This window comes from Pocillopora verrucosa, chromosome 4 (assembly GCF_036669915.1).
Source record: "Pocillopora verrucosa isolate sample1 chromosome 4, ASM3666991v2, whole genome shotgun sequence".
Classification (NCBI taxonomy): Eukaryota; Metazoa; Cnidaria; class Anthozoa; order Scleractinia; family Pocilloporidae; genus Pocillopora; species Pocillopora verrucosa.
In genome coordinates this window covers 18,348,089-18,473,723 of record NC_089315.1, presented here as the reverse complement: position 1 = coordinate 18,473,723, position 125,635 = coordinate 18,348,089, and the positions used below count along the sequence as shown (strand labels likewise).

Sequence of the window (125,635 nt, the reverse complement as noted above, 5' to 3'; positions counted from 1 at the left end):
GTTCTCTCCAAACTTCCCGCGTGCTTCATATCTCGATGAACACACGCTGGCGTATGAACCAATTGTTAATTATAAAGAACGGGTAATCAATCAAATGACTCAGTAGAGAACTTACAACGAGATGGCTAGAATTCAGATATAAATAAGGAGAAAATCTTTCAAACCTGACCATTAGATTTTCTCACGCTCCAATTGACATTCTTATGGCCTGCAAGTATCCAATCTCTTTCCCAGAGGTCAGGCCTCCCCCAATCCCTTGCGAGCCGGAAACGCCAAAGATTGCATGTATCAAAAGAAAGAGGTTTACAAGCAATTAGACGTACAGTGAGCATCCCAAGTAAAATCATATGCCGTAGGGTTTTATAATGTTAAGGGTTGTTAAGCCTCGTGAAGCTGTCAGCAAATAGATGTCAGGGCTGTAATATAAGGAAGATAAGAAGGACACGACACTCCTTTTCAAAATTCTTATAAAGTTGTTGGGGCGTTCTGGGATGGGAAGGAAAATTTCTCTGTTTGGGTAACTATCACGTTCTTTTTTAGGGCGGTCGGCCCATCTTTTATACCCACTCTATAAAATTTACAGACCAGAGGCCCGTTTCTTGAATAACCGGTGACTTTACGTTCCCGGAAAGCTCACTTTTGATAGTAGTGTTTCATTCAAGATCGAGCCATTTTTTAAAAGTGGAACATAAAAAAGATAAAAAAAAAAAAGCGTACAAAATAAACCGCTTTTTTTATTAGCTAAGACCAGCACGTTTCAACTCAGGAATTAGATTTCAGAATATTATTTCGGGCGCATAAAGTTACAGGGCGCGTAAGGTATTTTCAAGAAACGAGCCCTTAGTCTGCAAACGAGAATAGAAAATGTCATACTATGCTCTGAAATGGCACCAGGCTATTGAAGACCGAGCGGCACACTGGCTTTAAAAAGAGTTCAAAGGCCGGAATATGGAGGACTTGAACGAATTTGATGTTGTTTTGCAGAGAACGACAATGAAATGCAGAAATTATTACACAGCTGTCATGTTGATCAAATGTTGGCTGGCCTCGCTGTAGGAGCATACGAAGGGAAGGCAGTGACTTGATGGAGCCATCGGATCCCTTTGGGTACGGTGTTCTCAATTAGCAAGAAAGTACACGACAATGAATTATGCGGTAAATTAACAACAACAGCAAAAAGAATAATGACAGATGGTATTCAATGTTTTATATGTATACATATATAAATATTCGCATATATATATATAGTTCGCTTTATTACTTGAGGTCTCATATATTATATCATTCAGTGCAAGCATGTTGGTGCTTTTTTTTTAAGTCGTATATTTTGTCTAACTTCCTAGTAGCCGCTTAGGATCAAACTAAGGTTGTGGGAGATGTGATAGCCTATTGGTTGCTAGGCTGGGCTCCGGTTCAAGAAGTCTGGGCTCGAAAGGTGCCTTGGTCATTGTGTTGTGTTCTTAGACATAACACTTAAACTCTCACTGAACCTCTTTCCACCAAGGAGTGCAAACTAGTACCAGCGAACAGCTAAGAAAACCTCATGGGAAGCGGAAGCGGAGCGGGGGGGGGGGGGGGGAATCTGCAATTAATTAGTATCCTTTCCTGGGTTGAGTAGGACTGCTTCTAGTCTTCTAGTTTATATGAGAAATGTATTTCTCATATGGGGTAATCTGAAGTTGGAAATAGCTGAAACAGCCGTAGTGTGTAATGAAAACGAGTTAATCCATAACCAATAATAACAAGAGGCCGGTGATGTGTGCTTTATTCGCGTATTTTCCTTACACTTCAAGGCAAATCAGTTTTGATCGTTTTTACGCATCAAATGGCACGGCACTGCGGTTTGTTGTTTGAGGTGTGTCTGGGGTGGGTGAAAAAGTTTTTGGATCAGCGGATCTGATCTTTTGAAACGTCACTGATTGTAGATTTCTGCAGAAACTTTGGCATGTTTTAAAACTTGCATGAAACAAAAAATGAACGGGCTGAAAATTTGGCTCAGATTCTGGATTTTGTTCGTCAAGAAGTTTGGACTGTGACCGTGCATCATTGACGATCGGCTTTTAGTTTGAGGTCTCTTTTGTCATGTTTGTTAAACACAATAGAAATTGTTCTACAAATGTTGAAAATTTCTCCCTGCTTCGCATATCAGTTGTTTGCTTTAGCTATTGGCTCAGGCGAGTAACTGAATTTTTTTCACTGTTGACAAATCACCAAAACTGTTTTACCTTAAGCCACTAATCATTAAATAGAGAGCTTTTTGATTGGTTGTCGCAAAACCAAAACCAAAGTAATTACAATAACCAATCACGAGAAAGGAAAATACCTTTAATTTTCAATGAGAACTCAAAGTACAAATCACCAAAACTGTTTTAACTTAAGCCACAAATCATTAAATAGAGAGCTTTTTGATTGACTGTCGCAAAACCAAAACCAAAGTAATTATAACAACCAATCACGAGAAGGAAAATACCTTTAATTTTCAATGAGAACTCAAAGTAAAGACAAGCAGACTGCGCAAAGCGCGGGAAAACGCGGGCAACTAATTCTTGACTGGTTTCAGTTTTGTATCTGATTGGTTGAGAAAGTGGCGCGAGTTTTCGGGACCAATCACAGAACGAAGTAAAGCAAAACCACAGCAATCTAGGGTTACTTTCATCACTCATTTGACAATTGCTCCAACTGTTGAGTTTACTTGCATTATAACCCACCGTAATATAGACTTTTCACTTGATTTTAATAATTTTTAAGAAAGTGCTGACAAAATTGCAACATCAAGCAAGCACCCTCTCTTAGATTAAAGCTGACAAATTTGCGTCGTTTTGTATTCTGGGTGCAGTTCTCACTTCATTCCTATTTCCGATCAAGGTCAAACAGAAATGTCCGCAAGCTTTAAAACCAGTTAAGTATTTAAGCTTGACGGTTGGTGACTATGCATCAGCTAATACAAAAACCCATCTGTAAATCATGAAGAGAAAAAAGAATTGAAGTTAAATGCTTTTTAAACCGCGCAGTGCGCGTGCACTCATTTCTTTGAAAAGTAACCGAACAATTATGACGCGAGCATTCAACCTCTCTATCGTCGACAGTTAAAAAACATAAAAATGGACGCCCTACCAAACGAGCTACTGGCTTACATTCTGGCGTTCCTTCATCCTGTTTACGGTGAACTGTCTCGTCTCTCCATTGTGTGTAAGCGATGGAGGGAAGTAATAGAGAATACAGCGTCTCTTTGGAAGTGCATCCATTTCACACCCTCCTATCCGGAGTATTTGTCGTCCACCACAAGGGATAGAAGCAAGCTGCGGCACTGCCTCTTTAAGTTCGGACATTTTGTCACATGTTTAAGGGATGACGCAAAAACTTTCACTGACCCAGCTCTCCAAGGACTTCTTTGTCGTTTGAAAAACTTAACACGCTTAGATGTACCCTTGTTGGAATGTGACCTACAATTGTTACAGACATTGCAGTGCGCAAACGTATTGGAGGAGTTGAATCTTACGAAAGCTACGCGTGATGATCTGAACTGGCTGTTCCAACCGACATATTCCTTGGAAAAAGGTTTCGTCACGCCGCAACATCTACAGATGCTTCTTTTAAGATTTCCCCATCTCAAAGTTTTAAAGCTTGCACTTGATTCTATCGCGTCCCCACCACCTACTTTCATCGCGTTTCTCCAAAAAGCAAACTTAAGGGAACTAGAACTCACTGGGTTTAGTCTCCGCCCAGCGTTGCCGCCGCATATCATCCATAACAGAGACATGTGTTTGAAGACCATTGCTTCTTCTCAGCGACTCGCTGCTATAGTCACTCGCTTGGAGCTAGAAACATGCCCACTCTTTTTTACAAGCGACCACTTGCGAATAATGCTAAAGCTCATGGTTTCACTTCGGCATCTGATTATTGGTGCTGGTATGGTTCATCGCGATCGGAAAAGTCTGTTATCCATTGAATCGCCTTCGCTTTGTACCCTGATGTTAGATGGGTTATCGACCTTACGAATGCAGTGTTTGCGTTGTAACACACCGCTTTTGAAGGAATTCCAGTTGGCAAACTGTCTCGATCTGACTGCTGCTTTTGTCTTTTCCGAATCCTTGGAATCGATGTGTTTGCGTAATCTCGCAAACATTCACAACCTTAAATCCACTTCGACACGTTTGAATCATTTGGAGTTTGTAGGGTGCCACTCTATGCCCATTACAACCTTGCGAAATTTCCTAAAAGGACACAAAACAATCAGTAAGCTCTCTATCGTCGGAGAGCTCACTGGTCTGACGCTGTTTGGCACTATGTGCCCAAATCTTAAAGTGTTGAACATTTTACTCTATCAAGTGCCTAAACTCAGGAGTATAAAGATCGACTGTCCTACACTAGAACATTTTCACTGTGATGTGTATAATCGAGGACTATCTACGCCAGACGAACCCGAGGCATTTTCGAACGAGCGATCCACATGTTCGATTTTCATCCGAGGCCAAAAACTCAATCACGTGTCAATAAATTTGCCTAATGCAACTGCTATTGCCGTGAAATGCGAGGAGCTTGGTTATTTAAGTGTAAAGATGAGCGAGACAGAAAGCGATAATAAAGCCGCACTTGACTTTGAAGTTATCTCTGGCACAATTGCGTTGGTAACAACCACTAACTGTAAGTTTTCGCGTTATTACCTCCAATCTAGATTCATTGATCAATTAACTCTGGAATTGTGTGAAATAGAGAGTGGTGGGGAAACCATACCTCGCCTAGAGGTCCACACAAAGGCCATCGACAGGTTACGACTGGTCAGCTGTCTCCATTTGCAATGCGCTGAGCTTCGCATTAGACAAGAGAGAATTGAACACGTGTCGTTTACAGAATGCAACAATTTGCGCAATATAGTGATGTCGCGCGCAGTGAAACATACTCCTGAGATGACCGTGGTAAAATGTAGGAGCCTGGAAAGTATTTTACTTTCGTCTGGTAGGTGTATTGACGTGTCGGCTCTAAACGTAGCCTGTTATAACACCTGTCTTAACGTCCCCAGACTACCACAAAGGTGTGACGATAAAACCTGTCTCATCTGTCCAGAAAAAGCTGAAGAGGATGACTATATTAATTAAAAGAGTCTTGTTTTAACTTGACAATAAGAAAATATTATGTGTATTTATTTTTTGTTCGCGCATTATTCATGTATGTATCCTGAATAAGTTATTGAACTGGAAGTTCACTGTACTTTTTCTATTTTAGCCCACAGTTGAACCTGCATGAAGCGGTCACCCACGGGGAATGGTGACTGCTTAACACAGGTTCCATAGATTACGGTTATTATAAAAAACAATAGACAACGCAACTTTGTGCCATAACTGACCACTTAATGTACAGAATCTCGCTCAATAAAAAAAAACTATTTACTTTGATTTTGAGAGAGAAAAATGGATTCAAAATTACTTGAAATATTATTCCTAGTTGTATTTGGGTGGTTCCGCCTTCAGTGACCGTTCGATACAGGTGCAAAACAATAAAAACAGGCATTTAGAAATTGGTAAAGGGTGTCAGCGACCACTAAATAGAGGTGACCGCTCGATAGAGGTGAAAATTACAGTGATTAAGGGGAAACGAATTCGGGACTTTGACAACTGACCGCTTGATACGGTGCCGCTAAATACAGGTTCGACTGTATTGAGGTATTCTCTAAATTTATCTTCGTCAAAATATTTCTCATTTCATTATTTTTCCTCAGTTATTTATTGCCTCCTCTGAGGTGTTTTTCGCTTTTTTCATGGCCCAGCAGTGATCTAAAGTGGTAAGACGTACAAGCCTAATTACTGTCAGTTTTATTTTTGTGATCCACGAAAGATTAAGAGGCTGGCCATACCCGCATTTAAACTTATGCGCTTATTCCAACGCTAGTCTGCATCTACGTGTATACACATCGTCGCGTATTGCAACCAACACAGCAGTCAAACGTACGGCATGCGCGAGGGGATCTGCGCAAATTTCCCAAGGAAAACACAAGAAACACCCATTGTCTTGCAAAATGAGTAAAAGAAAGTTAAGACGTTCAAAGGAATCTGTGATTGGAGACAAAGGTAGTGAAAAGGAAAATTTGAGACTTCTTGAACACAAAGGTTATCTAAGTACGTGAATCCCGTTGATTTAAGATTCTGTTTTGAGCTTTACCGTAAAAAATTATCCGTTTTAAAACACCTTGACCTACTGGCATGTGTGGTTGTAACTTTATGAGACAAATTGGTTCTGACAGCCTGAAAGCACGCCACCTAGTCATGACAACGTTCGGACATGTGCAGACGTTTGGCCGTTGTGTTTTCGCAACTTACGTTTTCACGAAAGGGAAGGTTTTGTGTGAGACAGAAAATGCTACAAAAAAGAACAATTAAAAAGGTTCGAAAAACTCAACAAAACTATTTGGTTGATGTTAACCACAAAATAGTTTGAACTAAAGTTAAAAGCGTGAACAGAAAAGCAAACTAGAGAGCGAAAGTATTGGCGATCGTCACCAATCAAAATCCAAACTAGTAGCTGATCAAATAGTACGTTTAAATTCAACCGACGCGTTTCGCCTGTCGGCAATCTTCTCTGCCTAAAACAATTTCAGTAAGTAAGCGATTCAGCAGCAAGCACAACACAGAAAAGTCCAAAGAACAAAGCAAATTATGAAAAAATCATGTCGAAATTGGTTCTGTAACAGGTTGCCGCTCTATCTGAATCATGAAAGAAACATAGTCAAAAGTTTGTCAAAGTTAGCTCTGCTTGCACATTTTGCGATTCCTCGCTAATACTTGTACGCGCTGCGGACCTATTTCTCTCGAAATTTTTTTTTTCTCGAAATCAAGCGTGGTTACAAAGACAGTATTCGCCATCTTGGTCTTCATCATGGACGTCGCCGAAGAAAACGCTGAGGAAAAAATTCAACAGGAGACTCGAGGAACTGATGAAAACGAAACAAAAGAGGAAGACCCAAAAAGAGAGATTACACAAACGGATCATCTCAATCGAAGGCTGTTGGGTGCATTTTTGGCGAGACTAAACAGCTCCGAATCAACTGGAGTTTTACCCTCTAACAACCTTCCACAAATGGACATTTATGAGGACGAGGATTTTGAAACAGATGAAAACTGTACAGACAATCGGCTTTTTAAAGAGAAGAACATAAATGAAGCACCTAAAAGTAGTTAATCCGACAGTAATGGAGTCAAGAGGTGAAAGAGAAACTTGCAGTTGATCCCATCTTGAGAACTCAAGGCGTAGACAAGAGGGATTTTTGGAGCAAAGGCAAAGTTTTAATTGGTTTGATTTTACGTAGATTTATCGTCAGAATTCATTCTTGTAAGTCTTAATTTATGTGAATATTCGTAAAGGTTTATCAGTGGCTATTGACATGGGAATTATTTAAATAAGATTCCCGTTTCTTGGGATTCCATGCTCATTTGCCCTTTTGCCATTGATTTAAAAAAGTTCCATGTAATTGATACGAAACGTCCCCACTGGCTATTTTAAACCCGAGTGAGTGGGTTGTGCTGCAGAGACTTAAGACAAATAGATTCTTTCTGTTACTCAGAGCAACTTAAAATTGTTGAGTACTTATAATGGTACTTGTACTGAGTGGAGTCCATTTAATAATGGTAATTGAACTGTGTGGAGTCCAATTTGATTTGTAATCAGATGATTGATTAACAAAATTGGACAACAGTGAAGCTGGAGTTGGATTTGTTAGTTGCTAGTATGATTAAAGACAGAATTGGACAACAAAACGTCCTGTAAACAATTAATCAAAACTATGACAAAATGTGGGAAAGAAACAAGATGTTGGTTATAAGTGTTCAAAAAATAAAAAAAAAAAACAGTTTGTGAAATGCAGGACAACAATGCACATTCATGATGCATGCTGTCCACTTACAAGGGTATAACATATCACGTGTCCCAGTACACTATCCAATCACAAGCATGAAGTGTACACTGTCCTACTGGGGTTCAAATTAGGCTGGTGATGACCAATGATGTTTTAGAATTTTGTTATTGTTTTGACTACTGGTAGGTCTGTAATCATATAAGTGAAAAAAAATTGGATAACCATGAAGTAGGAGTCCAATTTGTTAGTCACAAGTATGATTTCAGACAGAATTGGACAACACAAAATGCTGTTCCTTTTGATCAAAACTATTTGACCAAAAAAAAAAAAAAAAACTAGGCATTAGTGATACGTTTTCATAAAACAACAACAGTGAACTTGGAGACAACAGTGCACACACAACATATACTGTCCACTTACTTAGGTATTGTGTCAATTGTCCCATTACACTGTCCAATTAGTGCTCAAATTGGGCTGGTGATAACCCATCATGTTTTTAGAATTTTGTTACAGTTTTGACTAACCCTTTAACTCCTTGAGGTGATTAACATGTAATTCCTCCCTATAATATCCATACATAACACAGTAAATAGGCAATGAGAATACTCAAAATTATCAGGTAGAGGTTCTCTTAGTCTAACACCAAATTCTTGTTACTAATCTAAAAGGAAACAGGTAGCAGCTAGAGGAGAGAATTAACAATCAGACTCTGGGAACTAATGGGTTAGACAAGAATTCAAGGGATTGAAGGTGAAAAATGGTGAGCTGAGCTGTTGCGTGGCCAATTTTTTCACCTGCATGGAGGTGAATAATTGTTTTGTGTATATCACAGACAAACCAAAAGTTTACTTTAATCTAGCCAATATACTAAAATTGACCAGGAATCAAACTCTTGAGATGTAATTTCTCTCTTTGTCTTCTTTGAGGTGAATAGTACTTGCTAATCACTTCCAAAACTAGCAAGTCAACACATGCAAAAAGCACTCTTCACCAGTGGGGTATATACTGATTTGGAATAGTGACTTTATATAGCTATATCAAGCATAATCAAACCACAACTGCTCAAATTTGTATGGTACTGAACATCTAAACCTCACATTGCCAAGGATTGCAGTTGATAGGTCTGGTGGACAAACTGAGGGACCTTGTCACATGCATCTTGTGCTGCTGACTTTGTCACAGACAGGCTTTAGCACTCTAGGCAGAACTAAAAAACTATCACTTGGATCACAGCAGATACGTTCAAAAGGTTTTTATTCCCTCCCTCAACTTTAACCATTTTCACAGTGAAACTCCCTGAAACCAGCCTTAAATTAACCATAATTTTTACATGAATTTACAGTATGATTACAGCATTTCAGAAGCCATTTTTTTGTCAATCAATATGAAAATAAATGAAAATAATGAGAGTAATGCATAGAGGTTGCCAACAGCGAAGATGACATTTCAATTCTCCACATCTTGCATAATAATTACCTTAAAATAATATCTTGAAGAAGAAGTCTTATCACACTCATGTGGTACATGATTGTATGAAAATACATTAATGAAAAAAAAAAAAAAAAAAGAGAGGAAACTAAAACAAAATCAAACAAACGTTAAGGTGGGAGTGGAACAAGGCACAAAAGTTGATGATGAATAACTATCTTAGTTTTTTCCTCCTTATTTCTATAATAAAAATAAAGTCTATTTAAAACGTAAATAACCAAGTAAAACTTGGTCGTAAGTCCCTAATCAGCTACTATCAGAACACAGTAATCTGGGGCACTCAAGTTTGCTGATATTGTACAGCACATATACAGTACAAGCTAGTGACTAAGGTCACATCCATGACCACCCCATGAAGGCTCTCTCAGTGGTCTCCATTAACAACAAGTTCTTTATTTGCTGCTCGGCTAATAACAGCATCCATTTCTTCTTGAGTGGTAGACTCCTTGTGCTGTACTAAGTCTTTATCTCCAGCAGTAACACCCCAGTTGTCTGGCTTGGACATACTAGAAGAGAATGGCCGACCACCTGATGGATTAAGATTCTCCCAATAGGATCTCCGTGCCCTATAAGTAAACCAAAGTAGAATTAAATTACTACTAAATGGTATTGATTGTACCTACTGCTGAAATTTTCTCAACTCAATGAAGAATATTTTTTTTTCCCTAACTTTTCCCAACAATTAGCCAAGTCTTGCAGTGTGTATAAGTTACATACAAGTAATTTATGTAAATAGTTAAGTAAATTTGGTAGGCTAAAGTGTCCATCAATCTATAGCCATACAATCTCAACCTAACCTGTACCTCTTTGTAACTTGAGGTAAACTTGAGGTAGGTCTTTTCTTTCCCTGGTTCTGGCTTTTAACACACTTCATTGGAAAGTGCATTGTATGCAAAGCTTCAAAAAGATGGGTATGTTGTTTTTGTGTGTAAGATTCAGTTTTAATGAATTTCCTTTATTCTTACCTGGCTCGAACCCATGGTTTGGTGTGCAATCTCAGTCCCTCTCCCCAGGGCCCATGTTTTTCACTGGCTTTTGGAAGTTTTCCCCTTTCCTTGGCCAACTAAATAACAAAAGAAATAAATTAATTAATTACTGTTGACATTTAACTGGTGTTTTCAGTCTCTGGAATTTATATAACAAATCACAACCCTGATAGCCAATCCCATTGATCTAAACATCTTCCAGTAAGGAGAACAAAAATTTAGAGATCAAACCTCTTCTGCCACTGCCCTAGTGTGATAGGGCTCAATTCCACAACAACCACCAATGTAACGGATTCCAGCATTGTATGCATCTCGAGCAAACTTGTGAGCATCCCATCTTGTCATGAGTCTGGGCTCTAGAGCTGTTCAAACATTAAGTGTTGTTGGTGGTCAATGCCTTACTTAACTGTTCCTGTAGTTGTTCAGTAATGTAGAACAGAGCTCAATATTGTATGCCGTCTAGCAGCCAACCCTTGCCTCTGATAATAAAAAGCCTTGACCTTACACCAGCTCACACCTACCAGCCAGTTTGGTGTGTATTGACAAAACAGCCCCTGTCATAGCATTGACTGACACATCTTTATAAGAGCAGAAAAGGAAAATGGTTTAAACCATTCCAAAAGGAGCAATGTCTTTGTTACTTATCATACTTCCTCTCTAACTGAGAATTTAAGAAAGAGTGAACCTGAGAAAAGACTGCAACAACTCTTTGGGAATTCCCAATAAGTCCTGACATGTGTCTTTGAATATAGGTGGGTCCTCCACAAGAAAAATATCATGCCTTAGATCATCATTCTGGTGTACAAGAGAGTTAACAGTCTTAACAACTAAGTAATTACCAAAAGGAAATTCTGGAAGATCAATGAATCCCTGTTTGCCAGCATCTGGGGTTAAGTATCCGAGAGGCTGCACCATCAAATGTTTCTTAATCCCAGCTGCATCAAGTGCTTCTTTCATCAAGCGACATGCTTCAATACATTCATCAGGTCCAAAATGACAATTGATCCCAATAATATCAGCACCTGGTATTTCAAAGCAGGAAATTATTTATCATGAGCAAACAGATTGTTGTCAGTGTTAACTAAGGAAAAAGTAGGTCCAGAAAAAGATCAAGTCAGCTTGACTTGCAATTTACAATCAAATTAGCTCTGGCATTGTTTCTATGGTGGATATTTTTTTTTCAGCATTTTAAAACAATCTAATGAAGATGACTGAATTCTTCACAACATTTGAACAGATCTTGTTCATTTGGTGCAATTATAATTGCATGTAAAACTGGGAATGTGGAACTTTTTTGCATAGGGAACAAATATCTGCATTGTTATTCTGTACTTTTTTTAGACATTTGACTATAGCATGCCTACAAAAATGCAAAAATTGCTGCTTGGACATGTTTGGAAATTCAAGTTTTTGAGTATCAACAAGGTCATGTTTACACTGTCAGTAAGAATTACAAAGAGATCTATAAAAATTACTAATCAAGTCTTAAATCTAAGAGTGAATGAACTGTTTGAAGTTAACTAACTGTAACAAAGTAGAGGAACAGCAACTTTTGGTTCTTCCTGAACAGTACCACAACTTGCAGTTATGTTGACAATTACTTTTAGTGCAAAATATCCTTGAATCACTACACTCTATACCTGCATGAGCCAAGCGCACTGCACATTCCCCAGTAGGAATGCCGTGCAAATCTCCTTGGGGCCCAATGCACAATGAAACGGCAGTAGGTTTGCCTGTGGCTTTACACGACTCCACTGCCCATTCTGCTTCTTCCACATGTTCATAATACTAAGAACAATTTTACAATAACATTTCATGCCTTAGGAAATCATCATGTTTGAATCATGTTTGCATAGCACAAAACCAAGGTTTTACAATAGGAGCCAGCAATGGGCAAAATTCGCTATCTATGTCGAGCGAAATTGCCTCCTACTTCCTCTGAAATTTGCATCACTGAAGTCAAAATTGAACTTACTTTAGCCATCTGTATTGCAATTTGTGCTATCTACTTAGAAACTCAATGAAACCCTCAACAAAACCACAGGAGCAATAAAGATATTAATTTTTTTTTAAATTTGAGATTTGAGTTTACAGTTATAGCATTGTATTCAATAAAAATCATGAAAGTAATCCTTTTTGGGTTCAATTTAAATTAAAGACATAGGTATAAACAAAATTAAAACCCATCAGTTTCATTTTTGCATCCATTTTAATTCACTAATTGTGAACTTAATGGATTAATTGTTCTACTTGTGATCCGTTTCTTATTGAAGAATCCACAGTCATATTTCTTTCAAAAATACCCTTGAATGTTAAGTTTACCTCTGCAAGTAGAAAGTCCACATCATTTTTCAGGAAAATTTCTATTTGTTTCTCAAATTCTCTCTGACAAGCTTCTTTTCCTTTGCCACTTAAGTATGTTGGTGTTTGACAAACACCTCCGCACACCAAAGCATCTCCTTCGTTAGCTACTTCAAAGGCAATGTCACATGCTGCTTGATTGATGGCTTGGCACTAGCAAGTGGAGAGAAATTTCAGCCATAGTTATTAACCACAGGGGGTATATTTATTTTCCCCTCACATGGTTATCAGGTTGTCACATGGTTGGAGGTTGGTGATGAGTTTTACCACTAGAATTAGAGGAACATCAAAGTGGGGAAACCAGCCAATTCATGTTGACAAGGTTCAAATGTATCTATTGCTTGCTATTACCTTGTGCTGTTTCAGTTTAATCAGTAAAATAACATCAGCAAATGTGCAAGGTCTTCCTACCTCAATCTCCATTTTGGGCTTTGTACTTTGTTAGAGGTTTTTAACTATCTCCGAGAGGGATGGCCCTCCATCATAAACAACTTCAACTATATCACTTCCATCACCTTACAGATCTTAGTAATAAGCCTGAAGATAATAGTTGAGCAGAAATGCTTGAGGTGATGGACCCTCTTCAACAGCCACTATTTTACTATGAATTGCATGCTCACTCTACTGGAGCTGATAATAATTACATTGATGAAGCAAAAAGTGTGAAAAGTTAATTTTTTTGGAGAATCATTTGCCACAGTTGTGACTAACCAACCTAAATGTACAAAATGTTATGCTTAGTGCACAACCCAACCATTTAAGAGGTCAGTATCTCTTACAACCACTGGATAAGGATTAAAGTGGTTACAGAAAGGTGCCCTTCCTCAGGCAGGTGCAGTTATCTTAGGGAGCCCTCAAAACACCACAATCCCCCAAGCATGATAATTACCCACAATATAACTTACTCCTATTTGTGCAGCAGTGTTTCCGCGATTCCCAAGTTTGTCATCGCTAGCATAGAATGTGAATGTTTGCATAACATCAGCTCCAGCACGTAGAAATTCCCTGTGAAGTTCTTTAACTGTGAAACAGAATACAAAGCAATAAAAATAGTTTGAAATTTTTCAAACTAGCTGCTCTTCTACTTTTCACTTATACCTAATCAAGGCCTAAAAGCCATTTATGACAATCAGAAAAATATTTCTGAACTAACCGGTAGTTAGAGCAATCTCTTATGTGGAATTGTTCAAGCAGAAAAGAGAGGGGCTAGCAATGCAAACAATTTCATTTGAACATTGAGCATTACTTTATTTTTAAATTTTGGTCTCAATCATTGGATGGGCGGGAACTAGGCTGATGGGATACCAGGGAGTGGCAGGTTTGTTTCAAAGACTTCCTTAGAGCAATGATTAGCATTGAGTCCACATTATTATGCAAAAATGATTGTTAAAAAAAAATAAATAGAAATAAAAACGGGCGGAATAGTTAAAACGTCCTCAGGGAACTAACCGAAACCGGACTGGAATAACCGGTTTTTTGAATGAATAGTGTTTCACGCCACGTCTACAACCGGTGGGCTATCTATGTCGCTCTCAACCAATTTGCCTTTGTTAAAACATCGAATTTAACGAATTGCGCTTAACGTTCTATAATGTCGTTTGAGCCAAAAAATTTATTAAAATCGGTACGCGAAGCTTCCTTTGTTCACGTGTGCGTGACTTTGTTTAATACTAGTATTGTTTTGATTTTCTCGTAAACTAGCTATCCTGTCCAAGAAAATGACATACTTGAACGCATTTGTTGTGAATTCGAATAACTATGACAACCTTTACGATTACCACAACTCCATTAGAGTTTTACTTGCTTGATCTTGTTTTGTTGTTCATCTGAACTTGTGTAACCTTAAAACACGTTATGGATATGAGGTGCCTTCCGCATAATCACGCTACACGAGGTATTTTCATTGCGTAATCGTAAAAATAGCGAGGAATCTAGAGGAACATAATTTCACATGTAAAGTCATCTTATCTAGCATGTAAATGCGAACGTACGATGCGTTTCTTAACCTGTAATTTTCTCACTACCCTTTGTTTCCTAAGATCATTCACAAACCAAAACAAAAGACGATGCGAAACCGCCTAATTCGGGATGAACAAGAGATTAGAAAGTCCCTAACTTAAATCTTTTACCTGCCGAAGGATATTCTACATTCACTTCTGGCGTCCAAGGACCAGCTCGGACATAGCCTCGTTTTTCCAGTGCAAATACAAAACCACCATCACCAATCACAACTTCACCTGCGTCAAGTCTTTCAAGAATGCCACGTTTCTAGTTGGTCATGATATTGGATTAGTTTAAAACATCAGTTACTAAACTCAAAAGATAACAGAGAGAAGGTGTCTTACCGGTGCCATTTTTCTGTCGTGAACGCAATAAGAAGAGGGCGGATAGATTATGGGTCTTCTTCCAATTTGTTGTATTCAAACTTACTACGTGCGTGAAAAAAAATTGTGTTTATAAACAGGAACACCCGGCAGCTCGTTTTACTCGTATTTGTCCCGTTTGAAACCGGTCGATGTAAAAGTCGCACTCCAATTGGCTCAAACTACCCGCCAAAACCTGCGTCATCGAGTTTGGCTTGCGTAGCTGGATGGACAAGGATTTAAGGATTTATCAATGAATGGAGAAACTCGTGATCTCTTGCGTGTTTATTTCTTGTGTGTTTATTTCTTGTAGTCACTTTACAAATTAATTGGATTTAACTCTTTGACTAACCTCTGAAACGTTTTGGTTATTACATGAAATGTTCATCCAGCTTCTTCAGCCACTATAGTGCACTATTACACAACCTGACCTTCAAATTCGCTCCTTCTACATTGTCTTTCTCGTGATGGATTTTGACACAGAAGTCCATTGAGAACCTGACACGGCTTAGTTTCCTTTATTGTCTCAACATGTGAAAAGTACTACATCTTAACGATTCAATCCGACTAATTACTGTGGTTTTCGTTGTGTTTTGCTTTTCAAGTTTTTCATTAAAGTTTACCCGTGCAGCTCAATGATCATCCTGCACAAAGAGACCTCTTTCGGGATCTATTGCAAAAAATGACGAGCGAGGACGCAATCTAATTCATCGTCGAACTTTACCCGTGCAGAATCTTCGAGAACTTTTTTTTTACATCATTATTTAAATAAGTATTTTGACCTGTGCCTTGCACAGATGTTATAATTTCGTCGTGCATAGCTTGAGTGCAACTGAACATACCAGTCACAGCTGGTTTACACGATGCTTTCAAATTATTATTCCTGTTAACTTGAAGAACAGACGGACTTATTAAAACTCGTCACGTCGTTGAGTTGGTGGAAGCGTCGGGCTCGAGTTCATCATGTGCGTGACTGGTTAACGCAAGTGACTCGCTCTCCGCGCAGGCATGAAGACGAATTTCAAAAATGAACATCAGCTTTGTTTTAGAGGCTAGACTTTACCTGCTTTCCACTCAGGTAAAATTCATCCAGAGGTATCAGCGTTTGAAAATTCCACAAATAAATTCATAAATTTAGGAAACGGTTCAACAATGATAATAACAATGATATTTACAATTTTATTCATCATTCAGCATTTAGAGTTTTTGACAAATACTATTTAGAAATTAATTTCAACATTTTAACTAAGAAAAGATTCACACATGACATTATTAAATACAGGGAACTTGCCAAATTTAAATGATAATACTATACAGAAGCAAAGAGAAATGGGAAACTTACTTAAAGAAAGTCTCAGATAGTATTGTTAAAAAATAACGCGTTAGACAGATTTGACATATCCTTCCAAAAGAACAAAATTAATAACAAACAATGTTATTAAATTTTATGTACAGCTAGAGAAAAAATGTTGAATTTCTACAATAATCCAAGCCCTAGAGAATCAATTTCCACCGGCGGCAGTTCAATATCCGAAAGGCTGAAGGAATCAAATTGAGGAGTTAAGGAATCCAGGTCTCTTTCGAACGGGAGTGAGTCACGAGTGTTATCTAAAAAATACAGAACGTGTCATCAGTTAAGATATGTGCAAGTTTGTTACAACGCAACTCAAACTCTTGTACCCATCTCATGAAGTACTATCAAGAGTCATAAGGTTGGTTAACTTTTAGGCAAGAAGCCATGCCCAGGCTGTGTAGAAGCTCCTCCCTTTGAGTTTCAAGCCATGTTTTCTTTCTGTTTTTTTCTGTAGTGTGACTTCTATAACCCATCACACCTGTGGTTTGCTAGTCTTGCACCAAAATTCTTGTAATGACAAGATTCCATGTTATTATTGGTAACCTGGCTTATTTTTCTTTAAGGTAACTACAAGTGAGGGAGAGGGGGAGGCAGGAGTAGGTTGGTGGAGAAGTAATTTTGGACCTCCCAATTAAAAATTCTGAATCCACCTTTGTTCTGCAATGTAAGATCATGTCAGCTAGCATGGTCACTGGCTCCCTGCCAGACAATGTCTATAGCTAAGCAAGCAAGCTCTAAGGGTAACATCAAGGACATCCTCAAATCAAATTTTATAATTTTTTTTAACTAAGTTTGAACTCAGATGCTGTCATCAAGGTGCTTTTTAAAGTTTTCAGATGATACCACTTAATCTGAGGAGTCTATTAGTGCTGATGATTTTTTTAAAGCTCTCAATTATCAGACTTGAAACCTTGAAAAGCCAAAATCATTATAGTAACAGATGGAGTGACACAAGCTCTCACAGAGTAAGGTTATCTGAGTGTTCTAGCAAATAACAAAAATACAATACAAAAAAAGTCTTTGGTACCTGTTGTTGGTCTTTTGTAATCATCAAAGTGGAAAGAATCTGCTGCGTTGTCTTCAGCATCACAATCAGTGGAATAAGTGGGTTGAAACTGACAGCCATAATAAAGAGCTCCAACATTCTTCAAAATTGTTGAAATATAGTTTGACCTTAGAAGGACACCATCTAATGGGAATGAGAAATGATAATGTATGTTTTATGCGCCATTTTTTTTATTGTTAGTATTTAAGGGTTTTCTATTTCTAAAAACTTGACGCAAATTAAATTAAGGTTCTAAAATTTATAATAATAAAGAGAAAAAATATACAGAATTCATGGCACAAAACAATTCCACATAGCTACACTAAGACGACTACAATGGTACAAGTAGTATATTAAATTGCAAAAAAAACAAAATAAAATAATTGAAAAAATAACACTATGGGTACTATGGGTTTAAGAAACAATGTCACATGTAAAAAGTAATTGCAAATACAATATAAAAGTTTTTTCTATCTTTTTTCGTGTTTAGTTATCTTATTTTGTTTTGCTGTTATTTGGTTTTGTTGAATAAGGTTCACCAAGGAAAAATATTGAATTAAACAATTACAAAAACCGAAGTTCAAAACTGGATCTGGTTGTTACAATAGGGCCAGTATTTTACATTTTTAGTTTCATGGAAGGTTAAATTGAAGTTCAGTACAAGGCACATTCACAATTTAGTGTAATGTATAATTTAGCAAACACAAACTTTGTCAACAGATTTCCAGACGATTTTTTTACATGGTACTGATCATATGATAACACTCAAGCATTCATCTTCTTGGTAGGCTGTTTTTGAAAGTGTATGTGAAATGTGAGAAAAGTGTACTTCCTTGGATGACCCATATTGCTAATTTGTTTCTAACTTTTTAAACTTCAAATATAGACGGTCATTTCTATCTCCACATTGACTTTAAATCTATGTGGATGTTGTACATTTAGTTTTTGTTTCTTTTAAATTTAGCAAAAATAAAGTTGCAGTACCTTGCAAGGAAAAGATACTAAGTGGTAAGCACCCCTCCTTTTTAAGGAGGTATGGTAATAGAACATACTCCTGTACCTGTGTCAGTAAATGGATACATCACTTCTCCTTCAGTCAAGTCTTGATCCTCTTTTGTTCTTGGTTTCATTGCTGTCTTTGTTTGAGTTGCAGTTTTCTGTTTGCTACTTTGTTTTATACCAGCAGAGCTAATTTGTTGCAAGAGTGGTTTTCCTTTGGCCGATGGTGTTCGGGTATGATCTAGAAAAATCTTTGTTGTTGTTGGCGTCTTTCCAATCAGCTTGTTTGGTTTCAAAGCAAGTCCTTTTCTTGAATTTGAAGCAGCTGGTTTTAGAGTGTTCCCTACATCTCCCAGAGCACGTCTTGGAGTGGTTAAGGGAACATTGCTGGACTTAAAGGATTTTGCAGCTCCAAATTTTCTCCCTGTGTAATAAAGTAATTGCAAAATTATTGTATGTTATTCCATTGTCTCGATCTAAATGCATGACAGTAACAGACTGGTCCTTCCCATAAATCTATCAATAGTTAACTGGGGGTACTGTTACTTATATGAAAAACAACCTCTAAGAGTGACTAGCATTTCATTTGTCCTCACAATACCACTCCTGAATCACTCACTAAGTTCAAAAGAATAAAATAAATTATCACTAACAAAGGAACTGCTTTTGATTGTTAAAGAAATTCTCCTTATCAGCCCCTAAGAAGATTTAGAGAGAATAGTATGGAGGATATGCATACTGATGGTAGGTCGTAAAGGATTAAAGTAGCTACAATGAGTAAACTATATAATCTGAGTAAAGGCGAGAAAGTCTATAAACATTTCCACTCGAGCTTGGTTTTCGTTTTATTATCGGTAACTTGTACTTTTAAACAAAAAATTTTTCTATTAAATGTTCTTCCCAATGATTTTTCACATACCACTGGAGATCAAACTTAAGACATAAAAATTTTAGACAAAGGAGTTGCTGAAGTTATACCTGACGCATTTCCCCCTTTGAAGTTCAGGGGGTTCGGATTTTCTTGATCGACATGCGGCCTCAAAACTGCTTCTGTTGCCATTGATAGCTTCACCGTTAAATAATGCAGCAGCTTTATACAAGGTAGTATCAGAGATTATTTCAAATTCGCTTGAAGTATAATTCACTTCCTACCGTAGGTCACTCAAACACTGTAGTATTTTCAAAGATGGCGGTTTTTTTGTAGCAGCATCTCACGTGACGTACTATAGCCAATTAAGATTTAGTTACCATGCTCCTAGCGGAGAAATCATATTAAACATGGCTGCCGGGGTCACAGATGGCAATATTTTGTACGATTACTTCATTCACGCAGAGTGGTCCCTTGGAGGAGAAATTTTGGTTAGTTTTAATTTTTTTAGTGCTTGGGAATGTCTAGAATTTTTTTGTATCTGTTTTGAAAGACTTGCTTTCGTGCTTGCGTAGTGGCGAGGTCAACTTATTACGTGGCATCGTAGCCAGCTTTCTTACGCTCTCGAGGTTATAGACTTTTAATTTGATGTACTCAAGACTTTCAAGATAGATATTATACATCCAAATTCTCTCTTATTTGTAGGCTTCTTTCCATGAGTTCGATGGAAAACTGTATGGCCAAGTTTCTGTTTCGATTCATTTCTGATGATGAATTGAATTAAATGAAGTCAAAATAAATAATTATCTTGGTTGCTGTCTTGGAATGTGGTCACATTTTCAGCTGTGTTATAGTTCTCCACATTAATATTTATTAATTAGCATAACTGGTGTCAGATCCGAATTTAGTGGCTTTTTGCCATATTGATTTTCTTGTTAAAGCTCAAAATGCGATCTAGACTCGCAGCATGGCACATAACAGCTGTAAAACTGAAAGAAAGAACTGCAACCCTGGACAGATGAGTTCCTGTCTTCTGATAATATTTACTTGCTTTCCATGTAGCTTGGAAAAGCGTTGCATGCACAATATATTGTTAACTTCTGTAATGATATCATAAATTATCAGAACCAAGGTCTGGAGTTATCCGCTGAAGGCCAGAAAGGCTGAGGCAGATAACTCAGACATGAGGTTTGATAATTCATGAAACCATGCCAAAATGGAATTCAGTAATTATTTGTTAATTATTTTATTATACATTTTTTAAACAATCTGCAAAAGAAGACTCTTATCTCTGAGTTTGCCAGAGAATGAGAACACTAGATGGATAAGAGGCTTGGAAACTAGGCAGACCATGAAGTCAACATGATATATACATTATCTGCTGCAGATATTCAAATTGGGTCTTCATGTGAACTTCACACAGTATTTTATAATGATTGAATACTCTCAACCAATCAGATTTTTCATAGAAAGTCAACTGTGTAATAACCCAGCTTATCAGATCATGTGTTACAGTTTGATAACAAAACATTTGGAAAATACCCATAAACCACTCTGGAATCTTTTTGTCTTTAAACCTGGATACCATTTACTTGTAGTAAACTTGAATAGTAGGTCTACCTTAGAAATCTTGAACTCATTATGTCTTGAGAAAAATTAATGGTTAAAACTTAGATGATCCAGTCAATAAAGTATAAGAGGGTTATAACTTTTCAATTTTTCTTTCAGAACAAGACTGGGTTTGATATTGGTCAGTTGAGAGGATCACTGCCGAAGAAGTTTTTGACAGTTGCACAAAGTATGAATGTTTTACCAATTATTTTGTATGAGTTAGGCAATATATAACTGTCACAGTATTTTTTGTCAGAGAATCATACATGAGCAGCATAGTGAATAGTGTGCTTATTATTGTTAAAATAGAGAAAATTGATGTTTCACCTCGTATGACTATTACCCGAAGATACTCATAATTAAGACAGTTACCCAGATACTATAATGAAGATTCTGTAGCCTGATGGCTGGCTTGTTAAGAGAAACCCCTGCCAGGGTCATTGCGATGTTGTTCAGAGTTTTTTTAGTAACCATTCATAAAGAACAGTAGCTAACAGGAAACGCATGACAGGAAATACTTAGCAGTTAGTTGGCAGATAAGGAGTTTTTCTTTTCTTTTTCTTCAGTTTTTCAATTTCATTTGGAAGTTTAGAAGAATGATTTAGGTACACCTTCATGATATTAACCTAATTTGTTGCATGAATTACTTGCACCTTTGGAGTATAGGACAAGTTGAAATGGTGATTATCTTTTCTACTTTACTCTAGATTCCTTTTGGTGGTTGGTGAGAGGCATTCAGTACACTGTTAGGTAATGAATACATATATCTTATTAGATGTTTCGATGTGTAGTACTGCTGAGTTTGTTTACAAGTTGTGCCGTATTTCGATGAGCCCATAGGGTTACATCAAAATACTTAACAAACTGATTAAACAGGACAGTTTTCTACAGTACTAAATAACCAACTGTCCAAATAACCATACAATATTACAAGATATTTGTACTCTTTTCACACATTATTTGTACTCTACTTTGTGCATTTGGATAACAATGTGTTTTATTTGATACAGAATAATGCATTGATTTAAAAGATAGCTCTTACTAAAAAATTACAAGTACATGCTTAAAAAATCTTTCCAAAAAATTTTGCAAAACTTAAACTCATAATCAACTAGGAACTAATAATTTAGTAAAAAACCATTATAGACTACAACAGTTGAGCAGGTATGTCAACACTGTATTCAATTTCAGTGGGAGTAATCAGATATTTGGCCTTCCAACACAGCTGTACAAAATTGTAAACAATTCACTTGGCTGGCAGTTTGCCCTCTCCAGGTAAACTATATATTTTTCATTAAGTGAACATGCTCTTAATAATTTTCTTCTATATTGCAAATAAATTTATTTGGTCAATTCTTTTCTGGAAACTGTTAATTTTAGCTATAGATGTTGTTTTGCAAACAAGTGATAAAAATAATAAAACTTATCAGGAAGAAGTTATTATCTTAATCTAATACCAAATTTTGTAACTAAGTTACAAGAAATGACTATCAGCTAGATGGGAGAATTAACAACCAGATCTTGGGAGTTGAAGAGTTAAGACTCGAATTCAAAGAGAACTTTTAGCTCTTAGTCAAAATTAAGTACAACCCTAAATAATTTTGCATGTATAATTTTCTTAATTGTATTTTATTTAGTGATGGAAAGCTCCTTGCAGTACTTCAAGAAAGTTGCATTGAGATTAGGTAACTTTTGTCTATTTTCCAAGGTTACCTAGTTTTTAGGTTTACAGTTTGAGTGACAAAAGATTGCTAGTACAAACACTAAGTAACTGAGATGAATCAGGTCAATTAATATTTATACAATTGGCTCCATGTAAATGAGACTTCAAAGTATCTTTAATTTTTGACTTCAATTAATGGCTTTTAACCCTTTAATTCATCATGAGTGACCAAGAGAGAAGTTCTCCTTACAATATCAATATAACATCAAGCAATCAAGAATAGAGAATAGAGAAAAATATCAGTTAGGGGCTCATTAGTTGATCCAATACCAAATTCTCTGCTATAATATCACAAGAATTGTATGGCAAACAGTGGGGAGAATCACTAATGAGATCTTTGGAGTGAAAGGTTAATGGAGGGCAACTATTTAATCACTTACTATGAATATTTTCATACACAGGTCATTTGTAGACAACTTTGAATCAGTTATTGCAAAATGTACAGGTAGGTATACCATTTGCCAACCTTTCATTCAGAAGCTGTGGATGTAAGTTGCTGCAAGTAACTTGCTACAACTCCTTACCAGTTTTTTCTCTTTCTCATTCATTTACCATCCCTAATATGAATATTTTTGCTGAAGTTTCAGTACAATTACATGGAAAGTTTTATGGGACCTATGTTGAGTTGCTTTCTCTAATCATCAATATAGTTTGTTAAATTTGTTGTAATAATTATACAGCTGTAGGTGAGAACTGAAAAATAAAACTCCAATAGCCAGCAATTCAAATATGGGGGATATTTTTTTGCTGATTTATGAGACACCTTAAGTGCTGCAGGGAGCCATCTGGGGATTTTTGCTGATTGCTGCAACTAGGGTATAAAACTGCTTTGCCTCATCTTGGCTGTGGCCAACTGTGCACTAAATGTTTTAATTTCATTTTTTCAGTTGAAGAAGACAACTGTCCACAATGGAGAAAGCTGGCTTGGAGTCAAGATTGTTCTATGTTAGCTTTATCATACAGGTGGATAAAAATTTTTCTCCTGAGAACTTTTTCCTATGACAATAATCATCCACATACTAGTCTATGATGCACCCTTTCCCACCTCCTGGGAAACAATAATAAATAAATGTGCTCACACCTCTCTTTACTTTCTTAAAATTTTTAGATACAAACAAAGAAACTATGACTAATTTCTGTTACCAGTTTTATGGTCTTTATGTTTCCAACACAGTAATTCCATGTGTGTGTGAGAGAGAACAGTTTCTTTTCTGTTAAGGAACTTATAATTGTTGTTTCTATATCCCTGTGTTTACAGAGTTCTCCTTTCTAGCCTAACTTGTTCTTTCAGTCCTACTATTAGACACTTTGTTTAAGTGGAAAATTAAAATTCTCAGTATAAACCAGACCATTCTAAAACCAATTTACTAAAACCAAGTTGTCTCATAATTATCCTCCTACTGACCCAGCACCACAGTTTCCATTGAAACTTTCCACATTTAGACCATTCTACAGTCTGGAAAACCCATACCTATATATGCATTCTTCTTGCAACAAGCATATCACCCTCCCTTCTGTAAGCCTCTTGGTGCATTTGTTACAGATCAAACATTTTCCTCAGTGTAACATTTTTAGCACCTTCTTTGTAAGATTATGATGATAGGGCAGTAAAAAGAAGCCAGAGAAGGAAAAATAAATTAAGCAAAAAAACAAACAAGGAACAATCAAAATCATACTAGTTTGAGAATTTTAAACCTAGACATACATTTTGTTCTATTCAATTGACTTAAGCTAGCAATTAAAAATTGATTTTTTTTGTACAGCTCTAGGGACATAGCAGTTTTTGATCTTTCTGGAGAACTTCTCTTCACAATTCCGAAGGTAACCAACAAAAATTTTGTTTTATATTTTGTAAGTTTGTTTGCCGGTTTGTCAAAGTCATCTATCATTAATTTGGTTTTGTTTATGAGACAAAATCCAATTACTGGCATCATATTTGTCTTCTGTTTTAGACCCTTGGGACCATTCCCTCAGATCTCAGTGATAGCATCACTGGACTTGTTTTTATTGAACATAGACACAGCTCTCAGTGGTAAGCTGTTGATTATGAATTTTGTGATTTGTTATAACATACCATAAATAACATATTGCAAACTTCTGCTCATAGCACCCCCCTCCCCCACTACCACTGGTTATAGGTCCACATACCTGTAACCAAAAAAGTACATCAGATTATAAGCCCCCCCCCCCCCCCCAGACACAACCCCCCTTCCTTTTTAATTAGCTTTTCTTGTTTTGAGAGGTAGGAACTCTGTACTACTCCAACCAGAAAATTTGAACAAATATCATGTAAATTCTTTTTAACTGTCAAGATAAACTCTTAAGGGGAAAGTCTGAACATCCATTTTGTTATGTTCCAGTTCCATATAAGTTGAATTGAACTCAAGTTATTATGATGTTTTGAAGCTTATAAAAAAAAAGCAAATTTAAAACCCATTTTGATCAGCAAATCTATAGATGGTTTTGAAACACTTTTCCCATTCTGGTTTTAAATTGTTTTAGCGTGGGGCTTATGTATGGCAGTTTACAGTACTCTAGAGGTACAAGTGTATAGGAAAGCTTAGGTTGTGGTTCCATTTAATATTTTTTTCTGTGATTCAGATTTCTTTTTAAGATTCAGCCAAATCTAGCTTAGTAAGCAGTTTAAAGTATCACAATTAGGGCTTGATGTCAAGTCAATCCATAGCTTCTACTTTTATTGAAATTTTGGAGGATGTAATGACAGGAAGGAAATTTATTTCCCAGGGCATGCACTTTTGATTGACTAATTTGCTTCAAGTAAAAACATCATTCATAGGTCTGCAGAGCTTTTGGTGATAAATTTCAGTGGTGCCTTGAAGAACTACCTTGTCAGGTATTTCTGTGGTGTCATGTTCTTGTAACCTCTCCTTTGGGGTATGCAGGTACCTGATAAAAGTTATCAGAGAGTCTCTTTCACTGAGATATGACATATTAACCATATCAACAAGTAGATAATTGTATATAAACCTTCAAAGCTGCTTTTGTGTAGGGTTTGCTCTAAAGAAAGCACAATGTGCCAAACAGTTTCTCTTTCTTACCTGAAATCTGTACTTTATGGTGACCGTCTCTGTTTGGGACCCTCTTGGCCAACTTACTCAATTTTTCTTGTAGTTATGTGTATAGAGGGTAGAACTGTTTACAAGATTCAGAAAAAAATATAAATAGGCAATAAGGGTCTTAAGAGTCAAAGAAGCTGGGACAACTCTAACACACTTAATATTACCTGTTTTTCAATATTTCTGGAAAAATAGTCTTAGTCAAAGGAACACCAAATCAATTGATTGGTTAATATGAATTGTTGAGGGACAAATACCAGGTTTTTAGTTGAAAATCAAATTTTTTATTACTTCTAAGTATTCTTTTTCACTATTTTTCAGTTCAACAAATGGCTTTCAAGAGAACTATGACTTCTCCTTTGCTAACATTTTACCTCATGGAGTATGCAGTGCTGTTTACCATCCTCAACACAGCTTGTTGATACTTGGTAGTCTGACAGGTCAAGGGCAGAGAACTTCAGCAGGTTTGTTGATGTGGAAAGAAAATCAAGTCAAGAAAAGTGGATTTGTCTTAATTTTCTTTGTTTCAATAGTAGTTGTTTTAATTTTTGTTTTTTTTACTGCAGATGAGCCTTGCCCAGCTTCCCTTTATGGTTTGACTGCTTGGAGGATTCTCTCAGGATATCCTCATTACAATCTCATTGAAGACGACGGCACACAGTTGATCAAAGTAACTTTTATTTTCTCTATGAGTTTCTCTTGGTGAATTTTGATTTGGAGTCAGTATTTTTTTTTTTATTTGTAACTTAAGTTAATGTTCTTTGGTGGATTTTCAGTTTGGTTCTGGGATATTGAATAAGCTTAAAAGTCTACCACTGCTAAATTCTGCAAATGAAGGGCAGGTGAGAAGCTCTTTGTGTAACGTGTGGTTTTTTTTGTTTTTGTTTTGTTTTTTTGTTTTTGTTTTGTTTTTGCATGTGTGTGTTTAATGCTGTTTAATGCTACTAAACTCCTTGAAAAAATGAAAACAGCCAAACCGCCACTTAAACAACAATTCAATGCTGTAAGTTCAATTAAAAAATCTCCACAAATGTGAGTTTCATGCACACAACATCTACTAAACAGCTTACATAGTTACTTAAAAATCATCCACACAAACAGCAATTGCATGTATCATGCCAATTCAGTTGTCTTTTTAATTGTATGTGTACTAAAGAATAAATTAAAGTTCTTCCTGGGACACTTGTATGTCATCTTGCTTAGATCCCTTTTTTGTTAAAGTCTGTTTTCTTAAGAGGACACTAAATCTGATAGACCTTATTCTTAAACTACACTGTTTAAGCTCCCCATCTTTCCCCCTGTTTAGGATGGTGTGGTTTACATGTCATTGTCTCCAGATGGCACTAAGCTGGCAGCATTACACTTGTCAGGAACTCTGTCTTTGTGGCAAGTGCCATCACTCAGATGTCAGAGAATGTGGACCAATGATGAACAGGTACTTTCTTTAGATTACTTAACAATGTTGCACGAGATCTGATGGAATAGTAGATAGTGCACTGAACTCTGGATCAAAAAGTGTAATTCAGAGCCTTGACTGAGTCACTGTATTGTATTCTTGAGCAAGATACTCAAGTATGCACTGGACTGTAGATCAAACAGTGTAGTTCAGAGCCCTGACTGAGTCTCTGTATTGTATTCCTGGGCAAGACACTCAAGTGTGCAGTGGACTCTGGTTGTCTCCTCCCTGGAGAGGAAAAGGGTACCAACAAGCTCAAAGGGAATCCTTATGAGATAAGGAAGTATAACTATATGATGGACTAGTATAAAGTAATGCAATTTTTTTTCTGGCAGCCCTCAGTCAAGAATCATGAAGAACATCCTGCCTTTTCAGTATCAAAACCATTGGATTCTAACAAGGGTTAGTTATCTTTAAGGCTGTGTGATAGGGGAAGAGGTTTCAGGTTAACCTTAAGCAAGTATTTTAAAATATATTTTAACAAATTACATGCTTGTTATGCAATTCTTTTGACTGGTATACCTCAGAATACCCACAAGGGAATGGATAAACATGAATTACAGGTAAAGAACTTTGGGAATTAAGGTCTTATTATTCAGGAACAGAAGCTTGAATCATTAGTCTTGCTATTAAATGATCTTCCTCAAGTCTGTATCATTGTTAGGCAAGCTGTTATTACATGTAATTATTATTATTATTATTATTATTATTATTATTATTATTAACTACAATTAGTTGTCAAATGGAGAGTTACCTGGCTTTTACTCTCATATTATATTTACTTTTTATTATCAGATTCATCTTTTTGTGGATTAATTGATGTCAATTGGTGGACAGAGGAGGTGGGATTAATAAGTAATTCAGTACATTTTCAGTAGTGTCAAAAACAATTTTCTATATTAAATGGCTGTCCTTGGTGGAATGGGTAACTGTGACCTGAAAAGAGAAGAAAGATATCTTGTTAGCACCAAGCAACATGAAACTTTTGGGGTATGGAAGATGTTTGGGAGATTGTCTACTGTCCAAATGAGCTCTAGCAGAAAAAATTTAGCTAAAAACACTTGACACTTACTGTGTCTATGAAAAAAAAAACTCAATGCATTTGATATCAATTTACATGAGTTATCTATCTACAAATCATGCTCTATTTCCCCCCACTCCTCCTCCCTTTGGTTTAACTTACTCAATTAATGAAAGATTTTTTTAAAAATGTATTTTTTCTTTCTTGTTAATTCTCAGCTGCTTAAAAATAAAATCACAGAGATTAGCTAGTTCCCAGTAGAAATTCAAGCAATCACAAGACACACACAAAAAAAATTATTCAAAGAACAAAAATATTCTTAATCCAAGAACTCCTTCTCACAGTAAAACCATGACAAACCATGGTGAGAAGCCTTGTAAGTAGTGTTATAGACACATAGGTGACTGAAAACAGCTTTTATGAAAATCTCCTGGATATGAGTAGTGGAATATTAAACTATTTTGTTCAAATTTATCTATAAAGCTTCCCTTTCTTTTCTTACTTGAATATTTTCTCCTTTGCTTCAAACTCTTATTTTGTTGTTGTTGTTGTTGTTTTTTTAATAGGCCTTAATTTTGTCTCACAGCATTGGGGCTCTAACTGTTTCTTCTGTAGAAGAGAGGTATGTGTGAAGACTACTGAAACTTCAAAATGAAAAGAAGAGTACAATAAAAATTGTCAAAATTGCCTGTGAGATACAAAGCTGAAGGGAAAAATTTTGCATGGGAATTTGCCAGGAGCCAGAAGATGTGTTCCATCAACCTCTTCCTCTCCTCCTCCTACACATGGTGAATAGGTGTGAGAAATGGTGAACATTTCCTCGTAGTTTTGCCAAAAATTAAGCTGATATACAGATCTTAAGAGAAAGTGAAGCAGCTGCAAAAGTTTGCCATAATTTCTGATTCTTTCTGTCAAGAAGTGAGGATGATGGATTACATTTGATTAGTGTTTGGAAGGCCCAGGTTGTAATGTTTGTTTTGTTTTGTTTTGTTTTTTTTTTGCTTAAAGTCAACCTTCAACCAATGATGGTGACATTGGGAGGGCTAGTGATATATGTTAAACTCCACTGTAGTTGGAATTATTTGACAGTTTTTGTCCTCTATTTGCAGTCTTAATAACTTACTTGGTAGCCATCCAGAAAGGTGTGAGCCATGGTCTCGCATTACTGCTGCTCATGATAAAGGATTCCTCATTCTGGAGGTAAAGTAATGACAACAGAGAATAGTTAAATGCAGTCATAATGATAAGTCCATTATTAAAGAAAACCACCTCACTCTCCCTCTTTGTTATAAACTACTATGTAATAAATCACAAATAAGAGTCCAAGTTACTCAGCATCCTCTTGTTAGTGCAGAGATAGGTAAGGCCAGTGATATGGCTACAGCTGTGGAGAAAATATGGAGAATAACAAGACAGAAGTAACTTGAAAATGCGAGAAGCTTGAACAGAGCAAAGCTTTACAATGCATATACTACAGTACTAAGAGTTACTCCATACTTGCAACAAAGCGAACTGGTTGCCACATGTTTATAACTGTTTTGTTTTGTCATCATCAAGTGAACTGATGTTAAACTGGTTTAAGTGACAAACATCCATAATAATTCTACCAACAACTTTGGATCATCCACATATGTTGCTTAAAAACGGAACACTAGAGTGGTGGATATGTGTTTGGTAGTACTAATGAGACCCAAATAGTAAATTAAAGTAAACATTGTATAGTTTTTCTCTTCTTGAATTAGTCAAAGCAGTTAGGCTTGGTGCATCAATGTCAGTATCTGAGCAACTGCTCACTTACCCCTCCCCTAATCCAATTCTAACCTTATTATGGTAGGGTAGGGGTAGGTGTGCAGTGGCTCAGATGTTGACATTGATCTGACTTAGTAATTTTATCTTGAAAATTACCAACGAAGGAGTTTCCACTCTTGAAAACATTTATTAACAACTTTCTGGTGGCTTGAAAGTAGTGGGGTAGCTTGCTTTATTTCTGTCAGTGTGAAAATAAAATCAAGACCCTGCAGTCAAAGATTGTACTCAGTAGTGATGAAGATGATGGTGATCAACATGAAAGGGAAGATGTCAAGTCAGGAAGTGATGAGGATGATGATGAGGAGGAAACAACTTTGACGTCAAGAACAAAAAACTTTGCCAATCAGGTTATTTTTTAATTCTACTTTCTTCAAATTCCTTATTGGCATTCCTAATATTTGTTTAAGATTTGTGTGGAAGACTGAGTTGTTCATCAAATGAGAAGCCTTAACTTTTGAAAACTGAAAACTACTCTAAGAAGGAAACATTTGATATGGCTTAAAAGATGCATGCTGATTTATTTAATCTTGACAAAGTCTGACTGATATTACCTTATGTTGTTATCTTATCATAACCTACAAATAAAATATTCTGACTCATTTTTTTTAGGTTAATTGTGCAATCGTGGTTTCAGTGATAACAGTTAGTACTTTTCTCTGTGTTTAGGTCTTGTTTTTCCTGACTGAAAGTGAAAGATTTCAGCAACCTGTGAAGATAAGAAAGTATGTTCAGAAGATTTCCCAAAAACAATTGTCCTGTTGCATTGTCTAAGACTGGTTCTATCTCAAGCTGAAAAAGATTCATGAAAAGGCTCCAGAAAGGGGTGGATGTTGTTTTCATGACCGATTTGTAATTTTGAACCATCAAGCCAATCAGCATTTCATTCACTTTGGAACACTGTTTTCTTTTTTATGTGCATAATTGCTCTGGTGATTGTGTACACTCTGATTTGGTGAGGATTCTGTTATATCTCACTATAATATGCTTAAGACATGATTAAAATACTGAAGTTTAAGTTCTAATTTGAAAGGTTTTTTTTCACATTTTTAAATAGAGTGCTTCAGCGTACATATCGACTCGCCTGTTTGAGGTCCACAACACCAGAGGAACTATATGCCAGGAAGGTGATTTATTCACTATCATTTACACTGATTTATTTTCAGTTTGAAGTTAACACACATTCAAAATAAAGAATAATTATATTCTCACATCTTGCCCATTCAATATAGATTGAGGATGAGGAGTATGGTGAAGCTCTTGTCCTTGCACAAACTTATGGACTGGACAGTGACTTGGTTTATCAGAAGCAGTGGAGGAAATCCCCTGTCTCAGTAGCTTCAATTCATGACTACTTGGTGGGTGATACAATGAAAACATGCCTCCTGTAGTAATTTTTTAAACAACTTCCTGTATGCATTAAGAGTATATGTTGAAAATCCTTCAATCCTTTAACTTCCAAGATCAGGTAATTAATTCTCCCCTCTGCTGGGGCTGCTACATATTTTGTTATAAACAAGTTATGAGAATTTACTGTTAGACCAGGATGACAACTTATACTTGATAAGTTTGAGTATTCTTATTACCTGTTTGCTGGATAGTGTATGGACATTGTAGGGAGAACTAACATTTTAATCACTTCTGGGAGTAAAGGGTTAATAGGGGGCACAGGCCACTTAGTGCAACATTAGGCTAAGACAGTGGGCCTGTTCAAAGAGGAGTAGCTTAAAAATATTTGATTTTTCTCACTCTATGGCCAATTTGTTTTGTATTTTGTAATGTGACATGTTTCCAAAAACAACCATTACAACCAGTTAGTTTTACTGGTTGTAATGGTTGGGTAAATAAGCGTGCTTAGTATATACACATTGTAAATATAATATCTATTTTCAACCTATATGCATGGTGTGAAGCAAGCAGAAAGTATTTGTAAGGTGTAATAAAGGTGTTCTACATGCATGACATTTATTGGACATCACAGTTTTAGTTCTATCGGCTGATGTCAGATGAAACATATGGTAAAATAAAATAACTTACTATTCCTTTTTGTGCACTGTTGCACACTAGTTATTAATATGTTGAAAAAGACTTTTATTCACTCTAGAGTAAAGTGAAGAATCGACTATGGGTTCTTAACGAATGTGTGGAGAGAGTCCCAGAAACGTACGAGGCAACAAAACAGTTGCTACTGTATGGTCTTCATGGAACAGATGCTAAGGTGGTGAAAGCTTTGGGTAGCAAAAAGGGTCCTCTGCCATTTATTATAAAAACAAAGGAGGATGAAGATGGTGAAGAGGATCAGGAGAAAAAAGATTTTCTTGAGTTTGAAAGGTATAGCAAGTGAAAAATGCTTCACGAAGTGTACACATATTCAAGGAGAAGTTAAGTCCTGAAACTGTGATAACTTTTACATCAGCCATTGTAGTTGTAAGTTTATGACACCCATATATATGCATGCACTTAATCCTTTAAACAAATCCATTGTATACGCTGGCTTATTAGATTAGTGGTGAGTGGAAATAAATTATGATAAAAGCTGGTTTTCATACTCAAAATGAAAGATCCACATTATTAACCCATGACAAATAAATTTTTCATTGGATTAATTCTGTTTAAATGTATCAAAGCTATGTAAAGAGATATTTTTCTTCACATTTTGCCATTGCTGCTGACCTTATCTGCTAAGGTTAAATCAGATGGAAGTGACAATTTTTAGCTCCATTTTTTTTTAACAGTTTTAACCTGGAACAGAGAGACATCTGCATGTATCGCCTGAAGCTCCTTCAGTATCTTGACCGCCTCTCAACATATGAGGATATCTTGGGTGGAGTTCACATAGCTCATGAGGAATACTGCCACACTTTCTTTGAGAGATTTAGAGAGTTGAACATTTTGCAAGCCGCTGTGGAGTATGCCAGGGTATGTTAATGCAGAGGAAAATGTACCAGAACATTATTACTTGTTGCTAATATAATAAGAAAATTGCCATTTCTTCTCTTGTCTCCTACCCACCTTTAGTGTAAAAATGTTTTAAAAGTTTTTATTTTTCACACCACAACAATTTTTTGTATTTACCTTTTGGGGAAGGCTATGGAATGAAGGCTTAGAGAACAGTCAAAAGCCTTGTTTATCATGACAAGTAACTTGTTTGCTTAAAGTTCAACTGTATTTTTATAAAACATGTCACCATTTGCACTGAAATCCAGTGACAATGGTCTGATTATTTAAATAAATTTTAGGAGTTATTTAACAAAAACGCATCCTAAACAATTCTCAATTTAGCAGGTAAGAGCGATTAGAGGAATTGTGGGTTCACAATTCCTCTAATCGCTCTGACGAAGGGCTAACACTCGAAACGTCAGCTTTTTTACCCTTTACGGTGGCTAATTTACGTTTTCAACCCAGTTGTTAACACTAAATTACCTGCTATACTCTCCCACCGACGCAGCACCACAGTTTCTTTAGAAACTTACCCCTTTATTCAATTCTCAATTTAGCCGAATCTTTCACCTGAAAAATTTTTTTTGTGAACAATGTAATAAAGAGGGTGGAATGCTAAAAGTGAAGGACATTTAATATGTAATTAAATCAACCATCTTATAGAGAAAGCCTGAAGCCCACTGATTTCACTGACCTTAATGTGTGACTCAAGGGTGTGATTGTCAAGGAGAAATTAGATGCTTATAACTCTTAGTTGTTGAAGGATTAAGTGCAACTCTCTTGGTGACTTTTTATTACTTTAGGAGGGAAATTGGGAAGCTTTAGAAGTTATCTTCACATACCATGGCAAAGAGACAATTCCCCACTGGCTTGCAATTCTATCCAACTTTGATGAGACAATTCCTCCATCTGAATACAAAAGTCTTCTTCCGGAAGCAGGGTGAGTACTCTTGAACTCCTGAAAGGTTTGATAATGGATACATTCATTGTTCCTTCCTCTCATATTAGAAATATTGGATAGTAACATTAAGTCAACATTAACCCTTAAACTTCCAGGAGTGATTAATATATAACTTCCCCCTATGATATCCATACACTATTCAGTAAACAGGTATCGAGAAATAATCAAACCTATCTGGTAGAAGTTGTTATCTTGATCAAACACCAAATCCTTGTAACCAAGTTTTAGGGAAATGTGTGGTGGTTAGAAGGAAGAATTTATTCTCATTCAGATCTTGGGTTTAACTTAATAAACTTATGAGTGTAGTTTGTATGATTTTCAGGGGCATCTTTGATGATCTTTTTTAAGTTTAGGTCACCTAGTACATTTTATAATAAGATGCTGCAAAATTGTCAATGTGCTTTAATTTAGCGAAAGGAATTTTCTACTACATTCATTTAGGCTAACTTTTTTTCAGAATGTTGCCCCCATTCTTGTTCCTCCACAAGAACAGCCCTGAGGAGCTGCACAGGCTCCAGTTTCAAACAGTCACTTCTCTTCTGATTTTAAATATATGCTCTTTTCATTTAGTTTCTTACCAGAAGATCCAGAAGTTTTGGAATGGGATGAAAAGTCTTGGAGAGATACAGATTGGGTAGAGAATGCAGAGTGCAAAAAAATCTTAGGTTGGGATCATAGTGACAACTCAGCTGAATTTATTTACCTTGAAAACCCAGAATTACAACTGTACCGGTGAGTGTTTTGTGGTTGTCTAATAATTATCTGTTGTGCATAAGAAGTGTTATATTTTGATCAAATCATTAAAGGAGAGCTGCATTAAGACCTAGCATGTGCATCTTAGGAAAATTCAGAAAGAAATTTTTATCTCCTCCATTATAAGAAGTCTTCATTTTCTTTTGGTCTACTCCGACCAGCTTCCCTGTCTTCTGTTTTTTCCCTCCCATTCAATGACAGTTTTCTATGTTCATACATTAAGTAAGTCGAAGAAACTCTCAGATAATTTTCAAAGCTAATTGGAAATTCCTCTTGATAACTGTCTAAGGTGTAAACTTACTTCAGATGTTGTGATGCAGTGGTACAGAAATAGAGCTTGTTTGATAGAACATCGCTCCAAGCAGGTAAAGTAGACATGTAGCTGGTGTGGTGTAACTGCAGTACATGTAAAAGATTAAAAGGCTTGGGACTGAAACATCCCCTCAATCTTTTGATCAGGAAATAACTTCTACAAGTGAACACTTTTTGCATTTTGTCCAGGTTATTTCTTGAATATGAGGTGTAACACTGCAGGAGTGCTTCCATAAATGAGAAAAACCTGGTGGATGCTTTTTCCCTTTTGCAAACCTAGGGTAGATTTTCAAGTCATAATGTAGAGCTAAAAGACAAAGGCAGGATCAACAAAAAAACTTTTGAGAAATAGAGTTAATTTTGTCTTGCCATCAGGCTAGAGTACTATTATTGCTAAACAACAGGCCACAGTTTTTTGAAGGGTGGATAACACTATCCACTGGATAAATCTCTATCTGGTGGATAGAACAGTAGGTTTCTTTGATACTTATCCACTGGATAGTGATTTATCCATTAAATGGTATTATCCACCTTGTGAAATACTGGGCCCTGAAGCTACAAGCCCTTTTGAACATGATCTGGAATATTGCATCAATTATTCTGGATCACTTACACTATTTTGTAAAAACTGTCTGAAGGGGCTTTTGAAACTTATTATAATTTATCAATTATTAATTAATGCATTATTATTATTATTATTATTATTATTATTATTATTATTATTATTATTATTATTATTATTAATGTATTGAGCTAATTGTTGAAATTTACCACCAAACATTTTTGGGTTTTTGGGAGTCCATAGAAAATTGAATTCATGCCTTTTATCTTTGATGTTTTTCTGAACAGGTGGATAACTCTTTGGAACTAATAAAGCTTGGAATGGAAAGAAGGGTCAAGGTTGGTACACACAATGCCATTTTGTACCGTGTACATAATTATTATCTTTGAGTGATAGAGTTGAGTTGATTTGATGTGAAACACTGTCCTTTAGGGAAATGTAAGGATATTAGCAGGGAGAAAAATTAATTAGATCCTGGGATTTTAAGGGTTGACACAAAATATAGGGAACCAGTCAAGGAAACAGACAAATCACTTTTGTGGGGTGTGATCTTTGATGGATCAATCAATGAAGGAAACTAAGAATGCTCCTAGTGGCTATATTTCACCAAACCACAGTAAGCTTACAAGATATGCAAGCTAGTTGTGTCTTTTGGCATGTAATACTCATGTTTACCTTCATATGAACACAACACAAAATAATTCTGGTGAGTTAATATCAGGTACTGTTTCTCTAGGGGCTTCAAGATCTTCATGATGATCTTGTGACACTTGAAGTGCTAATATATGAGGTAGGGCAAAGGCATGTCACTCCATGAGTATTAACAAAAACTCAGGGGTTGTAATAATATTAGTTTCTTTTTTTCATTCTGTTCCACACACTCTGTTCTAAACATTTTGTGCCCTATTTTTTTAATCAAATTTGAGCCAATGTTCCATATGAGTTATGTTGAGTAAATCAACCAACGTCAGATTATTCTGAAATAGTAATAGTTTCCCAGAAGAAAATTACTTCTAAAATTTGTTTATTTCAGAGTTGTGCAGATGTGTATCTCAGTTTGGAGAATTTTCAAAGCATGAATGAACTGGAAAAGTTGAGGATGTTGTTGAAGAAGGTACGTACAGTTTTAAGCCCCTCAGTCAGTTAGTGGATGAATGAGCCTGTCAATCAGTTGGTCAGGCAGTGAGTCACTGAGTCATTCTGTGACTCTGTGGGTCAGTGAGTCAAAGTGTCAGTGAGTCGGCTAGTTAGTGAATCAGTGAGTCAGCAAGTCAGCAAATCAGTGAGTCACTAAGTCAGTGAGTCAGTGAGTCAGTGAGTCAGAGAGTCAGAGAGTCAAAGATTCAGAGAGTCAGTGAGTCAGTGAGTCAGAGAGTCAGTGAGTCAAAGAGTCAGTGAGTCAGAGAGTCAGAGAGTCAGAGAGTCAGTGAGTCAGTGAGTCAGCTAGTCAGCGAGTCAGCGAGTCAGAGAGTCAGTGAGTCAGTGAGTCAGTGAGTCAGTGAGTCAGTGAGTCAGTGAGTCAGTGAGTCAGTGAGTCAGTGAGTCAGTGAGTCAGAGAGTCAGAGAGTAGAGAGTCAGAGAGTCAGAGAGTCAGAGAGTCAGCGAGTCAGCGAGTCAGCGAGTCAGCGAGTCAGCGAGTCAGCGAGTCAGCGAGTCAGCGAGTCAGAGAGTCAGAGAATCAGTAAGTTGGTCAGTCAGTCAGCTTGTAAGTCAGCCTGTGAGTCAGCTAGTGAGCCAGTCAACAGGTCCATCAATGAGCCAGGTAACAAATAGTCAATCAGTAAGACAGTCAGTAAGTTAGTCAGTGAGTTAGTTTGTTAGTCAGTGAGTCATTCAGTGTGACAGTCAGTCAGGAAGTCAGTCAACCAGTCAGTCAGTAAGGCAGCACCAGTGATTCAGTCAGTCAGTCTGTGAGTTATTCTGTAAGCCAGTGAGTCATTTAGTAGAACAGTCACTTGCTGAGTCAGTCACAAGTGCATCAATCACTCTGTCAGTAAGTTTGTGAGGCATTGAGTCAGTTTGTAGGTCAGTCAATCAATAAGTTATTAATGAACAGCATTCCTCAATTTTTCTTGCTAAAGCAAAAGTCTGTGAACCATTGGCTTTGGTCTATATGATATGTGCAATTAATATAATTCAAAAGAAAAATCTTGATTCATCTCTTCACTTTAAAATTTTGTTTCTCTATGTTGTAGATGGCAGTAATATGTATCCATTTTAATTTTAAAGTCCACAGAGGAATCATTTATTGCTGACTTCAAGAGCTGGGTCCTTCCTTTTTTGCAACGTCTCGGAAGACACAAAAAGAAATCTCAAGTGAATCTGATCCATCACTATTTAACAGACATTGCCAAGGTTAGTGTAGGGTGGTGATAAGTGAATTCTTCTCTATAGTAGAAGAATGGGGGGATGTGGCCTTGTGGTTTTTGTGTGGGACTCTGAACTGAGAGGTCTGAATTTGAGTCTTTGTTGGATCAATGTATTTTGATCATGGCAAAGTCACTTTACTCTCACAGTGCCTCTCTTTACTCAGGAAAAGAAATGGGTCCTTATTAACTGTCAGGGAGACCTGACCTTATCCTAGAGATAACCCTTCAATGGACCAGCATTCCATTCAAGAAGGAAACAATACTCCTACTTCTTGAATGCTATGGAAGTCAGGACAAGTTTGTGCTTAATTGGCCACCTTGCAGAGTATATCCCAAAAAATTATTAATTTTGCTCTTTTATGGTTATTTCTGCTCAAACATAAATTGTGACATCATTTGTCACATAAAGCATGCACATGTAACGTGAGGAAAAATGTTCCTTCTAGTGAAGTCAGTGCAAGTTATTGACAGAAGTTTTTTAGGGGGAAGAGTATTTTTGTATATAATAACAAACTCCTTGCTCAACTACCTTTGCTACAGCTACCACTGATATTACTGCTACTAATGACTAAATGCAACCACTACTGCTTCTAACAGTAACTGCTGCTACCACTTTTAATCATTTCAGTTTTTTTTGGTTTTTTTTTTCACAGACTGACCTGACCTATGTGCTCAAAATCTTCCAGAATTCCACTGCAGAGGTAGGTTTAGGGACCATTCTGTGAAGGGTGTGGTTATTTCTGTGGCCATCTGCAGTACACAGGTACATTTTTAAGCTTGAGTATTAAGATATGCTGTAGACTTTACAGGTGTGTAGTCTAAACTGTCAGGGTTCTCCTCTCCCCTATCTCCTGAGCTTTTTATTTTTTCAGGTGTTGGCCAAAGAGAGGACTGATTTTTGTGTATTCCTCTAATTGGATTGAAATATCTTACTATTCCTAAAGGGAATGTTTTTATTTTCTATTGTTATTAGATTTACATTAGTATTAGAGTCACTGTTAGTATTTTTATTAATATTAACAGCATATTTAATTGTAATTTAGAATTTAGAAAAGTCCTGATGTTCCACCCATGTATAAACAAAGTTAAATCAATTAAATCAATCAACCAATCAATTTGAATGAATGTGCACCCTTTTTTTTAAACAGTTTTTTGACACCAACTTATCAATAGTTTTTTTTTTAATATTCTGCCCTAATAATGTAAGGATCAAAGTGGGGCTATCTTTTATGAAACTATCCCCTATAGTTGTTGGACTGAAGTATAAACATGTCCCATTAACAACTGTCTGTATCTGATGATGCATTTTCGAATCAGAGTGATTTGATTTGCTTGTAGATCAAAGAACCTATCATAGCAGATGTAGCTGAACAGATGAAACTTGCACTGGATTGCATTTATATCACAAAAAGGTTTGCAAGTACAATTATTATTAATAGCTGTAATAGGGATTCCAGAAAAAAAAAATTCAGACATTTAAGATATCCAGCAGTTTTAATTAAGATGATATCTTCTTTGCTTAAATTAAAATTCTGCATGTTACATCAGAAGCTGGGAAAAATTCTTTGTTCCAATTATTTGCACATAATCACCTGTTGGACAACCAAGCTTAATGTTTATCAGTTAAAGTATAATCATATGGAAATGAAGACGTACAACATAACAATGCTCGGATAAATGGATATTTGTTTAAGGTATTTTGTTCAAACTGAAAAGTGTGTAATCAAGTGACTTAAAGTGTGCAAACTCAAACCTTTAGCACTGAGAAGCGAGAATGCTTAAGACTCAAATGTGCATAATTGGAGGATGTAGGAAAATGCATGCATGGCCTCTTTAATTTCTCAGCTTGCAAACTTGCAAAATACACATTTAGCCTAAGCATAGCTAGAGACATCCTTGTATTGAGCCTGTTCTAATATGTTTCAGTTTGTCAGTTATTCTCAATTCTTTTTTTTTTTTTTTGCTCTTTTAAAGTCATGTTTTAAGATTATGCTTTTGTTAACAGGTTTGATCAGCTGGATTTGGCCTTTAGCATACTGGAATGTCTTCCAGACAGCAATGAGGAGTAAGTCCTATCAGAAAATAACCATCTTCTATTAAAATTTGTTAGATTCCTTTTACCTCTTTCATATAGTGGCCTTAATTAATTTTATTCTTTCTCTTATTAAGATGTAAATTAGCTCTATCAGCCTTGTTTTGACTAAAAATTTTATTATTTCAAGGCCTTAGATATAAGACATAACAATTAGGACCACCATTTCTGGAAGAAGTGTAGTTGGCATATATGTTGTATGCAGGATGTAGAGTTTTAACCCAGGAACAAAAAATGGCTTCCAAAATTTGATCATATCTATTCATTTGTACTTCAAGGTTTTAACATCTTCAACACAGTTTGCTGCTATTTCCATCCAAATTTTATGTATAGGTAATTGTTATTGGCTGTTTTACAGTGTTCTTTCAGATCAGATCCGAGAGTTAAACAAAAAAGTTGATCAACTGGAGATTTACTTGTGGTAAGCTTTTGATTAGTTTAGCAGAATTCACAATTCCAACTTTGTGTCTGTAGACATGGACACCAATTTTCTGTGCTAAACAGACCTGAAATTATAATTGATTTTATCTTGTAGTGCTTGTGAAACTCTAGCCAAACATGGTCATGAAAAGCCAGTATCATTTGTCCTTGACACCCATGTAAGTTACTTTAACTTTGGAAGTTAATATAATTGTGGCAGGCTTCACATTTTAAAGTTAAATAAAAAGAGCTCTGATGTTCCTTTCCATTTTTTTTGTGAGTCATCATTTGTTTTCTTAGTGTTTGTTTGTCCATGTACACAGAATAACTCAGAAGAAGCCAGATCACTCATGGTAGACATAACAAAGGCTGCAGCCAAAAAGTAAGTTAGAGACAGTTTTTCTATTTTAGAGCTTGTTTTACCTTGACAAAACAATCATTTTGGCACAATCTGTGGCTCACAAGCATTTCCTTTCACAGATAACTGGCAAATGAGCAACAGTCTTTTTAAACTTCTTGTCAATCTTACAGAAGGAATATATAGTATATGGAATTTGTAGCAAAAAGTGTTTTATGCTGTCATTAGGAACCTATGCCTGCACCCTAAGACTGTAATATTGTTTTACAGGAGTCCACCATTAAAGGAAGCTCAGTGGATTAGACTTCTCAGTGACATGTTGACCCTTCAGAAAGAAGTTTACACCTGCATTGAACCATCAGTTTGTTATGAGGTAGGTTGAAGACTGCTACAAATCAGCCTGCTGTTATTCTGTACTTTTTAGTTGAAATGCTTTCAAATGATGTTTAAAGTATTATTGTGTTTGCCAGTTGATTAAAAGACTACCTCTAAATTTGTTTCCTTTTGTTGGCTTTATATTTTCATATTTTTGAGATACCTCTAGTTCTTTCAATTTTCAAATTTTTGTTTTTTAGCAACTTTGTACAAGAAAGATATCATTTGCAAGACTCTTTCAACTTTGATTAGCTTGTACAGTGTATTTTAATTCTTATTATTGGTGGGTGTGGATGGTGTCCTAAACCTTTTTGGTGTTCTTGCCCCATTTTATAGTGTTATTTAAAAACAGATAAACAGTGTAATGTAATCTATTTACAAACATGACGTTATTAAAATTGCTGATCTTAGCAGTTAAGTTAGCAGTACTGTCTGCGGGATGCGTGTCATGTAAACTTTGTAATGACATGGCTCAGTGGTAGAGCATTGCAGCGCAAGATCCAATGGTCTGCAGCTGAATTCCTCACAGGGACTCAGAATTTTTTTCTTTGTCTCACACTCATGACAATACAAAAAAAAACATCTTTCACTATTTCTTTTGATTTCTGTTTTTTTTTGTTTTCTAAATATTCTTATTAGGCCTAAATTATGGTTTTGGGGATTTAAAGTAATTGTGGGATTGTGTATTTACTTAAAATAAATAGTGTTACTTTTTGAGATGATCCTAATTTGACCCTAACAATAATATTTATTGGGCTGAAAGCTTCCGCTTGTCATTTTTAGCTACCACTATTTAGGTAAAAATCAACTTCACACAACTATTTAAATCTTCAAGATCTACACAGAAACACTTCTACATTCTGGCAGACGAGAGTGTATCCAGCTTGCAGGGCAGATGATCTGTAAGACAACTAAGGAGGATGACTATCCAGAGCCCACTGACCCTGTTGCTGGTCCTCGGATCAAGTGTTCCAGGGGCATAGAGCTTGTTTTAGATGCTTCCAAAGAGTATTTTGACTCCTCAGCTGATCTGACAGACAAGGCCATGGATCTTGCAAGGGACTGTTTAAATCTTACTGAGGATCGGTCAGCAGCTCTACAGGAAGAGTACAATTTGATTGCTGCCTTGGCACTGCTAGATGATTTTGGTATTACAATTCTTCCTTTGCAAGGTATGTGATAGAGACTGTTGGGTCTCTTCAGTGTGGTTTTCCTACTACAGGGGTTCAGACCTTTGTATAGTTTTGCTAACAGTCTTGTTAACCAATATTCATCATTAAGAAACCTAGATTTTGGGTCTGAATTGAATTATTTTGAAACACAAAAAGAATAAATGTTGTCAGTTTTTCTTATTTTTTTGATAGCATGATAGAGACTTGTACAATAATTTGTACATTACCAATAGTAAAATTTTCCAATATGTTCTTGTCACCATGCTTCTTCCTCCATCTTTTTTGGTGTGAAATCTTTAAATTTGTAGTTTACTGAAAAAATTGTTCGGTTAAGCTACCTCTGAATTTTATAGTGATCAAACATTATGAATTATTAATCATTATGTACATAATTAATTATTTATTATTAATTGTTACTCAATTAATTAACTGTTAAAGAATGAAACTTTTTTACTCAAGAGGAAAGAAGAGCTGAATTAAATGTCATGGTTTTTCATGTGCCTTGTTAACAGGTTGCCCTGTTCTATTTTTCATCTTATAAAGAGATGTTTTATCCTACCATCAGGATAGCACCAGTTTATATCATTTTTTTTGCATGCAAAAATATGTGACAGATTGTAAGGAGAGTTAAAGACAAGATATTGGAAGTTGAAAGTCCTACTTGCCTTTCTACTGTATTTTGTAGTGCGTTTGTGTGAAGATAAACTCACCCTGGTCAGACAAGTGTTACAATCATCAACCACAGCCTATAAAAAGAACCAAAAGGTAAATTTTTTTTCTCTCATAAGCAAATAATACTCTAAAAATTTTTCACTCAATAGAAACACTTTTTGTTAATCTTATTAAATTTTTCTTCTGCTGAACCAGATACTACGTTTAGCAAGCCTTCTTCAGATCTCAGGCTCAGATGAAAAATTGCGGCATGGCCGTGTGCTCATGTTGACTGCTGAGTCTGCTATTCAGGCTTCTGACTACTCTTTTGCATGTGCAATATGCCAAAGTCTAATGTCAGAGGACTACAGCCCTGTATGGACCATCTGCAGGTAAATGCACCTTTTTAATTTGTGCTTTTTAAATACATTATTTTATAATTATTCTGCAGAGTTGGATGGCTACCATATTTGTGGAACTCTCCCTGATTTTACAGCAGCTTGAACTTTGAGACTAGAGCAACCTTGCTGTGCTGCAAGACCAATAATTACAAATTCACAACCATATGTTATCTCTAGATTAAGTACTTTATATGCACAAGTTGGCCATAGGTATTCTTTGAATTAATGCTGTTAGTAGTGACTAACACTTTCCAGTGAACACCAAATTAAATTATTGATATTTCTTTTCGATGATTTCATTAAAGGAAACCTAAGATGGTAGAAATTTTAAAGTTTTCATGAATATGATGTCATGTATTATGAAGTTTTGTTTGGGAAATTGGGAAACAGTGACAGAAATTTTTGAAAACTGTAAATAAATACATGTCAAGTGGCATTTGTGCTAGAAGGCACAATTTGGCTTGTATAACTTTATATGATTGCTGCCATTGTCCTTGTTGAAAATAGCTCTGTTGTTTGAGGGAGTCCTAAGGGGATCATGCAGATGATAGTGGCAAGGGTAACATGTTATAGCATGCTATAGGATCCAACATGGTGACACACAGAATTCCTTTTTGAAAACTGGCCACACTGCATGTATACTTTATTGTATGCTACATACATTGTATTATCATGCAATCTTTAGGATTTTTTTTGTGGTGAGTAAATGTCACTTTAGATTTTTTTGAAGGAGTATCTCTTTTCATGTATCAGGGTTCTTGGAGAGTGTGAAGAGTATAAAGACCTTAAAGCAAGGTAGGTATTATTTATAGGAACTAAACAAACATTTAATGAAGAGAAGGAGAAGAGTACACGCTGAACATCTCCTGACTAGAAATGATTTGATTTTGATACTATTGATTGATAATTTCCAGTTGAAAAATTATGTTGTCTCATGGAAAGTGAAAAGTTGGAAATAGAGTAGAGGGTTTTTTCAGTGTTAATTTTTTTTTTTTCAAGGCAAAGCCTTCTAGCATTTGCCCTTACCCACTGCATACCAGATGAGTTGGAATCTCTCCTTAAATCAAGAAGTCTCTTAGAAACACAGGTAATATTAACCATTTTGTTAATTAATTTTTGTAGATTTATGAATTTTACTTCAAAACATACCTTTACAGTCACCTGCACACTGTTAGCAACATGGAAATAGTTTACATTGTCTTTTCTTTGTACAGAATTGGTTCTTTCTCCTTTTTCTAAATGATTAATTTGTCCTTGTCTTGCATGACAGATTTTGTATCAGGAGTTAAATCAGCACATGCAAGTGACAGATCAGGTACAGTGTGAAACAAATTATTATCTTGCTTAATACAATCAGGCACTTTTTTGTCTTCAAGAGAATACTCACAGTTGCAAATAATAGGCCAGGATGGTCAGAGAAAGCAGTAAATTTAAAAGCTTATGTCCTAAATTAAAATGACTCATGTTAGTACCCACCAACTTGATACCCTGATATCCACTGGCATATAGGGCTGAATCAAAATTCTTATGGTCCTGCTCTTATTTTACTCAAGTTTTGTTTCAGATAAGCTCCCGTTCCACAGTTCTCTTATGGGTATTTTGGGTTGTCTGCTCTCCTTTTCCCTTTCTGATGTCCAGACATGTGATGCTAATTGGAGTTTGAGCTGTGGAAAAAAAATTAAAAAAATCTCAACTAATCTTCCAGCTGATATTTTCTATCAAAGGAAATAAACAGGTTTTTTTTTCATATTTCATGCATGCAGCGTGTGCTTTAATTTCTTACTGATTAGTAATTAAGTAATAAATTTTTTTGTAGGAAAAGGAGGAGCCCTCTTCAGATCAGAGTCTCTTGACACAATCTAAATCCTTGCTATCAGCTGTAGGTGACAAGAAATTCTGGAAGAGCACCATGAAATGGATCAGACCACTTCAGGATGAACAGATGACATTGTCTAACAGTGAACTAATCAAACCCGTCTCACAGGCTGTAAACACACACCAATTTCACCCTTTCTACCAGTCACTGGTGGAAAGAAATTTTACAAGAATGAAAGGGGTTAGTGCAGTAAGGCAAATATATTTGTACCTTGGAGAGACATTTGAAATATATGGTGGCTGAGCTATCTCTGCACTGGTTAGAGCAGAGATAGCTCAAGACAACATTATTTGAGATAGCTCAAATAGTGTTGTCAAAGCAAATGTTTGGCCACCATCTTGGATTTTTTTTGAGTAGAGGAAGGTTGAGGAGAGAATTAAGTGATTTCTACCATGGGTGGATAAGATGAAGGGGGGGGGGGGCACTATGACCCTAAATCAAATATGGCAACCTGGGGAAGGATTGCAGGCTACAAGAATAATAAGGCAAGGTAGTTGAACTGCAGTCTAGCTCTTTGTGACTAGAATTCCATTCAGAGAAAGAGAACACCTAGCAGGACTACTTTTTACACAGTGTGGTTATGGCAATAGAGGAGACTGAAGCACCTGCATTGATGGGTCACTTGACTTTGAGAAATAATTCCTGTTCCCACGAAAATTCAATTCATACAAGGCAGAAACAGAATTGAGATTTTTGCCTCTTAAGGTCAAATATTCACATTGTTTTAGTTTAGGTTCTCGTAATAATGAGTGTCTATTTGGGATGGAGAACTGTGGAGATATTAAAAAAAGAAAAAACAAAAAAAAGAAATGAAAAGAGTGATTTGCAAAGTCAGCAAACAGTAATATCAATCATGTCACATGCAACATTGCTTGATCTGATTTCAGGATAAATTGCCATATGAGGAACACATTGCAAAACAGATGGCAAACAAGCCTCTGCTTTTCAGTCGTTGTTTATTAAGGACACAAAAACTGTCTGAGAGCAGATGCGAAGGAGAGATTGTTGAGCCTACCAATGAAGGTATGTGCAGATGTTCAGTACTACATTGATGACAAGTAAACCTTTATTCCTTTATTTTGTTGTTCCTGGTTTGTTTCTACTTTTATATTACTGGAAATTTTGATATATAATTTTTGATTTTAACACTTTAAAATCCAGTGTTAGACACACTTCAAAATTGGACTTACCGTATTTATTCGCCTATAAGCCGAGCGATTTTTCCAACAAATTAAACTGAGAACAGGTAAATTCTCGCCAAGGTAGGGGGTTCGGCTTATAGCCGAGTATTTTCGCCAAAAAAAATTTACGGGTGCTTAACAAGATTCGAAATTTGACAACATGAAAAACTGGCCAATCAGAAGCGGTCATTCCCACGGTTTGTGTAAACATTGCAACACGATCTGACAGATATCAGCTGATCGAAGCTTCTCATTGTTTTAAAGAAACGAAAGACTTACCTTGACTCCTCTGCTCTGAAAACCAGTCCAGTATTGTTTGATCCAATTCAGGATACTTTGGCGAAAAGCAGCCCATCGTCTTTCGCTTTGCTGACATTTTAAGCTCACCATTAAACAGGTTCGCTTGATCTTTTCGCCAGCGACGCACCATCGATTCACTGATTCCGTAATCTCTAGCGATCTAGAATGATCTATGTTTATTCATAACCTACTTTTTGGTTGCATGTTTTCCGAGAGGGAAGCTCCTTTTGTTTTCGGTTTATGTTAATTCATCTCAGTTAACGACACGCGTGGAGTACTTTGCAATTATTAGGTCTCGGCTTATAGCCGAATGTTTTGTGTTTATTTTTTATTTCAATGCAACAGCTGCTGACATGAAAAAGTTTAGGGTCTCGGCTTATAGGCGAATAAATACGGTATTTAGATCTGTGCAAAAATTTGTAATATTTTATGAGGTACAAGGTTGCAACTTTTGACATTTTTTTCCCTTGGATAATAATTATGTATTTCACATTATTATCATAGTCACATGTTGATGTAGTTTGCAGAATACATGCCATTAATTATTTTAATAATAATTATTATAATTGTTTTTCTATTATCATTATTATTATTACTTACAGTTCTAATAAAGTTGGTAGAGTCAATTTTAGAAGAAGACACTACTCTTGGGATAGCATATTTACTGGCACTACATGAGGTTAGTAAGAGACCCCATGGAGTCAATCAATCTGTGATTTGATGCCAAAATTTTGCTAGTAAGATTGAAAAATCTTATCAATAATTAATAGCTCCCATGATAGAAATAAATTATACCTTAAGCAGCTCCTAGGTGCCTAATCAAAGTCTTCTTACTTATGTTTTGCTTTTCCAAACTCAGCATGGTGAGTTTTTGACCCTGAAACAACCTTTTTTTCTGTAAACCTACATCTATCAAGTTTATATGGGTAATGGAGTACATACAAAACATTATGCAGTTCAGCAAGCACTTCACCCCTAACAGAGCTTCAACATGTACCATAACATATCAAATGAATGTACTTTTTCATTAAATTCCAGGCATCAGAAGTGAATGAATTTTTCAGCAGATTTGGTGATAGTTACCTGTGTCTTCACATGGCAGCATACTGCTTTGCTGTTAGCACCTACAACATCATTCAGCCCTCACTATCAACTCATCAGGCTGATGTTTACCATCACTTACCTTCTGACATCACTGATCATGTCATGAGTCACATTACTGCTGGTCTGCACAATAATTGGCCTAAAAAGTCCCAGGACTTTGCAAATTTTCTGGTCCGCTATCACAACCATATGGCTGACTTTGCCCAGGGACAACTGCTCCAGAGCCTGGGAAAGGGTATGTTAATGTAATCAATTAATCAAACATGTTCTCCAAGGTGTGACCATTTTATTCCCTAGTGTAAGCAGACAAGTACATTATTTAGCAACTAAATTGGCCATGAAAATTGCCTTTCAGTCTACAATTGCCTGCCATACCTAGGCCAACTGAACAATCATACTTTATTGAAAGACAAGCATTGTAGTCAGTGGCTTGATAGCTCATGTAATATTACTCGATTTCCCCTCTGTGTGCTACAATTTTACTCTTGGTGATCATTTTATGGACTGTTATCTAGGGTGACTTTGAAAATGTTGAGCTTAGAATCCCGATAATGAAGTAAGACTCAGGGGCAGATCCAGGATTTTTCTTGGGAGGGGTGCAGCATTTAGGAATGGGATACAGTAACCGAGGGTGACATTAACAAAATTTGAAAATCAAAGAACTAAGGTAAAGGCTTATGACTAAACAATAACATAAAGTGAGCTGCTGAGATTACATAGCAAACTTTACAGCAGATTTTGTATAACAATACTGTGAAGTTGTTTTAGAAAGCTGCACGTCATCTTGGTGGAAAGGGTTGGGTGCACACTTCTTGCACCTTAGAAAATGGTTTGACAATTTGGTTCAGGCCAGTGTTGAATGATTTAATATTTAATTCAACTTGCAGGAGTTGACATTGGTCGTTTTGCACAAGATCCAGAGTATAAGCAAGAGACCATCCTGGGATTGGCCATGTGAGTTTTGTTCAACATTTTGTACAAGTGAGAAAGTAAAATACTTGGTTAAAGGGGAGGATGCACTAAGGGTCATACTGAACAATTTGAATTGGTTTTGTTTAATTATTTTTATTAGTGGAAAAGAATTAGTCGCAAAAACTTGTTTAGGAAGTAAACTGTGCTAGACTGACCTGTAGTAGCAAGTGGTTGCTGGTGCATCTGTACAACACAAGCCTAGTGTGAAAGAATGCGCAATAAAACCTTTACACCCTAACATCAGTATGCATATCCTTTATACTGTTCTCTGTACATATCCTAAGGTGATTACAGGGAGAACTTGTTTCATCATCATGAGCTTCTTTTGCTGGTGTTCATTTCCCTTATTTATGTGTGATTCAGGAGTGATATTGTAAGGAGAGGTTTTACACAAATCAAGTGAAGAAAAATGTAATGAAGAGAAAGCAAACCAGCAAACTATATTATCATTACATTAATTGTTTCGCTGAGTTTGTTCTTCATGAAAGTAATTCATTTATTGGTTTTTTTCTTGCAGGGCACTTGAGGAAGAAGTTTTTAACACGGCAATGTCTTTAGCTGAGCGTTATAATGTGTCCAAATGGGAGATGTTTATGACCCATTTGGAAAGTCTCTTCTCAGACAGCAAGTATGTCAAAATGGAATGTTTCGGAAACAAAATAATGAACATGAGTACTCCTTGAATTACCCTGTAAGTATACAGTTCATTAATGTGTCATTAAGCATCTTTAATTTTTTTTTCAGCCTGTCAACGAAAGAAATTCAAGAAAGAGTTAATAAACTTGAAATCATGAACACCTTACTTCAGGATCCAAGCAAAGTGAGTGTTTGCTTACATTTAACTTTAATTAATCTTAAGTGGTATTGTTTTAGGGAATGGGTCATGGAATTTAAGGTAGGTGTTTGGGATGGCAATCTCTCACAGCAAAATCACAGCACATGGCAAATAAATTAGGAGGATTCGGTGACACTTTCAGTGATTCCTTTACGCGTATTTGATCAAGTTAAGTAATTTTTACTTATAGGTACCTACTTACCATGCATGCCCCTTACTAACTGATTTCAAGGTCCACACTCTAAATTACAGACTGACCAAGTTTTCTCAGCTCAGATTTATAACCAATTTGGGAAAAGTGTGCAGGCCATAAAGCTGAGCAGAAAAACTGGTTCTGTATTTTACAGTTTGGACTGAGAAAACAAGGGTAGTAAGATATTTTATTTATTATATAAACACCAATAAAATACCAAGTGAATTTTTGGGCAATAACGTGATCTCTTCACACATGAATATAGCATATTATCTTCACCAATGAAAAGATCACTGTTGCTATGCCTTTGTTACCAGATGCCACATTCAAAAGCTTAATGCACTTGTTTGTGCCACACAGAACAACATCTCCCACACAGACACGTAATGTATGCGCCTTTCAAGGCAGCACGAGGTCTCATCTGCTTCCGTAATTTTTGAATTTTATTGCCTTAAATGTTATATCTGCTGCCGCAAAATGGTCCAGGTTCGCCCCTCTTTTGGTTTTCTTTGATTTCATGGTGGGAAATGGCCATCTTATCGCGGTACCAGAGCTGGACGACAAGTGAAGGAGCGAGAAGTTTATCGTCACCGCCATATTGCAGTTATTTCACCAAGGTCAGCCAACCATGGCCCCTACCGTTTGAAGTCCAGTCACAAATACTGTAATAACGCCAACCTTCTCGCTATTCCACCTACACCATCTAAAGCCGAACCTGCAAAGTCATCAAAGCTATTCATGCCGTCGTTCTTTCTCTCCAACGTCATGTCACTGGCGCCGAAAATAGATGAAGTCCGTGAAGTCGTCCATTATGCAGATTTCGACCTTGTATGCATAACAGAGACTTGGCTCAAAGACCACATTGACAATAATATTGTCGCTATTTCTGGCTATAACGTGATCCGCCGGGATCGAACTGAAGCAGTGCATGGGGGAGTGTGTCTGTACATTAAAGAGTCTATCCAATTCAAGATCATTGAGGACATTATGGATAGGAAGTTTGAAGTTGTTTGGACTCAAATACGGCCTTCGCGTCTCCCAAGGGGCATTACCAGCATTATTGTTGGAGTTGTTTATCATTCTCCGAGCGCCGCGGATTCGCCTATGCTGGATTATTTGTATAACTGTTTATCTTTGGTTGAGGCTCGCTTTCCTGGCTGCGGGATAATTTTACTTGGTGACTTCAATAAAACTCTGTTAAAGAAATCTTCGCGCCTTAGTAACGGCTTTAATTTGAAGCAAATTGTTACCTTTCCAACTCGCGGCAGAAATACCTTAGATCCGGTGTTAACAAATGTGAAGGAGTTCTATGCCCCTCCGATCCAGCGCCCTGCTCTCGGTTTGTCCGATCATTTCTCTGTGGAAGTTCAGCCGCTCGTGCGTTCCCAACAACCAAGAACTAAACTTATCGTGAAATCGAGGGACTTACGGCCTACAACGCGTATGGCTATGCGCACGTATCTTGGAAATGTGGACGTTAAGACACTTATCGATAGTAAAGATTCTTGCAAGGGCAAAGTGAAGTGAAGTCTAAGTCGGTACAAACCAACGAGCCGCCCTGGGTCAATCAACAATTGAAGGGTCTCATTCACAGCCGCCAAAAGGCCCTCGCTCAAGGCGACCAGGAGCAGTACCGCACCCTACGAAATCGCGTTAATCGTGAGAGGAAAGCATGCCGTGCAAAGTTCTATAACTCCAAGGTTGAACATCTGAAGGACTGTAAACCCGCAGTTTGGTGGCGTGAGGTAAAGAAGCTCAGTGGTACGTCAGACGCAGCTTCTAGAGGCGTTAATCCAGCTACCCTCTACCAACATATTGATTGTGGTCAGAGAGGTTCGCCTCCAAGCACGATAGACATTGCTAACACCATCAACCAGGCGTTCTTGGCTCCTATGCGCGTCTTCACCCCCCTTTCACTTAACACCTCAACCAACTCTGACCAGGAGAGTGCTTTCCAGGTATCAGAATTCTCTGTTTTAAAGAAGCTATCTGCCTTAAATCCAACTAAGGCAACCGGTCCGGACGGAATCCCCGGTTGGCTTCTTAAAGAGAATGCAGATTTACTAGCACTGCCTGTGACTGATATCCTTAACTGTTCGTTTAAGGAAGCACGGTTGCCTCAGTCTTGGAAGGACGCTAACATCACTCCAGTACCAAAGCAGAATCCAATACACGATGTAAACAAACACCTACGTCCAATATCCCTAACTCCCGTGCTTTCTAAAGTTGCTGAAGATTTCGTCGTGGAGAGTTTCCTCAAGCCTGTTGTGTTGGCGAAAGTGGATGTACGGCAGTTTGGGACTGTGCCAGGTTCCAGTAAGACACAAGCACTAATAAGCATGGTCCACTCATGGCTTAGTGCTACGGATGGGAACGGTGCAACTGTCAGAACCATCCTCTTTGACTTCCGCAAGGCATTTGACCTTATTGACCATCAGATCCTAGTTCAGAAGCTCATTTCATACGATCTTCCAAGCGGAATAATTGACTGGATAGTGGACTTTCTGTCCTGTCGCCGACAGCGTGTTAAACTTAGTCAGGACTGTTACTCGGAGTGGGGGGCCATCCCATCAGGGGTCCCACAGGGCACAAAACTTGGCCCCTGGTTATTTACTATTATGATAAACGACCTCATCATCCCGGGTACAGACATGTGGAAATATGTCAATGACTCCACTATTTCTGAAACAGTCATGAAGTCTGAGGTCAGCAAAGTCCAACAAGCGGTTGACGAACTCGCGACGCAAGCTTCTGCTGACAAGTTCCAATTAAATGAAACCAAGTGCAAGGAACTGCGCATAACATTCAGTCACTCTAGAAAGAACTTTGATCCAATTAAGGTTAATGATCAGGACTTAGAGTGTGTAGAGCAAGCAAAGATCTTAGGTTTGCAGATATCTTGCGATCTTACGTGGAATAATCACGTATCCGAAGTTGTAAAGAAAGTAAACAAGCGCCTGTATTTTTTGCGTCAGCTTAAGCGTGCACAAGTCAAGTCGGAGGAACTTTTGCTCTTCTATTTGACTTGTATTAGGCCTGTCACTGAATATGCATGCCCTGTTTATCATCATAGCCTCCCGCAATACCTTTCAGTAGATCTTGAGAGATGTCAAAGGCGAGCTTTACGTATTATCTATCCAGATTGTTCGTACAATGAGGCGCTTCTTTTGACTGGTCTAGTTCCCTTACACAACCGCCGCGAGTTCTTATGTGATAAGCTTTTTAATTCCATCCTGTCTAATCCCTCGCACAAGCTCTATAGCTTACTACCTCCCAAGAATGAGTGCGAAGTCAATTTAAGGAGTCAGCACTCTTTTACTACACGGCGCCTCCACACCATTCGTACTCGAAATAGTTTTATCCATCACTATGTCCATAAAGCAATGATGTAATATTGTTTTTCTCTTAATTATATATTTTTGTCTTTTTAATTAGTTCTTCTTAGCCATGTATTTTTTGTAGTATATATTTTATTGTAAATCAAACGTAATTCAGCCTGTGGCTGCAAGGTTCTTGATAATAAACTATCTATCTCTCTCTCAGACCACAGCAACTGATATGCTTTGCAAAAAAAACAATGCACGGCATTGACAAGAGTTGGCTAACCTGGGTCTAACTATGCAGAAAGGTAGTTTAAATTAACCAAAAAAATTAGCCCAAAAAAGCAGCCACATCACAATTTTTTCTGTAACCCAGTTAACTCTTATTGATTAAGTAGTTAATTTGTCTAGTGTGGCCACAACCATGATTGTGATACACATTTTAGTGCAATGCAAAATCTTGCTAGTTAAAATTGTCAATATCCTATCTCTCTTTGTCTTTAAGGTACTGGAACGAATGCAAGAGAACGTGTATGTGACTATTGATGGCACCAAACATGCCAGGTTAATTTACTACTATATGTTGCTGGAACAGTGTGAGGACAAAGATAACACCTTGAGGGTATGTTGCTAATTAGCAACACTTTTTTTCCAAAGCTTCCATAACTTTTGATAGTCTCTCCCTTTCAACATTACCCCTATAATGTTACAATGGACAAAATTCTTTACAAAATGTGTGATAATCTAAGAAGAAATTCACTTAAGATGCTCTTCACTCTAAGTGGTCAAAAGGTTAAGGAACTGTTCAGTATGTAATCATAAAAGTTACAATTTCCTCAATTGTGATTGGTTTAAAAACTCCTATTTTCCACCAATTCACTTGCCAAGTTGTTATTGGACAGTTTGTTAGCGCACAGTTTGTTATTGGACAGTTCAAGAAACAAATCACATTCAAATTTGTATTTTGAATTAACCAATTGCATTCAAAGTTGTAGTTTAAATCAACCAATCACAACCTTGGTTTTAATCACCATAAATGATCACCATCAACCATTGAACCATGAAAATTGTAATATTTTTTATGATTAATTGGTACTAGGACTTCATGTCATCCAATTTTGCTGTAATCATACTTGTGACAAACAAATTGGACTTCTGCTGCGCAGTTACTTGTATTGGATTTGTCACTCGTATGATTACAGACCAAATTGGACTCCACTCCAGAATTGATTTACATATTATCTGGTTGCAGGATAAGATAGATGCTCAGTCTCATCTCAGAATACTGAAGAAGATAAAACCTGCTGCTCCTAGTAAGCTTTGTGACTCAGAGTGTTCATGTTCTTATTCTCATTAGGCCATTTTGCATTGATGATCTGTCTGACTAAAGATCACCTGGTCCATCATATTGATGAAAAGTCCAGCACATTTCCTGCTCCTAGTGCTGCACCCATGTTTTGTGAAGAATACTAGACACCAGTTCCACACAAATTTGTAACATTGCTCAAAGACTGTTTATTTTCACAGGTCTGGATTATAAACAACTCACAACAGCAGACTCACCTCTTCAGGTGTTGAAGCCTGTGCTGACAGAAGCCAATTTTAATTTGTTGGCAAAGCTAGCAACAAAGATCCCCACTAAGGTAAGTTTTGTTAGACAGAATTGAATAAGAGGGAACTAAACTTACAATAAGTGCTGTTTTGCCCAGACTAGTTTTGCTCTTTATCCCCTCTATTAATATAAGAAGTGTGCATAAATCTTTGGTTGTTTATTACATGAGCATGTGTATACAGTGTTCATTTAAGTTCTCAGATAGATTATTAAGTAAGTTGGCGATGAAAGTAACTAACTTTTTATGTTCAAAGCTGATTGTTTATGGTTCTGCTCTCCATGGGAGTACATTTACCTAAAAAAAGCAATCTCACAAAACAATTTTTTTTTAGTTGGAAAGTAATCTTTTATTTGATCCACCATCTCACTCTTCTTATGTAGGAAACATTATCTGTTGGATACTGCTTCAAGAAAAGCCTGAGTTTGATTTTCTCACAAGTAATAAATTCTCATATTACAGGACGGCAGCTCTCTAGAATCATCAAGTGTGTACAGAGTCTATGTGGAGAAACTCTTTTGGGAAGGAGAACGCAAGGGTAAAGAAAGTGAAGCAGATCAACCAGTAGGTGTTCAAGGATTAGAATATATATTTGTATATTGTTTGAGTAGAGACATCCCTCATACCTTCCTCTTCAAGAAATGAAAAAAAAGTAATCTCACCTTTCAGTATTCCTACAAGGTGATGACAAGAAACAAAATATCAACAACGATATTGTTCAATCTAAAACCAAATTCTCATCATTAAAATTTAAAGAAATGTATGACAGGCAATTCAGAGAATTGATATTAAGATCTTTTAACTGACCAGTTCAGGTACAGACCATTTCTCAAATTTTGCCATCAGTTGCCTGACATACAACTGAAAATAACAGTTTCGGTTTGGGCCAGCTGACTACTGAAAAATGTGATATGTTAACACTTGACACTCTAATATATATATGTTATTTGCCGGCTGGGAGGTCCGTATGGTGAAAAACTGTGACCGAGGTCTTGAAAATACTGCCCGAGGCCGTAGGCCGAGGGCAGCATTTTCAAGACCGAGGTTACAGTTTTTCACCATACGGACCAACCCTTAGCCGGTAAATAACATATTTATTGTTTTTTAAACTTGACGAAATTTTTTCCAAAAGAACCCGAATGATTTAGGGCAGTAAATACGGCAAGATCTTCCATAAACTGAACAATTTTTGAGTGAGTAAATGGTAGTTAAAATAGCGGTGATGCAAATTAAAGAGAGATGCCTCAGCGAAACATTTTCATTTCCGTAACGATAAAGATGATTTAAAAGGCTTCCAAACAAACTTTGAAACATTATTTTTACAAGTATCTGCCACAATCTGACACCTGTCAATTAGAGAGCGCGTAAGAAAAAAAAAGCGCAAGAAGATTTGAAAAACAACGGAACTAGTTTGGCAAGGACTGTCAAGACAATGTTTTCTTCAAAAACAATCAATGATATAACGGAAAGTATTATTCACTCTCATCGACGATTCATTCATGTACGAAGATTTACCTCTGTTCATTAAGTAAACGGCGAGGAAAGTAATTGTGAGTAAATTCAAATTTTTTATTTTGAAGTTGTGAGAGTTTGCTCGTTTGTTTGCTGCAACGGCGTGTGTAAATCTGGTCTTTCCTCCACAAAAACTGAATTCGAACGGCACACTCCAACGGGACACAAGGGGATTTAATGCGGCCTTTTCTCAATAAATTCCTTCAGTTTCTGTTGTGCAATTTATGGTCCAAATGTCCTAATTGAACGGACTTTGAAAGACTCACCAAGAGCGTATATTTATTGTCGAACTGAAATTAAAACTTCGCTCGCTCTTTTACTACGAACAAATTGTTTGAGAAAATTCAGACATTAAATGAATGAAAGTTCCATTGTTCAGTTTACCTGTAACCAAATACCTCACGTTTTAACTTTCTAAGTACTTTTTGTGAATGATTAAAATCAATTGCAGACGGTTTTTAGGCCGCTTGTCAACCGACGTAATGACACCATTGCCTATACAAATTCATTCTGAAACCAATATTTTTTTGTCAACTAAATTGATTTGAGAGAGAGAAAGAGAGGATTCATAAGTCGGCTTGAGGTAGTGACCGATGTGTTTGCTTAAAAATACTGCCCAGCGGGCAAAACGAGGTATATTTATGAAAAATGGCAACGAAAGTTGAGATGTACACGGCGACTCACGAAAGCGTTACCGTGGCCCGTGGGCAGAGATAGGAAAATACTGACCGGGTAAAGAACCAATCAGATTGCAGGATTCGTTACCGTGCCCTCTAAAAAAACAATAATAATATGTATATGTCCGTACTGTTTTCTTGACATTTTCTTAAAGATGCCAACAAGAAGAATTTGTTTAATGATCAATTGGTTCCCTCATTGCTGATTATATCTATTTTCTCATGGTCTCATGATGTGTGATTCAAAGGTGATTTGTGAGAAGATGTTAACTGCAAGTCACTCTTGGGGGTCAGAGGGTTAAGGTGAATGGGAATTTCAGTTAGTGAGATTCGACTGAGGCTAGTGTTACTCTATTTAATGTTGTTAAATCATTTGTGGCAGGTTGACTGGTCTCAGCGTTATGATGTTTGTCACAAACAGCTACCTCGCCTGTCAGCTCAAGGCATTCAACAATTTGTTGATTCTATAACATTCAGTGAGTTAGCTGTGGACACCATACCAGTTGAAAACAGGGTAGAAATTGTGAATAGAGCCTTGAGATTTGCTCGACAACAAGATGCTGCTCTGAAGAAAAAGGGAATCAGTGAAAGCCAGGAAGAAAGGTACAAGCTGTTTGTTGAATATAGGGTTAGATTTATCTGATGTTGTTATGGAATTGTGGCTTGGTAGTTTGCATAGTAGTTTTAGAACAAAACATCACAGTTATCACTGTACAGTGTCTGCACCAAAAAAGGCAAAATGGTTCTGTTTTCTTTTGTTATTTTCAGAGGTTCAGGATAATAGGTTATAAATTTTCATCCCATAGAATTCTCCGCTCTTTTGATTCTCTGAGAATTAGCAGAACAGATAGGAAAAAGCACTTCACACATACACATCCATTCTGACAATGACTGAGATCATTGATATTTTTTTTAACTTTTGTTGTCAGAGAACACTATAATTGTAAGTTACTCCTATTTGATGTTGGGTTTTATTTACTTACCTTTTCTGAAGAGGCATATATATGACATAATAGGTATCAAACTGATGAAATATTTTTTATTGTAGCGCTCTTGGGCAGAATGTTACCTTTGAGCAAGTCATCACCCATTTGGAACAGTCTTGTAGACACCTTGAGTCCCTTGCTGATCCCCTTATTTATGAACTGACAGAGCATGATGAGGTGTGTTGTTGTTCAAACATCCAGTTTTAATAATGGGAATAGTCAGTAATTGCAGTTTAATTTGCCAGCAAAGCTTCAACTGAAGTTCCACTGTGCAAATTTTATTGAAAGATGACATCATTTTGAATGCATTAGGTAGCATCATACTTTTCAGTCAACTGGCAGGAAAACAAGTTACATAGCAAAGATAATGGATTTCTTGCTGTTAAAATTGTTTCATTTAAGTTTTTTATTCCTAATTTTTTAATGTTTGTTATTTTATTTATTTTAACAAATGGGCTAGTGACATATTTCCAACATAAACACGTGACATAAGAGTGCCCACAATACATGCATTTTTTTAAGATTCATTTTTTACTGTGGCTACAGATATTTAATGCTTTTTTTGTTTATTCTTGTTTTAACAAATGCTTGTGATCTGGACCTGTTTTCCTTGCAGGATATAGGTACAAGCTATGCTCGCCTGTTTGCATTGTCCCGCTCTGAACCACATGAGATTTGTGAGCTAGTGTCACTCATGCTGATAGGAGGTGCATCTTTGGACACCATCAATGAGCTCCTTTTGCTGGCATCCCGCCAAAAACCACAGACAGGCAGAGTGGGAAAGACAGTACAGCAAACCCTTAAAGTTGTACTGGAATCTTTCAGGTTAGTTTTTCAGATTATAATTATAGTGTGGGAGCAGGGGCAGTCTTGGGAAAGGGAGCAGGGGGTGTGCACCTGCCTGCTTGGGATGACCTACAGCTTTCTAATATAACTTCACAGTCATAGAAAATCTAATGAATCATTTACAGTGTTTTCTTAGCAGGTTACATTATGTTATAGCCTAGTCATAAGCCTTCTTTGCTATTCTCTTTTAAATGGCCAATTTACATTATCAACCCAGTTGACAAAACCAAATTATCTCCACAATAGCTTCAACGATGCAACTTTACAGTTTTTTTGGAAACTTACTCTCATTATATATTCCTCAAATGACTTACATGTTTGCTAAGAAAGTGACATGTTTCATGTTATACAGTGAGTTGGCTGAATTGTATGGCTTGCAACATTGTGATGTGTTTTAATTTGTTTTTTGTTCTTAGTGAAACAAAAAACTCTTCTCATCCCTGGCTTAGTGACAAGAAACCCATAGATGTTTTACAGACAATTCTTCAGACAGTAAGCATGCATATTGAAAAGGGAGGGACGATGACCAATCAAGAGGATGTCTTGGAGTGTTTACGACCATTCTGTGCAGATGTAACTGTGTCTGCTGCAATAAAGACCACAGTTCTTCAGTTGATGGAAGAGTCCTTTGACCTAAGTGGAGAAGACACGTTTCTTTTGTTATTTTATCAAACTGATGCCATTGTGTCATCAACATGGAACATAAAGGTAACATACGCCACTGAGGATTTCATGAGTAAATTTGCTCCTTTATATGTTGGTGATATTTTAACAGGCTGGCCCAGTTCAGTTCTAAAGTCAGTTTTATTGGGATTCTGTTTAAACAATAAAAAGGCCAGACCACAATAGTGGGAGCTACATTCTCATAGTCTTTGTACGAAGTGCAGGGATTCTTTAATGTCCCCTGCCAACCAGTTCAGAGAACATGCAAGAGAGGAGCTTATGCTTTATTACCCTTATCCAAGAAGACTGGAATATCATACAATGTTGCACTGCACATTCTCCTCAGTTTTTTCAAGACTCGAGTTTTGGTCTGTTCCAAGGCTTGAACTCTCAACCTTTCACACAACAGTGCAGCACTCTACAATATGAACTAACCAAGTGCAGCTCAATTAACCACCATTTGTATTATTGTTAGTTATCCTGTGACTTGTCATCTGTTACTGCAGATTGTCCACTAGGTTTTAAAGTACTTCTGTTGTGTTGGTATAATTCAGATAATTATGTTACAAGTAACACATTGTTCTCTTGTTATAACAAAAGTCATTGCAAAATGAGAAACCTTTAAACATCCAGGCTTCAAAGGGAAAAGAACCTCTGTCTCCTTGATACTGGTTGGGTGCCACTACTAACTGAGTAATGAAGCCACTAGCCTTTTTGGGAGTTTTGGAAACTTCAACTGCTTTTTCTCCCCACAGAGGAATCCAATCACAAATAGTACATCTGAAATGCAGATCAGGTTACTATACAAAAGACATCTTTTTTTTCACTCCACAGTTTAAAGTTGCTGGTCACAAAATGGTTGTTGGCAAATTAACAAGGAAGGCCCAGTAAACAACACTCTTTAAGCATCACATACAAAGTGATCAGTAAACATAACTGACTAATTTTAATTTCTTATCTCATGTATGTCTTGGTACAGCTTACACTGGAAGACATTGATAGTGACACAAAGAGGCACCAACTGTTTGAGACTCTTTTGAGTGAAAGCCTCTCCCTCTCACAGCTGCTTTGTTTAGGAACCCTCTTGCAGATATGGCCTGTGCTTGCAGCTACAGAACTCAAGTAAGTGATCAGGCTGAGGTTTGTTTGACATCCTTTTGTTCTCCAATAAGTTATGCATATCTTGCAGTGATTTTTGTTAAAAAGAAATTGTCATATTTCAGTGAGGAGCCATCAGCAAACCCTTGGGTGCAACTCATGGACAAAATAATTCGATGTCATGGTGATGGAGAGAGTGTGATTGACATGTTAAAACAGCTGTGCCGTACGACAAGTCTCAATGTAGAGGTACAGCTGTAGACACTTAGTGGAATTAATGATTTTGTGGAAAAAATTTTTTGCTCAAATTAAGTTCCACCCTTGTGAGGCATGTTGTAGTTGAATTGCCACACAGCTTAAAATGAAATATTACAGAAGCTTGGTGTGTAGCATGTCATCTTTGCTTATTATGGTATTATGGTGAAATTTTATTTTCAGTGCTGCTCTCATATGTACAATCTGATGTTGCTCAAGTGCAAAACCCTCTATGCATTGAAGTTTGCCTTGGTTTCAAAGATGGAAGCTATGCACCACTTGGCAATAGAAAACATGAAGAGTCTTAAGGTAAAAATTTATTCACTGAGAACTTCTTTCTTCTGACTTTTAGGAGTTTTTCCTCCTGTGATTAAGTCTTTCACTTCACGTCAAAACGTGTCACATGAGACAGTTGGTGGATTTATTCAAAACACTATTACTAGTTAGCTAAATCTTACTTAGATAATTTGGCCTTATAATGATAATATGGGAATAACATGACTTTTTTCGGGAACATTGTTTATTTGCGCCCGCGTAGTGTCATTTGCGGCCCTCGCGCTCGGGCCGCAAATGACACTACAAGGGCACAAATAAACAATATTCCCGAAAAAAGTCATGTCATTATCATTATTATCAATAAACAAGGCCAAATGATATCAAGAATGTGAGTTTTAATAATACAAGCTAAGTGAATGACGAATTCAAAGTCACTTCAAATCATCATGTAAGTGCTGATTGAACAAGCTCTTTTGTATACAGCTTGCACTTGGCTTCAAACATTTTGTTCGCTGAAAGAAATTTGCTGTCTTGCATAATATTCATACTCCTGCTTATTGGAGCTGAAGTCAACTGTTGGTGGATCGCAGCACGAATACCAGTTAGAGTACTTGGTGTTAGCGGTTGGCCTTTTTCCGATTTAACTTCAGCGTAGAATTTCCGCAGTAATTCATTTAGCTCAACCGGTGTTACACAATTGAAGTCAACTTTCAGATTTCGTTTGTCGCACCATTTCTTGAATTTTTTGATCCCCCACGAAGTGGCTCTCTTTGTATTTTCCGCCTGACCTTTTGCTTCTAATTTGTCCAAATCTTCTAGCCCCAAATCTGAGTTTTGACTGCTAATTTCTTCCATTACTTCACTTTTCGCTCGAAGACGATTCGACGACTGAAAAAACTGCAGTTCAAAACTGGAGTTTTGCAAATGAATGGTTTTCCCGCGTCAACACTAGGCTTACTCTAATTGGTTAAAATCCATCGGATGATGAAGCAAGAACCAATCAGCTGTAGGGCTGATAATGCATTAGCAGCCCTCTGTCAGTCTTTTGCAGCCTGCTGAGCATGTGTTTTGAAGAGGCCGATTTTCTATTTGGCCGCGTATATTGATAATAAGTTAACTATTGTAAAGAGTTTCTAAAGCTGAAAACTGTTACAGAAACTGTTTACAATGGCCAAGTTACATTATCAACTCAGTTTCTGGAACAAAACGATCTTGTAATACCCCCCCCCCCCCACCCAACCATCTCAGCACCACAGTTTCTTTAGGAACTTACCCCCCCCCACCCAACCATCTCAGCACCACAGTTTCGTTAGGAACTTACCCCCCTCTCCACCCAACCATCTCAGCACCACAGTTTCTTTAGAAACTTACCCCCCCTCCACCCAACCATCTCAACACCACAGTTTCTTCAGAAACATACCCCCCCTTCACCCAACCATCTCAGCACCACAGTTTCTTTAGAAACTTACCCCCCCTCCACCCAACCATCTCAACACCACAGTTTCTTAAGAAACTTCCCCCCCTTCACCCAACCATCTCAGCACCACAGTTTCTTCAGAAACATACCCCCCCTTCACCCAACCATCTCAGCACCAGTTTCTTCAGAAACATACCCCCCTTCACCCAACCATCTCAGCACCACAGTTTCTTCAGAAACATACCCCCCTTCACCCAACCATCTCAGCACCACAATTTCTTCAGAAACATACCCCCCCCCTTCACCCAACCATCTCAGCACCACAGTTTCTTCAGAAACATACCCCCCCTTCACCCAACCATCTCGGCACCACAGTTTCTTCAGAAACTTAACCCCCCCCTCCCTTCACCCAACCATCTCAGCACCACAGTTTCTTTAGAAACTTACCCTCCTCAACCCTTACTTAATTTTTAATTTAGTTTGGTTTACAGTTTTGCAGACTTCTTTACAGTTCATTATTATTTTTCCCTTCACTCTCCCTCACACCTCTACTTAATCCCTACAAAAAAACAACCTGTCATGCACTGTTACTTTAGAGAAGTCAAAACCAAGGCTAATGTATAATCCCAACAGCCATTGCCCTGGGCAAGGTTCATAATGATAAGCTTACTCTAGATTAGTGCACCTATATAGTATTTATTTTTATGCCTTTTAAGACACTTTTACCAACCCACCACAAATGCTGGCTCAAAATGTTAGCCCAGTGTTGCAATTAAAAACTTATGTAGGTAAAACTGAAACCCTGCCAAACCATTTTTCCTTAACGTTGTGTTACAATGACTTAACATTGGTTAGACTCACAGCAGACTATGGAAAAGCCTCTTATTTTAAATTTTTCCAATCTCATATGTAACCTAAACCGTAGTATTGTTATCTTTACAGGCCAACTCAAGTTCTTATGATGATGAACTCCTGGAACTTGTTATTTCTCTTGGCCTAACAGCAGATGTTGCTAAAACTCCCTTCCTAACCCCTCTGATCAGCTATGTTACTAGCAATCCTGATGGATCTGTGGACACTGATGCTGTTGAGGTGGCAACTGAATTATCTCATGCAGGTGCACGAGTCAAGCTGGTTGCCTCCCAGTTACAGGCGGCAGGCCACTGGGCTGAGGCAGGAACATTGATGTTGAATTATCATGGGACACACCCAGCTTTGAGGACCTTTGATAGTGCACTAGGTGCCTTATCAAGATGGCTCAGAAGATAAGGCCTGTTTGGTCATGTGTCATTCTATGCCAGTCATGAGGGACCTTTGCATTTGACATCAAGAAATACTGTGTTAGAACTTTTCTTGTACTGAAGCTAATAATGTACATGAAGAATTATGTACTTCTGATTGGCTGACAATGAGTGCATTTTCTTGTAAGACAAGTGCAAAGTTGAAACATAAGTGCAAATTACAAATAGCATGTGCAAGCTTTCAAAATTGTCTGTCTTGACTTTCTGTGATGTTTTTTCATGTAGTTTATTAACAAGTAATAACATTATTTCTCTTGCAATTTGGTATTAATAAGCATTTGTAAATTTTTCAGACTACATATTGCACTTTTGCTATGGACTTGTGCAATTTTGTTGTCTTTGTAAAATTTACTTGTGCTCATTAACACTAAATTGCACTCGAAATCATTTTATTGCCAAGACAAAGTACATGTGTGCACTTGCATTATTTATATGAGGAATTGAGCTTCATAAAGAATACCAGTTGAAGTGCCATGATAATTTTCTGCAACGATGTCTGGATGTCTTAGTTGTGGGAACAAATTTTGTGGAGTATGAGGTAGAAGCTGGAAAAGAGTCCACAAGTAGACAGATTTAAATTTATGCTGCATGTATTGATATCAACAAAATTAACTTAATTGATTTAACAAAAGTCACTATTTTAATAGTTATGCTAGTCTTTCATAAGACCAAAATATATTCCTGGAATAATCATAGAATTTTAAATTAATTGATGGATGGTTGCCTGTCAAGTATTAAATTATTTCTTTCTGTCAAACTGTGTGATCTCATCTCTTGGTAGAAAAGTAAATGATTATCATTGGCGACTTGCTGCTTTCAAGGTCAGTGCCACTCAATGGACAGAATTCACCTTTGTCATTCAACATCCATTTTAAATTCCCACAAATAAAAAGTGTGATTTTCTATGTCCAAATTCATCTCCAGTTTAAATGTGCAAGAACACAGCTTTTGACTCCAAGGACCTACCATGGTCACGAGTTGATGAAAGACTTTTCTGCTCATGGAAACTGAAAGTGAACTTGCCTTGCATTATGCATTCAGCCAATTTGTCACACCTGGTTACTCCCTGAATTTTATCTCGTTCAGCTCTAAAACCATGGACTGGGAAGTGGTGATAAGAAACAGAAAGCATTGGGAAAATTAGTATGAGGAAGGTTTTCACCACTTTTGTGAAACAGCTTTTTATTTGTGATGTCTCAAAGAAATGTTTAAATTTGGAATACAAGCATACATAACCTGTTTTCATGCTCTGTTTTATCAGTTAAAAAAGAGGAAAAGGAAGAATATTTAAATCAACATGAAGTTTAGAGACCTTTGTTTATTAGTTTTGGTAAAAATTAAGTAAAAAAAGTTCCACCATTTAGCAACTCCATACACAGTACCAACATTGTAGAGTAAAGAGCAATTAACCACATGTATAATAATTTAGGGCCTGTGTTGTGCAAATTAACATTAGGAATATGGTCAAACGCTATTATAATTAACTATCACGACTGACATTTCGTCCTTCTCAGGACTAAAAATAAACTCTTGAAAAAATTGCTCTTTCATACAATTTTCAATTTTCAATATATTCCTGATCAGTGTATTTTAAATAACAATACCACTCACGAATTGAAGCATTCTGAAAATCTTTCCAAACATAATTAAATGCAGATCATCTTCTAGATGTCATTGTTTTGTGCCTAGTAATTCTGTAAGTATATCTTTAAGAACATTTTTTTTAAGTAAAGAGATATTTGTTTTCTTTATGTTATTAATTACTGAAAGTCATACAAAGACTTACAGCAGACAACCGTTACTTGATATGAGTTTTAAAAGACCACCATGTTGCTTGAAATGATAGAGTATGAAATGTGATCATTATTTTACAAAATACTACACAGCATTCGTGTTGTCTGGATAATCTAGTCTAAGGTTAAAAATTGCATAGCATTCAGCATGTTTCGCACGTATGATAAATTTTATATATGTAAGCCATCTAACTGGAGTTTATCCATCTTCGTTGGAAATACAATCCTCAACAATCTTCTTTAGATTTGGGTTCTCCATTGCTGCCGCTATGCGCTCCTTGTCATTTATCTGTTTGTTGACTAGGGAGATAAACAAAATATCATTTTACAAAGATATATTGCAGATACTTCAAGAAGAAAGTACAGGTTTTAAACCACATCCAGAAGAAAACAATAATTTGGATGTAAACAGGCATTCACTTAGCTTATACAAAATCAGCAACCTACACTGGAGTGACTACAAGTAGTACTTTGTGAAAAAAAATTGTAATTAATAACTTGAGGAGTTGTGGCAAAAGTACATGTATAATTAAAGACAATGTTAGTCAAAACATTTGCTTTTGAGGCTGATAATCATATGGCATTTTCCTTTAATTTTACTTCACATAATGGCTAACATGATACATGTAATACCAGTTTATAACATACTTTCATCCTCAGTTGAATGAGTTCCCTTGGAAAGGAAGATATCAAGCTGCAAATAAAAAAAACATTTTTAAATGTGTTATCAGAATTTGAACTACTGACTATTCCCTCTTAAGAACTTACTCATTTCCAGGAGGGTTGGAATTAAATATCAAGTTTATTTTGCATCCCAGCAAAACAAATACAATGTAGGGAATAATGAAGGGGGGCATGTAATTAAGGATCTTTTCTTCTCGTGTCAATTCACCTTGAAATCTCATGAGTGAGAGCAGCAAACAAGTGAGGTATTGATTTGAACATGAGAAGATAAATTCCATACTTACAAGCAACTATGTATTATTTTGTTTATTATATAATCAGCATAGGCCTTTCCTGACAAGAAAATTCAACAAAGGACCTTGAATTTAGAATGGTGAATGCTTTGCCATTCATTTGTCAAACTGACAATATCAAACAAATAAAAAATTCCAAAATTTATGCATTTTCTCAAGGCTGGAAATCCTTGTTAAACACTGCAATTTATACGCTAAACAATAGTATTGCACAGTATATTTCAGATTCACTATCTCCTTAGTTTGATGTTGTCTTCTTTTCTTACTTGTGTCTTAAGTTTATTAATTTGTAAAATATAATCAACCAATGAGGGAAATCTAAGCACAGTGAAGTAATATAACATTGATCAGAATTTTATATTGGATTTTTTTAACAACTTGGTCTCATTTTACACTTAACTTTATGGTAACATAAACTGAGATTTGTTATGCAAAGGGCTGTTTTAGTCAGATGTCTTTATCAGTAGTTGTCTCTGGTATTATAGAAATGAGATTAAAATAACAAAGCTCACCTTAAACTTGTAAGGTAATGAACGCTCCAATTTAACCCTCAAACATAGACCTGTAAAAGAAACAGTGGGCTAATGATAAATTGTCTTGGCATCCTTCTGGATCAAGTTAATTGTTCATTTTAAGACAATTTTTGAAAGGTTAGGTTATTCCATGGAATTCCTAAAGGCAGTCTGTGATATAATTTCAAATACATGTTGAAATGGTAGAGTTCACAATAAACTCTATGTTGCCATCTGTCTGTTCTGTATTAGATCCCAGATGAGATGAAAACGTGGTTACAAAAGAGTTACACACAAAGGTGCAGACGAGTGTGTCACTGCTGTTTTTACTACATTTTTATGTCTTCTGTGATCTATTACTGTAACAAAAAAAATTTGCTCTTTTTCAGCACCAAAAGGAGAATCAAATCAGTCCTCTCAGAGACCATAAGTAGGAACCATTAAAATACGTAACTCACTTATTTTATGAATTAAATTGTAACATTTCTGGAGAAAACCTCTTTAATAACTCATCCTACTAAGGGAAGGGAATTAATATGGCTGCATAGAATCACAGGACAAAATTCAAGAGTAGCTAACTCACCAATGAGGGTTGCAAGGGAACAGTGAGGAACAGTGGGTTTGAATTCTATTTGTATGCTGTATACATCATCTCCAAACTTGTTAATTCTAATATATTCCTCTTCAATGACATTCAGCTCCTCTAGAGTTTGTGGTAACTCTGGGTCCTTCATCAAGAAAAGAAATAATTAAAATTTCTACATCATTGAAGCAGAAACAAGCCTTAAACCAGTAATATACATGCTCCAATGCTCCAGCTTCATATAAGCACTCTGTTTGGAATATTGAGTACTATTGATGTTTAGCTTTTGATTCCCAAGATCTGATTGTTAAGTCTCCCCTCTGGCAACTACACATTTCCATGTAAAATTAGTTACGAGAATGTGGTTTTAGATCAACATGACAAATTCTTCCTGATAAGTTTGAGTGTTCTCACAACCTGTTTACTGGATAATGTATGGATATTATAGGGAGAAATAACATGTTTATCACTTCTGGGAGTTAGACGAGCGAGAGAATTTGTATCGCAACCTAATCAAATCTAAAAAGCTCTGATTTCCAAACATTTTTCAAACATTTTTCAAAACAGTTGAAACATTCCTACATATCACCCTCTCCAGTAGTCTTCCTGATGACATCCAAGGTTTGGGAAAGTGTGACTATTTACAATGACTTCTCTTTTTGAGGATTGGTTCAAGCTTAATTTATCTTGCATAATTTTAATCAAGGCTAAAATTATGCTTGTTTTCTTCGTTAAGATGGGAAACAGAAGGCACTAGCTGGTGCAAGATGGAACTGTTGATGCAGGAAAATCATGCCCAAGATGTGACTAGAATTAAGTATATTCAACAACGCACATCACCCTCTCTTATAAGTCAAATAACTGTTCTATTGGCTGGCTGTCTAACTGGCAGATGGAAAAAAAAAACAGAAAATTTAACCCCTGGTTATTTATTCTTCAAAGTGCATCAATAAGATAGACCCCATCAGGATAGATCTCAAGGGCCTTGAATTCTGTAGCTGACTGCATTGGCAGTCAACAGGCCAAATAATGGATTATCAGTTTGTTTGTCTGGATGAGAAATAGGGGAGGTGTTTTGCATCAAAATAACTAAATTCTGTTTCCGATGCCTACCTGGGTTTCTATCACTCAGCTATGTGCAATATTAAATTAACTTCTGTATTCAACTTACCTTTATACCTTTAACAATATCTAAAAAAAAAATAATAATGAAAAAATTGGGTCAAAGAAATTGAATATTAAGATTAAGTGAACTTTGTACTGAGTAAATTATAATATGGGTATAGCTCAACTTCCCTGTTGTTTAGCTCACTTTTGTGAGTTCTCCAAAATACAAAATCAATTTTTTTAATCAAGGTTTTTGTTATTTTTTTCCAAGTACAAGAAAAGTGTTATGAAAGTTGTTTCCTTGATCCTTTTACTCCCAATGTCTCATTAAAGATTCTATCATTACCGATAAAAGCTTCTAATTTATGTGGGAATTTTGTAGTTCATCGAAAAATATCCTAGCTAATAACTTTCTCTTCTCATCACCTTTCAGCTTTGAAATGTATTAAAAATGTGGTGAGAAATTCATACTTGTCCAATCCTTGGAGTCAAAAGGTTCTAAAAGCTAATCTCCACGTCGTTTCAAAAAAACATTAGTTTCCGTGCTTGCGGTCACGAACAGATTGAATAGTACTGTATAAGTTTGTTTGTCTTGTATTGAGCATTTTTTTGCAACAAAGGAGGCACAGTTAACACAGATATTACCAAAGATTTCTTGAACAAGTTCCAGGTTAACTGCGTCACCCTCACAGTTAGCAGTATGACTCAGATTTTCAGACATACCAGTGCTTACAAATTCGCCGCCATCTTGAATTTATTGTCCAATATGACGGAAAGACTGGGGCTAGTATGAATATTGGTTACCAATGGTGAGAATCGTTACCGTTAAAAATGAAAGAAACAATGGGAAACGAATAATGAAATGAAAAATTAAGTAGATGAATACAAGAATAAAGAATTATGTAATGAACAAGTTAAAAGGTTGAAGAATAGATAGCTAAATGAAACAATCAGCGAATGATTGGAGAAATAAAGGAACAGATGAATTAATTAATTAATGAAGCATTCGTTGCATACAAAGCAATTCTTAGTCTCTACCCAGACCTTCCACAACCAAGCAAATTTAAATTACAGTTTACACGGTAGGATCTAGGTACTCATGCTCCCCCCCCCCCACTCATTTGCAGTTAATTGGCAGTCAATTTTCTGTAGTCCCCCCCTTCCTTTATAATTCTTTGGTGTCGACTGACCCCCTCCGTTTCCCGATAAAACTACCCAATAATTCTCCATCCCCCCCCCCCCATAATTGAAAAGACTGGTGTTCAGGGGTAAATGTGAAATATGAAAACAACATATTTACGTACAAAGAGCAAACGTAGGAGTATTCAGAATATCTGTCAATATAAACCTTTAATAGTTCAGTTGTGAGGAATGTCCTCTATCTCAGGAGAACCAGCGAGCATCAGAAAGAATCGGAAGGTCATTAGGTCATAGAGCGCTGTGAAGCGGTTCCATTTCCAACCTAAGTCGTCAAGCAGTCCCTCATTCTCAGCGATATCCGTTGTATGAGTCAACAGATAGAGGCGCAAAAAAAAAAAAAGAAATACTCGATGCTGTGGAAATTCTGGGAAGAAAATCAACGCTCTACAATAAACATTTTAAACGAATCTTTGCCAAAAAATCTCAATTGCATTGCACTGAAGTGCTGTGTCTTCGACCGTTAGCTTTGAAGCGTCTCAAGCTGAATTTGGGGAGCCAAGCACAGTCAGACCTGCATGTATAAAGCGACACCGTATTAAGCGGTCACCCTGTATCTAACGGTCGGTTTTTTAAGTCCCGAAATTTGCTCCCCTTTACTACTGTAATTTCTCAACTCTATTAAGTGGTCACCTCTATTAAGCGGTAGTGCTCACCCTTCACTGAGTCCTAGCGGCTTGTTTGTATTATTTCCACCTGTATTGAATGGTCACTCAGAGCTAAACCACTTAAATTAAAGTAAGAATTCTCGCAGTTCCAGCAAAACTTACCTCATGTTTTTCTCCCGAAATCAATGTTGGTAATATTTTTGTAAAAATATTCTCTTGGTTGTCACTTAGAATATAAAATGGCGTTTTTTATCGTTTGTTACAACATCTCTATTCTGTGGAACCTGTATTTAAGCGGTCAATCCGCCATTCCCCGTTAAATACAGGTTTGACTGTATTACCAACTGCGTTTCTTGACGTTCTCTAATCAATCTCTAACTTGCTGACAATTTCATCCTTTAGAATGCTATTGATATATTCGTGCTATTTAGGGTAACGGGTAGAGAGTAGATACTGTTTTCCTGTAATGCTATTTTTTATTGACTCATGTTCAAATAGTTTATCTAAGAATATATTTCCTCTGGAATCTTCCATAAATTCAAGCTTTTTCAAGCGACTATTGAAAGTGTAAGTTTTCAAAAGTTTTATTTCGGTCTACTTTCCTAGCCTCCAGGATATGTTTGAAAAGCTTGAAACATCTGTCCCTCAATATTCATTTAATTTATGAAAAGTTTCCTAAAAAAGTATTATTTCGGTCTACTTTCCTAGCCTCCAAGTCGTGTTTGAAAAACTTGGAACATCTGTTCCCCCATATTCGTTTAATTAATTAAAAAGTTTCCAAACAACCTCAAACATAAATACCTGCCAAAAATTTAGCATATAACGAATATCATCTGACAGTAATCGCCATTTTTTTTTCACACACATTCAAAAAATTGATTTCTTCTGTTTATACTCGACATCTGTCGATTCTAAGTCAATTTCCCTTCCCGGTTAGGAGATTTCATCACTATTAAAATTTGCTGTTTATGAAGTTCTGGTAACTTTAGAAAATATACCTAACCGGTAACGACTCTGGAAGTTGTCTGAACTGAGACACAGTTCTTATCCTGTCATGTATTGCCGACTTAAACGTGGAAGAATTGTGCCTGATTATATGTCTCATTTATTTAACAATTTTCACTTATCACTACCGTTATCATTTCCATTATTTTAAAGGCATTATAAGGTTTTTACCTTCAACCTCCTGACTTAAAAATATTCAGCTCGTGTTCTACCTATTTCATTATAATCGAGTTCTAGCCAGTGTTTGAATTTTGTGTTTTATAGATTGGTATCCAGAACATTCTGTTTGAAAGCCAGTTCACGATTAAACTCAGCGGTCGTTCGGTGCCTCTCTTTCCCTCTCTTAGAAAGCTTTGTGTTTACAGCTGCTTGCACATGTCTTCCTGTACAACATAGAGCCAGTGCTCGTCGAAACTCAGCAATTCTTAATGCGTAAAAAATTGGATGGACAAAAGAGTTCAAGTAGTTGAAAAGGTTTACCGCATGATAAAATTGTCTTGGTACATGGAAAAACCATACATACATTAATAAGTTTAACAAAATTAGCGGCAGCCAAGCGAGTAAAGTGAGGCCAGATACAATTAACAAAGTCTTTGTTAAGCGCTTGTTATGTAAGTCTCGGCTTTCTTGATGTGAAGCGGCGACTCTTCCAGTTTGAAACTTTTTCCAAATACCAATATTACAGCCACATGTGATCAAAACTAGAATCAAAGTGTACGGCCCCCAAAAAAACATAGTGTACTTGTAAGAAAATAACAGGTTGGAACCGGTCCACATTGCAGAAATAAGGAGAGCTAGTGCCCACACTGAAAATATACCAATGCGGTATGCTTGTGTCGATAATGTTCGATGCTTAAACGGCCAACGTATGGCGTAAAATCTTTCACACGCTATGAACACTGCAGAAATAAGAGAAGTCTGCGAGAAAGCTGTGTCAACGATCATGTAGTAAATTAAGAAAGGCTTGTTGGTCCATAAGTTTCCAACGAACGTGGTCCATAGGCGGAACTCATACCCGACATCGTAAATGTATACTGGTAAACTCAAAGCTCCTAAGAACAGATCAGCAAACGCCATGTTGACAACTAGTAACAAATATTTCTTGCGAATATTTTTGTTCTTCGCAAAAATAACTATGGTGAGTAAGTTTCCCACGACAACTAGAATAAATGTTAGCGTTAAAGCGCTGCACAACGCAATGCCATCCCCCTGTGTGCCATCATATGCATCATTTGTATCGTTTCGTCGGCTGACACTAGCACAAGTCGACGAAGACGTATTGGTCATTTTGAGATGAGTCTGAGATAACAATGAAGAAGCCAGGTTGCAACAAATGTTGTGTTCCTTTTTACTGTTCACTGACCAATTACGAATGCAAACGCTCCACTGTGACACCTTATTGATGACAGAAACAGCAGATGTTCTTTTCTCTTTGTTAATTTCCCTTAGTAGAGTGCCTCTTATTAAAAAAAGGTTATTTGGGAGAGGAGGGGGGGTGTACTTCGGTCAATTTTTACCGAGTATGCACCACTGGTCTGTGAAACTATTACGTGGCCAATTATTGACACAATCGTTGTCACTTTCTGGTTATGTATCATTTTATAAAGCCTTTTAAGTAGATCATCCTAAAACGAATCGATCTATTTGTTAAACAGGATGCAGATCACCTGATTTTTCACCTACATTAAAAACATTTTGGTGCATTTTAAACTTTTACCTACGGAACAACAATACAAATATTCTGATACATCTGCATCTTACCATTTTTTCATTCATTTTTTTTCCATTTTATCATTCAAATCATTCATTGATGACGGACGACATCAATGCCAGAAATTCACAAAATATTTACACTTATAAAAGGAAAGTTTTAAGCAAAAAAGTTTACGGTAAAATAATTGCAGATGTTTCTGTCGGCATAATCCTTTCCCGATCGTATTGCAAGTAATAAAGCAGATGAAATCTAATGAAAAAGGTTACCGTAATCATTGTTTGTATTTTGTTTGTCGGAATATATCTCCCAAGTGCCGAACAGCTAATAAATAAATATTAAATTCTTGAGTGTGTGTGTCGAAGATATTAGTCTGGTTTTACGGCACTATTATCGCTTAAATGAACTATGCAAATCACGTCCATTTATTTTGGTAAAAGATCCAGTAAATAAGTAATGTCATATTGCTCTTTTTAATTAAGATGTTCGAAGTAAATTGGTTGGTAAAAGAAATAAGAAAATATGTATAACTTGTTTATATGCAATCATTGATTGATTGAGTGACAGTGTCCTTTTGGAGAGGATATGAGGTCACACAGTGACGTGAGTTGTACATTATATTCGATTACTGGTTGATGTTGAATTTGCATGGACTATCCGAAAAGTCGAGAGCAATCAATTTACGTTGTCTAACTTCAACGTTCAAGCTTTACAAACTGATCCGCTGCTATTCATTCGGAACCTTTAATCATTACAGTTAAAAATGAAAGAAACAACGGGAAACTAATAATGAAATGAAAAATTAATTACTTTCTGTAGTCCCCCCTCCCCCTTTATAACTTTGTTGCTGACGACTGACCCCCTTCCACTGCCCGATAAAACCATGTGATCCCCCTCAAAATTCTCCACCATCTATCACTGAAAAGACTGGTGTTCAGGGGTAAATGTGAAATATGAAAACAACATATTTACGTACAAAGAGCAAATTTAGGAGTATTCAGAATATCTGTCAATATAAACCTTTAATAGTTTAGTTGTGAGGAATGTCCTCTATCTCAGGAAAACCAGCGAGCATCAGAAAGAATCAAAAGGTCATAAGGTCATAGAGCGCTGTGAAGCGGTTCCCTTTCCGTCGTCAAGCAGTCCCTCATTCTCAGCGATATCCATTGCGTGAGTCAACAGATATAGGTGCAAAAATTCTGGGAAGAAAATCAACGCTCTACAATAGAATTTTAAGCGCATCTTTGCCAAAAAAATCTCAATTGCATTGCATTGAAGTGTTGTGGCACCGTATTAAGCGGTCACCCTGTATCTAACGGTCGGTTTTCAAAGTCCCGAAATTTGTTCCCCTTTACTACTGTAATTTCTCAACTCTATTAAGCGGTCACCTCTATTAAGCGGTTGTACTCACCCTTCACTAAGTTCTAGCGACTTGCTTGTATTATTTTCCGCCTGTATTGGACGGTCACTCAGAGCGGAACCAAACCACTCAAACTAAACTAAGAATTCTCTTTTAAGCAAAATTTAATCCATTTATTTCTCCCGAAATCAATATTGGTAGTATTTTTGGGCAAGTTTTTTTTACATTAAGTGGCGTTTTTTTTATCGTTTTTACAGCATCTCTGTTCTGTAGAATTTGCAATTAAGCGGTCAACCTGATTTAAGTGGTCAATCCGCCATTCCCCGTTAAATGCAGGTTCAACGTGTTACCAATTGTAATCTTGACGTTCTCCAATCAATCTCTAACTTGCTGACAATTTCATCCTTCAGAAAGCTATTGATATATTCGTGCTATTTAGGGTCACTGGTAGAGAGTAGAAACTTTCTTTCTGCAATGCTGTTTTTTATTGACACATGTTCAAATAGTTTATCTAAGGATATATTTCCTCTGGAACCTTCCTTAAATTCAGGCTTTTTCAGGAGACTATTGAAAGTGTAAGTTTTCAAAAGTCTTATTTCGGTCGACTTTCTCAGCCTCCAAGGCGTGTTTGAAAAGCTTGGAACATCTGTCCCCCCATATTCGTTTAACTCATGAAAGTTCCCTAACAACCTCAAACATAAATACCTGCCAAAAAATTTAGCATATATCGAATATCATCTGACGGTGATCACCATTTTTTTCACACACGTTCAAAAATTTATCTCTTCTGTTTAGACCCAACATCTGTCGATTCTAGGTCAATTTCCCTTCCCGGTTAGGAGATTTCATCAATGTTAAAATTTGCTGTTTCTGAAGTTCTGGTTTCTTCAGAAAATATACCTAACCAGTAATAACTCCGGAAGTTGTCTGTACTGAGACACAGTTCTTATCCTTTCATGTATTGCCGACTTAAACGTGGAAGAATAGTGCCTAATTATATGTCTCATTTATTTGAACAATTTATTTAACACTACCGTTGTCATTTCCATCATTTGAGAAGCATTACTAGGTTTTTAACTTCAACCTCCTGACATTAAAATATTCAGCTCGTGTTTTTATCTATTTCATTTTAATCGAGTTTCTAGCTAATGTCTGAATTGTTTTACAGTTTGGTATCCATAACATCCTGTTAGAAAACCACTTTACGACTAAACTCAGCGGTCGTTCCGTGCCTATCTTTTCTTAGCTTTTCTTCTTTTAAAAAGCTTTGTGTTTACAGCTGCTTACACATGTCTTCCTGTACAACATAAATTCAGTGCTCGTCGAAACTCAGCAATTCTTAATGCGTAAAAAATTGGATTGACAAAAGAGTTGAAGTAGTTGAAAAGGTTTACCATATCGTAAAATCGTCTTGGTACATGGAAAAACCAAACAGACAAACTTTTTCCAAATACCAATGTTACAGCCACATGTGATTAAAATTAGAATAAAAGTGTATGGCCCCCAAAAAAACATTGTGTGCTTGTTAGAAAATAATAGGTTGGAACCGGTCCACATTGCAGAAATAAGGAGAGCTAGTGCCCACACTGAAAATATAGCAATGCGGTATGCTTGTGTCGATAATGCTCGATGCTTAAACGGCCAACGTATGGCGTAAAATCTTTCACACGTTATGAAAACTGCAGAAATAAGAGAGGCTTGTGAGAAGGCTGTGTCAACGATCATGTAGGAAATTAACAAAGGCTTGTTGGTCCATAAGCTTCCAACGAACGTGGTCCATAGGTGGAATCCATACCCGATATCGTAAATGTATATTGGTATACTGAAAGCCCCTAGGAACAGATCAGCAAACGCCATATTGACAACTAGTAACAAATATTTTTGTTCTTCGCAAAAATAACTATGGTGAGTAAGTTTCCCACGACAACTAGAATCAATGTTAGCGTTAAATCGCTGCACAACGCAATGCCTTCCCCCTGTGTACCATCATATACATCATTTGCATCGTTTCGTCGGCTGACACTAGCAGAAGTCGACGAAGACGTATTGGTCATTTTAAGATGAGTCTGAGGTAACAATGAAGAAGCCAGGTTGCAACAAATGTTGTGTTCCTTTTTACTGTTCACTGACCAATTACGAATGCAAACGCTCCACTGTGACACCCTATTAATGACAGAAACAGCAGATGTTCTTTTCTCTTTGTTAATTTCCCTTGGTAGAGTGCCGCTTATTAAAAAAAGGTTACTTTAGACCCTGCTGATCTCAGATAGATGTTAAACTTGGTCTTTACCAATTAAACGTTTCAAATGTTAGCCACAGGAAAAAAGGAAACCTGCAATTCACTGAGAAAAGGTTCAATTTATCATAAAAATTGAAGAAACTCTCAATTCCAGTTCTAAAGTTGGACGTTCTCATTTAAAATTAGGTTTGATGACATCGCCGGGATAAAAAAAAACTTGACATTTTATAGCAACTGGGGCAACCTTTCCATTACATGAAAACCTGTATAACCCGCGTTCTGAGCTAGTGGGTATTCCTTTAAGCCTTTAACCCTTTAACTCCTAAGATCTGGTTGTTAATTCTCCCCTCTAGCTTCTACACAATTCCTTGTACATTAGTTACATGAATGTGCTGTTAGATCAAGATAGCAACTTCTACCTGATAAGTTTCAATATTCTCATTACATTTCTGCTGGATAATGTGTGGATATTGTAGGGAGAAGTTACATGTTGAGCACTTCTGGGAATTTAAGGGTTAAGCTAAGTTTCCCGATCTCTTAATGTAAACATTCTTTGATCATGCAAAATGGAAGCATGGTGAGCCTGTAAAGGTCGGTTTATGATGGTCAACGCTCTTCTTGTGTCTGACATCTTTGTAACATATATCCATGCACAAGGGAATACAAAGTCTTCTGTATTCTCTCGTTGTGCATTACCACCTATATATGTAACTCTCCATTTTTACAATTCTATTCTGCTCCGGCTATTTGAGTAAAAAGTAGTCTTAATAAGTGAAACAATACAGATTTATTATTTTTATTTTTATTTTATATATAATTCTGTTATCATATTTACCGTCGACTAATGGACCCACAACGCCTGTAGAATTAAAGTCGGGGTGAGGGGGGAGGCAGTATTATGCGGGAAAAGAAATAATTGATTACAATAAAAACATCGCTCCACTGCTGGAACATCTATTAGACGGAATCCCCTAATCTGACAGAAATTAATTTATAGGGAGCCCATGACTCCTCCACATAAGGTACATAGATATGCACCGCCTAAGGCAATGGGTTTTGAGCTCGGGGGGAGGGGAATTTGAAAATAGGGTCAATTTTTGTCGCGTATGGCCGCTGACCTATCAGAACCCCTACCGCATTATAGTTTATTCTGTGGCCAATTACAGACCCCATCTTAGTCACTTTTGGTGATACGGTAACAAACATTTAACCGCGATTCTTCTTCTTATTTTTAAATCCCTACTAACCAGGAATTTTCTTTACCTCAAAGTCCCGAAAATATGTGCCCCAATATATGAACTCTATTGAAAACGCATTACAGTTTCTAGTCAACTCCAGGCGTATAAAATAGGTATACTCTGTCCATCGATCGGAAAACGTGTATGGATTTGATCATTCTGGTCGTAAATTGATGGTAGTCTGCAATAGGATGACATTTCAGATGACATACTAAAGTCAATTTTGGTTGGAATTCTGATGGAACCAAAGGGAAAGACAATAATATCAAATTGTATCATTCGAGCTGAATTTTTAAGGAGAATTTACTAGTGTTTCTCTTTGGCTCTGACGCGTACTTATGCTTAGCACAAACCAAGTTCAACTTTTAGAGGCCAAGTTTGAAAACGGGTGTGGGTCTTGGTTTGAAATTTTACTGAGTATGTACTGCTGGCCTCAACTTATTCCGTGACCAATTACAGACACCATCGCAGTCACTTTTGAACATATGTGATTTTCCTGATCCCAACTTAGTCACTTTCTGGTATTGCATCAACTTTATAAAGCCTTTTAATTAGATCATGACGAATTGATCTATTTGTTAAACTAGATGCAGATCACTTGACTTTTCACCTACGTTGAAGACATTTTGGTGCGTTTGAAACTTTTACGTGCGGAACCGTCAGTACAAATATTCTGGTGCATTTGAATCTTACCATTTTCACATCCCTACTTAAAGCAATTTTCCTACCCTTAAAATCCCGAAGAAAGTGCCAAGTGAGCCACGTCATAATAATGCATAATGCGGGTAAGACGTGTATGTGATCGCTCTACACTCTTTCTCCTCTACTTCGCTCTCTACTGGACCAACCAACCATTTCTGAACGGAAGACATTACAGAAGCTACGAATCTACAAACTGGCCTCCAAAATGCGACTCAACGCTGAATTTTCTGCCTCCTAGAAGGGATTTTCTCTATCCACCGTCGCATTTCCGTTCGACCCACAAAGCTGCCGGAATCTTGCTTCACAATACATCTAATTACTCTAACAAAGATGTTTTGTTCACAACGAGCATTTCACATCGCTGGATGAATTGCTACATAATCACTGGTTCGTTTCTGCACAGGAATTTATCAAAGCGGCGCAGGACGAAAAGACACAAAAGACCATGCTTTTATTATCCCAACAGCTCCGCCGCTTTCAACATGGAACTAATTGGCGATCTGACATTTAAGCTCAATCCTGGGCCCTCTGTGAATAGAACAATACCGGTCATTGTTTCATCACAAGCCAAACGCAGCCATGCATTACGGCCAGCCACTGTGTTGTACAACGCCACCCTTGGCTACAAAAATTGCTGTCCCAGAGGAGTGAATTGGCACAATCTTATCAGCATAAGATGCTCAAAGCAAAAACTGCAGAATGGATTCGTGCCCATTGACTTCTGTTTGTTGAACACCAGATCAATCAATAAGAAGGAACTTGCGATCAAAGATTATGTAGTCGAAAATAACGTAGACTTTTTCGCATTGACTGAGACATGGCTGAGTAATAATGAAAACTATAATTTTTCCATCGCCGAAGTTTGCCCCACTGGATACCAGTTTTACCACGTTCCTCGGAAAAACGCACGAGGGGGAGGAGTTGGCCTCCTAATAAAGAAACACATGAAGGTTACGAAACAAACCCAAAGAAATTTCAAGTCCTTCAAATACCTGGACATCGTAACGACATGCTCCACTGGGTCTACAAGGATTGTTACCATCTATAGACCACCTCCATCTAAGGCAAATCAACTAAATAGTGCTCTATTCTTCGAAGAATTCTGCATTCTCGCAGAACAGTTAGTTGTGTCCCCTGGTAACCTACTCATAGTGGGTGACTTCAACTATCACGTGGATAATATCAGCAATCTGGATACTGTCAAATTTAACAACATCTTAGAATCGTTCGGTCTAGTCCAACATGTAAATGGACCCACCCATAAGAAGGGCCACACCTTAGACCTGATTGTAACTAGAGCCGAGGACGAACTGGTAAATAGCACTGAAATACGGGATCCCATGCTGTCCGATCACTCTGCTGTACACTGCAAGCTTCGCCTAAAGAAACCACCCCTGGAACAAAAGGAAATTAGTTATCGTAAACTGCGCTCGGTAAATATGAGCAGTTTTAATGATGACCTAAAGCAGTCCAACCTTCTGTCAACTAGCACCCTTGATCTTACGGGTCTCATTGAAAAATACGAAAACACACCGACGGAAACACTTGAAAGGCATGCCCCTTTAAAACGACGCGTGATAACTCTCCGTCCATCAGCACCATGGTACCACGAGGGTATTAGTGATGCTAAGAGAAAACGCCGGAAGCTGGAGCGCCGTTGGCGATCGTCAAGACTGTGCGTCGACAGACAGATATATGTCGACCAGTGCCGGGTTGTGAATAAAATGCTTAAGGATGCAAAGGCTTCATACTACTCATCTATTATTTCAGAGAATACATCAGATCCAAAAGTTCTTTTCAACGCAGTCGACAAGCTATTACACCGCAAAGTAGAGAGACGCTATCCGACCGCACCCTCGACGATTGAGCTTACGAACAATTTTGCCGACTTTTTCGACAAGAAGATAGCGACAATAAGAACAGAGCTATCCAATGAAGCGACTTCTAATACCCAGTCCTGTGAAGCAAACAAACAGCCTTGTCATGCCGAATTCAAAGAGTTTAGAGTGATGTCAGAGAGAGAGATTGAAGGCTTTGTAGACACTATCGGTAAAAAATCTTGTGATCTTGATCCTATACCGGCATCTATTCTAAAGGAATGTAAATCAGCCCTTCTACCTGTCTTAACCAACATCGTGAACATGTCGCTCCAATCAGCATCAATGCCCGCTGCACTGAAAGAAGCAGTGATCAAACCGAAGTCGAAGAAGAACAACCTGGACTCCGAGGATTATTCAAATTTTAGACCTATCTCAAATCTGAAGGTTATATCAAAGATAATTGAAAAGGTAGTTTCTTATCAATTGAGTGATCACCTACGTGATAATGATCTAGAGGAATCTTTTCAGTCTGCGTATAAGCGTTTTCACAGCACAGAGACTGCACTCTTGAGGGTGCAAAATGACATTCTCTTCGAAATAGACAATCAAAAATGTGTTTTCATGTTACTGTTAGACATGTCTGCGGCGTTTGATACAGTCGACCATGATCTACTACTGGAAAGAATCGCAAAACGCTATGGAGTAAAAGGAAATGTGCTAAAATGGTTTCGATCATATCTCAAAGACCGAAAACAGTTTGTGATAATTGATGGAAACAAGTCAAAGATGAAAGAACTTCGGTACGGTGTCCCCCAGGGATCAGTACTAGGTCCGGTTCTATACTTATTATACACTTCACCCATTGGGGACATCATTAGACGGCACAGACTTAACTACCATCTCTACGCCGACGACACCCAGCTCTATCTCTCTTTCAAGCCCACCCCCGCCGAACTACCCAGCTCTATAGCAAAAATAGAGGCGTGTGTTTCTGAGATAGACTCGTGGATGGTGTGTAATAAACTGAAACTAAACAGAGGAAAGACGGAGCTATTGATCTTGAGTGCACGGCACCGTCCACCCCCATCAATAGAGTATGTTGATGTGTCTGGTGAGCGGATCGAGCCATCTCCCTCTGCAAGGAACATTGGAGTTATCTTTGATGAGCACATGTCACTAGATAAGCATGTTACCAGTACCTGCAAAGCCTGTTTCTTCCATCTTAGAAACATTAGCAAGATAAGAGACTGCTTATCTCTAGCAGATACTGAAAAACTAGTTCATGCGTTCATTACATCTAAGCTAGATAACACCAACTCGCTACTATATGGATTACCCAAATTCCTGATAGATCGTCTACAAAATGTCCAGAATGCTGCAGCTCGTGTTGTCACTCGTACAAGAAAGTATGACCACATCAAACCTGTTTTAAAGCAGCTTCACTGGCTCCCAGTTAGCCAGCGCATAGATTACAAGATATTACTTTTGACTTTCAAAGCGCTCAACAGACAAGCCCCTAGTTACATCACTGAACTGCTGAAGCCTTATGTACCAACCAGAAATCTGAGGTCCTCCTCCAAAAACTTACTTAAAGTACCACCTGTCAAGCTAGTAAGTTATGGTCACAGGTGTTTCTCTTTTGTAGCACCGACTCTATGGAACTCTCTTCCGAACATCATAAAAGAGAGCAGCTCGCTATCAGACTTTAAGACCTGTATAAAGACATACCTTTTTAACAAATTTTATAATCAACCTTCTTAACAAATTTTATAATTAGCTTAGCGAGTTAATTAGCTATTTTATAGTTAGCTAGGTCGCTAGTTAGTTGGTTAGTTAATTAGTTAGTCAGCTAGTTAGTTAGTTAGTTAGTTAGTTAGTTAGTTAGTTAGTGAATTAGTTCTATTATAAGTTTCACAGTTTTTACTCTCATCATTACAGATTTTTTATTAGCTAGTTTTTACTCATATTTTAGTGATGTTTACGTTTTTATAAATTTTATCAATGTCTTTTATAAATGAATTGTAAAGCGCTATTGAATAGCAATAGAAATAGCGCTATATAAATACTGTATTAGTATTATTAGTAAGTGAAAAACTCTATTGATATAGTTAATCCAGTCGTGAAAGATGCGACCTCATCCAGCGGCACATCCCCATTACCAAGAAGTACCCACCGAGTATTTTTTTTTTCCAGCTTGAAGATCATGACGCATCGCATATCCGAAGTCCCTGCAGAGAGGTTGCAATCAATCTCTAACTTGCTGACAATTTCATCCTTCAGAAAGCTATTGATATATTCGTGGAACCTTCCCTAAATTCAAGCTTTTTAGGGCAACTATTGAAACTGTAAGTAATCAAAAGTTTTATTTCGGTCTACTTTCCTAGCTTCCAGGGCGTGTTTGAAAAGCTTGCAAGATCTGTCCCTCCATATTCGTTTAATTTATGAAAAGTTCTCTAACAACCTCAAACAGAAATACCTGGCATGTATCGAATACCATCTGACGGTAATCACCATTTTTCTTTCACACACGTTTAAAAAATTGATTTCTTCTGTTTATACTCAACATCTCTCGATTCTAGGTCAATTCCCCATTCTGGTTAGGAGATTTCCTCGCTTTATTGCGCATACTTGAAATGTCGTTGAAATGATGAGATTTACATTTCAATGTGAAGATAAGTAGGAATTACTTTTTCCACTCCAAATTTTAACAAATGCATATGAATATAAAAGCTATAAGCTGAATAATACATGCATTTTTGATTGATTCTTTGGTATATTTATTGTCAAACTAGAGGAAGCGCAAAGAGCAGCAGCCCCTTGTTTGTAGAAACGATTATTGATGACTGATCGTCAATCGTCACGTCCATGCTAGAAAATTAGAACTTTGCACTCTTGTAGAAAAGAGAAAATAATCTCGCTTGATCTTCATAAATAAAATTGCTTATGGTTTAGTTAACATTAAGATTAGCGCTTTTTTAAATTTAAGTAATGAGGCCCGTATCAGGAGTAGCCATAGGTTTAAGGTTCTTGAACCTCACTGTAAGAAAGACGTGTTCAAATTTTCCTTTTTTCCAAGAACTGGTAGAGACTGGAACCAGCCCCGCCCTGATATGCCTGATGTTACGTCTTTTGCAGAATTTAAGAACTACCTTAGTTCATTAGCTTAATAAGAGCGTGTCAATTTGTATAGTTAACTTTTCATTCGGTAATGTACTTCTTGTAGCTTGCAATATTTACTTCTGCATTTTGTAAGTGGTTGGTGTGTTGCTCAATCGTCTTTTCCCGACCTAATTGAGATGATTGATTGATTGACTGATTGAGGACAGACGCAAGGATGACGTCACCATTAACAACTTTTTACTTTTTGTCATACGACAAATATATTCCATGTTACCGTGAGTGTCTACAGAAATAGATTACAGAATATTTCAAAATATGGTAAGAACATGATTAATGACACCCACGGCTCTGCCTCGTGTTTTACTTTTCTGTTCTTACCACATCATGTGGCAATCAAAAGTTTCGATCGCGTCATCTGTGATCGTACCCTAATCTAATAGTTTCTTTGTCTTTGTGCAGACACCTTTGGTACATCTGTTCGTACTCTTTATCTTTACAGATTCTTTATCATGCAAATTACAATGTTTTACATTACTTTTCTGCCATAGTCCAATATCTTTGATGAGAAATGGAAAGTCCTCTCTGAGCATTGGATGTAAGCAAGGGTTAGGACAGACTGGAGAAAAAGCGAAATAATGACTAGTTATTGTTTTTGTGTGCCCCTTACTTGTAACTCGCGCTTCGCGCTCCCCTCAGTTGTGTTTTCTTCTATTCGCTTGAATAATAATAAAAAAAAAATTAGACCTCTTCGGCAGAGTATCAACTCTGAAACTCATAATCTCACTTTAAGACTTTACTGACTACTCATATATAACATTCTTTGAGATAAGTAGAAACATAAAGGTGTGATTGTATATAAACAAGGCCTTCTCTTCGGTGCTCAAATTGAAACGTGAAAGAATGGTGCCTTATTTAAAGTCTCATTTGTTTGAATAATTATAATAGGTTTTTTTTTTAACTTTTTTTAAATAAAAACATTCAGCTCGTGTTCTACCCATTTTCTTCTTAATCGAGTTTCTAGCTAGAGTTTGAATGATTTGTTTTACAGTCTGGTATCCATAACACCCTGTTCAAAAGCCAGTTCACGACTAAACTCGGTCGTTCCGTGCCTCTCTTTCCTTCTTTTAGGAAGCTTTGTGTTTACAGCTGCTTGCACATGTCTTCCTGTGCAACATAGAGCCAGTGCTCGTCGAAACTCAGCAATTCTTAATGCTAAAAAATTGGATTGACAAAGGAGTTCAAGTAGTTGAAGAGGCTTACCGCATGATAAAATCGTCTTAGTACATGGAAAAACCAAACATACATTAGTAAGTTTAACAAAACTAGCGGCAGCCAAGCGAGTAAAGTAAGGCCAGATACAATTAATAAAGTCTGTGTTAAGCGTTTGTTTTGTAAGTCTCGGCTTTTTTTATGTGAAGTGCGAGTCTTCCAGTTTGAAACTTTTTCCAAATACCAATGTTCCTGATGTTCTCCAATCAATCTCTAACTTGCTGACAATTTCATCTTTCAAAAAGCTATTGATATATTCGTGCTATTAAGGGTCACTGGAAGAGAGTAGAAACTGTCTTCCTGTAATGCTATTTTTTTATTGACACATGTTCAAATAGTTTATCTAAGGATATATTTCTGGAACCTTCATCAAATTCAGACTTTTTCAGACGACTATTGAAAGTGCAAGTTTTCAAACGTTTTATTTTGGTCGACTTTCCTAGCCTCCAGGACGTGTTTGAAAAGCTTGGAACATCTGTCCCCCCATATTCGTTTATTTCATAAAACGTTTCCTAACAACCTCAAACATATATATACCTGCCAAAAAATTTGCATATATCGAATATCACCATTTTTTTTTCACACACGTTCAAAAAATTCATTTCTTCTGTTTAGACCCGACATCTCTCGATTCTAGGTCAATTTCCCTTCCCGGTTAGGAGATTTCATTACCGTTAAAATTTGCTGTTTATGAAGTTCTGGTAACTTTAGAAAAAATACCTAACCGGTAATGACTCTGGAAGTTGTCTGAACGGAGACACAGTTCTTATCCTATCATATATTGCCGACTTAAACGTGGAAGAATAGTGCCTAATTATATGTCTCATTTATTTGAACAATTTATTTAACACTACCGTTGTCATTTCCATAATTTGAGAGGCATTATTAGGTTTTTAACTTCAACCTCCTGACATTAAAATATTCAGCTCGTGTTCTATCTATTTCATTTTAATCGAGTTCCAGCTAGCGTTTGAATTATGTGTTTTACAGTTTGGTATCCAGAACATTCTGTTCGAAAGCCAGTTCACGACTAAACTAAGCGGTCGTTCCGTGCCTCTCTTTCCTTCTTTTAGAAAACTTTGTGTTTACAGCTGCTTGCAAATGTCTTCCTCTACAACATAGGGCCAGTGCTCGTCGAAACTCAGCAATTCTTAATGCGTAAAAAATTGGATTGACAAAAGAGTTCAAGTAGTTGAAAAGGTTTACTGCATGATAAAATTGTCTTGGTACATGGAAAAACCATACAGACACTAGTAAGTTTAACAAAACTAGCGGCAGCCAGGCGAGTAAAGTAAGGCCAGATACAATTAACAAAGTCTTTGTTAAGCGCTTGTTTTGTAAGTCTCGGCTTTCTTGATGTGAAGCGGCGACTCTTTCAGTTTGAAACTTCTTCCAAATACCAATATTACAGCCACATGTGATTAAAATTAGAATCAAAGTGTACGGCCCCAAAAAAAATATAGTGTACTTGTTAGAAAATAATAGGTTGGAACCGGTCCAAATTGCGGAAGTAAGGAGAGCTAGTGCCCACACTGAAAATTAACACTACCAATGTCATTTTCATCATTTTAGAGGCATTGTTAGGTTTTTAACTTCAACTTCCTGACATTAATGAAATATTTCGCTCGTGTTCTACCTATTTTCGTCTTAATCGAGTTTCTACCAAGTGTTTGAATGATTTGTTTTACATTTTGGTATCCAAAACATCCTGTTCAAAAGCCAGTTCACTACTAAACTCAGTATCCAGAACATCCTGTTCGAAAGCCAGTTCAGGACTAAACTCCATAACACTTTGTTCGAAAGCCAGTTCACGACTAAACTCAGTATCCATAACATCCTGTTCGAAAGCCACTTCACAACTAAACTCAGCGGTCGTTCCGTGCCTCTCTTTCCTTCTTTTAGAAAGCTCTGTGTTTACAGCTGCTTGCACATGTCTTCCTCTACAACATAAAGCCAGTGCTCGTCGAAATTCAGCAATTCTTAATGCGTAAAAAATTGGATTGACAAAAGAGTTGAAGTAGTTGAAAAGGTTTACCGCATGATAAAATCGTTTTGGTACATGGAAAAACCATACATACATGAGTAAGTTTAACAAAACTAGCGGAAGCCAAGCGAATAAAGTAAGGCCAGATACAATTAACAAAGTCTTTGTCAAGCGCTTGTTTTGTAAGTCTCGACTTTCTTGATGTGAAGCGGCGACTCTTTCAGTTTGAAACTTTTTCCAAATACCAATGTTACAGCCACATGTGATTAAAATTAGAAACAAAGTGTATGGCCCCCAAATTAACATAGTGTGCTTGTAAGAAAATAGTAGGTTTGAACCGGTCCAGATTGCGGAAATAAGGAAAGCTAGTACCCACACTAGGAAAATAGCTATGCGGTATGCTTGTGTCGATAATGTTCGATGCTTAAACGGCCAACGTATGGCGTAAAATCTTTCACACGTTATGAACACTGCAGAAATAAGAGAAGCCTGCGAGAAAGCTGTGTCAACGATCATGTAGTAAATTAAGATAGGCTTGTTGATCCCTAAGTTTCCAACGAACATGGTCCATAGGCGGAACTCATACCCGACATCGTAAATGTATACTGGTAAACTCAAAGCTCCTAGGAACAGATCAGCAAACGCCATATTGACGACTAGAAACAAATATTTCGTGCGAATATTTTTGTTCTTCGCAAAAATAACTATGGTGAGTAAGTTTCCCACGACAACTAGAATAAATGTTAGCGTTAAAGCGCTGCACAACGCAATGCCACCCCCCTGTGTGCCATCATATGCGTCATTTGTGTCGTTTCGTCGGCTGACACTAGCAGAAGTTGACGAAGACATATTGGTCATTTTGAGATGAGTCTGAGATAACAATGAAGAAGCCAGGTTGCAACAAATGTTGTGTTCCTTTTTACTGTTCACTGACCAATTACGAATGCAAACGCTCCACTGTGACACCCTATTGATGACAGAAACAGCAGATGTTCTTTTCTCTTTGTTAATTTCCTTTGGTAGAGTGCCGCTTATTAAAAAAAGGTTATTTAAAACCCTGCTGATCTCAGTTAGATGTCAAACTTGGTCTTTACCATTTAAACTTTTCAAATGTTCGCCACAGGAAAAAAGGACCCCTGCAATTCACTGAGGAGGGGTTCAATTTATCATAAAAATTGGAGAAACTCTCAATTCCAGTTCTAAAGTTGGACGTTCTCATTTAAAATTAGTTTTGATGACATCGCCGGGATAAAAAATAACTTGACATTTTATAGCAGCTAGGGCAACCTTTCCATTACATGAAAACCTGTATAACCCGCGTTCTGAGCTAGTGGGTATTCCTTTAACTCTTTAACCCTTTAACTCCTAAGATCTGATTGTTAATTCTCCCCTCTTGCTTCTACACAATTCCTTGTACATTAGTTACATGAATTTGCTGTTAGATCAAGATAGCAACTTCTACCTGATAAGTTTCAATATTCTCTTTACATTTCTGCTGGATAATATGTGAATATTGTAGGGAGAAGTTACATGTTGAGCACTTCTGGGAATTTAAGGGTTAAACTAAGTTTCCCAATCTCTTCAATGTAAACATTCTTTGATCATGCAAACTGGAGCATGGTGAGCCTGGAAAGGTCGGTTTATGATGGTCAACGCCATTCTTATGTCTAAAATCTTTGTAACAGATATCCATGCACAAGAGAATACAAAGTCTTCTGTATTCTCTCGTTATGCATTACCACCTATATATGTAACTCTCCATTTCTACAATTCTATTCTGCTCCGGTTATTTGAGTAAAAAGTAGTCTTAATAAGTGAAACAATACAGATTTATTATTTTAATTTTAATTTTATATATAATTCTGTTATCATATTTACCGTCGACTAATGGACCCACAACGCCTGCAGAATTAAAGTCGGGGTGAGGGGGGAGGCAGTATTATGCGGAAAAAGAAATAATTGATTACAATAAAAACATCGCTCCACTGCTGGAACATCTATTAGACAGAATCCCCTAATCTGACAGAAATTAATTTATAAGGAGCCCATGACTCCTCCACATAAGGTACATAGATGTGCACCGCCTAAGGCAATAGGTTTTGAGCTCGGGGGGAGGGGAATTTGAAAATAGGGTCAATTTTTGTCGCGTATGGCCGCTGACCTATCAGAACCCCTACCGCATTATAGTTTATTCTGTGGCCAATTACAGACCCCATCTTAGTCACTTTTGGGGATACGGTAACAAAAATTTAACCGTGATTTTTCTTATTATTTTTAAATCCCTACTAACCAGGAATTTTCTTTACCTCAAAGTCCCGAAAATATTTGACCCCAATATATGAACTCTATTGAAAACGCATTACAGTTTCTAGTCAACTCCAGGCGTATAAAATAGGTATACCCTATCCATCGATCGTGTATGGATCTGATCATTCTGGTCGTAAATTGATGGTAGTCTGCAATAGGATGACATTTCGGATGACATACTAAAGTCATTTTCGTTTGAACTCTGATGGAACCAAAGGGAAAGACATTAATATCAAACTGTATCACTGGAGCTGAATTTTTAAGGTGAATTTACTAGTGTTTATCTTTGGTTCTGACGCGTACTTATGCTTAGCGCGAACCAAGTTCAACTTTTAGAGGCCAAGTTTGAAACCGGGTGTGGGTCTTGGTTTGAAATTTTACTGAGTATGTACCACTAAGAGGGTCTGAATGGGGGTACTTCGATAACACTAAACACTTATTTTTTTGACTGTATAACATTAAACAGTTAATTTTCAGCCATTTTAACACTAACATTAAAAAATTCGTTGTAACATTATTTTTTTTGCCATAAACAAACAAACCACACCTTAAAAGGGGAAATATCTATGTTGGGCCTATGTTTATGGTCTCAAAGAGGTTTTTTTTGGCCATTTTCCAACAATTCGGGATTATTTCAAGACTTCCGAAGAGTGAGGAAGATATCCAAAAGTCTGAAGGCTGCCGAAGATGTCCGAACACCGCTGAAGATGTCCAAAGACCGCCGGAGATGTCCACTAAGACTGCCAAAGATGTCCACAGACTTATGACCGACGATATTTGAAGACTACCGCAGATTTGGCTTGTATAACTCATAACAATTCTATTCTTAAAGCGCTTTTACAGCGAGGATTCACCAACCGTGACCACTTAGAAAGAATATATTAGTAACAAATCAGATTACGATATTCAAATCAAACAGCCAATGGGATAGAACATCGAAATAAACAGTAAAATTAAGCAAATTTACGGACTGCCATCCGTTGTATGAATACCTCAGTATGATTGGTTGGCTTTGTGAGATGGTCCCAGTTGGTGTATCTGCACTGTAAACAAAAAGAGATAAATACGAAAGTTACAAGAAAAATGAAAGTTAACATATATGAGTGTTTAAATTTGACTAGTAATGAATGCAATAACAGAATATTCTTTTACCAATAAGATCGGCTACAGTGCTCACAATGTATAATGGTCAACAAAAATGACAGACATGTCACTCCATCCTGGCCAAAAACATTTGATTATATTCCATACCTGAATACTCGCGATTGTCCCAACTGTTTCTAGAAATCAAGGCGGAAATGAGCGCGGGTGGTGCGACCAAATCTGCTGAACGTTATGTCTGTATCATTATCCGCATCGCTCTCCGAGTCGGTGTCGAATTCATCCTGTTACTCGGGGAGGTCTGTCACGTCACCAACTGCGACAACTCCGAGCATGCTTTCGTCAACAAAGGTGATTCTCGGTACTTCGTTTGTAGCTCGTGGAATATTTGTATTCTGGTCGACTCGTCCTTCATTGTCTGTCCCTGGATCATCTTAAACATCCTCTTGGAATGTTACTCTAGTACACGATGGCGCACTGGAATATACAGCTGGCGGCAGGGCTCCCGCTTTGTCTTTTGTTGATTCGCTTCTTACTGTCCTTGACAGGTCGATACCTGTCAACCAATTCCTTCACGGCTGCCTCAATGTTGGGGTCAACGTTATCAGCTGTAGGAGGTTTCACTAAATCTACGTCCCGTAACTCCACACTGGATTTAGGCACTGGATAATAAGACTTCTCAAGTGTGAAGTACTTCGCGCCCCACTTCGTTGTTCTCTTTAAAGATTCCTTTAAAATTGTTCCAAAGTCTTGAGCATACTGAAGAGCGGTGAAAGTCTCTTTTTTGAAGTGGGAGACTGCATGAAGGTTCTCCACCTGAGTTTTTAGCAGCGTACGCAGGTCAATGTCACCAAGATAGTCCTCGTTTACATTCTTAACGTTATCTCGTAGCTGTTCCATACCTCTTTCGAGAAGCACCAATGATTCCTGTGTTTTGCTGGAAACAGTTCCTTCAGGGCCATTTATTGTTGCCGTTTCTTTCATTTTAAAGTGCTGCCTTACTTCAGCGACTGTGTTTTTGATATAAGCATTTACAGATGAAACATTGCACACAGCATCTTGAAGAGATAATTTGACCGCGTCGATCATATGTGCACCAATTCCAAAACTATCATTCTCGAGACATTCGAGGTTGCGAAGAAAGGACACTTTGCCAGTAAGCCCCGAAGCTAGTTTGATTGTTTCAGCAGCTATATCGGAAACAAAAAAAATTTTCTACAAGGAAAAGATTGCATAAAATTTTGTAAATGAGCAGCTTTCTTCAGTTCTATCAACGGTTCCTTCATGGCCAGTACCCAACAAGGTCTCGACTGTTGCACTTAAGGGATTAAAGGTCTTAACTTTTTGATCTTTGTTGTCGGTGAAAACAATGTTGCCCTCATAACCATACAGCCTCCTGATTTCCTTACAAGAATCTGAAGAATTTCGCAAGAGTCGCTCAATCGAGGTTACAACCATATAACCCTCCAACCATATAACCATACAATCATATAACCCTCCAGCTGCGCTAGTTGCAGCCAAGTATGCTGATTGCCGCAGAACATAAAGAGATTCAACACTTGTCACGTCATTGGAGTAGTTTATCTGTCTCAGCCTACTACCGATGATAGCTACTCCATTGTACTCTAACTCCAGCTGCATTATGCTTCTCTGCTCATCATCTGCACACAAGAGGATATCCTTACTTGCCGCACAGATGGAAGTTGATTTATTTAAAGGTGGGTTAATCTGGACAATTTGTTTTTTCAGTTTTCAACTTGTGCAGCTAAAGATCTCAGATGTGTCGTCAAACGCTTCTGTAGAACTGAACCTGTACCCTCAAGTGACAATCTGAAACGACTAAGCTGCGAGAGCAAATCAGCTCGCGATTTTAGGCGTTCGGGCTAGAAAAGTATTTCGCCTTTCAATTCAATGAAACGGATTGCTGAGGAGCCTCTCTCTGCAACGAAGACTACGCCATTGGTAAAGCATAGGTCCCGCACATCCTTGAATACTTCCCTCCGAACATTTACATCGACTGGTCGGTGTAAAAGCAGTTCTACGAGACCATCGAGAGTCGAAATCGTAGTCTAACGCCGTACTTTGCCTTGGGGCCCAATTTCATGTGCAATTGGTCTTTTGCAAACACTACTTTGGTTGGATTTCCAGAGGCGATACTTTTCAGGAACTATTGTGTGGATTACCAAACGTATCCCCTTAGGTACATCCAGTACTGAGGGTCTACTTAGGCGCATTATCGGTTCTAAGGACAAGAGCATTTCAGCCTTGGCTCACTGTTCGCGAGTGATTTTCTTGCAGAATTTAAAAGAGCAGACAAAATTTGAAAATCCTTAAAAAAAACTTTGGGGTCTCCTTTCAAACACTAAACAGTATTTTTTTCAAGAACAGTAAACATTAAAAAAATGGCCAATTTAACAGTAAACACTAAAAAATATGGACAAATAACACTAAACACTAAACCCCGTGAAGACCCTCCACTAGCTTCTCAACCTATTCCATGGCCAATAATTATAGACACAATCGTAGTCACTTTTGAACATATGTAATTTTCCTGATCCCAACTTGCTCACTTTTTGGTTATGCATCTACTTTATAAAGCCTGTTAGGTGGATCCTCCTGAAACGAATTGATCTATTTGTTAAACAGGATGCAGATCACTTGATTTTTCACATTACATTAAAAACATTTTGGTGCATTTGAAACTTTTGCCTGCGGTACAACAATACAAATATTCTGGTGCATTTGCATCTTACCATTTTCACATCTCTACTTAAAGCAATTTTCGTACCCTTAAAATCCCGAAAATGTGCGACCCGATTCTAGTAACTCTATTGATATAGTCAATCCAGTCGTGAAAAATACGACGTTATCCAGCGGCACATCCCCATTACCAAGAAGCACCTATCGAGTATTTTTTTTTCCAGCTCAAGATCATGACGCATGGCGTATCCCAAGTCCCTGCAGAGAGGTTGCAATCATTCTCTAACTTGCAAACAATTTCATCCTTCAGAAAGCTATTGATATATTCGTGCTATTCAGGGTAACGGGTAGAGAGTAGAAACTTTCTTCATGTTATGCCACTTTTTATTGAAACATGTTCAAATAGTCTACCTAAGATTACCTTTCCTCTCAGAACCTTGCGTAAATTTAAGCCTTTTAAGGTGACTATTGAAAGTGTAAGTTTTCAAAAATTTTATTTCGGTTTACTTTTCTAGCCTCCAGGACGTGTTTGAAAACCTTGGAACATCTGTCCCCCCATTTTCGTTAATTCATAAAAAGTTTCCTAACAACCTCAAACATAAATACCTGCCAAAAAATTTAGCATATATCGAATATCATCTGACGCTAATCACCTTTTTTTTTCACACACGTTCAAAAAATTGATTTCTTCTGTTTACACCCGACATCTCTCGATTCTAGGTCAATTTCCCTTCTCGGTTAGGAGATTTCATCACTGTTAAAATTTGCTGTTTCTGAAGAACCTTGCGTAAGTTCAAGCTTTTTAAGGCGACTATTTAAAGTGTAAGTTTTCAAAAGTTTTATTTCGGTCTACTTTCTTAGCCTCCAGGACGTTTTTTAAAAGCTTGGAACATCTGTCCCTCTATATTCGTTTAATTAATGAAAAGTTTCCTAACACCCTCAACCAGAAATACCTGCCAAAAGTTTGGCATATATCGAATACCATCTGACAGTAATCACCATTTTTCTTTCACACACGTTTAAAAAATTGATTCCTTCTCTTTATACTCGACATCTCTCGATTCTAGGTGAATTCCTCATCCTGTTTAGGAGATTTCCTCGCTTTATTACGCATACTTGGCTGCGCATGCGTCAGCGTGAGTCCTTGAAATGATGAGATTTACTTTTCATTGTGAAGATAAGTAGGAATTACTTTTTCCACTCCAAATTTTAACAACTGCTTATGAATATAGACGATATACGCTAAATAATACATGCATTTTTTATTGATTCTTTGGTATATCTATTGTCAGACCAGAGAAAGTGCAAAGAGCAACAGCCCGTTTTTGTACAAACGATTACTGATGACTGGTCGTCAATCGTCACGTCCATCTAGAAAAATTAGAACTTTGCACTCTTGTTGAAAGGAGAAAAAAATCTTACTTGATCTTCATGAATAAAATTACTTATGGTTTAGTTGACATTAAGATTAGCGCTTTTTAAAGTTAAATAATGAGACCCGTATCAGGAGTAGCCATAGGTTTAAGCTTCTTGAAACTCACTGTAAGAAAGACGTGTTCAAATCTTCCCTTTTTCCCAAGAACTGCTAGAGACTGGAACCAATCCCACCCTGATATGCCTGATATTAAAGGAATTAATTAATTACGGAATTACGTTAGTTCATTAGCTTAATGATAATTAATAATAATTTTGTATAGTTAACGTTTCATTCTGTATTGTACTTCTTGTAGCTCGTAATTTTTACTTCTGCATTTTGTAAGTGGTTGGTGTATTGCCTGACCGTCTTTAACCGACCTAATTGAGATGATTGATTGATTGACTGATTGAGGACAGACGCAAGGATGACGTCACCATTAACAACATTTTACTTTTTAGTCATACGACAAATATATTCCATGTTACCGTGGATCTCTACAGAAATAGATTATAGAAGATATCTAAATATGGTAAGAACATGATTAATGACACCCTCGGCTCTGCCTTGTGTGTCACTTTTCTGTTCTAACAACATTTCGATCGCGTCATCTGTGATCGCACACTAATCTTATAGTTTATTTGTTGAACTGTTTCTTTCGTGATCGTACTCTATAAAATATGGAGTCCTTGTGCAAACACCTTTGGTACATCTGTTCCGACTCTTTATCTTTACAAGATAAGAATTGGATTGACAAAGGAGTTCAAGTAGTTGAAAAGGTTTACCGCATGATAAAATCGTCTTGGTACACGGAAAAACCAAACAGACTTTAGTAAGTTTAACAAAACTAGCGGCAGCCAAGCGAGTAAAGTAAGGCCAGATACAATTAATAAAGTCTGTGTTAAGCGTTTGTTTTGTAAGTCTCGGCTTTTTTGATGTGAAACGGCGACTCTCCCAGTTTGAAACTTTTTCCAAATACCAATATTACAGCCACATGTGATTAAAATTAGAATCAAAGTGTATGGCTCCCAAAAAAACATAGTGTACTTGTTAGAAAATAATAGGTTGGAACTGGTCCATATTGCAGAGATAAGGAGAGCTAGTGCCCACACTGAAAATATAGCAATGCGGTATGCTTGTGTCGATAATGTTCGATGCTTAAACGGCCAACGTATAGCGTAAAATCTTTCACACGTTATGAACACTGCAGATACAAGAGAGGCCTGTGATAGGGCTGTGTCAACGATCATGTAGGAAATTAACATAGGCTTGTTGGTCTCTACGTTTCCAACGAACGTGGTCCATAGGCGGAATCCATACCCGACATCGTAAATGTATACTGGTAAACTGAAAGCTCCTGGGAACAGATCAGCAAACGCCATATTGACAACTAGAAACAAATGTTTCTTGCGTATATTTTTGTTCTTCGCAAAAATAATTATGGTGAGTAAGTTTCCCATGATAACTAGAATAAATGTTAGCGTTAAAGCGCTGCACAATGCAATGCCTTCCCCCTGAGTACCATCATATGCATCATTTGCATCGATTCGTCGGCTGACACCAGTAGAAGACAACGAAGACGTATTGGTCATTTTGAGATGATACTAAGGCAACGATGAAGAAGCCTGGTTGCAACATCTGTTGTGTTCCTTGTACTGTTCACTGACCAGTTACAAATGCAAGTATTTCACTGATTGTGACACCTTATTGATGACAGATATCGCCCATTAAATTGCAGAGGATTAAGTTTTTATCTCTTTGTAAATTTCTCTTAATAAAAATGATGATCTTTATGGCCGTTATTACTGAAAAGTAATATGTGACACAGGGGTGGATCCAGGGTAGTTTACCTGATTTCCGGAACTCACTCAAATTTTTTCCGACCTAGTTAAATGTTGATAAAAGTACTTTTGGAAAACACTCTAATTTCCCTTTGGAAACTACTGATACTTTTGTGGAAATCACTAAACGTCTTCCAGAAATAAACCATCTTCCTGTTTTACAGTTATTTATTAAAGAAAATACGTTTAGAATGACTAATTTCGTTATAATTGCGGTCATGAGGCGTTCGGGAGCGCTCCGGATCACGCGCTGGCCTTTCGAGCTTCGATTACACCTCGGAAACCGTCGGAAGCCGTCGGAAAATGTTCGTGGAGCCAATCTTTACGCAACCGGTGGGTGTAAGTCCTTGTTATTTGGTGACAATAACAGGCGGAACACAGTCAAAACCCCTCACGATTGGCTAGCAAAGATTTCGTCATCGGAACTCACTCAAAACACTCTTCTGATTGGCTAGTTGTGTTTGGAAACTACCTTGGAAACTACTGACAAAGTATAAAAAGGGCAGTTCCTCCCCCAGCGGGTCTCTTTCGTTGCTCCTACAATACAAGTACTTTTGAACTTGCTCAGGGGTTAACGACGGAATTTACTGTTAAACGTTTAAAAAATACTAGTGTTATGACTCGCGGAGATCCTGTTTGTCGGAGGGAGGATTGTTCTCCCTTCGACATTGGCCTAGTTTTCGACGAGATCCACAACTACTCGCCGCATCAGAAGCTGGAGTTCGTCGAAAACGTGTGGAAACCAGGTGAGCTTTTTGATTTCCCCGTGTCAATGGAAAATGGAAAATCTCGTAAGTTTGTCTCGGGCTGGCTGAAAAGATTTCCATGGCTAGCTTACTCCAAATATTTCGATGGAGCATTTTGTTTAGCTTGTGTTTGTTTTGGAGTTCAGTGTGGGCGAAACGCTAATAAGTTAGACAAATTAAGGATAGCCCAGAGACAAATGCATAGAAATAATGCTCCTGCTGCAACTCCTGAGGGATATTTCAAGATCAATCTCACTAGAGTTTTTCTTGACCATGTACTCCAGCAGCTCAACACCAGATTCCAGGATGATGTATTTGTTTGCTATAAAGGTATTTCGATTATTCCCTCTGTTTTACTAGCTACTGACCCTGCCTGGAAGGCCAATGTTTTGGAATTTTGTAACCATTACAGACAGGACATACCAAATTATGCAGGATTACAGGCAGAGCTTTTGTTATGGGAGAGATTGTGGAAGGGGAGGGATAACAGAGGAGATATTATTCCTGACAGTTTGGAGGCTACACTGAAGGATATTGACAAAGATGCATATGTCAACATCTATTCCATGCTGAAAGTCCTGATCACAATTCCAATTTCATCTGCATCTTGTGAGAGATCCATATCATCCCTTCGGAATCTTAAGAACTATTTGAGAAATACAATGACCCAGGACAGACTGAATGGATTGGCACTGATGCATGCCCACAGAGACATGGATTTTGACCTTGAACGTATAATAGATTTATTTGCTGAGTTCCATCCTAGGAGAATGAGAATGGCAAACATTTTGTAATAATTTTTTGCACCAGCTGTTTCTAGAGTACTTGTGAGTTATGTTCTGTCTGGGTTATGGCCTTTAAGTCTCATAATCCTTAAACTGATGGAGAACAGTACAGAAGCTCAAACTGGTGCCTGTATAACTTTTTTCAACTCATTTCAAGGTTATTTTCTATTTTGTTTTACTTGTGATGATTTTCCATTGACATTGACATTGGGTTTTCATGTTAAGCTTAAATGGTTAACAAACATTTTCACTGAACTCAACCAGCTTCACAGCAATTCCCAAGGATGAAGAAAGGCTAGTATTATTTCAAATTATCATTTTACTTCAATTTGTATATCATTTTATGATTCTTATAATTTATATTTTTCTAATAATTGTTTTATTTTTTGAATTCCAGCTCCCAACACAGGCTAACCATCCATAAAGCCCTTCTCTCTCTCTCAAATTCTTTTCTGTGTTGTGCTCCTATAAATGAAATGAATAAAAGCCAGCTCAGGAAATGTTGTTTTTAGTGTTGCTAAACATTTGGATTTATTGAGCCTGGCTTTCATTCATTTCATTCATTATAGGAGCACAACACAGAAGAAATTTGAGAGAGAGAAGGGCTTTATGGATGGTAAGCCTGTGGTCCCAAGGATGAAAAAGGCAAGTAGATTTTTATTATCAATCTTTAAACTATATCATCAATTGTGCTTGTTTTTCTTTTGTTATCAAAAACACTAACACTTGGTTCGTTTTTTTTTCTCCACATCTTGATTTTCCTGACTGGGAGGTGATGTTTTCCAGTGTGAAAAGTCTTGGTGATGACTTGGCCTTCCTGAAAACACTATATACACTGGTTTGCACAGTAGCTAAAGGTGGAATATTTGTAGATCAGAGTGTTTCCTGTAGTACTTTCAAGAAAAATAAATGTTTTTTGCCTTTTTGATTACATGCTTTTTTAGTCTTTTGGGGGCAATTAAATTTTCTAAAAATGCATGAAATGGCCTTTAGAGAGCTCCAAATTTCAAATTTTCTCGGGGGGGGGGCATGCCCCCGAACCCCCCTAGCAGGAGTGGGTCCTCGGGTGGAAACTACTCACTCAAAATCCTGGATCCACCCCTGTGACAGCTGTAGGTGCATGCCTTTCGACATGCATGTTTCGACATGCACCTGCAGTTGTCACTTAAAAGTGTTTATTTTCCCTCAGTGCGGTGCTTGTATAAATGCACGCGTTCTGAAGGGTGAGCCATTGTTAAATAGGTGTAGAGCTCTCACCGTCGTTTGTTTTAAGTAAGCCTTTGTGTTTGGATTTCACCTCACGGCACAGACAAGGGTGCCGCTTATGGAAAAAAGTTATTAAAAACCCTGCTGATCTCAGTTAGATATCGAACTCGGTCTTTACCACGTGAACTTTTCAAATCTTTGCTTTAAAAAAAAACAAACAAAACTAAAACCTGCACTTCACTGAGCAACGGTTGAATTTGTATAGGTAATCACATGATTTCGAGTGCAATTTGGAATAAATACGCAAGACTAAATTTTTTTAAAGACTAACAAAATTGCACGAACCCGTAGGGCGAGTGCTATTTGTGGTCTTTGAAAAAAATTAACAAGTGCTTGTTTATTCCAAATTGCACTCGAAATCATGTGATTACGTGTTAATAATATACATGGAAAAATACGAGATGGCTTATCATAATTAAACATAAGCAAAGCGCGCACATCAAGTGCAAAAATAATAGATTCAAACCGTGCGTTCGGTCAAAACAACCGCGTACGATCAAAACAATATTATAATAAGGTTCGGATATAACGCGCGTTGTCATTGGTCGAAAGAGCGTGCTATATGAGAGTATAGAGCATAGAGCTGAACTAAAGCTGTCACGTCATCTGCCAAATTCGACTATAAAAATTGAAAGTAATACGCGGGGAATTTAATGGATTCTTTATTATGAAACAAATAGAGAAGCCTTGACTGTGTTCTGTTCTGTTGTAAAGCACGCAGGAAGCGGTTAGAGCATTCAAGATGTGTGGAGAAACACGAGACGTAATTTGTTAAATATGCAATGATATCTTCACATCTTTAAGGCGCAAAAAAGTTCAAGGAATTGTTCAGTCTGTGTCCGAATCACTTTCGATGAAATGGAATTGTCGTTTCCGAGGTTTAACCATGTTTGTTTTTAATTTCGGCGTTGGATCGCTCGAGCAAAATGTTAAGCTGGATCGGTTCGTAATTTTCGATTTCCTTGGCAATTCCCTTCTCTAAACACCACTTTTTTTTTTACAGTGCTTTCGTTGTTTGAGCTGTTTTCAGCTGCGGTGGCGAAAGGAAACCTATTTCGCTTACAAATCTTCAAATTTTGTTGCGACATCTAAGGCTCGCATTTGATTGGCTATCTCTGAGTTTCTTTGATTATTGACCAATTAGAATGTCTGATTTGTTACTTTCTTTGCACTGAATTAACACTCTCTTCTGCACTGAATTAACTCTCTTCTGCACTGAATTAACACTCTTCTGCACTGAATTAACTCTCTTCTGCACTGAATTAACTCTCTTCTGCACTGAATTAACACTCTTCTGCACTGAATTAACTCTCTTCTACACTGAATTAACCCTCTTCTGCACTGAATTAACTCTCTTCTGCACTAAATTAACTCTCTTCTGCACTGAATTAACTCTCTTCTGCACTGAATTAACTCTCTTCTGCACTGAATTAACTCTCTTCTGCACTGAATTAACTCTCTTCTGCACTAAATTAACACTCTTTTGCACTGAATTTACTCTCTTCTGCACTGAATAAACTCTCTTCTGCACTGAATTAACTCTCTTCTGCACTGAATTAACTGTCTTCTTCACTGAATTAACTCTCTTCTGCACTGAATTAACACTCCCTTCTGTACTGAATTACCTGAAAACTGCATTTATCTTAACCAATCAGAACTGAGTCATTTTTTCCATGTATATTATTAATTATAAAAATTGAAGAAACTCTCCATTTCAGTTCCAATATTGGACTTTCTCATTAAGAAAATACTAGGTTTGATGACGTCGCTGGGATAAAAAAAAAACTTGACATTTTTATAGCAGCCAAGGCAACCTTTCCATTACATGGTAACCTGTATAACCCGCGTTCTGAACGAGTGGGTATTCCTTTAACACTTTAACTCCCAACTCCTAAGATCTGATTGCTAATTCTCCCTTCTAACTACTACACATTTCCTTGTAAATTAGTTACAAGAATTTGGTGTTAGATCAAGATAGCAACTTCTGCCTGATACGTTTTAATATTCTCATTACATTTCTGCTGGATAATGTCCGAATATTGTAAGGAGAAGTTACATGTTGAGCACTTCTGGGAGTTTTTGGGATAAGCTAAGTTTCCCGATCTCTTTAATGTAAACAATCTAAGGTCGGGGGGAGAGGAACCTGGAAATAGGATCAATTTTTGTTGCGTATGGCCGCTGACCTATCAGAACCCCTACCACGTAATAGTCTATTCTGTGGCCAATTATAGACCCCATCTTGGTCACTTTTGGTGATACGGTAACAAAATTTAACCGCGATTCTTCTTCTTATTTTTAAATCCCTTCTTACCAGAAATTGTCTTTACCCCAAAGTCCCGAAAATATGTGATACCAATATATGAACTCTATTGAAAACGCAATCCAGTTTCTAGTCAACTCCAGTCGTGAAAATAAGCATACCCTATCCATCGATCGGAAAACGTGTATGGATTTGATCATTCTGGTCGTAAATTGATGGTAGTCTGCAAGAGAATGACATGTAGGAGGACATACTAAAGTCATTTTCGTTTCAACTCCGATGAAACCAAAAGGAAAGACAATAGAGAGAGAGAGAGAGAGAGAGAGAGAGAGAGAGAGAGAGAGAGAGAGAGAGAGAGAGAGAGAGAGAGAGAGAGAGAGAGAGAGAGAGAGAGAGAGGAGGGGGGATACTTCGGTTAATTTTTACTGAGTATGTACCGCTGGCCTCTCAACCTATTCCGTGGCCAATTATAGACACAATCGTTGTCATTTTTGAGCAAATGTGATTTTCCTGATCCCGACTAAGTCACTTTCTGGTTATGCATCTACTTCATAAAGCCTTTTAAGTAGATCATCCTAAAACGAATCGATCTATTTGTTAAACAGGATGGAGATCACTTGATTTTTAACCTACATTAAAAACATTTTGGTGCATTTGAAACTTTTACCTACGGAACAACAACACAAATATCCTGGTGCATTTGATTCTTATCATTTCCAAATCCCTACTTAAATCAATTTTCCTACCCTTAAAATCCCGAAAAAAGTGCCACATTTTTCTAGAAAAGTTATTGATATAGTCAATCCAGCTTGAAGATCATGACGCATCGCACATCCAAAGCCCCTGCAGAGGCTAACTCATCCAACTTTTGAGTTCAGTCGTAAAAAGAGACATTAAAATTTGAAAAATAACATCCTCCAAACAAATTCTGTAACCTCTCATTTAAAGTCGGTCCTGTGTCATAAAATCATGATTGCCGTTTGGTTCAAGTGGTTATCAAAGTCGCTTAAGTTCATGTTTGGACATGAAATTGTCAAAATTTGAGTAATGTTAATCCCGCTTATTTCCTCTTCAAAAGTGCACGACACATACTCAAATATCTACAAAATATGAGAGCAGCTTCCAAATTTCAAAGAAACACTTTAAAAACGGACGACATCAATGCCAGAAATTTACAAAATATTTACATTTATAAATGGAAAGTTTTAAGCAAAATGTTCACAGTAAAATAATGGCAGATGTTTCTGTCGGCATGATCCCTTTCCCGATCGTATTGTCTGTGATTAAAGTAATAAAACAGATGAAATCTATTGAAATGGGTAACCGTAATCATTGTTTGTATTTTGTTTGTCGGAATATATCTCCCAAGTGCCGAACAGCTAATAAATAAATATTAAATTCTTGAGTGTGCGTGTCGAAGATATTAGTCTGGTTTTACGGCACTATTATCGCTTAAATGAACTATGCAAATCACGTCCATTTATTTTGGTAAAAGATCCAGTAAATATGTAATGTCATATTGCTCTTTTTAATTAAGATGTTCGAAGTAAATTGGTTGGTAAGAGAAATAAGAAAATATGTATAACTTGTTTATATGCAATCATTGATTGATTGAGTGACAGTGTCCTTTTGGAGAGGATATGAGGTCACGCAGTGACGTGAGTTGTGCATTATATTCGATTACTGGTTGATGTTGAATTTGCATGGACTATCCGAAAAGTCGAGAGCAATCAATTTACGTTGTCTAACTTCAACGTTCAAGCTTTACAAACTGATCCGCTGCTATTCATTCGGAATCTTTAATCATTACAGTTAAAAATGAAAGAAACAACCGGAAACGAATAATGAAATGGAAAATTAATTACTTTCTGCAATCCCCCCTCCCCCTATATAACTTTATAACTAATTGACCCCTCTGCAGTGCCCGATACTTGAAAACCATGAGATCCTCCTCAAAATTCTCCACCCTCCATCATTGAAAAGACTGGTGTTCAGGGGTAAATGTGAAATATGAAAGCAACATATTTACGTACAAAGAGCAAATGTAGGAGTATTCAGAATATCTGTCAATATAAACCTTTAAAGAATAAAAAAGTCATAAGGTCATACAGCACTGTGAAGCGGTTCCATTTCCTCCTATGCCTGTATCTCTGACCGGAAAGTCTGAAAATTTTCCCAACTGCGTGCCTACTACTTAACTCATTTCGCTCTGAACAACAGCTGACGTTACGTTCGGAACGTCAGCTTTACAAATTCTCTATGGTGGCCAATTCACATGATACAGTTGCTAAAACCAAATTATCATATAATTCCTTCCCCCTCCCGGAACCATAGTTTCTTTAGAAACTGAAACCGACCCCTTTACCAAAAAACTCACCTATCGGTGAGAGTTTCTACGAAGTTAAGTTGGCCATTGGTTACCACCTTTATGACACAGAAGACCGACCTAAGTCGTCAAGCAGTCTCTCATTCTCAGCGATATCCGTTGCGTGAGTCAACAGATGTATTGATATATTCGTGCTATTTAGGGTAACGGGTAGAGAGTAGAAACTGTCTTCTTGTAATGCTATTTTTTATTACTCATGTTCAAATAGTTTTTTTTTAGGATATAATTACTCTGGAACCTTCCGTGAATTCAAGCTTTTTCAGGCGACTATTGAAACTGTAAGTTGTCAAAAGTTTTATTCCGGTCTACTTTCCTAGCCTCCAGGATATGTTTGAAAAGCTCGGAACATCTGTCCCTCCGTATTCGTTTAATTTATGAAAAGTTTCCTAAAACCCTCAAACACAAATACCTGTCAAAAATTTGGCATATGTAGAATATCATCTGACGGCAATAACTTTTTGTTTTTCACACACGTTCAAAAAATTGATGTCTTTTGTTTATACCCAACATCTCTCGATTCTAGTTAGGTCAAGTCCCCATCCTGCTTAGGAGTTTTCATCGCTTCATTCCTTGAAATGATGAGATTTACATTTCAATGTAAAGATAAGTAGGAATTATTTTATCCACTTTTTTATCCACATTTTAACAACTGCATATGAATATCGAAGCGATAAAATGAATGATACATGCATCTTGATTGGTTCTTCGTTATAATGTATTGTCAGACTAGAGGGGGTATATATTAGTCATATATGACAATTATATTCCACGTTGCCGTAGAGATCTACAGTAATAAATTACAGAAAATGTCAAAATAAGGTAAGAACGTGATTAATGATACCCTCGCCTCTGCCTCGTGTGTTACTTTTTTGTTCTTACCACGTGATCGTATACTAATCTTATAGTAATCGTATACTTATCTTATAGTTTATATTTTGAACTGTTTCTTTCGTGATCGTACCCTATACCATAAGGTGTCTTTGTGCAGACACCTTTGGTACATCTGTTCGAACTCTTTATCTTTACAAAATCCTTTATCATGCAAATTAAATTGTTTTATAGTACTTTTCTGCCTTTTCTGTCTAGTATATTTAACGAGAAATAGAAAGTCCAAACTTAGTATTATGTGTAAATGAGCAAGCATTTCTCTGTGTGAGTCAGCAATCAATGGGAGAAACTGGCAAACTATTCTCTTGTTTACTACCATCGGCCAAAGAGCCAGCCTTCCCGTCAATTTTACTGAGGTGAATCAAAAGTGAAAAAGAAAGAAAACAAACAACTATAAAACACGATCAAAAGTAAAACAGTAAAGCAGAGGGCTCCATGTCATAAGAGCTGACGAAGCTGTTTCCTGAAAATGGAATAAATCTACAACCTAATATCATAATTACATTTTGCGCTTTCCTGCGATTCATTTATTTTTCTTCCTTTTTTTCTGTTTCTGAAGTTCTGGTTACTTTAGAAAATATACCTGACCGGTAATGACTCTGGAAGTTGTCAACTAAGGTGAAGTTCTTATCCTGTCATGTATTGCCGACTTAAATGTAGACAAATAGTGCCTAATTATATGTCTCATTTATTTGAACAATTTTTATTTAACACTACCGTTGTCATTTCCATCATTTTAGAGGCATCATTAGGTTTTTAACTTCAAGTGCCTGGCATTAAAATATTCAGCTTGTGTTCTACCTATTTCATTTTAATCGAGTTCCAGCTAGTGAATTATGTGTTTTACAGTTTGGTATCCAGAACATTCTGTTCGAAAGCCAGTTCACGATTAAACTCAGCGGTCGTTCCGTGCCTCTCTTTCCTTCTTTTAGAAAGCTTTGTGTTTACAGCTGCTTGCACATGTCTTCCTGTACAACATAAAGTCAGTGCTCGTCGAAACTCAGCAATTCTTAATGCGTAAAAAATTGGATTGACAAAAGAGTTCAAGTAGTTGAAAAGGTTTGCCGCATAATAAAATTGTCTTGGTACATGGAAAAACCATACATACATTAATAAGTTTAACAAAACTAGGGGCAGCCAAGCGAGTAAAGTAAGGCCAGATACAATTAATAAAGTCTTTGTTAAGCGCTTGTTTTGTAAGTCTCGGCTTTCTTGATGTGAAGCGGCGACTCTTCCAGTTTGAAACTTTTTCCAAATACCAATATTACAGCCACATGTGATTAAAATTAGAATCAAAGTGTATGGCCCCCAAAAAAACATAGTATACTTGTAAGAAAACAACAGGTTTGAACCGGTCCACATTGCAGAAATAAGGAGAGCTAGTGCCCACACTGAAAATATAGCAATGCAGTATGCTTGTGTCGATAATGTTCGATGCTTAAACGGCCAACGTATAGCGTAAAATCTTTCACACGTTATGAACACTGCAGAAATAAGAGAGGCCTGCGAGAAAGCTGTGTCAATGATCATGTAGGGAATTAAGATAGTCTTGTTGGTCCATAAGTTTCCAACGAACGTGGTCCATAGGTGGAACTCATACCCGACATCGTAAATGTATACTGGTAAACTCAAAGCTCCTAGGAACAGATCAGCAAACGCCATGTTGACAACTAGTAACAAAAATTTCTTGCGAATATTTTTGTTCTTCACAAAAATAATTATTGTGAGTAAGTTTCCCACGACAACTAGAATAAATGTTAGCGTTAAAGCGCTGCACAATGCAATGCCTTCCCCCTGAGTACCATCATATGCATCATTTGTATCGTTTAGTCGGCTGACACCAGCAGAAGACGACGAAGACGTTTTGTTCATTTTGAGATGATACTGAGACAACGATGAAGAAGCCAGGGTACAACATATGTTTTGTGCCTCTTTACTGTTCACTGACCAATTACGAATGCAAGCACTCCACTGACCGTGACACCTTATTGATGACAGATATCGCCCATTGAGTTGCGGAGGAGGAAGTCTTTTTCTCTTTAAAATGATGCATGTTTTAACATGCACCTGCAGCTGTCACTTAAAGTGTTTATTTTCCCTCAGTGCGGTGCTTGTATAAGTGTGCGCGTTCTGATTGGTGAGCCATTGTTACATAGATAAAGAGCTCTCACCGCTGTTTGTTTATCTTGCAAACAGGCCCTGTGTTTGGATTTCGTCTTACGGCACAGACAAGGGTGCCGCTTATGGGAAAAAGTTATTAAAAACCGTGCTGATCTCAGTTAGATGTCGAACTCGGTCTTTATCATTTAAACTTTTCAAATCTTTGCTAAAAAAAAAAAATACCTGGACTTCAATGAACAACGGTTCAATTTATCGTAAATAATGAAGAAACTCTCCATTTCAGTTCCAATATTGGACTTTCTCAATTAAAATTGGTTTTCATGACCTCGCCGGGATAAAAAAAAACTTGGCATTTTTAAAGCAGCCGAGGCAACCTTTCCATTACGTACTAACTACTACACATTTCCTTGTAAATTAGTTACAAGAATTTCATTTCTGCTGGATAATGTGTGAATATTGTAGGGAGAAGTTACATGTTGAGCACTTCTGGGTGTTTAAGGGTTAAACCAAGTTTCCCGACCTCTTTAATGTAAACACTCTTTAGCCACAACGACTTCAGAAACAAAGTCGGGGTGAGGGGGGAGGCAGTATTATGCGGAAAAAGAAATTGATTACAATAAAAACATCGCTGCTCCCGTGCTGGAACATCTATTGAATGGGATCCCCTAATCTGATAGAAATTAATTCTTGAGGAGCCCATGACTCCTCCACATAGGATACATGGACATGCACCGCCTAAGGCAATGGGTTTTGAGCTTGGGGGAGGGGAATTTTAAAATAGGGTCAATTTTTGTTGCGTATGGGCTGCTGACCTATCAGAACCCCTACCGCATTATAGCGGAGCTCGCAGAGCGTAGCCCCATAATTATACAAAATAGTAGTAACCCATCAAGCCGAAAAAATTTGGATGTACGACCGTACGACCGTACAAGGTGCTACTTTTAACATGCGTGGTCAACTGATTCAAAGAGTCATTTTTGTTCAGTCCAGTGGTCAGTGCACTGGGCTCCGAGTCGGTTGAACCGTTGTTCATTGAAGTGCAGGTTTTTTTTTTTTATTTTTCTAGCAAAGATTTGAAAAGTTTAAATGGTAAAGACCGAGTTCGACATCTAACTGAGATCAGCACGGTTTTTAATAACTTTTTTCCATAAGCGGCACCCTTGTCTGTACAATATATCAACTCTATTGAAAACGCAATCCAGTTTATAGTCAACTCCAGTCGTGAAAATAAATATACCCTATCCATCGGTCGGAAAACGTATATGGATTTGATCATTCTGGTCGTAAATTGATGGTAGTCTGCAAGAGGATGATATTTCGGATGACATACTAAAGTCATTTTCGCTTCAACTCCGATGAAACCAAAGGGAAAGACAATAATATCAAATTTCGTCATTCGAGCTGAATTTTGAGGTAAATTTACCAGTTTGTCTTTGGCTCTGACGCTTATTTATGCTAAGCGCGATACAAGTTCAACTTTTAGAGACCAAGTTTGAAAACGAGTGTGGGTCTTGGTTTGAAATAGAGCCAGGTCCTAGGAGAGGAGGGGTCGGGTACTTTGGTCAATTTTTACCGAGTATGTACCGCTGGCCTCTCAACCTATTCCGTGGCCAATTATAGACACCATTGCAATCACGTTTAGGCATATGTGATTTTCCTGATCCCAACTTAGTCACTTTCTGGCATTGCATCTACTTTATAAAGCCTGTTAAGGAGATCATCCTATAACAAATGAATCTATTTGTTAAACAGGATGCAGATCACTTGATTTTTCATCTACATTAAAAACATTTTGGTGCATTTGAAACTTTTACCTGCAGAACAATAATACAAATATTCTGGTGCATTTGGTTCTTACAATTTTCACATCCTTACTTAAAGCAATTTTTTCACTCTTAAAATCCCGAAAATGTGCGAACCCATTCTAGGGTTATAGCGGGTTTCGCCCATAACGAGTTTCGCACATATCGTTTCGCCCAGAACGAGAATGGTTTCGCCCAGAACAATAAAGGTTTCGCCCATAAGTAAAACTTCTACACTCTCACTCGGAAAACGTCAACCTTATAAACGTTTGTATGCACAGAATGAAGAAAAGTGACTTGACCTGAGATCAGGAAATTTTGAAACGAACAAGTTACTGTTGAAACGAACAAGTCAATTATAGCTTTCACTGTGGAGCGGGGATTGTTAAGGTAATTCGCGCACGAAATACTGCAGAGACGTCCGTTTGTCGTAAAAGCATTGCTATGATTTTTTTGCATCACTTTTCTTCTCGAGAATTAAATTAAACGCTTTTGAAAACACTTGCGCGTGGAACATATCATCGTTGCAAATCTTTTGTACACGGAAGATAAGTTCCGCACGCCAGCTTATGAATACATGTGAATACGGTTTCGTGAATACTAAAACAAAGGAATCGAGAGTTAAAGATTGTATTTCTGACATAGGTACGAAAGCTTTAACTTAAAGGAAATTACCGTCTTGCACAAAAAATCTCAATCAAACCTTATCAATAGAATTTGAAAAGCTTACTCTTGCAAAAATATCTCACCTGTTCGCTTATCAATAGATTTTCACTCTTGCAAAAAAATCTCACCTATTTATGCCTGGGCGAAACCATTCTCGTTATGGGCGAAACGCTTCTTGGGCGAAACTCGTTATGGGCGAAACCCGCGGATACCCATTCTAGTAACTCTATTGATATAGTCAATCCAGTCGTGAAAAATACCATCTCATCCAGCGGCACATCCCCATTACCAAGAAGCACCCGACGAGTATTTTTTTTCCAGCTGGAAGATCATGACGCATCGCACATCCAAAGTCCCTGCAGAGGCTAACTCATCCGACTTTGAGTTCAGCCGTGAAAAGAGACATTAAAATTTGGAAAATAACATTCTCCAAACAAATTCTGTAACCTCTCATTTAAAGTCTGTCCTTTGTCATAAAATCATGATTTCCGTTTGATTCAAGTGGTTATCAAAGTCATTTAATTTTAAATTGAACATGAAATTGTCAAAATTTGAGCAATATTGATTCTATTTACTTCCTCTTCAGGTGTGCACGACACAGACTCAAATATTTGCAAAATATGAGTGCAGCTTCCAAATTTCAAAGAACCACTTTAAAAACGGACGACATCAGTACCAGAAATTTACAAAATATTTACATTTATAAAAGGTAAGTTTTAAGCAAAATGTTCACAGTAAAATAATGGCAGATGTTTCTGTCGGCATAATCCCTTTCCCGATCGTATTGTCTGTAATTAAAGTAATAAAGCAGATGAAATCTATTGCAATGGGTAACCGTAATCATTGTATGTATTTTGTTTGTCGGAATATATCTCCCAAGTGCCGAACAGCTAATAAATAAATATTAAATTGTTGAGTGTGAGTGTCGAAGATATTAGTCTGGTTTTACGGCACTATTATCGCTTAAATGAACTATGCAAATCACGTCCATTTATTTTGGTAAAAGATCCAGTAAATATGTAATGTCATATTGCTCTTTTTAATTAAGATGTTCGAAGTAAATTGGTTGGTAAGAGAAATAAGAAAATATGTATAACTTGTTTATATGCAATCATTGATTGATTGAGTGACAGTGTCCTTTTGGAGAGGATATGAGGTCACACAGTGACGTGAACTGTGCATTATATTCGATTACTGGTTGATGTTGAATTTGCATTGACTATCCGAAAAGTCGAGAGCAATCAATTTACGTTGTCTAACTTCAAAGTTCAAGCTTTACAAACTGATCCGCTGCTATTCCTTCGGAACCTTTAATCATTACAGTTAAAAATGAAAGAAACAACGGGAAACGAATAATTAATTACTTTCTGTAGTTTCCCCTCCCCCCTTATAACTTTGTTGCTGACGATTGACCCCCCCCCCACCGCATGATAAAACCATGTGATCCCCCTCAAAATTCTCCACCCTCCGTCATTGAAAAGACTGGTGTTCAGGGGTAAATGTGAAACATATTTACATACAAAGAGCAAACGTAGGAGTATTCAGAATATCTGTCAATATAAACCTTTAATAGTTCAGTTGTGAGGAATGTCCTCTATCTCAGGAGAACCAGCGAGCATCAGAAAGAATCAAAAGATCATAAGGTCATAGAGCGCTGTGAAGCGGTTCCCTTTCTGTCGTCAAGCAGTCCCTCATTCTCAGCGATATCCGTTGCGTGAGTCAACAGATATAGGCGCAAAAAAAAAATAGAAAAGAAACACTTGATACTGCGGAAATTCTGGAAAGAAAATCAATGCTCTACAATAGAATTTTAACCGCATCTTTGCCAAAAAAATCTCAATGGCATTGCATTGAAGTGTTGTGGCACCGTATTAAGCGGTCACCCTGTATCTAACGATCGGTTTTCAAAGTCTCGAAATTTGTTCCCCTTTACTACTGTAATTTCTCAACTCTATTAAGCGGTCACCTCTGTTAAGCGGTAGTGCTCACCCTTCACTGAGTCCTAGCGGTTTATTTGTATTATTTCCACCTGTATTGAACGGTCACTCAGAGCGAAACCACTTAAATTAAACTAAGAATTCTCGCAGTTCCAGCAAAACTTACCTCATGTTTTTCTCCCGAAATCAATGTTGGTAATATTTCTGTAAAAATATTCTCTTGGTTGTCGCTTAGAATATAAAATGACGTTTTTTATCGTTTGTTACAACATCTCTATTCTGTGGAACCTGTATTTAGGTGGTCAATCCGCCATTCCCCGTTAAATACGGGTTAGACTGTATTACCAACTGCGTTTCTTGACGTTCTCTAATCAATCTCTAACTTGCTGACAATTTCATCCTTCAGAATGCTATTGATATATTCGTTCTATTTACGGTAACTGGTAGAGAGTACATACTGTCTTCCTGTAATGCTTTTTTTTAAATGACACATGTTCAAATAGTTTATCTAAGGATATATTTCCTCTGGAACCTTCCGTAAATTCAAGCTTTTTCAAGCAACTATTGAAAGTGTAAGTTTTCAAAAGAATTATTTCGGTCTACTTTCCTAGCCTCCAGGTCGTGTTTGAAAAGCTTGGAACATCTGTCCCCCTATATTCGTTTAATTAATTAAAAAGTTTCCAAACAACCTCAAACATAAATACCTGCCAAAATTCAGCATATATCGAATATCATCTGACGGTAATTGCCATTTTTTTTAAAACACGTTCAAAAAATACATTTCTTCTGTTTATACTCGACATCTCTCGATTCTAGGCCAATTTCCCTTCCCGGTTAGGAGATTTCATCACTGTAAAAATTTGCCGTTTCTGAAGTTCTGGTTTCTTTAGAAAATATACCTAACCGGTAATGACTCTGGAAGTTGTCAATTGAGACACAGTCTCGTCTTGTCTCGTTAATTTAAACAATTTTTACTTAACACTACCGTTGTATTGAACAATCACTCAGAGCGAAACCACTTAAATTAAACTAAGAATTCCCGCAGTTCCAGCAAAACTTACCTCATGTTTTTCTCCCGAAATCAATGTTGGTAATATTTCTGTAAAAATATTCTCTTGGTTGTCGCTTAGAATATAAAATGACGTTTTTTATCGTTTGTTACAACATCTCTATTCTGTGGAACCTGTATTTAGGTGGTCAATCCGCCATTCCCCGTTAAATACGGGTTAGACTGTATTACCAACTGCGTTTCTTGACGTTCTCTAATTAATCTCTAACTTGCTGACAATTTCATCCTTCAGAATGCTATTGATATATTCGTTCTATTTACGGTGACTGGTAGAGAGTACATACTGTCTTCCTGTAATGCTTTTTTTTTAATGACACATGTTCAAATAGTTTATCTAAGGATATATTTCCTCTGGAACCTTCCGTAAATTCAAGCTTTTTCAAGCAACTATTGAAAGTGTAAGTTTTCAAAAGAATTATTTCGGTCTACTTTCCTAGCCTCCAGGTCGTGTTTGAAAAGCCTGGAACATCTGTCCCCCCATATTCGTTTAATTAATTAAAAAGTTTCCAAACAACCTCAAACATAAATACCTGCCGAAATTTAGCATATATCGAATATCATCTGACGGTAATTGCCATTTTTTTTCACACACGTTCAAAAAATTCATTTCTTCTGTTTATACTCGACATCTCGATTCTAGGTCAATTTCCCTTCCCGGTTAGGAGATTTCATCACTGTAAAAATTTACTGTTTCTGAAGTTCTGGTTTCTTTAGAAAATGTACCTAACCGGTAATGACTCTGGAAGTTGTCAACTGAGACACAGTCTCGTCTTGTCTCGTTAATTTAAACAATTTTTACTTAACACTACCGTTGTCTTTTCCATCATTTTAGATGCATTACTAGGTTTTTAACTTCAACCTCCTGACATTAAAATATTCAGCTCGTGTTCTACTTATTTCATTTTAATCGAGTTTCTAGCCAGTGAATTATGTGTTTTACATTTTGGTATCCATAACATTCTGTTCAAAAGCCACTTTATGACTAATCTCAATATCCATAACATCTTGTTCAAAAGCCAGTTCACGACTAAACTCGGTCGTTCCGTGCCTCTCTTTCCTTCTTTTAGAAAGCTTTGTGTCTCTTTCCTTCTTTTAGAAAGCTTTGTGTTTACAGCTGCTTGCACATGTCTTCCTGTACAACATAAAGCCAGTGCTCGTCGAAACTCAGCAATTCTTAATGCGTAAAAAATTGGATTGACAAAAGAGTTCAAGTAGTTGAAAAGGTTTACCATATCATAAAATCGTTTTGGTACATGGAAAAACCATGTGTCAACGATGAAGTAGTAAATTAAGATAGGCTTGTTGGTCCATAAGTTTCCAACGAACGTGGTCCATAGGCGGAATCCATAACCGACATCATAAGTGTATACTGGTAAACTCAAAGCTCCTAGGAACAGATCAGCAAACGCCATGTTGACAACTAGTAACAAATATTTCTTGCGAACATTTTTGTTCTTCGCAAAAATAACTATGGTGAGTAAGTTTCCCACGACAACTAGAATAAATGTTAGCGTAAAAGCGCTGCACAATGCAATGCCTTCCCCCTGAGTGCGATCATATGCATCATTTGTGTCGTTTCGTCGGCTGACACTAAGCAGAAGATGACGAAGACGTATTGGTCATTTTGAGATGATACTGAGACAAAGATGAAGAAGCCTGGTAATCCACAAACCTAACAACCCAGGTCGACCCATCGTTTCTGCCTGTAGTTGTCCCACTGAACTTATTTCCAGCTATTTAGACAAAATTATGGCACCTATCGTCAAAACTCTACCGTCTTACATTAAGGACAGCCAACATGCACATGACATTTTTCGTGACTTTAGTTTCCTCGACCAAAACAAACTTATTTTCACCATGGATATAACATCTCTTTACACTGTCATTCCCAATGACGAAGGTCTCCGGGCCCTCAAACATTTTTTTGATCTACGCACTGTTAAGCAACCTAGCTCTGAAAAACTACTCCGTCTGGCCGAACTAGTACTCACACTCAATTGTTTTTCATTCGGTGGTAACCACTACAAACAAACTAATGGCGTGGCCATGGGTACTAAAATGGGACCCAGCTACGCCAATCTTTTTGAAGGTTTTATCGAACATCAATTTTTTAGCCAATACCACGGCCCAAAACCTCAACTCTACGACCGCTACATTGACGATTGCATCGGCGCTACCTCCTCTACCAAGGAGGAGCTCACTCAATTTATAACCGCCGTCAATTACTTTCATCCGGCTCTTAAATATACCTGGGAAATTTCCGACACTTCTTTGGCTTTTCTAGACATCAAAATTTCAATTGAAGGCAACGGCTTATGTACTAGTGTTTACTACAAACCTACAGATTCACATAGTTACTTGTTGTATTCATCCTCACATCCATCGCACGTCAAGAACTCCATACCTTTTTCACAGTTTCTCAGACTTCGTCGTTTATGTAGTGACGACTCTGATTTTTCCGAAAAATCAGAGGCAATGTGCCAGTTTTTCGATAAGCGCGGCTATCCTGTTTCTGTCGTTCAAGCGGGCTACCACCGTGCCCAACAAATCGATCGACAGGCAGCACTACAAACGGCCGAGAAGGAGAACACTGACCGCATTCCATTTACTCTTACATTCCACCCTCACAACCACGCAGTTAAATCTATCATTCTTAAAAATTTTAAATTACTCCAAAACGATTCAGAGACTGGCACTATCTTTTCGCAACCCCCACTTATTTCATTCAAACGTGACAAAAACATAGGCAACTTTTTAGTCAGGAGTTCATTTCAAACCTATGACCAATCTGGAACTTTTAAATGCGCTCGCTCACGATGCAAAACTTGTCCTTTCATTCAAAACGTAGAGAAAATATCGGGACCCAAAAGATCCATTAAGATCATTGATCACTTTACGTGTACCTCCGCCAATGTTATTTACTGCATAACTTGCACTTATTGCAATAAGTTATACATCGGCGAAACAGGAAGACGACTGGGTGACCGGTTCCGAGAACACCTTCGCGATGTGGAAAGATAGACAAGGACGCATCCAAACCAGTCGCTAGACACTTTAATCTTCCTTATCATTCTAAACAGCATATGGCAGTTTGCGGCCTTTCCTTACATCTAGGCAGTTCGGAAAGCCGTAACACACTAGAACAAAAATTTATATTCCAAATCGGCACCCTTAATCCCCACGGAATCAACGAGCGCTTTTCATTCAACTAATTTATTCCTGTTTTCTCGTCACCATATTCCCACCAATGGCGTAGCCCCACTTTCTACATATAAATCCACACACAACCCACAATTCCTGTAATCGCTCTGACGAAGGGCTAACGCTCGAAACGTCAGCTTTTTTACCCTTTACGGTGGCTAATTTACGTTTTCAACCCAGTTGTTAACACTAAATTACCTGGTTGCAACATATGTTGTGTTCCTCTGTACTGTTCACTGACCAATTACGGATGCAAGCACTCCACTGACTGTGACACCTTATTGATGACAGATATCGCCCATTAAATTGCGGAGGATGAAGTTTTTTTTCTCTCTTTGTAAATTTCTCTTAATAAAAATGGTGATCTTTATGACCGTTATTACTGAAAAGTAATATGTGACAGCAGTAGGTACATGTTTCGACAGGCACCTGCAGTTGTCACTTAAAAGTGTTCATTTTCCCTGAGCGGTGCTTGTATAAATGCACGCGTTCTGATAGGTGAGCCATTGTTAAATAGATGTAGAGCTCTCACCGTCGTTGGTTTATCCCGCAAGCAGGCCTTTGTGTTTGGATTTCGCCAAACAAGGGTGCACAGACAAGGGTGCCGCTTATGGAAAAAAGTTATTAAAAACCGTGCTGATCTCAGTTAGATATAGAACTCGGTCTTTGCCATTTAAACTTTTAAAATCTTTGTTAAAAAAAAAACAAAACAAAACCTGCACTTCACTGAGCAACGGTTCAATTTGTATAGGTAATCACACGATTTCGAGTTCAATTTGGAATAAATAAGCAGGAGTAATTTTTTTAAAGACTAACAAAATTGTGGTCTTTCAAAAAAATTAACAAGTGCTTGTTTATTCCAAATTGCACGAGAAAAATCATGTGATTTCGTGTTAATAATATACATGGAAAAATACGAGATGGCTTATCATAGCGGAGCTCGCAGAGTGTAGCCCCATAATTATACAAATTGGTAGTAGTAACCCATCAAGCCGAAAAAATTTGGATTTACGACCGTGCGACCGTACGACACACCGTACAAGGTGCTACTTTTAACATGCGTGGTCAACTGTACCGCGGGCACGCCAACGCCTCAGCTTTGTCCAGTAGTCCAGTGGTCAGTGGACTGGGCTCCGAGTCCGACGACCCGTTCATGTATATTATTAATCATAAAAATTGAAGAAACTCTCCATTTCAGTTCCAATATTGGACTTTCTCATTAAAAAAATAGGTTTGATGACCTAGCTGGGATAAAAGAAAAAAAACTTGACATTTTTATAGCAGCCAAGGCAACATTTCCATTACATGGTAACCTGTATAACCCGCGTTCTGAACGAGTGGGTATTCATTTAACCCTTTAACGCCCAACTCCTAAGATCTGATTGCTAATTCTCCCTTCTAACTACTATACATTTCCTTGTAAATTAGTTACAAGAATTTGCTGTTAGATCAAGATAGCAACTTCTACCTGATAAGTTTCAATATTCTCTTTACATTTCTGCTGGATAATGTCTGAATATTGGGTTAAGCTAAGTTTCCCGATCTCTTTAATTTAAACATTCTTCGATTATGCAAAGTGAAGCATGGTGAGCCCGAAAAGGTCGGTTTATGATGGTCAATGCCCTTCTTGTGTCTAAAATCTTTGTAACATATATCTATGCACAAGAGAATATAAAGTCTTCTATATTCTCTTGTTGTGCATTACCATCTTTATATGTAACTCTCCATTTTTACAATTCTATTCTGCTCCGGTTATTTGAGTATAGAGTACTCTTAATAAGTGAAACAATACAGATTTAGTATTTTTATTTCTATTTTAATATATAATTCTGTTGTCATATTTACCGTCGACTAGTGGACCCACAACGACTGCAGAAACAAAGTCGGGGCGAGGGGGGAGGCAGTATTATGCGGAAAAAGAAATTGATTACAATAAGAACATCGCTGCTCCACTGCTGGAACATCTGTTAAATGGGATCCCCTAGTCTGACAGAAATTAATTCATGAGGAGCCCATGACTCCTCCACATAGGATACATAGATATGCACCGCCTATCAGAACCCCTACCGCATTAAAGTCTATTCTGTAGCCAATTATAGACCCCATCTTAGTCACTTTTGGTGATACGGTAACAAAATTTAACCGCGATTCTTCTAATTATTTTTGTATTTTCTTCACCCCAAAGTCCCGAAAATATGTAAACCCAATATATGAACTCTATTGAAAACGCAATCCAGTTTCTAGTCAACTCCAGGCGTGAAAAATAGGTATACTCTGTCCATAGATCGGAAAACCTGTATGGATTTGATCATTCCGGTCGTAAATTGATGGAAGTCTGCAAGAGGATGACATGTAGGAAGACATACTAAAGTCATTTTCGTTCGAACTCCGATGGAACCAAAGGCAGAGACAATAATATCAAATCGTGTCACTCGAGCTGAATTTTTTTAGGTCAATTTACCAGTTTGTCTTTGGCTCTGACGCGTACTTATGCTTAGCGCGAACCAAGTTCAACTTTTAGAGGCCAAGTTTGAAAACGAGTGTGGGTCTTGGTTTGAAATAGAGCCAGAACCTGGGAGAGGGGGGGTACTTTGGTCAATTTTTACCGAGTATGTACCGCTGGCCTTTCAACCTCTTCCGTGGCCAATTATAAACACCATCGCAGTCACTTTTGAGCATATGTGATATTCCTGATCCCAACTTACTCACTTTCTGGTTATTCATCTACCTCATAAAGCCTTTTAAGTAGATCATCCTATAATTAATTGATCCATTTGTTTAACAGGACGCAGATCACTTGATTTTTTACCTACATTAAAATCATTTCGGTGCATTTCAATCTTTTACCTGCGGAACAACAATACAAATATCCTGGTGCATTTGGTTCTTACTATTTTCACATCCCTACTTAACCCAATTTTCCTACCCTTAAAACCCTGAAAATGTGCGACATCTTTCTAGAAACGCTATTAATATAGTCAATCCAGTCGTAAAAAATGCGATCTCATCCAGCGGCACATCCCCATTACCAAGAACTACCCAACGAGTATTTTTTTTACAGCTGGAAGATCATGACGCATCGCACAAGTCCCTGCAGAGGCTAACTCATCCAACTTTTGAGTTCAGTCGTAAAAAGAGACATTAAAACTTGAAAAATAACATCTTCCAAACAAATTCTGTAACCTCTCATTTAAAGTCGGTCCTGTGTCATAAAATCATGATTTCCGTTTGATTCAAGTGGTTATCAAAGTCATTTAAGTTTAAATTGGACATGAAATTGTCAAAATTTGAGCAATGTTAATCCTGTTTATTTCCTCTTCAAGTGTGCACGACACAGACTCAAATATTTGCAAAATATGAGTGCAGCTTCCACATTTCAAAGAACCACTTTAAAAACGGACGACATCAGAAATTTACAAAATATTTACATTTATAAAAGGTAAGTTTTAAGAAAAACGTTTACGGTAAAATAATGGCAGATGTTTCTGTCAACATAATCCCTTTCCCGATCGTATTTGTCTGTGATTAAAGTAATAAAACAGATGAAATCTAATGAAAAAAGTTTACCGCAATCATTGTTTGTATTTTGTTTGTCGGAATATATCTCCCAAGTGCCGAACAGCTAATAAATAAATATTAAATTCTTGAGTGTGTGTGTCGAAGATATTAGTCTGGTTTTACGGCATTATTATCGCTTAAATGAACTATGCAAATCACGTCCATTTATTTTGGTAAAAGATCCAGTAAATATGTAATGTCATATTGCTCTTTTTAATTAAGATGTTCGAAGTAAATTGGTTGGTAAGAGAAATAAGAAAATATGTATAACTTGTTTATATGCAATCATTGATTGATTGAGTGACAGTGTCCTTTTGGAGAGGATATGAGGTCACGCAGTGACGTGAGTTGTGCATTATATTCGATTACTGGTTGATGTTGAATTTGCATTGACTATCCGAAAAGTCGAGAGCAATCAATTTACGTTGTCTAACTTCAAAGTTCAAGCTTTACAAACAGATCCGCTGCTATTCATTCGGAACCTTTAATCATTACAGTTAAAAATGCCCAATCTAAGTTTAATTCCGTATACAATATTTCAGGTAATATAGACTGGAAAAATATTTATCTATTGCCGGGTCGAGTCACTCTTGACACTAGAACGAGAGCCTTTCAATACAAAATCTTAAATCGTATTCTCTACACCAATAAAATCCTATATAAAATGAATTTGGTTCCTTCTCCGATGTGTACCTTTTGTGGAGATCACGAAGAAACTCTTGAGCATCTTCTAATCAGCTGTACTTACACTAAAAACTTTTGGCTTTCGGTTATTTCTTGGTTAAATACTTACAATATGAAAATTGATAAGCTTGATGAGGTAACAATCCTCTTTGGTATTTCCGATAATATCCCTGGGAATTGTTTGTTAAATCACATAATCATTCTTGGAAAATATACCATTTATTCATGTCGTTGTAAAAATATCAAGGCGTCTGTATCCTTACTGAAGGCTAAAACATCTGAAACTCGGAAATTTGAATTTTTGATTGCAAAAAAGAATAAAAAAGAATCTATTCATTATAAAAAATGGGAAAACATGTTATTGTAACTCAATAGATGAGTATCGGGTATTAACAGTTATAGACGCAGTTGTATATACAGTCGTTCTACCAAAAAAGGAATTTGATGTAGAAGTATTTGTACAAATTAGGTTTATATTATTATATAACCACAACATAAATTAAATCTAGCCGACTGTGAATGTAATGTAACGCAGTATTTCGTAATTAGTGTTAGTGAGTAGCGTAAGCGTTAGTGTAATTAACTTTGTATTTGTTTGTATTATTCTAGTATTTGTGCTTTAAGTGAAAATAAAAAAAATAATAAAAAAAATAAATAAATAAAAAAAAAATTAAAAAAAAAAAAAAAATGAAAGAAACAACGGGAAACGAATAATGAAATGGAAAATTAACTACTTTCTGTAGTGCCCCCTCCCCCCTTATAACTTTGTTGTTGACGACTGACCCCCCTCCACCGCATGATAAAACCATGTGATCCCTCTCAAAATTCTCTACCCTCCATCATTGAAAAGACTGGTGTTCAGGGGTAAATGTGAAATATGAAAAACAACATATTTACGTACAAAGAGCAAACGTAGGAGTATTCAGAATATCTGTCAATATAAACCATTAATAGTTCAGTTGTGAGGAATGTCCTCTATCACAGGAGAACCAGCGAGCATCAGAAAGAATCAAAAAGTCATAAGGTCATAGAGCGCTGTGAAGCGGTTCCATTTCCTCCTATGCCTGTATCTCTGACCGGAAAGTCTGAAAATTTCCCCACTTGCGTGCCTACTACTTACCTCATTTCGCTCTGAACAACAGCTGACGTTACGTTCGGAACGTCAGCTTTACAAATTCTCTATGGTGGCCAATTCACATGATACAGTTGCTAAAACAAAATTATCATATAATTCCTTCCCCCTCCCAGAACCATAGTTTCTTTAGAAACTGAAACCGACCCCTTTACCAAAAAACTCACCTATCGGTGAGAGTTTCTACGAAGTTAAGTTGGCTATTGGTTAACACCTTTATGATACAGAAGACCGACCTAAGTCGTCAAGCAGTCTCTCATTCTCAGCGATATCCGTTGCGCGAGTCAACAGATGTAGGCGCAATATAAAAATACTCGATGCTGCGGAAATTCTGGGAAGAAAATCAACGCTCTACAATCAAATTTTAAGCGCATCTCTGCCAAAAAATCTCAATTGCATTGCACTGAAAGTGCTGTGTTATTTTTCCCTTTTTTAGCGTCTTCAGGTCGTTAAAATCCTCCCTTGGTTGAATTATTCTTCAACCGTTCGCTTTGAAGCGTCTCAAGCTGAATTTGGAAAGCCAAGTACAGTCCAACCTGCATGTATAAAGCGGCACCGTATTAAGCGGTCACCCTGTATCTAACGGTCGGTTTTCAAAGTCCCAAAATTTGTTGCCCTTTACTACTGTAATTTCTCAACTCTATTGAGCGGTCACCTCTATTAAGCGGTCGTGCTCACCCTTCACTTGTTTGTATTATTTTTTACTTGTATTGAACGGTCACTGAGAGCGGAACCGTACAGCTCAAACTAAGCGAAGATTTCTCTTTCAAGCAAAATTTCATCCATTTATTTCCCCTGAAATCAATGTTGGTAATATTTCTACATGAAGTGGTCAGGAAAAGAATGTAAAAATATTCTCTTGGTTGTCACTTATGACATAAAATGGCGTTTTTCTTTTATAACATCTCTATTCTGTGGAGCCTGTATTTAAGCGGTCAACCTGATTTAAGCGGTCAATCCGCCATTCCCATTTAAATACAGGTTTGACTGTATTACCAACTGCGTTTCTTGACGGTCTTCAATCAATCTCTTACTTGCTGACAGTTTCATCCGTCAGAAAGCTATTGATATATTCGTGCTATTTAGGGTAACAGGTAGAGAATAGAAACTGTCTTCCTGTAATGCTATTTTTCATTGACTCATGTTCAAATAGTTTATCTAAGGATATATTTCCTCTGGAACCTTCCGTAAACTCAAGCCTTTTCAGGTGACTATTAAAACTGTAAGTTGTCAAAAGTTTTATTTCGGTCTACTTTCCTAGCCTCCAGGATATGTTTGAAAAGCTTGGAACATCTGTCCCTCAATATTCATTTAATTTATGAAAAGTTTCCTAAAAAAAAACAAACATAAATACCTGACCGTAATAACTTTTTTTTTTCACACACGTTCAAAAAATTGATGTCTTCTGTTTATACCCAACATCTCTCTATTCTAGCTAGGTCAATTCCCCATCCTGGTTAAGATATTTCATCGCTTCACTTCCCATACTTAATGCAAATGTGTCAGCGCGAGTCCTTGAAATGGTGAGATTTACATTTCAATGTGACGATAAGTAGGAATTACTTTTTCCACTCACAATTTTGACGACTGCATATGAATATCGAAGCGATAAAATGAATGATATATGCATCTTGATTGGTTCTTCTTTATAATGTATTGTCAGACTAGAGGGGGTATATATTAGTCATATACGACAAATATATTCCACGTTGCCATGGATCTCTACAGTAATAGATTACAGAAGAAGTCAAAATGTGGTAAGAACGTGATTAATGACACCCTCGCCTCTGCCTCGTGTGTCACTTTCCTGTTCTTACCACATGATCGTATACTAATGTTATGGTAATCGTATACTTATCTTATAGTTTATATTTTGAACTGTTTCTTTTGTGATCGTATCCTATACCATAAGGTGTCTTTGTGCAGACACCTTTGGTACATCTGTTCGAACTCTTTATCTTTACAAAATTCTTTATCATGCAAATTAAAATTTTTTATATTACTTTTCTTCCTTGTCTAGTATATTTAACGAGAAATAGAAAGTCCTCACTTAGTATTATGTGTAAATGAGCAAGCATTTCTCCGTGTGAGTCAGTGATCAATGGGAGAAACTGGCAAACTATTCTCTTGTTTACTACCATCGGGCAAAGAGCCAGCCTTCCCGTCAATTTTACTGAGGTGAATCAACAATGAAAAAGACAGAAAACAAACAACTATAAAACGCAATGAAAAATAAAACAGTAAAGCAGAGGGCTCCATGTCATGAGATCTGACGAAGCTGTTTCCCTAAAATGGAATAAATCTACAACCTAATATCATAATTATATTTTGCGCTTTTCTGCGATTCAAAGAGTTATTTTTCTTCCTTTTTTGTTGTTTCTGAAGTTCTGGTTACTTTAGAAAATATACCTGACCAGTAATGACTCTGGAAGTTGTCAACTAAGACACAGTTCTTATCCTGTCATGTATTGCCGACTTAAATGTACACGAATAGTGCCTAATTATATGTCTCATTTATTTGAACAATTTTTACTTAACACTACTGTTGTCATTTCCATCATTTGAGAGGCATTACTAGGTTTTTAACTTCGACTTCCTGACATTAAAATATTCAGCTCCTGTTCTACCTATTTCATTTTAATCGAGTTCCAGCTAGTGTTTGAATTATGTATTTACAGTTTGGTATCCAGAACATCCTGTTCGAAAGCCAGCTCACGACTAAACTCAGCGGTCGTTCCGTGCCTCTCTTTCCTTGTTTTGAGAAAACTTTGTGTTTACAGCTGCTTGCAAATGTCTTCCTGTACAACATAAAGGCAGTGCTCGTCGAAATTCAGCAATTCTTAATGCGTAAAAAATTGGATTGACAAAAGAGTTCAAGTAGTTGAAAAGGTTTACTGCATGATAAAATCGTCTTGGTACATGGAAAAACCAAACAAACATTAGTAAGTTTAACAAAACTAGCGGCAGCCAAGCTAGTAAAGTAAGTACCATTTATTTTGGTAAAAGATCCAGTAAATATGTAATGTCATATTGCTCTTTTTAATTAAGATGTTCGAAGTAAATTGGTTGGTAAAAGAAATAAGAAAATATGTATAACTTGTTTATATGCAATCATTGATTGATTGAGTGACAGTGTCCTTTTGGAGAGGATATGAGGTCACGCAGTGACGTGAGTTGTGCATTATATTCGATTACTGGTTGATGTTGAATTTGCATTGACTATCCGAAAAGTCGAGAGCAATCAATTTACGTTGTCTAACTTCAAAGTTCAAGCTTTTCAAACAGATCTGCTGCTATTCATTCGGAACCTTTGATCATTACAGTTAAAAATGAAAGAAACAACGGGAAACGAATAATGAAATGGAAAATTAACTACTTTCTGTAGTCCCCCTCCCCCCTTAAAACTTTGTCGCTGACGACTGACCCCCCTCCACTGCCCGATAAACCATGTGATCCCCCTCAAAATTCTCCACCCTCCATCATTGAAAAGACTGGTGTTCAGGAGTAAATGTGAAATATGAAAACAACATATTTACGCACAAAGAGCAAATGTAGGAGTATTCAGAATATCTGTCAATATAAACCTTTAATAGTTTAGTTGTGAGGAATCTCCTCTACCTCAGGAGAACCAGCGAGCATCAGAAAGAATCAAAAGGTCATAAGGTCCTAAAGCGCTGTAAAGTGGTTCCATTTTTTCCTATGCCTGTATCTCTGACCGGAAAGTCTGAAAATTTCCCCACTTGCGTGCCTACTGCTAAACTCATTTCGCTCTGAACAACAGCTAACGTTACGTTCGGAACGTCAGCTTTACAAATATTCTATGGTGGCCAATTCACATGATCAACTCAGTTGCTAAAACCAAATTATCATATAATTCCTTCCCCCCCCCTCCCTCAGAACCATAGATTCTTAGTTGTAGTAGTTGAAACTGACCCCCTTTACCAAAAGACTCACCTATCAATGAGAGTTTCTACGAAATTAAGCGCAAAAGAAACTGATGGAAGTATATAGCCTCAGGTTACCACCTTTATAACATAGAAGACCAACCTAAATCGTCGAGCAGTCCTTCATTCCCAGCAATATCCGTTGCGTGGGTCAACAGACATAGGCGCAAAAAAGGAAGAAATACTCGATGCTGCGGAAATTCTGGGAAGAAAATCAACGCTCCATAATCAAATTCTAAGCGCATCTTTGCCAAAAAAATCTCAATTGCATTGCACTGAAAGTGCTGTGTTATTTTTTTCCCTTTTAGCCTCTTCAGGTCGTTAAAATCCTCCCTCGGTTGAATCATTCTTCGACCGTTTACTTTAAGGCGTCTCAAGCTGAATTTGGAAAGCCAAGTACAGTCAAACCTACATGTATAACGCGGCACTGTATTTAGCGGTCAACCTGTATGTAACGGTCAGTTTTTAAAGTCCCGAAATTTTTTCTCCTTTACTACTGTAATTTCTCAACTCTATTAAGCGGTCACCTCTATTAAGCAGTCGTGCTTACCCTTCACTGAGTTCTAGCTACTTGTTTATCTTCCACCTGTACTGAACGGTCACCCAGAGCGGAGTCGTTTAAATTAAACTAAGAATTCTCCCAGTTCAAACAAGACTTACTACATGTTTTTCTCCTGAAATCAATGTTGGTAATATTTTTGTGCGAGCTTTTGTACATTAAGTGGTCAATAAGAGAATGTAAAAAAATACTCTTGGCTGTCACTTGTGACATAAAATGGCGGTTTTTTTATCGTTTTTACGACATCTCTA

At 37.2% G+C, this 125,635-nt stretch overlaps 9 protein-coding genes across 10 annotated transcripts; 2 read left to right on the top strand and 7 right to left on the bottom strand.

Moving 5' to 3' along the window:
- Positions 1–9,083: 9,083 nt before the first annotated feature.
- LOC131778092 (betaine--homocysteine S-methyltransferase 1) lies at positions 9,084–15,187 on the bottom strand. The gene is made up of 9 exons (XM_059094474.2): positions 15,027–15,187; positions 14,811–14,949; positions 13,587–13,702; positions 12,643–12,834; positions 11,961–12,108; positions 11,160–11,342; positions 10,552–10,682; positions 10,300–10,397; positions 9,084–9,900 (listed from the first exon to the last, which is right to left on the bottom strand). Exons 1-9 carry the CDS (start codon positions 15,033–15,035, stop codon positions 9,699–9,701), a joined length of 1,218 nt encoding a protein of 405 aa, XP_058950457.1. The 5' UTR covers positions 15,036–15,187; the 3' UTR covers positions 9,084–9,698.
- A 1,014-nt stretch (positions 15,188–16,201) lies between these two features.
- LOC131778129 (uncharacterized) lies at positions 16,202–19,621 on the bottom strand. Its single transcript, XM_059094511.2, has 4 exons — positions 19,421–19,621; positions 18,504–18,866; positions 17,426–17,587; positions 16,202–16,652 (listed from the first exon to the last, which is right to left on the bottom strand). The coding sequence occupies exons 1-4, from the start codon at positions 19,500–19,502 to the stop codon at positions 16,522–16,524; spliced, it is 738 nt and encodes a 245-aa protein (XP_058950494.2). The 5' UTR covers positions 19,503–19,621; the 3' UTR covers positions 16,202–16,521.
- Positions 19,622–19,714: 93 nt separating this feature from the next.
- Positions 19,715–64,549, top strand: LOC131778097 (NBAS subunit of NRZ tethering complex). The gene is made up of 63 exons (XM_059094480.2): positions 19,715–19,801; positions 21,039–21,108; positions 21,629–21,671; positions 22,113–22,196; positions 22,559–22,606; positions 23,046–23,089; positions 23,532–23,607; positions 24,408–24,465; positions 24,597–24,676; positions 25,442–25,498; positions 26,043–26,185; positions 26,288–26,391; positions 26,498–26,563; positions 27,028–27,156; positions 27,513–27,579; positions 27,973–28,019; positions 28,765–28,820; positions 29,308–29,398; positions 30,193–30,354; positions 30,674–30,729; positions 31,062–31,131; positions 31,237–31,362; positions 32,109–32,335; positions 32,740–32,923; positions 33,748–33,884; positions 34,476–34,637; positions 34,948–35,023; positions 35,820–35,870; positions 36,269–36,322; positions 36,566–36,646; positions 37,762–37,887; positions 38,555–38,602; positions 39,240–39,313; positions 39,907–39,966; positions 40,352–40,414; positions 40,529–40,592; positions 40,737–40,795; positions 41,042–41,144; positions 41,982–42,318; positions 43,004–43,083; positions 43,186–43,361; positions 44,124–44,165; positions 44,370–44,457; positions 44,641–44,685; positions 45,187–45,426; positions 46,134–46,269; positions 47,330–47,406; positions 47,766–48,066; positions 48,719–48,785; positions 49,321–49,431; positions 49,548–49,623; positions 53,657–53,773; positions 54,404–54,464; positions 54,679–54,794; positions 55,224–55,325; positions 57,333–57,553; positions 57,999–58,113; positions 58,553–58,761; positions 59,199–59,490; positions 60,425–60,567; positions 60,669–60,792; positions 60,982–61,107; positions 63,434–64,549. Exons 1-63 carry the CDS (start codon positions 19,721–19,723, stop codon positions 63,758–63,760), a joined length of 7,056 nt encoding a protein of 2,351 aa, XP_058950463.2. The 5' UTR covers positions 19,715–19,720; the 3' UTR covers positions 63,761–64,549.
- Positions 64,550–65,090: 541 nt separating this feature from the next.
- On the bottom strand, positions 65,091–69,530 carry LOC131778110 (cytosolic iron-sulfur assembly component 2A-like). Its single transcript, XM_059094496.2, has 6 exons — positions 69,410–69,530; positions 68,829–68,848; positions 67,658–67,802; positions 67,075–67,124; positions 66,234–66,279; positions 65,091–65,885 (listed from the first exon to the last, which is right to left on the bottom strand). The coding sequence occupies exons 1-6, from the start codon at positions 69,483–69,485 to the stop codon at positions 65,785–65,787; spliced, it is 438 nt and encodes a 145-aa protein (XP_058950479.2). The 5' UTR covers positions 69,486–69,530; the 3' UTR covers positions 65,091–65,784.
- A 2,302-nt stretch (positions 69,531–71,832) lies between these two features.
- Positions 71,833–72,861, bottom strand: LOC131769167 (trace amine-associated receptor 13c-like). The gene has a single exon (XM_059084919.2). It carries the CDS (start codon positions 72,859–72,861, stop codon positions 71,833–71,835), a length of 1,029 nt encoding a protein of 342 aa, XP_058940902.2.
- Positions 72,862–86,717: 13,856 nt separating this feature from the next.
- LOC131769152 (adenosine receptor A3-like) lies at positions 86,718–87,866 on the bottom strand. The gene has a single exon (XM_059084898.2). The coding sequence runs from the start codon at positions 87,864–87,866 to the stop codon at positions 86,718–86,720; it is 1,149 nt and encodes a 382-aa protein (XP_058940881.2).
- Positions 87,867–90,884: 3,018 nt separating this feature from the next.
- Positions 90,885–91,409, bottom strand: LOC136280178 (uncharacterized). The gene has a single exon (XM_066164929.1). The coding sequence runs from the start codon at positions 91,407–91,409 to the stop codon at positions 90,885–90,887; it is 525 nt and encodes a 174-aa protein (XP_066021026.1).
- A 4,961-nt stretch (positions 91,410–96,370) lies between these two features.
- Positions 96,371–98,842, top strand: LOC131775727 (52 kDa repressor of the inhibitor of the protein kinase-like). Of its 2 annotated transcripts, none has more exons than XM_066166085.1 (2): positions 96,371–98,205; positions 98,481–98,842. In XM_066166085.1, exon 1 carries the CDS (start codon positions 96,997–96,999, stop codon positions 97,918–97,920), a length of 924 nt encoding a protein of 307 aa, XP_066022182.1. In that variant the 5' UTR covers positions 96,371–96,996; the 3' UTR covers positions 97,921–98,205; positions 98,481–98,842. The 2 variants fall into 2 exon arrangements, with proteins under 2 accessions (XP_066022182.1, XP_066022181.1); XM_066166084.1 differs by having other exon boundaries at positions 98,309–98,842.
- A 6,712-nt stretch (positions 98,843–105,554) lies between these two features.
- On the bottom strand, positions 105,555–106,583 carry LOC131796608 (adenosine receptor A3-like). Its single transcript, XM_059114204.2, has one exon. It carries the CDS (start codon positions 106,581–106,583, stop codon positions 105,555–105,557), a length of 1,029 nt encoding a protein of 342 aa, XP_058970187.2.
- Between the last annotated feature and the right edge of the window lie 19,052 nt (positions 106,584–125,635).

What these genes read in the sequence shown, in the direction of transcription:
- LOC131778092 (XM_059094474.2), bottom strand. An exon ending in TCTTCCAGAATTTCCTTTTG is followed by an intron (nt 10,683 to 11,159) that starts GTAATTACTTAG and finishes ATGTTTGAACAG; the next exon opens with CTCTAGAGCCCAGACTCATG. An exon ending in AAACCATGGGTTCGAGCCAG is followed by an intron (nt 9,901 to 10,299) that starts GTAAGAATAAAG and finishes GTTTACTTATAG; the next exon opens with GGCACGGAGATCCTATTGGG.
- LOC131778129 (XM_059094511.2), bottom strand. Translation starts at nt 19,502, where the DNA reads ATGGCAACAGAAGCAGTTTTGAGGCCGCATGTCGATCAAGAAAATCCG. An exon ending in CAAAGGGGGAAATGCGTCAG is followed by an intron (nt 18,867 to 19,420) that starts GTATAACTTCAG and finishes TTTATTACACAG; the next exon opens with GGAGAAAATTTGGAGCTGCA. An exon ending in GTATCCATTTACTGACACAG is followed by an intron (nt 17,588 to 18,503) that starts GTACAGGAGTAT and finishes CATTCCCATTAG; the next exon opens with ATGGTGTCCTTCTAAGGTCA.
- LOC131778097 (XM_059094480.2), top strand. Translation starts at nt 19,721, where the DNA reads ATGGCTGCCGGGGTCACAGATGGCAATATTTTGTACGATTACTTCATT. An exon ending in GGCATTCAGTACACTGTTAG is followed by an intron (nt 21,672 to 22,112) that starts GTAATGAATACA and finishes ATTCAATTTCAG; the next exon opens with TGGGAGTAATCAGATATTTG. An exon ending in AGGAACTATATGCCAGGAAG is followed by an intron (nt 31,132 to 31,236) that starts GTGATTTATTCA and finishes CATTCAATATAG; the next exon opens with ATTGAGGATGAGGAGTATGG.
- LOC131778110 (XM_059094496.2), bottom strand. Translation starts at nt 69,485, where the DNA reads ATGTCTGAAAATCTGAGTCATACTGCTAACTGTGAGGGTGACGCAGTT. An exon ending in ATATTGTTAAAGGTATAAAG is followed by an intron (nt 67,803 to 68,828) that starts GTAAGTTGAATA and finishes TTCTTGATGAAG; the next exon opens with GACCCAGAGTTACCACAAAC. An exon ending in TCATTCAACTGAGGATGAAA is followed by an intron (nt 65,886 to 66,233) that starts GTATGTTATAAA and finishes TTATCTCCCTAG; the next exon opens with TCAACAAACAGATAAATGAC.
- LOC131769167 (XM_059084919.2), bottom strand. Translation starts at nt 72,861, where the DNA reads ATGACCAATACGTCTTCGTCGACTTGTGCTAGTGTCAGCCGACGAAAC.
- LOC131769152 (XM_059084898.2), bottom strand. Translation starts at nt 87,866, where the DNA reads ATGTCTTCGTCAACTTCTGCTAGTGTCAGCCGACGAAACGACACAAAT.
- LOC136280178 (XM_066164929.1), bottom strand. Translation starts at nt 91,409, where the DNA reads ATGAAAGAAACGGCAACAATAAATGGCCCTGAAGGAACTGTTTCCAGC.
- LOC131775727 (XM_066166085.1), top strand. Translation starts at nt 96,997, where the DNA reads ATGACTCGCGGAGATCCTGTTTGTCGGAGGGAGGATTGTTCTCCCTTC.
- LOC131796608 (XM_059114204.2), bottom strand. Translation starts at nt 106,583, where the DNA reads ATGAACAAAACGTCTTCGTCGTCTTCTGCTGGTGTCAGCCGACTAAAC.